The sequence below is a fragment of the Nerophis ophidion genome, linkage group LG11, assembly GCF_033978795.1.
Source record: "Nerophis ophidion isolate RoL-2023_Sa linkage group LG11, RoL_Noph_v1.0, whole genome shotgun sequence".
NCBI classification, from domain to species: Eukaryota; Metazoa; Chordata; class Actinopteri; order Syngnathiformes; family Syngnathidae; genus Nerophis; species Nerophis ophidion.
Genome location: NC_084621.1, coordinates 17,742,097 through 17,886,275, shown reverse-complemented (window position 1 = coordinate 17,886,275; position 144,179 = coordinate 17,742,097). Strand labels below are relative to the sequence as shown.

The 144,179-nt window shown below is 41.8% G+C and overlaps 3 protein-coding genes across 6 annotated transcripts in view; 1 reads left to right on the top strand and 2 right to left on the bottom strand.

The window, feature by feature from the left end:
* The window catches only part of LOC133561726 (WD repeat-containing protein 26-like), a 50,137-nt gene extending 14,258 nt beyond the window's left edge, over positions 1 to 35,879 (bottom strand). The window contains exons 1-10 of the mRNA XM_061915210.1: positions 35,293 to 35,879; positions 31,074 to 31,173; positions 30,915 to 30,971; positions 23,142 to 23,278; positions 20,029 to 20,126; positions 15,158 to 15,314; positions 12,312 to 12,450; positions 12,098 to 12,238; positions 4,007 to 4,126; positions 1,499 to 1,644 (exon numbers count right to left, since the gene is read on the bottom strand). Coding sequence (XP_061771194.1) covers positions 1,499 to 1,644; positions 4,007 to 4,126; positions 12,098 to 12,238; positions 12,312 to 12,450; positions 15,158 to 15,314; positions 20,029 to 20,126; positions 23,142 to 23,278; positions 30,915 to 30,971; positions 31,074 to 31,173; positions 35,293 to 35,522 — 1,325 coding nt within the window. The 5' untranslated portion in view covers positions 35,523 to 35,879. The remainder of the gene's footprint in view (positions 1 to 1,498; positions 1,645 to 4,006; positions 4,127 to 12,097; positions 12,239 to 12,311; positions 12,451 to 15,157; positions 15,315 to 20,028; positions 20,127 to 23,141; positions 23,279 to 30,914; positions 30,972 to 31,073; positions 31,174 to 35,292) is intronic.
* A 6,159-nt stretch (positions 35,880 to 42,038) lies between these two features.
* adcy3a (adenylate cyclase 3a) lies at positions 42,039 to 101,163 on the bottom strand. Of its 4 annotated transcripts, none has more exons than XM_061915197.1 (21): positions 100,951 to 101,163; positions 97,093 to 98,012; positions 90,625 to 90,774; positions 88,324 to 88,454; positions 83,272 to 83,383; positions 81,422 to 81,549; positions 77,246 to 77,404; positions 76,065 to 76,218; positions 73,914 to 74,021; positions 70,386 to 70,528; positions 67,547 to 67,708; positions 63,671 to 63,758; positions 59,584 to 59,700; positions 59,256 to 59,512; positions 57,040 to 57,121; positions 52,086 to 52,244; positions 51,828 to 51,974; positions 48,693 to 48,806; positions 48,482 to 48,624; positions 46,463 to 46,587; positions 42,039 to 44,954 (listed from the first exon to the last, which is right to left on the bottom strand). In XM_061915197.1, the coding sequence occupies exons 2-21, from the start codon at positions 97,765 to 97,767 to the stop codon at positions 44,725 to 44,727; spliced, it is 3,384 nt and encodes a 1,127-aa protein (XP_061771181.1). In that variant the 5' UTR covers positions 97,768 to 98,012; positions 100,951 to 101,163; the 3' UTR covers positions 42,039 to 44,724. The 4 variants fall into 4 exon arrangements, with proteins under 4 accessions (XP_061771181.1, XP_061771185.1, XP_061771184.1 ...); XM_061915201.1 differs by having other exon boundaries at positions 48,482 to 48,608; XM_061915200.1 differs by having other exon boundaries at positions 73,914 to 74,018.
* An 11,484-nt stretch (positions 101,164 to 112,647) lies between these two features.
* On the top strand, positions 112,648 to 138,563 carry preb (prolactin regulatory element binding). Its single transcript, XM_061915196.1, has 10 exons — positions 112,648 to 112,846; positions 119,847 to 120,017; positions 124,599 to 124,794; positions 132,777 to 133,015; positions 133,086 to 133,166; positions 133,241 to 133,368; positions 133,440 to 133,613; positions 137,665 to 137,737; positions 137,798 to 137,957; positions 138,029 to 138,563. Exons 2-10 carry the CDS (start codon positions 119,883 to 119,885, stop codon positions 138,121 to 138,123), a joined length of 1,281 nt encoding a protein of 426 aa, XP_061771180.1. The 5' UTR covers positions 112,648 to 112,846; positions 119,847 to 119,882; the 3' UTR covers positions 138,124 to 138,563.
* Positions 138,564 to 144,179: the final 5,616 nt, after the last annotated feature.

Sequence of the window (144,179 nt, the reverse complement as noted above, 5' to 3'; positions counted from 1 at the left end):
CTCTGCAGGACCGCTTGTATCGAACATGATATCACACACAAGTAAACACTCTGCAGGACCGTTTGGATCACACACGATACCAACCACAAATAAACACTCTACAGGACCGCTTGTATCGCACATGATATCACACACAAGTAAAAACACTGCAGCACTGCTTGTTTCGCACACGATATCACACACAAGTAAAACACGGCAGCACTAATTTTATCACACATGATATTCCACACAAGTAAACAAGCTGCAGGACCGCTTGTATTTCACATGATATCACACACAAATAAACACGCTGCGGGACTATTTGTATTGCACATGATATCACACACAAGTAAGCACACTGCAGGACTGCTTGTATCAGACACAAGTAAACACTCTGCAGGACCGTTTGTATCACACACAATACCAACCACAAATAAACACTCAGCAGGACCTCTTGTATCGCACATGATATCACACAGAAGTAAAAACACTGCAGCACTGCTTGTTTCGCACATGATATCACACACAGTAAAACACTGCAACACTACTTTTATCACACATGATATCACACACAAGTAAACAAGCTGCATGACTGCTTGTATCGCACATGATATCACACACAAGTAAACCCACTGCAGGACTGCTTGTATCACACATAATATCACACACAAGTGAACCCACTGCAGGACTGCTTGTATCGCACGTGATACCACACACAAGTAAACACACTGCAGGACTGCTTGTATCACACATGATATCACACACAAGTAAACACTCTGCAGGACCGTTTGTATCACACACGATATCAACCACAAATAAACACTCTGCAGGACCGCTTGTATTGCACATGATATCACACACAAGTAAAGACACTGCAGCACTGCCTGTTTCGCACATGATATCACACACAAGTAAAACACGGCAGCACTACTTTTATCACACATGATATCAAACACAAGTAAACAAGCTGCATGACTGCTTGTATCGCACATGATATCACACACAAGTAAAACACTGCAGCACTACTTTTATCACACATGATATCAAACACAAGTAAACAAGCTGCATGACTGCTTGTATCACACATGATATCACACACAACACGCTGCAGGACTGCTTGCATTGCACATGATATCACACACAAGTAAACCCACTGCAGGACTGCTTGTATCACACATAATATCACACACAATTGAACATACTGCAGGACTGCTTGTATTGCATATGATATCAGACGCAAGTAAACACCTTGCAGGACCACTTGTATCGTACATGATATTATACACAAGTAAACACTCTGCAGGACTGTTTGTATCGCACATAATATTACATATAAGAGAACACTCTGAAGGACTGATTGTATCAAACATGATATCACACACAAGTCACCACACCGCAGGACCGCTTGTACACAAGAAAACACAGCGCCGGACTGCTTGTATCGCACATGACATGCAAGCACACCCTTGTGTATGTAGCAAGGTATCAATCAGTGGGCGGAGCTAAGTGAGTCATTTACATGTTCCTGTCGGTCAGGTCTTCAAAGTTGTATCCACGGATGCGCTGGTGCGTGTCGGACGCCAGGACGCTGCGCTCGTCGCTCAAACACCACAAGCACTGCACCCGCACGCCTTCCCAGGAGTCCAGCAGGTTCCCGTCCAAGTCCTGGGGGACAGAGAGACACAGGACTTGTGGAAGGATGAGGTGATATTGCTGAATAAGGTCTACCACGTGGACTCGGGACAGTCCGGAGGCCTCCTGGACCAATCAGAGAAAGTACAATCTCCTCAATGATTAGTCCATATATATATATATATATATATATATATATATATATATATATATATATATATATGTATGTGTGTGTGACATGTGTGTGTTGACTTTGCATCATGACTAGGGAAGGTTGTCTGGATTGGGTCATATTAGAAAAATGCTGCCTATGATTTCATACAGAACTACCATCGACCTGAACTACCGTATTTCCTGGAATTGCCGCCGGGTATATAGTATGCGTCTGCCTAGAATTACTGCCGGGTCAAACTCGTTTTGCAAAATAATTAGCGCATACTTAGCATTACAGCCTCAGGATTAACGCTGGGTCAAACTCGTTTCGCAAAATATTATTTTTATTAGCGCATGTCTAGAATATCCGCCGGGTCAAACTTGTTTCGCCAAATAATTAGCATATGCCTAGAATTTCCACCGGGTCAAACTCGTCACGTCACGAGTGACACTTCACCTGTCATCGTTTTCAAAATGGAGGAGGCTGATTTCAATCATTTGAAATCGCATAAAGGGAAGAAGATTAAGAACTATTCAGTAGGATTTAAGGTCCAAGCTATTGAATATGCTAAAAAGAACAGTAAGCAGCTATGTTTTATTAATATACCGTAGCTGCGTGTGTCAAATATGAGTCATTAAATGACTCCCGCTTCCTGGTGGTAGAGGGCGCTAGTGATCCTTCTTGCGAAAACTCAGCTCCAGAAGAAGTGACAACAAGCAGCAAGAGTGAGCAGCGATCCTTTATTTTTTCCTCTCGCTTGCACTTTTAACATGGAGGATTACATATCTAAAATAAAACATTTTTCTAAACTGAACTTTCAAGTTATCGATACTTTTGATCACAAGGAGCCGCGCATGGACTTCATTTATAAGTAAAGGTGATACCATAATAACGTGTTTTTTTTTATTAAATGTGCTTTTCATGATGGTATCCTTACATCACACTCAAATTTATAAGTGCAGGCCTAAATTTACCGCATGCCTTTGGTAAATGCCGGAGTGCGAATGTCACGCGTTCTCGGCGCACTTGCTGCGCGGAGTTGCCACTTCGAGGATGCACAACGACCAGTCAGCAGGTTTGCAGGTAAGAACTTGATCTTTAATAAAACAACAGAACACTGACACAAAATAACAAAATAAAGCGCGTGCCTACGCACGGGAAGCTAAAGCTAAAATTTAGCAGGAGACTAAAGTACAAAACAAAAGACGTGCCGAGCGCACGCGAAGCTAAGGTGGAACTTAGCACAAAAGAAACTCTAAGACAGGATACTAACCGTGACTTGTTGTGTAAAGCAAACAATGAGCCGAGGCCGAACTAAGGAATAACGCAGGCTTATATACTCAAATAATAATTGCCATCAGGTGTGCGACAGAGGAATAGCAGCTGGGACAACATAAGAAACCATGGCAACGAGCTACATCAGGAAGTGCACAAACACATGAATCGGCCAAGTCTAAAACTAAACATGAACAAAGACATAAACGACAAAACAAATGATCCGCTATGCGGATCGTGACAGGGAAGAGGTTTTAAAATAATTAGCGCCCCGGCGGCAATTCAAGGAAATAGGGTATCTTCTTTTTAATCTTTTATCTTCTTTTACTATTATATTACTAAATTATTGTGTATGCACCTTAGGGGATCTGCTCCAATGTTGTTGTTCTTTGAACCTTCCATCCATCCATCCATTTTCTACCGCTTATTCCCTTTTGGGGTCGCTGGCGCCTATCTCAGCTACAATCGGGCGGAAGGCGGGGTACACCCTGGACAAGTCGCCACCTCATCGCAGGGCCAACACAGATAGACAGACAACATTCACACTCACATTCACACACTAGGGACCATTTAGTGTTGCCAATCAACCTATCCCCAGGTGCATGTCTTTGGAAGTGGGAGGAAGCCGGAGTACCCGGAGGGAACCCACGCATTCACGGGGAGGACATGCAAACTCCACACAGAAAGATCCCGAGCCTGGATTTGAACCCAGGACTGCAGCAACTTCGTATTGTGAGGCAGACGCACTAACCCCTCTTCCACCGTGAAGCCCTTGTTCTTTGAACCTGTTCACTGTAATACTGACAATAAAACTCTATTCTATTCTATTCTAGATGGTCAGCATCAAATCGATGGACAACCACAAGCAAGCAAGTAACTGTGTGTGTGTGTGTGTGTGTGTGTGTGTGTGTGTGTGTGTGCGTGTGTGTGTGTGTGTGTGTGTGTGTGTGTTGCCAATATACTCACACACTGGTAGAACTGGCCTCTCTGCCCACCCGTGATGAAGCGCTTGCCATCTGGATTCCACGCCACACTGGTGAGACTGTCTTCGTGCGACTGACTCATCTTGGTGCGTAACTCCCCCGTCTGCACAACAGCACACACCACTCACCGCTCCAGTAATACCAAACATTTATCAGATGGCTGTTGCCAATCATTTCTACAACTCTTCTTTTTTTGTGATGTAGTGATTGGAGCACATACTTGTTGCTCATTAAAAAAACATTCATGAAGTTTGCTTCTTTTATGAATTTATTATGGCTCTACTGAAAATGTGAGGGTCAAAAGTATACGTACAGCAATGTTAAAGGCCTACTGAAATGAGATTTTCTTATTTAAACGGGGATAGCAGGTCCATTCTATGTGTCAAACTTGATCATTTCGCCATATTGCCATATTTTTGCTGAAAGGATTTAGTAGAGAAGATAAAGTTCACAACTTTTGTCGTTAATAAAAAAGCCTTGCCTGTACCGGAAGTAGCAGACGATGTGCGCGTGACGTCACGGGTTGTGGAGCTCCTCACATCTGAACATTGTTTACAATCATGGCCACCAGCAGCGAGAGCGATTCGGACCAAGAAAGCGACGATTTCCCCAATAATTTGAGCTAAGATGAAAGATTCGTGGATTAGGAAAGTGAGAGTGAAGGATTTGGGAAAAAAAATAATAATAAAATTAAAAAAAGACGAGGGCAGTCGGAGCGATTCAGATGTTATTAGACACATATACTAGGATAATTCTGGAAAATTGCTTATTGTGTTAATAGTGTTTTATCAATCAATCAATCAATCAATCAATGTTTACTTATATAGCCCTAAATCACTAGTGTCTCAAAGGGCAGCACAAACCACAACACAAACCACTACGACATCCTCGGTAGGCCCACATAAGGGCAAGGAAAACTCACACCCAGTGGGACGTCGGTGACAGTGATGACTAAGAACCTTGGAGAGGACGAAAGCAATGGATGTCGAGCGGGTCTAACATGATACTGTGAAAGTTCAATCCATAATGGATCCAACACTGTCGCGAGAGTCCAGTCCAAAGCGGATCCAACACAGCAGCGAGAGTCCCGTTTACAGCGGAGCCAGCAGGAAAACATCCCAAGCGGAGGCGGATCAGCAGCGCAGAGATGTCCCCAGCCGATACACAGGCAAGCAGTACATGGCCACCGGATTGGACCATGAGATTATATGGTCGTACCTGAACGTCTGAGGGGTGTGGCCACGGGTGTGGTGACCGCCAGTGTCTTCGATGGAAGCCACGTTTCTCGACAAGGCAAGAAAGCCGGGCTGAGATTTTTTTTTTCTTCCCCTCCTCCACGTTGTAAGCATCCGACGGTCGGGGGCGGCCGGTGGGAGGAGTCAAGAGAGTCCGCAGCTGCAGGAGGCATGACGCAAACTCTCCGCTCATAACTACGGTAAGAGCTGACTTAATACCACCATTTTCTCACCGAAACCTGCGGGTTGACATGTGATAGGAACCATGTTCGCTTGACCGCTCTGTTCCATAGTAAAGCTTCACTGTCAGCTTTCAGGAATGTAAACAAGGAAACACCGGCTGTGTTTGTGTTGCTAAAAGCGGCCGCAATACACCGCTTCCCACGTACATCTTTCTTCTTTGACGTCTCCATTATTAATTGAAGAAATTGCAAAAGATTCAGCAACACAGAAGTCCAGAATACTGTGGAATTATGCGATGAAAAGAGACAATTTATAGCTGGGATCGGTGCTGGATCAAAATGTCCGCTACAATCCGTGACATCATGCGCACGCGTCATCATACCGCGATGTTTTCAACAGGATACTTCGCGCGAAATTTAAAATTGCAATTTAGTAAACTAACCCGGCCGTATTGGCATGTGTTGCAATGTTAATATTTCATCATTGATATATAAACTATCAGACTGCGCGGTTGGTAGTAGTGGCTTTCAGTAGGCCTCTAATATTTGCTTACATGTCCCTTGGCAAGTTTCACTGCAATAAGGCGCTTTTGGTAACCATCCACAAGCTTCTGCTTAAATTTTTTCCACCACAAAATTGCTGCAGTTCAGCTCAACGTGTAGCTTTTCTGACATGGAATTGTTTCTTCAGCATTGTCCATACCTTTAAGTCAGGACTTAAAGGTAAAACCTTCATTCTTCATTGTCCCATTTAAAGCAGACAGTTCCATTGGCAGCAAAACAGGCCCAGAGCATAATACTACCACAACCATGCTTGACGGTAGGGATGGTGTTCCTCACCTTTTCTCCTCCAAACATATTGCTGGGTATTGTGGCCAAACAGCTCCATTTTTGTTTCATCTGACCACAGAACTTTCCTCCAGAAGGTCTTATCTTTGTCCATGTGATCAGCAGCAAACTTTAGAGGAGCCTTCAGGTGTGGCTTCTGGAACAAGGTCTTCCTTCTCGCAGGGTAGCCTCTCAGTCCATGGCCATGCTTGACTGCGGACACTGACACCCGTTTTCCAGCAACTTCCAGTTCATTGTAGACCTGCTTTTTGCTGCGTCTCAATTGACTCTTAATCGACCTGACCAATTTTCTCTCGGCAGCAGGTGATCGCTTGCCTTTTCTTCATGATCATGGCAGTGACAAAACTGTGCCATGCACTTTAGACTTACCAACAATTGCCTGCACAGTTGCTCTTGGGACCTTAAGCTGCTTTGAAATGGCTCCAAGTGACTTTCCTGACTTGTTTAAGTCAATGATTGTTCTTTTCAGATGTGTGCTGAGTTCCTTGGACTTTGTTTTTTGTGAGCAACAAGTATGTGCTCCAATCACCACATCACAAAAAAATAAGAGTTGTAGAAATGATTGGAAAGTCAAGACAGCCATGACATCATGTTATTTACAAGTGTATGTACACTTTTGACCACCACTGTATATTTCATCTGGTGTGTACCTGACAATTGTGTTAAAAATGCTAGCATGATAACATTAGCATGCATCAAGTACCAAAATATGACTGAGGTGTATACCAACAAAATGAGCAAAAAAAGATAGCCTAGCCTTAACATGATAAAAATAGCACAATTACAGTTAGCATTATTGACATAGCAAAATACACGACACTGAGGTGTGTAACTGTACAAATGTTGATGTTAGCATGCTAAAATGCTAGCTGTGACATGCGCCAAGCTCCAAAATACATTACTCAGAGGTGTACCTGAAACAATGGTTTAAAATGCTGGCATGCTATCATTAATATGCTTTTAGCACCAAAATATGGCTGAGGTGTATACTTACAAATCTATCTGAAAAGGCTAACATGCTAATATGCTAAATGTAACATTTGGCGAGTACCAAATAATGTCATTGTGAGGTACGTACCTGGAAAAATATGGTTTCAAATGCTAGCATGCTAACGTTAACATGCATCGAGTACCAAAATATGGCTGAGATGTATACCTCCAAACGAAATGAACCCAGATTTCCCTCGCCCGGACGTGGGTCACCGGGGCCCCGCTCTGGAGCCAGGCCCGGAGTTGGGGCACGATGGCGAGCGCCTGGTGGTCGGGCCTGTTCCCATGGGGCCCGGCCGGGCACAGCCCGAAGAGGCAACGTGGGTCATCCCTCCAATGGGCTCACCACTCATAGGAGGGGCCATAGAGGTCGGGTGCATTGTGAGCTGGGCGGCAGCCGAAGGCAGGGCACTTGGCGGTCCGATCCTCGGCTACAGAAGCTAGCTCTTGGGACGTGGAACGTCACCTCACTGGGGGGGAAGGAGCCTGAGCTAGTGCGCGAGGTAGAGAAGTTCCGGCTGGATATAGTCGGACTCACCTCGACGCACAGCAAGGGCTCTGGAACCAGTTCTCTCGAGAGGGACTGGACCCTCTTCCACTCTGGCGTTGCCGGCAGTGAGAGGCGACGGGCTGGGGTGGCAATTCTGGTTGCCCCCCGGCTCAAAGCCTGTACGTTTGAGTTCAACCCAGTGGACGAGAGGGTAGCTTCCCTTCGCCTTCGGGTGGGGGGACTGGTCCTGACTGTTGTTTGTGCTTACGCACCAAACAGCAGTTCAGAATACCCACCCTTTTTGGGTACACTCGAGGGAGTACTGGAAAGTGCTCCTCCGGGTGATTCCCTTGTCCTACTGGGAGACTTCAACGCTCATGTTGGCAACGACAGTGAAACCTGGAGAGGCGTGATTGGGAAGAATGGTCGCCCGGATCTAAACCCGAGTGGTGTTTTGTTATTGGACTTTTGTGCTCGTCACAGTTTGTCGATAACAAACACCATGTTCAAACATAAGGGTGTCCATATGTGCACTTGGCACCAGGACACCCTAGGCCGCAGTTCCATGATCGACTTTGTAGTTGTGTCATCGGATTTGCGGCCTTATGTTTTGGACACTCGGGTGAAGAGAGGGGCGGAGCTTTCTACCGATCACCACCTGGTGGTGAGTTGGCTGCGATGGTGGGGGAGGATGCCGGACAGACCTGGCAGGCCCAAGCGCATTGTGAGGGTCTGCTGGGAACGTCTGGCAGAGTCTCCTGTCAGAGAGAGTTTCAATTCACACCTCCGGGAGAACTTTGAACATGTCACGAGGGAGGTGCGGGACATTGAGTCCGAGTGGACCATGTTCCGAACCTCTATTGTCGAGGCGGCTGATTGGAGCTGTGGCCGCAAGGTTGTTGGTGCCTGTCGTGGCGGTAATCCCAGAACCCGTTGGTGGACACCAGCAGTGAGGGATGCCGTCAAGCTGAAGAAGGAGTCCTATCGGGTTCTTTTGGCTCATAGGACTCCGGAGGCAGTGGACGGGTACCGACGGGCCAAGCGGTGTGCAGCTTTAGCGGTCGCGGAGGCAAAAACTCGGACATGGGAAGAGTTCGGGGAAGCCATGGAAAACGACTTCCGGACGGCTTCGAAGCGATTCTGGACCACCATACGGCGCCTCAGGAAGGGGAAGCAGTGCACTATCAACACCGTGTATGGTGCGGATGGTGTTCTGCTGACTTCGACTGCGGATGTTGTGGATCGGTGGAGGGAATACTTCGAAGACCTCCTCAATCCCACCAACACGTCTTTCTTTGAGGAAGCGGTGCCTGGGGAATCTGTAGTGGACTCTCCTATTTCTGGGGCTGAGGTCGCTGAGGTAGTTAAAAAGCTCCTCGACGGCAAGGCCCCGGGGGTGGATGAGATCCGCCCGGAGTTCCTTAAGGCTCTGGATGCTGTGGGGCTGTCTTGGTTGACAAGACTCTGCAGCATCGCGTGGACATCGGGGGCGGTACCTCTGGATTGGCAGACCGGGGTGGTGGTCCCTCTCTTTAAGAAGGGGGACCGGAGGGTGTGTTCCAACTATCGTGGGATCACACTCCTCAGCCTTCCCGGTAAGGTTTATTCAGGTGTACTGGAGAGGAGGCTTCGCCGGATAGTCAAACCTCGGATTCAGGAGGAACAGTGTGGTTTTCGTCCTGGTCGTGGAACTGTGGACCAGCTCTATACTCTCGGCAGGGTTCTTGAGGGTGCATGGGAGTTTGCCCAACCAGTCTACATGTGCTTTGTGGACTTGGAGAAGGCATTCGACCGTGTCCCTCGGGAAGTCCTGTGGGGAGTGCTCAGAGAGTATGGGGTATCGGAATGTCTTATTGTGGCAGTCCGCTCCCTGTATGATCAGTGTCAGAGCTTGGTCCGCATTGCTGGCAGTAAGTCGGACAGGTTTCCAGTGAAGGTTGGACTCCGCCAAGGCTGTCCTTTGTCACCGATTCTGTTCATAACTTTTATGGACAGAATTTCTAGGCGCAGTCAAGGCGTTGAGGGGTTCCGGTTTGGTGGCCACGGGATTAGGTCTCTGCTTTTTGCAGATGATGTAGTCCTGATGGCTTCATCTGGCCGGGATCTTCAGCTCTCACTGGATCGGTTCGCAGCCGAGTGTGAAGCGACCGGAATGAGAATCAGCACCTCCAAGTCCGAGTCCATGGTTCACGCCCGGAAAAGGGTGGAGTGCCATCTCCGGGTTGGGGAGGAGACCCTGCCCCAAGTGGAGGAGTTCAAGTACCTAGGAGTCTTGTTCACGAGTGGGGGAAGAGTGGATCGTGAGATCGACAGGCGGATCGGTGCGGCGTCTTCAGTAATGCGGACGTTGTATCGATCCGTTGTGGTGAAGAAGGAGCTGAGCCGGAAGGCAAAGCTCTCAATTTACCGGTCGATCTACGTTCCCATCCTCACCTATGGTCATGAGCTTTGGGTCATGACCGAAAGGATAAGATCACGGGTACAAGCGGCCGAAATGAGTTTCCTCCGCCGGGTGGCGGGGCTCTCCCTTAGAGATAGGGTGAGAAGCTCTGCCATCCGGGAGGAGCTCAACGTAAAGCCGCTGCTCCTCCACATCGAGAGGAGCCAGATGAGGTGGTTCGGGCATCTGGTCAGGATGCCACCCGAACGCCTCCCTAGGGATGTGTTTAGGGCACGTCCAGCTGGTAGGAGGCCACGGGGAAGACCCAGGACACGTTGGAAAGACTATGTCTCCCGGCTGGCCTGGGAACGCCTCGGGATCCCCCGGGAAGAGCTAGACGAAGTGGCTGGAGATAGGGAAGTCTGGGCTTCCCTGCTTAGGCTGCTGCCCCCGCGACCCGACCTCGGATAAGCGGAAGATGATGGATGGATGGATGGATGTATACCTCCAAAAGTTATGGGGAAATACAAGCATGCTTGTATGCTAACTGTAACATTTGTCGGGCACCAAAGTATATCACTTTTGGGGTGTGTGCCTGGAAAATGTGTTAAAAAATGCTAGCATGGTAACATTAGCATGCATCAAGTACCAAAATATGACTGATATGTATACATAGCCTAATACAGATATACCGTATATACAGTATTTCCTTGAATTGCCGCCGGGGCGCTAATTAATTTAAAACCTCTTCTCACTCCGGCGTTTACCAAAGGCATGCGGTAAATTTAGGCCTGCGCTTAAAAATTTGAGTGTGATGTAAGGATATCTTAATGAAAAGCACATTTAATAAAAAAAAGTTATTATGGTCTTACCTTTACTTATAAATAAAGTCCATGCGCAGCTCCTTCTTATCAAAAGCATCGATAACTTGTTTATAGAAGTCTTCCTTATCTTTCTTCAGTTTTAAAAGTCTCTCTGTCTCAATGGAGATCTTTCCTTTATTACCTCCTGCTTCGATTGAAAGTCCAGTTTAGAAAACTGTTGTATTTAGATATGTAATCCTCCATGTTAAAAGTGCAAGCGAGAGGAAAAAATAAACACTCTTGCTGCTCGTTATCACTTCTTCTGCAGCCGAGTAGTCGCAAGAAGGATCACTAGCGCCCTCTACCACCAGGGGGCGGGAGTCATTTAATGACTCATATTTGACACACGCAGCTACGGTATATTAATAAAACATAGCTGCTTACTGTTCTTTTTAGCATATTCAATAGCTTGGACCTTATATCCTACTGAATAGCTCTTAATCTTCTTCCCTGTATGCGATTTCAAATGATTGAAATCGGCCTCCTCCATTTTGAAAATGATGACAGGTGAAGTGTCCCTCGTGACGTGACGAGTTTGACCCGGTGTAAATTCTAGGCATATACTAATCATTTTGCGAAACGAGTTTGACCTGGCGGAAATTCTAGACATGCGTTAATAAAAATAATATTTTGCGAAACGGGTTTGACCCGGCAGTAATTCTAGGCAGGCGCATACTATATACCCGGCGCAATTCAAGGAAATACGGTGTTTATGTATATATATCTGATTGATTGATTGATTGATTGATTCTCTCCATTTCTGTAAGATTTGCAACATTTTTTCTCTTCTCTCTTTAATTAGCATTGTTCACTGTTGATGGGAAGCTAACCAGCTAGCTATCCAAAATGTGGCGCAGGGCGCATTTGGTCATGCGCCTGGTTTTTGATTGACCACTGGGCACGTTGGTAGACAAAAACCGGGAGAGATTTACTCAACGCTTTTAGCTACCGCACATTCCGCTAACCCCAAACTCTTGTTGCTTAGCCGGACTTCAACTAATTGGGATTACTTCCAGATCAAATATAAAGGATTTAGTTTTCTGCAAAGACCGACAAAGGACTGTGATTTGATGTTGATGTTTCACCTGAACATTCCACAGCCACAGCTCCGAGCAGTCGTCCGGACCACAGGCCAGCAGGTAGGAATCATCGGGGCTCCACGCCAAGTAGGAGACGCCGTAAGCGTGACCCTCCAGAGTTTTCATCAACTTCAGCTGCCGGCTTTCCTGTTTGGAAGCAGCATCAGGGTGGAGTGTTTGTGTGGCGGACCACCGTCAGGACCCAGGAACAAGGACTCACCGGGTCAACGTGCCAAATAATGACAGTTGTGTCTTTGGAACCGGTGGCCAGTTTTGTGCCGTTGTTGGAGAACTTGCAGAACCAGACTTCGTTGCAGTGTTCGGTGAGTATTTGCTGAGTGTAGCACGGGAACTGTTTCCTGCAAACAGGAACACACACCTGGTGTTGGTCAACCCCGGACTGCAGACCACAGCTGGGGACCTTTGGACACCACACCATTTCCTGCCATTGCCATTCCACTCACACTTCATAGTCCTGACAACCTCAATCTCCATTCAAACCTATTCTTGATTCAAAGCCATTCTTGATTCTAACCAAGTTTCTATTCAAACAGATTCTCGATTCAAACCTATTCTTAATTGAAACCAATTTTGTTTAAATTGATTTTTGATTCAAGACCATTTTTGACTCATATTATTTTTCAATTGAAATCATGTCTCAATTCAAACCGATTTTTAATTCAAACCGATTCTCAATTCAAACCTATTCTTGATTCAAACCGATTTTTGATTCAAACAGATTCTTCATTTAAACCAATTTTTTTTTAATTGATTTTTGATTCAAGACCTTTTTTGACACATATCATTTTTCAATTGAAATCACATCTCGATTCAAACCGATTTTTGATTCAAACAGATTCCCAATTCAGACCAATTTTTTATTTAAACAGATTCTCTATTCAAACCTATTCCTGATTCAAACCGATTTTTGATTCAAACCAAGTTTCGATTCCAACTGATTTGTTTCGATTCCAACTGATTTTAAATTCAAACCTATTCTTGATTCAAACCGATTTTTGATTCAAACCGATTCTCAATTCAAACCTATTCTTGATTCAAACCGATTTTTTTATTCAAACCAGGTTTCGATTCAAACTGATTTTCAATTCAAACCTATTCTTGATTCAAACCAATTTCCGATTCAAACCGATTTTCGAATCAAACAGATGCTTCATTTAAACCAATTTTGTTTAAATTGATTCTTGATTCAAACCGATTTTCGAATCAAACAGATTCTTCATTTAAACCAATTTTGTTTAAATTGATTTTTGGTTCAGACCATTTTTGACTCATATTATTTTTCAATTTAAATCAAGTCTCAATTCAAACTTATTTTTGATTCAAACCGATTTTTGATTCAAACAGATTCTTCATTCAAACCAATTTTGTTTAAATTGATTTTTGATTCAAGACCCTTTTTGACTCATATCATTTTTCAATTGAAATCACATCTCGATTCAAACCGATTTTTGATTCAAACCGATTCCCAATTCAGACCAATTTTTTATCAAAACCGATTCTCAATTCAAATCGATTTTTGATTCAAACCGATTCTCAATTTAAACCTATTCTTGATTCAAACCAATTTTTGATTCAAACCGATTTTTGAATCAAACAGATTCTTCATTCAAACCAATTTTGTTTAAATTGATTTTTGGTTCAAGACCCTTTTTGACTCATATCATTTTTCAATTGAAATCACATCTCGATTGAAATCGATTTTTGATTCAAACCGATTCCCAATTCAGACCAATTTTTTATTCAAATCGAATCTCAATTCAAACCTATTCTTGATTTAAAAATATGATTTTTGATTCAAAACAGGTTTCGATTCAAACTGATTTTCAATTCAAACCTATTCTTGATTCAAACCGATTCTCAATTCAAACCTATTCTTGATTCAAATCAATTTTCGATTCAAACCGATTTTCGAATCAAACGGATTCTTCATTTAAACCAATTTTGTTTAACTTGATTCTTGATTCAAACCGATTTTCGATTCAAACAGATTCTTCATTTAAACCAATTTTGTTTAAATTAAATTTTTAATTCAGACCATTTTTCAATTCTCGATTCAAACCAATTTTGGATTTAGACTGATTTTAGATTCAAACCAATTCTCAATTCAGACCAATTTTAGATTCAATCCGATTCTTGACTCAAATCAATTTTCAATTCAAAACAATTTTAGATTCAAACCAATTCTAAATCCAGACACTTTGATTCAAAACGTTTTTCGACTCAAAACAATTTCTTACTAAAACCAATTCTTGATTCAAACCGATTAATGATTCAGACTAATCTTTAATTCAGAAACATTCTTGACTCAATCCATATTTTGATTCAAGTCGATTCTTGAGAATTATTATGTGATATAATAAATATATTTTTTTTAATACATTTTCAAAACGGGTTACAAAGCAATCTAAAATGGAGAGATGGCCTAAAATAGGTCTTGTATCACGCACAATATCACACACAAGTGAACACTCTGCAGGACCGCTTGTATCACACATTATATCACCTACGAGTAAACACTCTGCAGGAGTGCTTGTATCGCAGATATCACACACAGGTAAACACTCTACAGGACCGCTTGTATCCCACATGACATCACACACAAGTAAACACTCTGCAGGACTGCTTGTATCGCACATTTTCCATCCAAGCCATCGTGCTACGACACTTGTTCTTTTGCTGACATCTGACTGGTATCAGTATCAAAGGCAAAGACAAGTGCTCCCTAGGGAAGACTGGGACGGACAAGTGCTCCGTAGGGAAGACTGGGACGGAAAAGTGCTCCCTAGGGAAGACAGGGACGGACAAGTGCTCCCTAGGGAAGACTGGGACGGAAAAGTGCTCCCTAGGGAAGACTGGGACGGACAAGTGCTCCGTAGGGAAGACTGGGACGGAAAAGTGCTCCCTAGGGAAGACTGGGACGGACAAGTGGTCTGTAGGGAAGACTGGCATGGACAAGTGCTCCGTAGGGAAGACTGGGACGGACAAGTGCTCTGTAGGGAAGACTGTCATGGACAAGTGCTATGTAGAGACCAAGACAAATCTTACCGGCTGCATCCGTGGTCCAGCAGCAGGGACACAGAGTCCAGTCCAAGGTCCAGCTGGGTGTTGTGGTACAAGCAGCGCTCCCTCTGCAGCTCAACCGCCTGCTGGAGCAGAGTCTGCAGTCGGCGTGGAGGCAGCATGACTGACGGAGGCAGGTAAGCTGGACACACACACACACACACGTGCTAACAGTTAGCACGCTGCCCAGATAGCGTCAAGTAACCAAAACAATATGTAAGTTAGCATGCTGACAGTAATATGCTGACAATGGCATGTGTACAGTTAGCATTAGTGAAATACTAACATAAATTACGCTTGAAAAATGCTGACTGTAACATGCGTCAAGTGCCAAAATAGTATACTCTGAGGTGTGGAGCTGAAAAATGTGGTAAAAATACTAGCATGCTAACATTAGCATGCATCAAATTATGACTGAGGTGAGTACCAACAAAATCACAACTCACCTTGGACAATCAAACTACCATCCACACACTCCACTCACCTTGGACAACCAAACTACCATCCACACACTCCACTCACCTTGGACAACCAAACTACCACCCACACACTCCACTCACCTTGGACAATCAAACTACCATCGACACACTCCACTCACCTTGGACAATCGAACTACCACCCACACACTCCACTCACCTTGGACAACCAAACTACCATCCACACACTCCACTCACCTTGGACAATCAAACTACCATCCACACACTCCACTCACCTTGGACAACCAAACTACCATCCACACACTCCACTCACCTTGTCAATCAAACTACCATCCACACACTCCACTCACCTTGGACAATCAAACTACCACCCACACACTCCACTCACCTTGGACAATCAAACTACCACCCACACACTCCACTCACCTTGGACAATCGAACTACCACCCACACACTCCACTCACCTTGGACAACCAAACTACCATCCACACACTCCACTCACCTTGGACAATCAAACTACCATCCACACACTCCACTCACCTTGGACAACCAAACTACCATCCACACACTCCACTCACCTTGTCAATCAAACTACCATCCACACACTCCACTCACCTTGGACAATCAAACTACCACCCACACACTCCACTCACCTTGGACAATCAAACTACCACCCACACACTCCACTCACCTTGGACAACCAAACTACCATCCACACACTCCACTCACCTTGTCAATCAAACTACCATCCACACACTCCACTCACCTTGGACAACCAAACTACCACCCACACACTCCACTCACCTTGGACAACCAAACTACCACCCACACACTCCACTCATCTTGGACAATCAAACTACCACCCACACACTCCACTCACCTTGGACAATCAAACTACCATCCACACACTCCACTCACCTTGGACAACCAAACTACCATCCACACACTCCACTCACCTTGGACAATCAAACTATCACCCACACACTCCACTCACCTTGGACAACCAAACTACCATCCACACACTCCACTCACCTTGGACAATCAAACTACCACCCACACACTCCAGTCACCTTGGACAACAAAAAAAACATCCACACACTCCACTCACCTTGTCAATCAAACTACCATCCACACACTCCACTCACCTTGGACAACCAAACTACCATCCACACACTCCACTCACCTTGGACAATCAAACTATCACCCACACACTCCACTCACCTTGGACAACCAAACTACCATCCACACACTCCACTCACCTTGGACAACCAAACTACCATCCACACACTCCACTCACCATGGACAACCAAACTACCACCCACACACTCCACTCACCTTGGACAACCAAACTACCATCCACACACTCCACTCACCTTGGACAACCAAACTACCATCCACACACTCCACTCACCTTGGACAACCAAACTACCACCCACACACTCCACTCACCTTGGAGAACCAAACTACCATCCACACACTCCACTCACCTTGGACAACCAAACTACCACCCACACACTCCACTCACCTTGGACAACCAAACTACCATCCACACACTCCACTCACCTTGTCAATCAAACTACCATCCACACACTCCACTAACCTTGGACAACCAAACTACCACCCACACACTCCACTCACCTTGGACAACCAAACTACCATCCACACACTCCACTCACCTTGGACAACCAAACTACCATCCACACACTCCACTCACCTTGGACAACCAAACTACCACCCACACACTCCACTCATCTTGGACAACCAAACTACCATCCACACACTCCACTCACCTTGTCAATCAAACTACCGTCCACACACTCCACTCACCTTGGACAACCTAACTACCATCCACACACTCCACTCACCTTGGACAATCAAACTACCATCCACACACTCCACTCACCTTGGACAACCAAACTACCATCCACACACTCCACTCACCTTGGACAATCAAACTACCACCCACACACTCCACTCACCTTGTCAATCAAACTACCATCCACACACTCCACTCACCTTGGACAACCAAACTACCATCCACACACTCCACTCACCTTGGACAACCAAACTACCACCCACACACTCCACTCACCTTGTCAATCAAACTACCATCCACACACTCCACTCACCATGGACAAGCAAACTACCACCCACACACTCCACTCACCTTGGACAACCAAACTACCATCCACACACTCCACTCACCTTGGACAACCAAACTACCATCCACACACTCCACTCACCTTGGACAACCAAACTACCATCCACACACTCCACTCACCTTGGACAACCAAACTACCATCCACACACTCCACTCACCTTGGACAATCAAACTACCATCCACACACTCCACTCACCTTGGACAACCAAACTACCATCCACACACTCCACTCACCTTGGACAATCAAACTACCATCCACACATTCCACTCACCTTGGACAACCAAACTACCACCCACACACTCCACTCACCTTGGACAATCAAACTACCATCCACACACTCCACTCACCTTGGACAACCAAACTACCATCCACACACTCCACTAACCTTGGACAACCAAACTACCATCCACACACTCCACTCACCTTGGACAACCAAACTACCATCCACACACTCCACTCACCTTGGACAATCAAACTACCATCCACACACTCCACTCACCTTGGACAACCAAACTACCATCCACACACTCCACTCACCTTGGACAACCAAACTACCATCCACACACTCCACTCACCTTGGACAACCAAACTACCATCCACACACTCCACTCACCTTGGACAACCAAACTACCATCCACACACTCCACTAACCTTGGACAACCAAACTACCATCCACACACTCCACTCACCTTGGACAACCAAACTACCATCCACACACTCCACTCACCTTGGACAACCAAACTACGATCCACACACTCCACTCACCTTGGACAATCAAACTACCATCCACACACTCCACTCACCTTGAACAACCAAACTACCATCCACACACTCCACTAACCTTGGACAATCAAACTACCATCCACACACTCCACTCACCTTGGACAACCAAACTACCATCCACACACTCCACTAACCTTGGACAACCAAACTACCATCCACACACTCCACTCACCTTGTCAATCAAACTACCATCCACACACTCCACTCACCTTGGACAATCAAACTACCACCCACACACTCTACTCACCTTGGACAACCAAACTACCATCCACACACTCCACTCACCTTGGACAACCAAACTACCACCCACACACTCCACTCACCTTGGACAACCAAACTACCACCCACACACTCCACTCACCTTGGACAACCAAACTACCATCCACACACTCCACTCACCTTGGACAACCAAACTACCATCCACACACTCCACTCACCTTGGACAATCAAACTACCATCCACACACTCCACTCACCTTGGACAACCAAACTACCATCCACACACTCCACTCACCTTGGACAATCAAACTACCATCCACACATTCCACTCACCTTGGACAACCAAACTACCACCCACACACTCCACTCACCTTGGACAACCAAACTACCACCCACACACTCCACTCACCTTGGACAATCAAACTACCACCCACACACTCCACTCACCTTGGACAACCAAACTACCATCCACACACTCCACTCACCTTGGACAACCAAACTACCATCCACACACTCCACTCACCTTGGACAATCAAACTACCATCCACACACTCCACTCACCTTGGACAACCAAACTACCATCCACACACTCCACTCACCTTGGACAATCAAACTACCATCCACACACTCCACTCACCTTGGACAACCAAACTACCATCCACACACTCCACTCACCTTGGACAACCAAACTACCATCCACACACTCCACTCACCTTGGACAACCAAACTACCACCCACACACTCCACTCACCTAGGACAATCAAACTACCACCCACACACTCCACTCACCTTGGACAACCAAACTACCATCCACACACTCCACTCACCTTGGACAACCAAACTACCATCCACACACTCCACTCACCTTGGACAATCAAACTACCATCCACACATTCCACTCACCTTGGACAACCAAACTACCACCCACACACTCCACTCACCTTGGACAACCAAACTACCACCCACACACTCCACTCACCTTGGACAATCAAACTACCATCCACACATTCCACTCACCCTGGACATCGAAACACTTCAGTTCCATGCACGTGTATTCAAGTGTGCAGGTGATTTCTTGCTTTGTTATTATTAATACGTGTGCAAAAAAACGATTCAACATTGTCTCCATGGGGTATAGTGTGTAGAATTTTGAGGATGAAAACAATGTTTGTCCACTTTGGAGCAAGGCTGTAAGAAAAGTGGCTGCAAGCAGTACTATTACTCGGGCACGCTCCTCCAAGTCCGACGTCACTCACTCTGGAGTTTGTCCAGCAGCTTGCTCCGGGAGGCGGGGCCTTTGCCCTCCCAGTCGGACTTGGCCCGCAGGTCGTCCGCATGGCTGCACATCAAGTACCTGGACAGACAAAACAACTTTGTCTTCTTTTCCAAACAGTGAATTCATACCGCGAATATTTTGCTTTGTCTCCTCCCGCCTGCCTCGTTGCGCCCTGAGGGATAAAGAGCCTGCTCCATGGACAAATAAGGATGTATACCAAGCACCAATACTTTTTGGTACCGGTTCCTAATTGGGTAAGGCCAGAAGGACTATTAAGATTGTGGACTAATGTGTGCCGTGACAATAAATCCTGCTCAAAGTCGAGCAGGCCAATAAGAGTTAGTCCCGCACTGTGCACTCTTCCCTCACTGGGGACCTGGCAGGGCAACACGGCCATTAGAAGGGGTGTGATTAGTGGTGGCAGCAGGTGGGGACACAAGTCTGCAAACAAACTGGTGTGTGAGCTAAGACACTCCTAGCATCAAGACTCTGGACACAAGAGGACGACACATAAGTCAACAGGAAAGGAAGCAGAATAACAATGCACACAAACCAAGACATGACCTAGGTCTTGGGATCATGACATGACCTGCGTCCTAGGGTCATGACATAACCAGGTTCCTGGGGTCATGACATGACCTGGGTCTTGGGGTCATGACATGACCTGGGTCTTGGGGTCAAGACATGACCTGGGCCTTGGGGTCATGACTAGACCTGGGTGTTGGGGTCAAGACATGACCTGGGTCTTAGGGGCAATTCAAGACCAGGGTCTTGGGGTCATGACATGACTTGGGTCTTGGGGTCAAGACATGACCTGGGTCTTGGGGTCATAACATGACTTGGGTCTTGGGGTCAAGACATGACCTGGGTCTTGGGGTCATGACATGACCTGGGAGTTGGGGTCAAGACGTGACCTGGGGTCATGACATGACCTGGGTCTTGGGGTCATGACATGACTTGGGTCGTGGGGTCAGGACATGACCTGCGTCCTAGGCTCATGACATGACCTGGGTCTTGGGGTCATGACATGACCTGCATCTTGGAGTCATGACAAGACCAGGGTGTTGGGGTCATAACATGACCTGGTTCTTGCGGTCATCACATGACCTGGGTGTTGGGGTCAAGACATGACCTGGGGTCAAGACATGACCTGCGTCCTAGGGTTATTACATGACTTTTGTCTTGGGGTCAAGACATGACCTGGGCCTTGGGGTCATGACATGACCTGGGTGTTGGGGTCAAGACATGACCTGGATCCTAGGGTCATGACATGACCTGGGTCTTGGGGTCAAGACATGACCTGGGTGTTGGGGTCAAGACATGACCTGCATCCTAGGGTCATGACATGACCTGCGTCTTGGCGTCATGACATGACCTGGGTCTTGGGGTCAAGACATGACCTGCGTCCTAGGGTCAAGACATGACCTGAGTCTTGGGGTCATGACATGACCCGCATCTTGGAGTCATGACAAGACCAGGGTGTTGGGGTCATGACATGACCTTGGTCTTGGGGTCAATACATGACCTGGGTGTTGGGGTCAATACATGACCTGGGGTCAAAACATGAACTGTGTCCTAGGGTCATGACATGACCTTGGTCTTGGGGTCAAGACATGACCTGGGTCTTGGGGTCAATACATGACCTGGGTCTTGGGGTCAATACATGACCAGGGTCTTGGGGTCATGACATGACCATGGTCTTGGGGTCATGACATGACCTGGGTCTTGGGGTCAATACATGACCAGGATCTTGGGGTCATGACATGACCTGGATCTTCGGGTCATGACATGACTTGGGTCTTGGGGTCAAGACATGACCTGGGTCTTGGGGCCTTGACATGACCTGGGGTCATGACATGACCCGGGTCTTGGGGTCATGACATTACTTGAGTCTTGGGGTCAAGACATGACCAGCGTTCTAGGGTCATGACATGACCTGCGTCCTAGGATCATGACATGACCTGGGTCTTGGGGTCATGACATGACCTGTTTTGGAGTCATGACAAGACCGGGGTGTTGGGGTCATGACATGACCTGGTTCTTGGGGTCATGACATGACCTGGGTCTTGGGGTCATGACATTACCTGGGTGTTGGGGTCAATACATGACCTGGAGTCAAAACATGAACTGCGTCCTAGGGTCATGACATGACCTTGGTCTTGGGGTCAAGACATGACCTGGGTCTTCGGGTCATGACATGACCTGGGTCTTGGGGTCATGACATGCCCTGGGTGTTGGGGTCAAGACATGACCTGGGTCCTAGGGTCATGACATGAGCTGGGTCTTGGGGTCAAGACTTGACCTGGGTCTTTGGGTCAAGACATGACCTGCATCCTAGGGTCATGACATGACATGCGTCTTGGCGTCATGACATGACCTGGGTCTTGGGGTCATGACTTGACCTGGGTCTTGGGGTCTGGACATGACTTGGGTCTTGGGGTCAAGACATGACCTATGGTCATGACATGGCCTGCATCCTAGGGTCATGAAATTACCTGCGTCTTAGGGTCATGACATGTCCTGGGTCTTGGGGTCAAGACATGACCTGGGTCTTGGGGTCATGATATGGCCTGGGTCTTGGGGTCATGACAAGACCTGGGTCTTGGGGTTAAGACATGACCTGGGTTCAAAACATGACCTGTGTCCTAGGGTAATGACATGACCTGGGTCTTGAGGTCATGACATGACCTGGGTCTTGGGGTCAAAACATGACCTGGTGTCATGACATGACCTGCGTCTTGGGGTCATGACATGACCTGGGTCTTGGGGTCATGATATGACCTGGATCTTGGGGTCAATACATGACCTGGGTCTTGGAGTCATGACATGATCTGGGTCTTGGGATCAAGACATGACCTGGGGTCAAGACATGATCTGCGTTCGAGGGTCATGAAATGACCTGCGTCTTGGGGTCATGACATGACCTGGGTCTTGGGGTCATGATCAATCAATCCATCAACCAATGTTTATTTATATAGCTCTAAATCACAAGGGCTGCACAAACCACAACGACATCCTCGGTAGAGCCCACATAAGGGCAAGGAAAAACTCACACCCAATGATTAACATTGCAGCCATGGAGGAGAAACTGACCCGCTCAGCACGTGAATGCGCTCTGTGTTGAACTTGAGAGGAGTGAGTTCGGCCCTGAGGACCTGCAGAGCCTCCAGGACTTTGCCATCTTCCAAGAACTCCAAGTACTTCTGCTGCAGCAGCAGGAACTTCATGCGCTGCAAGGACAGAAGAACTTTTAAAACATTAATGATTTCTTTATTTATTTTCTCCTCCCACACATTCTGACTCTGCAAACATCTTCAGCACTGACACACTTTGTTTCAATCTTTTCTCATCCTGGACCAACTCACAAGTCATCTTCTCATCCTGGACCAACTCACAAGTCATCTTCTCATCCTGGACCAAGTCACAAGTCATCTTCTCATCCTGGACCAAGTCACAAGTCATCTTCTCATCCTGGACCAACTCACAAGTCATCTTCTCATCCTGGACCAACTCACAAGTCATTTTCTCATCCTGGACCAACTCACAAGTCATCTTCTTGTCCTGGACCAACTCACAAGTCATCTTCTCATCCTGGACCAACTCACAAGTCATCTTCTTGTCCTGGACCAACTCACAAGTCATCTTCTTGTCCTGGACCAACTCACAAGTCATCTTCTCATCGTGGACCAACTCACAAATCATCTTCTCATCCTGGACCAACTCACAAGTCATCTTCTCATCCTGGACCAACTCACAAGTCATCTTCTCATCCTGGACCAACTCACAAGTCATCTTCTCATCCTGGACCAACTCATAAGTCATCTTCTCATCCTGGACCAAGTCACAAGTCATCTTCTCATCCTGGACCAACTCACAAGTCATTTTCTCATCCTGGACCAACTCACAAGACATCTTCTCATCCTGGACCAACTCACAAGTCATCTTCTTGTCCTGGACCAACTCACAAGTCATCTTCTCATCCTGGACCAACTCACAAGTCATCTTCTCATCCTGGACCAACTCACAAGTCATCTTCTCATCCTGGACCAACTCACAAGTCATCTTCTCATCCTGGACCAACTCACAAGTCATTTTCTCATCCTGGACCAACTCACAAGTCATCTTCTTGTCCTGGACCAACTCACAAGTCATCTTCTCATCCTGGACCAACTCACAAGTCATCTTCTTGTCCTGGACCAACTCACAAGTCATCTTCTTGTCCTGGACCAACTCACAAGTCATCTTCTCATCGTGGACCAACTCACAAATCATCTTCTCATCCTGGACCAACTCACAAGTCATCTTCTCATCCTGGACCAACTCACAAGTCATCTTCTCATCCTGGACCAACTCACAAGTCATCTTCTCATCCTGGACCAACTCATAAGTCATCTTCTCATCCTGGACCAACTCACAAGTCATCTTCTCATCCTGGACCAACTCACAAGTCATCTTCTCATCCTGGACCAACTCATAAGTCATCTTCTCATCCTGGACCAAGTCACAAGTCATCTTCTCATCCTGGACCAACTCACAAGTCATTTTCTCATCCTGGACCAACTCACAAGACATCTTCTCATCCTGGACCAACTCACAAGTCATCTTCTTGTCCTGGACCAACTCACAAGTCATCTTCTCATCCTGGACCAACTCACAAGTCATCTTCTCATCCTGGACCAACTCACAAGTCATCTTCTCATCCTGGACCAACTCACAAGTCATCTTCTCATCCTGGACCAACTCACAAGTCATCTTATCATCCTGGACCAACTCACAAGTCATCTTCTCATCCTGGACCAACTCACAAGTCATCTTCTCGTCCTGGACCAACTCACAAGTCATTTTCTCATCCCGGACCAACTCACAAGTCATCTTCTTGTCCTGGACCAACTCACAAGTCATCTTCTCATCCTGGACCGACTCACAAATCATCTTCTCATCCTGGACCACCTCACAAGTCATCTTCTCATCGTGGACCAACTCACAAGTCATCTTCTCATCCTGGACCAACTCACAAGTCATCTTCTTGTCCTGGACCAACTCACAAGTCATCTTCTTGTCCTGGACCAACTCACAAGTCATCTTCTCATCCTGGACCAACTCAAAAGTCATCTTCTCATCCTGGACCAACTCACAAGTCATCTTCTTGTCCTGGACCAACTCACAAGTCATCTTCTCATCCTGGACCAACTCAAAAGTCATCTTCTCATCCTGGACCAACTCACAAGTCATCTTCTTGTCCTGGACCAACTCACAAGTAATCTTCTCATCCTGGACCAACTCACAAGTCATCTTCTCATCCTGGACCAACTCACAAGTCATCTTCTCATCCCGGACCAACTCACAAGTCATCTTCTCATCCCGGACCAACTCACAAGTCATCTTCTTGTCCTGGACCAACTCACAAGTCATCTTCTCATCCTGGACCAACTCACAAGTCATCTTCTCATCGTGGACCAACTCACAAGTCATCTTCTCATCCTGGACCAACTCACAAGTCATCTTCTCATCCTGGACCAACTCACAAGTCATCTTCTTGTCCTGGACCAACTCACAAGTAATCTTCTCATCCTGGACCAACTCACAAGTCATCTTCTCATCCTGGACCAACTCACAAGTCATCTTCTCATCCCGGACCAACTCACAAGTCATCTTCTCATCCCGGACCAACTCACAAGTCATCTTCTTGTCCTGGACCAACTCACAAGTCATCTTCTCATCCTGGACCAACTCACAAGTCATCTTCTCATCGTGGACCAACTCACAAGTCATCTTCTCATCCTGGACCAACTCACAAGTCATCTTCTCATCCTGGACCAACTCACAAGTCATCTTCTCATCCTGGACCAACTCACAAGTCATCTTCTCATCTCGGACCAACTCACAAGTCATCTTCTTGTCCTGGACCAACTCACAAGTCATCTTCTCATCCTGGACCAACTCACAAGTCATCTTCTCATCCTGGACCAACTCACAAGTCATCTTCTCATCCTGGACCAACTCACAAGTCATCTTTTCATCCCGGACCAACTCACAAGTCATCTTCTTGTCCTGGACCAACTCACAAGTCATCTTCTCATCCTGAACCGACTCACAAATCATCTTCTCATCCTGGACCAACTCACAAGTCATCTTCTCATCGTGGACCAACTCACAAGTCATCTTCTCATCCTGGACCAACTCACAAATCATCTTCTTGTCCTGGACCAACTCACAAGTCATCTTCTCATCCTGGACCAACTCACAAGTCATCTTCTCATCCCGGACCAACTCACAAGTCATCTTCTTGTCCTGGACCAACTCACAAGTCGTCTTCTCATCCTGGACCGACTCACAAATCATCTTCTCATCCTGGACCAACTCACAAGTCATCTTCTCATCGTGGACCAACTCACAAGTCATCTTCTCATCCTGGACCAACTCACAAGTCATCTTCTTGTCCTGGACCAACTCACAAGTCATCTTCTCATCCTGGACCGACTCACAAATCATCTTCTCATCCTGGACCAACTCAAAAGTCATCTTCTCATCGTGGACCAACTCAAAAGTCATCTTCTCATCCTGGACCAACTCACAAGTAATCTTCTCATCCTGGACCAACTCACAAGTCATCTTCTCATCCTGGACCAACTCACAAGTCATCTTCTCATCCTGGACCAACTCACAAGTCATCTTCTCATCCCGGACCAACTCACAAGTCATCTTCTTGTCCTGGACCAACTCACAAGTCATCTTCTCATCGTGGACCAACTCACAAATCATCTTCTCATCCTGGACCAACTCACAAGTCATCTTCTCATCCTGGACCAACTCACAAGTCATCTTCTCATCGTGGACCAACTCACAAATCATCTTCTCATCCTGGACCAACTCACAAGTCATCTTCTCATCGTGGACCAACTCACAAGTCATCTTCTCATCCTGGACCAACTCACAAGTCATCTTCTTGTCCTGGACCAACTCACAAGTCATCTTCTCATCCTGGACCAACTCACAAGTCATCTTCTCATCCCGGACCAACTCACAAGTCATCTTCTCATCCCGGACCAACTCACAAGTCATATTCTTGTCCTGGACCAACTCACAAGTCATCTTCTCATCCTGGACCAACTCACAAGTCATCTTCTCATCGTGGACCAACTCACAAGTCATCTTCTCATCCTGGACCAACTCACAAGTCATCTTCTCATCCTGGACCAACTCACAAGTCATCTTCTCATCCTGGACCAACTCACAAGTCATCTTCTCATCCTGGACCAACTCACAAGTCATCTTCTCATCCTGGACCAACTCACAAGTCATCTTCTCATCCTGGACCAACTCACAAGTCATCTTCTCATCCCGGACCAACTCACAAGTCATCTTCTTGTCCTGGACCAACTCACAAGTCATCTTCTCATCCTGGACCAACTCACAAGTCATCTTCTCATCCTGGACCAACTCACAAGTCATCTTCTCATCCTGGACCAACTCACAAGTCATCTTCTCATCCCGGACCAACTCACAAGTCATCTTCTTGTCCTGGACCAACTCACAAGTCATCTTCTCATCCCGGACCAACTCACAAGTCATCTTCTCATCCTGGACCAACTCACAAGTCATCTTCTCATCCTGGACCAACTCACAAGTCATCTTCTCATCCCGGACCAACTCACAAGTCATCTTCTTGTCCTGGACCAACTCACAAGTCATCTTCTCATCCTGGACCAACTCACAAATCATCTTCTTGTCCTGGACCAACTCACAAGTCATCTTCTCATCCTGGACCAACTCACAAGTCATCTTCTCATCCCGGACCAACTCACAAGTCATCTTCTTGTCCTGGACCAACTCACAAGTCATCTTCTCATCCTGGACCGACTCACAAATAGTCTTCTCATCCTGGACCAACTCACAAGTCATCTTCTCATCCTGGACCAACTCACAAGTCATTTTCTTGTCCTGGACCAACTCACAAGTCATCTTCTCATCCTGGACCAACTCACAAGTCATCTTCTCATCGTGGACCAACTCAAAAGTCATCTTCTCATCCTGGACCAACTCACAAGTCATCTTCTTGTCCTGGACCAACTCACAAGTAATCTTCTCATCCTGGACCAACTCACAAGTCATCTTCTCATCCTGGACCAACTCAGAAGTCATCTTCTCATCCCGGACCAACTCACAAGTCATCTTCTCATCCCGGACCAACTCACAAGTCATCTTTTTGTCCTGGACCAACTCACAAGTCATCTTCTCATCCTGGACCAACTCACAAGTCATCTTCTCATCCTGGACCAACTCACAAGTCATCTTCTCATCCTGGACAAACTCACAAGTCATCTTCTCATCCTGGACCAACTCACAAGTCATCTTCTCATCCTAGACCAACTCACAAGTCATCTTCTCATCCCGGACACACTCACAAGTCATCTTCTTGTCCTGGACCAACTCACAAGTCATCTTCTCATCCTGGACCAACTCACAAGTCATCTTCTCATCCTGGACCAACTCACAAGTCATCTTCTCATCCTGGACCAACTCACAAGTCATCTTCTCATCCTGGACCAACTCACAAGTCATCTTCTCATCCTGGACCAACTCACAAGTCATCTTCTCATCCTGGACCCACTCACAAGTCATCTTCTCATCCTGGACCAACTCACAAGTCATCTTCTCATCCCGGACCAACTCACAAGTCATCTTCTTGTCCTGGACCAACTCACAAGTCATCTTCTCATCCTGGACCAACTCACAAGTCATCTTCTCATCCTGGACCAACTCACAAGTCATCTTCTCATCCTGGACCAACTCACAAGTCATCTTCTCATCCTGGACCAACTCACAAGTCATCTTCTTGTCCTGGACCAACTCACAAGTAATCTTCTCATCCTGGACCAACTCACAAGTCATCTTCTCATCCTGGACCAACTCACAAGTCATCTTCTCATCCCGGACCAACTCACAAGTCATCTTCTCATCCCGGACCAACTCACAAGTCATCTTCTCATCCCGGACCAACTCACAAGTCATCTTCTCATCCCGGACCAACTCACAAGTCATCTTTTTGTCCTGGACCAACTCACAAGTCATCTTCTCATCCTGGACCAACTCACAAGTCATCTTCTCATCGTGGACCAACTCACAAGTCATCTTCTCATCCTGGACCAACTCACAAGTCATCTTCTCATCCTGGACCAACTCACAAGTCATCGCTTATCCTGGACCAACTCACAAGTCATCTTCTCATCCTGGACCAACTCACAAGTCATCTTCTCATCCTGGACCAACTCACAAGTCATCTTCTCATCCTGGACCCACTCACAAGTCATCTTCTCATCCTGGACCAACTCACAAGTCATCTTCTCATCCTGGACCAACTCACAAGTCATCTTCCCATCCTGGACCAACTCACAAGTCATCTTCTCATCCTGGACCCACTCACAAGTCATCTTCTCATCCTGGACCAACTCACAAGTCATCTTCTCATCCTGGACCAACTCACAAGTCATCTTCCCATCCTGGACCAACTCACAAGTCATCTTCTCATCCTGGACCAACTCAAAAGTCATCTTCTCATCCTGGACCAACTCACAAGTCATCTTCTCATCCTGGACCAACTCATAAGTCATCTTCTCATCCTGAACCAACTCACAAGTCATCTTCTCATCCTGGACCAACTCACAAGTCATCTTCTCATCCTGGACCAACTCACAAGTCATCTTCTCATCCTGGACCCACTCACAAGTCATCTTCTCATCCTGGACCAACTCACAAGTCATCTTCTCATCCTGGACCAACTCACAAGTCATCTTCCCATCCTGGACCAACTCACAAGTCATCTTCTCATCCTGGACCCACTCACAAGTCATCTTCTCATCCTGGACCAACTCACAAGTCATCTTCTCATCCTGGACCAACTCACAAGTCATCTTCCCATCCTGGACCAACTCACAAGTCATCTTCTCATCCTGGACCAACTCAAAAGTCATCTTCTCATCCTGGACCAACTCACAAGTCATCTTCTCATCCTGGACCAACTCACAAGTCATCTTCTCATCCTGGACCAACTCACAAGTCATCTTCTCATCCTGGACCAACTCACAAGTCATTTTCCCATCCTGGACCAACTCACAAGTCATCTTCTCATCCTGGACCAACTCACAAGTCATCTTCTCATCCTGGACCAACTCACAAGTCATCTTCTCATCCTGGACCAACTCAAAAGTCATCTTCCCATCCTGGACCAACTTACAAGTCATCTTCTCATCCTGGACCCACTCACAAGTCATCTTCTCATCCTGGACCAACTCACAAGTCATCTTCTCATCCTGGACCAACTCACAAGTCATCTTCCCATCCTGGACCAACTCACAAGTCATCTTCTCATCCTGGACCAACTCAAAAGTCATCTTCTCATCCTGGACCAACTCATAAGTCATCTTCTCATCCTGAACCAACTCACAAGTCATCTTCTCATCCTGGACCAACTCACAAGTCATCTTCTTGTCCTGGACCAACTAACAAGTCATTTTCTTGTCCTGGACCAACTCACAAGTTATCTTCTCATCGTGGACCAAGTCACAAGTCATCTTCTCATCCTGGACCAACTCACAAGTAATCTTCTCATCCTGGACCAACTCACAAGTCATCTTCTCATCCTGGACCAACTCACAAGTCATCTTCTCATCCTGGACCAACTCACAAGTCATCTTCTCATCCTGGACCAAGTCACAAGTCATCTTCTCATCCTGGACCAACTCACAAGTCATCTTCTCATCCTGGACTTGAATGTACTCGATGCGTACTTGATGTGTACTTGAGTGTACTTGATGTGTACTTGAGTGTACTCGATGTGTACTTGATGTGTACTCGATGTGTACTCACGACAATAGCAGTAGGAGAATGCATCAGTGCCTTGAGCTCGTTGAGGTCACTCTCAGCCTGAATTCAGAGGGAAATCAGTTACTTATGACCAAAAGTGATTTGAAAAGTTGTAGTATTTCTTGCTAAGTACACTCATGAAAGTACACTCATGCAGTTCACCTTGTCCCATTCTCCTTCAATCACATGGTTGCGAAACCTGGTGGCGGAGGGATGTTCCAGCCTGCAGCCGGACTCTTGCATCAGCAGGTCAACCGTCTGACTACAAACATCACGTGTAAAAGTAATCATACTGGCATGTTGATGTAAACATGGTAAATAAAGTAGTCATAAAGGCATGTAAACAATGTAAATAAAGTAGTCATAATGGCGTGTAAACATGGTAAATAAAGTAGTCATAATAACGTGTAAATATGGTAAATAAAGTAGTCATAATAACGTGTAAATATGGTAAATAAAGTAGTCATAATGGCGTGTAAACATGGTAAATAAAGTAGTCATAATGGCGTGTAAACATGGTAAATAAAGTAGTCATAATGGCGTGTAAACATGGTAAATAAAGTAGTCATAATAACGTGTAAATATGGTAAATAAAGTAGTCATAATGGCGTGAAAACATGGTAAATAAAGTAGTCATAATGGCGTGTAAACATGGTAAATAAAGTAGTCATAATGGCGTGTAAACATGGTAAATAAAGTAGTCATAATGGCGTGTAAACATGGTAAATAAAGTAGTCATAATGGCGTGTAAACATGGTAAATAAAGTAGTCATAATAACGTGTAAATATGGTAAATAAAGTAGTCATAATGGCGTGTAAACATGGTAAAAAAAGTAGTCATAATGGCGTTTAAACATGGTAAATAAAGTAGTCATAATGGCGTGTAAATATGGTAAATAAAGTAGTCATAATGGCGTGTAAACATGGTAAATAAAGTAGTCTTAATGGCGTGTAAACATGGTAAATAAAGTAGTCATAATGGCGTGTAAACATGGTAAATAAAGTAGTCATAATAACGTGTAAATATGGTAAATAAAGTAGTCATAATGGCGTGTAAACATGGTAAATAAAGTAGTCATAATGGCGTGTAAACATGGTAAATAAAGTAGTCATAATAACGTGTAAATATGGTAAATAAAGTAGTCATAATGGCGTGTAAACATGGTAAAAAAAGTAGTCATAATGGCGTTTAAACATGGTAAATAAAGCAGTCATAATGGCGTGTAAATATGGTAAATAAAGTAGTCATAATGGCGTGTAAACATGGTAAATAAAGTAGTCTTAATGGCGTGTAAACATGGTAAATAAAGTAGTCATAATGGCGTGTAAACATGGTAAATAAAGTAGTCATAATAACGTGTAAATATGGTAAATAAAGTAGTCATAATGGCGTGTAAACATGGTAAATAAAGTAGTCATAATGGCATGTAAACATGGTAAATAAAGTAGTCATAAAGGCATGTAAACGATGTAAATAAAGTAGTCATAATGGCGTGTAAACATGGTAAATAAAGTGGTCATAATGGCGTGTAAACATAGTAAGTAAAGTAGTCATAATGGCGTGTAAACATGGTAAATAAAGTAGCCATAATGGCGTGTAAACATGGTAAATAAAGTAGCCATAATGGCGTGTAAACATGGTAAATAAAGTAGTCATTATGGCGTGTAAACATGGTAAATAAAGTAGTCATAATGGCGTGTAAACATGGTAAATAAAGTAGTCATAATGGTGTGTAAACATGGTAAATAAAGTAGTCATAATGGCGTGTAAACATGGTAAATAAAGTAGTCATAACGGTGTGTAAACATGGTAAAAAAAGTAGTCATAAGAGCATGTAAACAATGTAAATAAAGTAGTCATAATGGCGTGTAAACATGGTAAATAAAGTAGTCATAATGGCATGTAAACATGGTAAATAAAGTAGTCATAATGGCATGCAAACATGGTAAATAAAGTAGTCATAATGGCGTGTAAACATAGTAAATAAAGTAGTCATAATGGCGTGTAAACATGGTAAATAAAGTAGTCATAATGGCGTGTAAACATGGTAAATAAAGTATTCATAATGCCATGTAAACAGTAAATAAAGTAGTCATAATGGCGTGTAAACATGGTAAATAAAGCAGTCATGATGGCGCGAAAACAAGGTAAACAAAGCAGTCATAATGGCGTGTAAACATGGTAAATAAAGTAGTCATAATGGCGTGTAAACATGGTAAATAAAGTAGTCATAATGGCATGTAAAAATGATTTTTAAAAAAATAGTCATAATGGCATGCAAACATGGTAAATAAAATAGTCATAATGGCGTGTAAACAAGGTAAACAAAGCAGTCTTTAATGGCGTGTAAACATGGTAAATAAAGTAGTTATAATGGCATGTAAACATGGTAAATAAAGTAGCCATAATGGCGTGTAAACAAGGTAAACAAAGTAGTCATAATGGCGTGTAAACCTGGTAAATAAAGTAGTCATAATGGCGTGTAAACACTGTAAATAAAGTAGTCATAAGGGCATGTAAACATGATAAATAAATTATAAACATGGTAAATAAAGTAGTCATAATGGCATGTAAACATGGTAAATAAAGTAGTCATAATGGCATGTAAACATAGTAAATAAAACAGTCATAATGGCGTGTAAACATGGTAAATAAAGTAGTCATAATGGCGTGTAAACATGGTAAATAAAGTAGTCGTAATGGCATGTAAACATGGTAAATAAAGTAGTCATAATGGTGTGTAAACATGGTAAATAAAGTAATCATAAATGCGTGTAAACATGGAAAATAAAGTAGTCATAATGGCGTGTAAACATGGTAAATAAAGTAGTCATAATGGGTTGTAAAAATGGTAAATAATGCAGTCATAATGGTGTGTAAACATCGTAAGTAAAGTAGCCATAATGGCGTGTAAACATGGTAAACAAAGTAGTTATAATGGCATGTAAACATGGTAAATAAAATAGTTATAATGGCATGTAAACATGGTAAATAAAATAGTCATAATGGCCTGTAAACATACTAAATAAAGTAGTCTTAATGGCGTGTAAACATGGTAAATAAAGCAGTCATGATGGCGTGTCAACAAGGTAAACAAAGCAGTCATAATGCCGTGTAAACATGGTAAATAAAGTAGTTATAATGGCATGTATAAATATGGTAAATAAACTAGTCATAATGGCGTGTAAACATGGTAAATAAAATAGTCATAATGGCATGTAAACATGGTAAATAAAGTAGTTATAATGGCATGTATAAATATGGTAAATAAACCAGTCATAATGGCGTGTAAACATGGTAAATAAAATAGTCATAATGGCATGTAAACATGGTAAATAAAGTAGTCATCATGGCGTGTAAACATGGTAAATAAAGTAGTTATAATGGCATGTAAACATGGTAAATAAAGTAGCCATAATGGCGTGTAAACGAGGTAAACAAAGTAGTCATAATGGAATGTAAACCTGGTAAATAAAGTAGTCATAATGGCGTGTAAACATGGTAAATAAAGTAGTCATAATGGCATGTGAACATGGTAAATAAAGTAGTTATAATTGAATGTAAACATGGTAAATAAAGTAGTCATAATGGCGTGTAAACATGGTAAAGTAGTCATAATGGTGAGTAAACATGATAAATAAAGTAGTCATAATGGCATGTAAACAAAGTAAATAAAGTAGTCATAATGGCGTGTAAACATGGTAAATAAAGTAGTTATAATGGCATGTAAACATGGTAAATAAAGTAGTCATAATGGTGTGTAAACATGGTAAATAAAGTAGTCATAATGGCGCGTAAACATGGTAAATAAAGTAGTCATAATGGCGTGTAAACATGGTAAATAAAATAGTCATAATGGCATATAAACATGGTAAATAAAGTAGTCATAATGGTTTGAAAACATGGTAAATAATGTATCCATAATGGCGTGTAAACATGGTAAACAAAGTAGTCGTAATGGCATGTAAACATGGTAAAAAAAAGTAGTCATGATGGCATGTAAACATGGTAAATAAAGTAGTCACAATGGCATGTATACATGGTAAATAAAGTAGTCACAATGGCATGTAAACATGGTAAATAAAGTAGTCATAATGGCGTGTAAACATGGTAAATAAAGTAGTCATAATGGCATGTAAACATGGTAAATAAAGTAGTCATAATGGCATGTAAACATGGTAAATAAAGTAGTCATAATGGCATGTAAACGTGGTAAATAAAGTAGTCATAATGGCATGTAAACATGGTAAATAAAGTAGTCATAATGGCATGTAAACATGGTAAATAAAGTAGTCATAATGCCATGTAAACATGGTAAATAAAGTAGTCATAATGGCATGTAAACATGGTAAATAAAGTAGCCATAAGATGTTGACTTACTTGAGCCCTAAATCGTGTAAATGTTGTCCGATGAGTCTAATGACGTCATCTTCGCACTGAGACAAGCACTTCTTCTTCTTCTTGACAAAACATTTGCTGTCTGCGGGTGTTGTTGATGTTTTCTTGTTGTTGTTGTTGTTGTCGCTGACCGACAGTCCGTTGGCACGCGCCGCTGCGGGTTCTCCGTTCTGGGTTCCGTTCCTGCACGGCTCGTCCCCGTTAGCTTGCATGTTAGCCTCGCACCGAGAACAAGAAGAAGACGAAAAACAACAAACAAACAATAACACCAACACCAACAACAACAACCGGCGAGGCCTACTGAGCCAGATGCCGCACCGGGCTGTCGTGTCACCTCACGGCCGCGTCTGATGCTCGACTGGCGGGGTGTCTGCCACGATAAAAAAAAGGGGCAAAATTGCACTCGGAGGAGCAGAAAGCCAAAATGTGGAGTTATGTAAACAACAACATGTTGTTTACTGTCGCTGTCATGTCGCGCCTGGAATCTTGTTGTTGTTATTGTTATTGTTGATGTCGAGCAGCCGCAGTCCTGCTCGCGACTTACGCAGTGACGTCAGCGGACATGTCTGCCCGCCCTGTGCGCGCGCACATGCCATCCGCCGACGAGCGGCGGGGCCGCCATCTTGAAGCGGTCATCTCAGACTATTAGACTCACTTTTGATTGTCACTCAACTTTACAGTACAGGTAAGAAGGTGGCATTAGCTCATGGTAGTGCAGGATAAAGGAGCAATAAGGTGCAGATATAAATAAACAGATGACTGTACAGATACATATAATGCACGTTTATGGATGTATGTTATATTGTCTTTAAATTCCAGCCAGTTAGTCAGTTTTTGGGAGGAACTGAGGAGGATTATTTTGATCATACTTGCCAACTTTGAGACCTCCGATTTCGGGAGGTGGGGGTATCTTTTTTAATTATATATATATATATATATATATATATATACACACATATAAATAAAATAAATACTTAAATTTCAGTGTTCATTTATTTACTCAAAAGACGGCGTGTAGCAATGGAAGAGTGGCCTTGCGCAACCCGAGGGTCCCTGGTTCAATCCCCACCTAGTATCAACCTCGTCACGTCCGTTGTGTCCTGAGCAAGACACTTCACCCTTGCTTCTGAAGGGTGCTGGTTAGCGCCTTGCATGGCAGCTCCCTCCATCAGTGTATGAATGGGTAAATGTGGAAGTAGTGTCAAAGCGCTTTGAGTACCTTGTAGGTAGAAAAGCGCCGTACAAGTACAACCCATTTATCATTTATTTACATATACACACAGATAACACTCATCTACTCATTGTTGAGTTAAGGGTTTAATTGGCCATTGTCCTATTCTCTGTCACTATTTTTCTAACTATATGCATGTACAGTAGATGGCAGTATTGTCCTGTTTAAGAGTGTCACAACATTGCTGTTTACAGCAGACGACTGCTTTACGGTAGACGAAAACGTGACTGCTGTTGTTGTGTTGTTACCACACAGGGAGGACGTTGATGAGACTGCCTAACAATAAACCCACATAAGAAACCAAGAACTCACCCTCGATCATTCTACAGTTATAAAGACATTGGGCAGGCACGCTGTTTATATTGTGGGAAAGCGGACGTGAAAACAGGCTCCGCCTGAATTTCGGGAGAAAATTTGTCCCGGGAGGTTTTCGGGAGAGGCGCTGAATTTCGGGAAAATCCGGGAGTGTTGGCAAGTATGATTATGATGCCTTCAAGAGTCCTACGGCCTGAGGGAAGACGCTGTTACACAACCTGGAGGTTTTTCTACGGAACCTCTTTCTGGATTCCAGCAGTGAAAACAGTCCTTGGTGGGGGTGGGAGGAGTCTCTGCAGATTTTCTGAGCCCTGGTCAGGCAGCGGCTTTTTGCCATCTCCCGGATAGGAGGAGGAGGAGTCCTGATGATCTTTTCCGCCGTCCTCACCACTCTCTGCAGAGACTTCCAGTCCGATGCCCTGCAGGCTCCAGTCCAGACAGAGATGCAGGTGGTCTCTGTAGAACATGCTGAGGAAGCTGTGCTCTTTTCATCCCACGCAGAAAGTACGTGCGCTGCTGAGCTCTTTTTACAAGAGCTCCGGTGTGTAGGGATCAGGTCATCTTGTCAGTTATCTGCACCCCCAGGAACTTGGTGCTGCTTACCAACTCCACTGTTCTGCTGTTTAAGAAATGCAGTACAAAAACTAAACTATTTTGATTGTCAGTGTTACTAAAACAACGCTCTCGTTTGAGTCACACATTAAGAGCATTACTAAAACAACACTCGTTTGAGTCACACATTAAGAGCATTACTAAAACAACGCTCTCGTTTGAGTCACACCTTAAGAGCATTACTAAAACAACGCTCTCGTTTGAGTCACACATTAAGAGTGTTACTAAAACAGCTCTAGTGGTCCGGCGGGGGAGTAATTGTAACTAAATGTTATGTTATCACTGCACCTTAACTGTAATCTAAATGTTATGTTATCACTGCACCTTAACTGTAATCTAAAAGTTGTTATCACTGCACCTTAAATGTAATCTAAATGTTAAATTATCACTGCACCTTAAATGTAATCTAAATGTTAAATCATCACTGCACCTTAAATGTAATCTAAATGTTATCACTGCACCTTAACTGTAATCTAAATGTTATCACTGCACCTTAAATGTAATCTAAATGTTAAGTCATCACTGCACCTTAACTGTAATCTAAATGTTAAATCATCACCGCACCTTAACTGTAATCTAAATGCTGTTATCACTGCACCTTAACTGTAATCTAAATGTTATGTTATCACTGCACCTTAACTGTAATCTAAAAGTTGTTATCACTGCACCTCAAATGTAATCTAAATGTTAAATTATCACTGCACCTTAAATGTAATCTAAATGTTATCACTGCACTTTAACTGTAATCTAAATGTTAAATCATCACTGCACCTTAAATGTAATGTAAATGTTATCACTGCACCTTAAATGTAATCTAAATGTTGTGTTATCACTGCACCTTAAATGTAATCTAAATGTTTAGTCATCAATGCAATTTAACTGTAATGTAAATGTTATCACTGCACCTTAACTGTAATCTAAATATTATGTTATCACTGCACCTTAACTGTAATCTAATTATATGTTATCACTGCACCTTAACTGTAATCTAAATGTTATGTTATCACTGCACCTTAACTGTAATCTAAATGTTAAATTATCGTTGTACTTTAACTGTAGTCTAAATGTTATGTTATCATTGCACCTTAACTGTAATCTAAATGTTAAATTATCACTGAATTTAAACTGTAGTCTACGTGTTATGTTATCACTGCAATTTAACTGTAATCTAAATGTAATGTTATCACTACACTTTAACTGTAATCTAAATGTTAAATTATCACTGCACTTTAACTGTAATTTAAATGCTATCACTGCAATTGAACTGTAATCTAAATGTTATGTTATCACTGCAATTTAACTGTAATCTGAATGTTATGTTATCACTGCACTTTAACTGTAATCTAAATATTAAATTATCACTGCACCTTAACTGTAATCTAAATGTTATCACTGCAATTTAACTGTTATTTTAATGTTATCACTATAATTTAACTATAATCTAAATGTTATATTATCACTGCACCTTAAATGTAATCTAAATGTTAAATTATCACTGCACTTTAACTGTAATCTAAATGTTACGTTATCACTGCACCAGGACTGTAATCTAAATAATATGTTATCACTGCACCTTAACTGTAATTTAAATGTTGTTGTCACTGCACCTTAACTGTAATCTACATGTTGTTATCACTGCACTTCAACTGTAACCTTTTCTGTAATTTAAATGCTATCACTGCACCTGAAATGTACTCTAAACACGGAAGTGAAGCACCCACCACTCACCTCTAGAAGGAAGCACACAGCAGGTTTTTGCTGCATGGATGCCCCTCCCACCTCCAAAGACATGCACCTGGGGATAGGTTGATTGGCAAAACGAAATGATCCCTAGTGTGTGGATATATATATATATATAATTATTTATATAGATATATCAATATATATATTTATGTGTACATATGTATATATGTATATATACATATATATATATATATATATATATATATATATATATATATATATTAACATAATTGAATATTGATATATATAATCCCATCAAACATTGCAGAAAATTTAAAAGGAAGTTGTGGTTAATTATATCATGTATAATTATTGTTAGAATAATTGTTTCTAAATTATCAAAAAAAACTTTGTATTACATTTTGTTCCTGACAAGAAGACAAAAAGCTGTCTTAGAAACCAACCAAGAAGAAGGCTCGTAAAAGTCCACTGGGACTTGATGGGACAGATGGCAGGATCTGCCCAACTTCCAGAGGCACTCTTTTTGAAGTATTTTACAAACACTTTTTGAACTATTTTATGGAACTTTCTTTGAACTATTTTATGGGACTCTCTTTGAACTATTTTATGGAATTATTTTTTAACTATTTGAAGAACTGTCTTCGAACTGTTCCGTAACCGAAGGCAACGCTGTTTACAACCCACTTCCTTTAGGAGGTAGCTGTGGGAAGGAAGGGGGAGAAAGTCAAATAAAGAAGGAGGAGTACAATCTTTGGGCAGAGCGTGGTGCAGGACTGTACAGAGAGTACAGTGGCCCTGTCTCTCCTCAGATCTGAGTGCAAATTTAATTCTGTCTCTGTTTGATTCTTTGCCTATTGTCTTGTTCAATTAATGTCATCAGTGTTTGAACCTGACAATTATCTTATAGGATTGGAAGTAGCATGTGTTTGTATTTGGTCACAGAATCTTTTAAAAGTATTCTACTACTAAGGTCAAAGTGCAAAGGTCCATTACTGGCACTGTAGTGGATCTCCACAGGATATTGGGAATCTGATAAGAATGTAGGTGTCAGGATTAGGAGGAAGATTAGAAGACATTAGCAATACCTGGTAGAAGGTCCACAGATAGGGACAGAGGATAGGGGTCGAAGGTCACCTGACATAAACTAACTACAGGAATAATGGCAAAGAAAGATAGACAGGTCTGGTATGAAGATTAGACCCACAAGGAGAGGCGGTCTACAATAAATTATATTTAAACACAGTGTGCCGACAGGACAGCAGACTGAAGAGATTGGACACACTTCTTCTCCTAGAGCTGCTGTTCTAGTCGCTGAAACAAATAAAGCTTTCTGTCCGACGTTTCCTCTTGGCGTCTCCTTGGCTCATCACCCATCACACCAAAATCAAACGTACAAACCCTGTTTCCATATGAGTTGGGAAATTGTGTTAGATGTAAATATAAACGGAATACAATGATTTGCAAATCATTTTCAACCCATATTCAGTTGAATATGCTACAAAGACAACATATTTGATGTTCAAACTGATAAACATTTATTTATTTTTTTAAATAATCATTACTTTTAGAATTTGATGCCAGCAACACGTGACAAAGAAGTTGGGAAAGGTGGCAATAAATACTGATAAAGTTGAGGAATGCTCATCAAACACTTATATGGAACATCCAACAGGTGTGCAGGCTAATTGAGAACAGGTGGGTGCCATGATTGGGTATAAAAGCAGCTTCACAAAGAAGGATGGGGTGAGGGTCACCACTTTGTAAGCAAATTGTCGAACAGTTTTATAACAACATTTCTCAACGAGCTATTGCAAGGAATTTAGAGATTTTACCATCTATGGTCAGTAAAATCATCAAAAGGTTCAGAGAATCTGGAGAAATCACTGCACGTAAGCGATGATATCACGGACCTTTGATCTCTCAGGCGGTACTGCATCAAAAACCGACATCGGTGTGTAAAGGATATCACCACATGGGCTCAGGAACACTTCATAAAACCACTGTCAGTAATTACAGTTGGTCGCTACATCTGTAAGTGCAAGTTAAAACTCTACTATGCAAAGCCAAACCCATTTATCAACAACACCCTGAAATGCCGCCGGCTTCGCTGGGCCCGAGTTCATCTAAAATGGACTGATGCAAAGTGTAAAAGTGTTCTGTGGTCTGACGAGTCCACATTTCAAATTATATTTGGAAACAGAGTATGCGGTGTCTTCCAGCACAAAGAAGATAAACATTCGGATTATTACAGGCGCAAAGTTGAAAAGCAATCATCTGTGATGGTATGGGGGTACATCAGTTCCCAAGGCATGGATAATTTACACATCTGTGAAGGCACCATTAATGCTGAAAGGTCCATACAGGTTTTGGAGTAACATATGTTGTCAACCAAGCAATGTTATCATGGACGCCCCTGCTTATTTCAGCAAGACAATGCCAAGCCACGTGTTACAACAGCATGGCTTCGTAGTAAAAGAGTGCGGGTACTTTCCTGGCCCGCCTGCAGTCCAGACCTGTCTCCCTTGGAAAATGTGTGGCGCATTCTGAAGCGTAAAATATGACAGCGAAGACCCTGGACTGTTGAACGACTGAAGCTCTACATAAAACAAGAATGAGAAAGAATTCCACTTTCAAAGCTTCAACAATTAGTTTCCTCAGTTCCCAAACGTTTATTGAGTGTTGTTAAAAGAAAAGGTGATGTAACACAGTGGTGAACATGCCCTTTCCCAACTACTTTGGCACGTGTTGCAGCCATGAAATTCTAAGTTAATTATTATTTGCAAAAAAAAAAGTTTATGAGTTTGAACACCAAATATTTTGTCTTTGTAGTGCATAAGTTGAATATGGGTTGAAAATGATTTGCAAATCATTGTATTCCGTTTATATTTACATCTAACACAATTTCCCAAGTCATAAGGAAACAGGGTTTGTAGAACAATGTCATTCTGACTGATGTGCTGTGTGTGGACCTGTTTTATAATGTCCACAAAAGAGCAGGTTGTGTTATTTGTCAGCATGTGTGTTGACGTTTTTGTGTTACTCTATTTGCGCCATGAGTGGGAAAGATTGTTTGGATGGGCTTCAATGCTTCATGGCCATTCACCTGAATTACTGATGTTGTCCACAAGATGGCGGCAAAGTTGCATCAATTATTCTGTTAGACTTTTAATGAAGTTAGAGGCACCCCGCGGGTCCAATTCCGTTTTAGACTCGTGCAGATTGTAATTTGGTCGAGCCAGTCCATAAATCTGATCCTGATACTATAAAGCGATAGTAAGACTCCAAAAGTGAAAAACAAAGGAAGTGTTCCAATGGTTTGGGAGGGAAGGTATGCGGATGCTAAAGGCTCCTAGCACATTCAAGTCACAGTCTAACTCCCCAAACCTGTTCTACAAACCCCGTTTCCAAATGAGTTGGGAAATTGTGTTAAATGTAAATATAAACGGAATACAATGATTCGCTAATCATTTTCAACCCATATTCAATTGATTGCACTACAAAGACAAGATATTTGATGTTCAAACTCATAAACTTTACTTTTTTTTTTGCAAATAATAATTAACTTAGAATTTCATGGCTGCGACACGTCCCAAAGTAGTTGGGAAAGGGCATGTTCACCACTGTGTTACATCATGTTTTCTTCTAACAACACTCAATAAACGTTTGGGAACTGAGGAAACTAATTGTTGAAGCTTTGAAAGTGGAATTCTTTCCCATTCTTGTTTTATGTAGAGCTTCAGTCGTTCACCAGTCCGGGGTCTCCGCTGTCGTATTTTACGCTTCATAATGCGCCACACATTTTCCATGGGTGACAGGTCTGGACTGTAGGCGGGCCAGGAAAGTACCCGCACTCTTTTTTTACGAAGCCACGCTGTTGTAAGTCGTGTTGAATGTGGCTTGGCATTGTCTTGCTGAAATAAGCAGGGGCGTCCATGAAAAAGATGGCGCTTAGATGGCGGCATATGTTGATCCAAAACATGTATGTACCTTTCAGCATTAATGGTGCCTTCACAGATGTGTAAGTTACCCATACCTTGGGCACTAAATAAATGATAAATGGGTTGTACTTGTATAGCGCTTTTCTACCTTCAAGGTACTCAAAGCGCTTTGACACTACTTCCACATTTACCCATTCACACACACATTCACACACTGATGGAGGGAGCTGCCGTGCAAGGCGCTAACCAGCACCCATCAGGAGCAAGGGTGAAGTGTCTTGCTCAGGACACAACGGACGTGACGAAGTTGGTACTAGGTGGGGATTGAACCAGGGACCCTCGGGTTGCACACGATCACTCTCCCACTGCGCCACGCCGTCCCTTCATAATGCACCTTCACACCATCACGGATGCTGTCTTTTTAACTTTGCGTCGATAACAGTCTGGATGGTTCGCTTCCCCTTTGGTCCGGATGACACGATGTCGAATATTTCCAAAAACAATTTGAAATGTGGACTCGTCAGACCAAAGAACACTTTTCCACTTTTCATCAGTCCATCCTAGATGATTTCGGGCCCAGAAAAGCCGGCAGCGTTTCTGGATGTTGTTGATAAATGGCTTTCGCTTTGCATAGTAGAGCTTTAACTTGCACTTACAGATGTAGCGACAAACTGTATTTAGTGACAGTGGTTTTCTGAAGTGTTTCTAAGCCCATGTGGTGATATCCTTTAGATTGATGTCGATTTTTGATGCAGTGCCGTCCGTCTGAGGGATGGAAGGTCACATTCATTCAATGTTGGTTTCCGGCCATGCCGCTTACGTGGAGTGATTTCTCCAGATTCTCTGAACCTTTTGATGATATTATGGACCGTAGATGTTGAAATCCCTAAATTTCTTGCAATTGCACTTTGAGAAACGTTGTTCTTAAACTGTTTGACTATTTGCTCACGCAGTTGTGGACAAAGGGGTGTACCTCGCCCCATCCTTTCTTGTGAAAGTTTGGGCATTTTTTGGGGAAGCTGTTTTTCTACCCAATCATGGCACCCACCTGTTCCCAATTAGCCTGCACACCTGTGGGATGTTCCAAATAAGTGTTTGATGAGCATTCCTCAACTTTATCAGTATTCATAGCCACCTTTCCCAACTTCTTTGTCACGTGTTGCTGGCATCAAATTCTAAAGTTAATGATTATTTGCACACAAAAAAATGTTTATCAGTTTGAACATCACATATGTTGTCTTTGAAGTGCATTCAACTGAATATGGGTTGAAAAGGATTTGCAAATTATTGTATTCCTTTTATATTTACATCAAACACAATTTCCCAACTCATATGGAAACGGGGTTTGTACAATGGACCCGCACTACTGGTACAGAATTACACACTATGAACATTTTCAAGTCTACCCAGAATTCAAACTAGAACTGGATGTCCAGATCACTCCTTCAAACGTTGGCACTGAATGCAAAGTAGATTGTCAACCGGTCTCGTGGTGTTCAGGTCTGGTCTTCAGTCTTCAGTAACACAGAGGACTATTTAGGAGCGCTCAACGTCTACACCAGACCTTGGGATTCTTTCGCAGGCCGTGTTTGGCCATGATGACGTGTCACAGTTTCAAGGCAAAACCTTGGACACGTCTGCCGGGCTCACCTGGAAAAAAACTTTTAACTGTCCACCACCTGATGTGGGAGCGTGACAGAAGAGGCGTTCATGAAGGAGCCTTGTTTGTCTCTTCCCTTCAGGAAGTAAGTGAGCAGCTCCCCCTTCCCCTTGACAAAGATGGGGCCCCTCCTCACAAAGCGGAAGCCGTACTCTTTGAGGATGTTGTAGGACTCCTCCACCACCTGGATGGACGAGCACCACACAGAGGGACACCGTCACAAACTTGCAGGTCTCAATCCCATCCCAGCAGGCACAAGACCTTGATGCGACGTTGGTGATGCGCACGTGTCCTTAAACCACCTCGCAGAATACCGCATTTCCTTGAATTCTGCCCGGGTGCTAGTTAATTTAAAACCTCTTCTCACTCCGGCGTTTACCAAAGGCATGCGGTAAATTTAGGCCTGTGCTTAAAAATTGGAGTGTGATGTAAGGATACCATCATGAGAAGCACATTTAATTAAAAAAAAAACGTTATTATGGTCTTACCTTTACTTATAAATGAAGTCCATGCGCATCTCCTTCTGATCAAAAGCATCGATAACTTGTTTATAGAAGTCTTCCTTATCTTCCTTCAGTTTTAAAAGTCTCTCTGTCTCGATGGAGATCTTCCTTTATTACCTCCTGCTTCGATTGAAAGTCCAGTTTCGAAAACTGTTTCATTTTAGATATTAGATTAGATTAGATAGTGCTTTATTTATTCCGTCAGGAGAGTTCCTTCAGGAAAATAAAAATGTTCAGCACAATCCCATTCAAGTTTAGACAAACATTACAGGGAGACAGAACAGGATCGCTGACGGGTCTGCCGGCTTCCAGCGCCCCTTACAAAAAAGATGAGATAAAGGTAAACAAAGAGGTGGGGGTGGGGGGGACGGGAGAAAAAAAAATAGAAGATTAAAATAAAATAAAAAAATCGGTCTTAGCCTGGGCCCTGGAGAGGAGGTGCAGACTGAGATCAAGGGGAAAAAAAAAATAAAATAAAAAAAATAAATGATATGTAATCCTCCATGTTAAAAGTGCAAGCGAGAGGAAAAAATAAATAATCGCTGCTCAGTCTTGCTGCTTGTTGTCACTTCTTCTACAGCCGAGTAGTCGCAAGAAAGATCACTAGCGCCCTCTACCACCAGGGGGCGGGAGTCATTTAATGACTCATACTTGACACACGCAACTACGGTATATTAATAAATCATAACTGCTTACTGTTCTTTTTAGCATATTCAATAGCTTGGACCTTAAATCCTACTGAATAGCTCTTAATCTTCTTCCCTTTATGTGATTTCAAATGATTAAAATCAGCCTCCTCCATTTTCAAAATGATGACAGGTGACGTGTCACTCGTGACGTGACGAGTTTGACCCGGCGGAAATTCCAGGCATATGCTAATATTTTTGCGAAACGAGTTTGACCCGGCGGAAATTCTAGACATGCGCTAAAAAAATAATATTTTGCGAAACGAGTTTGACCCGGCAGTATTTCTAGGCAGGCGCATACTATAAACCCGGCGGCAATTCAAGGAAATACAGTATTTGGATTACTTCCACACTTCATAATATTGTTATTTAATAAATAGAGCTGAAACAACGTATTTGCTTCCGTGGCGTCTTCTTCCCCACCGTTGTAGCGTAACATGAGTAATGAAATTAGTATTCTGCAGCATCTTAAACTGGGCCTGCAATAAAGAGAGGTGCCGTACCTGAATGTTGCCCAACACTCCGGTGGACTCCATACGACTGGCCACATTCACCGTGTTTCCCCAAATGTCGTAGTGGGGTTTGCGGGCACCGATGACTCCTGCTAAGACCCCTCCTTTGTTGAGACCTGGTGCAAAAAAACAGTGACTCAAACGTGAGACAGGTACCCCAAATTAAAACTACAGAACTGTAAAGGCGTACAAACACACACCTTCTGATGTAGGAGAAGTGTAAAGACGTACAAACCCTGTTTCCATATGAGTTGGGAAATTATCTTAGATGTAAATATAAACGGAATACAATGATTTGCTAATCCTTTTCAACCCATATTCAGTTGAATGCACTACAAACAAGATATTTGATGTTCAAACTCATAAAGTTTGTTTTTTTTTGCAAATAATAATTAACTTAGAATTTCATGACTGCAACACGTGCCAAAGTAGTTGGGAAAGGGCATGTTCACCACTGTGTTACATCACCTTTTCTTTTAACAACACTCAATAAACTTTTGGGAACTGAGGAAACTAATTGTTGAAGCTTTGAAAGTGGAATTCTTTCTCATTCTTGTTTTATGTAGAGCTTCAGTCGTTCAACAGTCCAGGGTCTCTGCTGTCGTATTTTATGCTTCATAATGCGCCACACATTTTCCATGGGAGACAGGTCTGGACTGCAGGCGGGCCAGGAAAGTACCCGCACTCTTTTTTTACGAAGCCACGCTGTTGTAACACATGCTGAATGCGGCTTGGCATTGTCTTGCCGAAATAAGCAGGGGCGTCCATGAAAGAGATGGCGCTTAGATGGCAGCATATGTTGTTCCAAAACCTGTATGTACCTTTCAGCATTATTGGTGCCTTCACAGATGTGTAAGTTACCCATGCCTTGGGCATTAATGCACTCCCATACCATCACACATTCTGGCTTTTGAACTTTGCGTCGATAACAGTCTGGATGGTTAATTACCCCATGAATTGATTAACGTGGACCCCAACTTAAAAAAGTTGAAAAATTTATTCGGGTGTTACCATTTAGTGGTCAATTGTACGGAATATGTACTGTACTGTCCAATCTACTAATAAAATAATCAATCAATCAATTGGTTTGGATGACACGATGTCAAATATTTCCTAAAACAATTTGAAATGTGGACTCGTCAGACCCCAGAACACTTTTCCACTTTGCATCAGTCCATCTTAGATGATCTCAGGCCCAGAGAAGCCGGCGGCATTTCTGGATGTTGTTGATAAATGGCTGTCGCTTTGCATAGTAGAGTTTTAACTTGCACTTACAGATATAGCGACCAACTGTATTTAGTGTCAGTGGTTTTCTGAAGTGTTCCTGAGCCCATGTGGTGATATCCTTTAGAGATTGATGTCGGTTTTTGATACAGTGCCGTCTGAAAAATGGAAGGTCACGGTCATTCAATGTTGGTTTCTGGCCATGCCGCTTACGTGGAGTGATTTCTCCAGATTCTCTGAACCTTTTGATGATATTATGGAGCGTAGATGTTGAAATCCCTAAATTTCTTGCAATTGCCCTTTGAGAAACGTTGTTCTTAAACTGTTTGACTATTTGCTCACGCAGTTGTGGACAAAGGGGTGTACCTCTGCCCATCCTTTCTTGTGAAAGACTGAGCATTTTTTGGGAAGCTGTTTTCACACCCAATCATGGCACCCACCTGTTCCCAATTAGCCTGCACACCTGTGGGATGTTCCAAATAAGTGTTTGATGAGCATTCCTCAACTTTATCAGTATTTATTGCCACCTTTCCCAACTTCTTTGTCACGTGTTGCTGGCATCAAATTCTAAAGTTAATGATTATTTGCAACAACAACATTTTTTTATCAGTTTGAACATCAAATATGTTGTCTTTGTAGCATATTCAACTGAATATGGGTTGAAAATGATTTGCAAATCATTGTATTCCATTTGTATTTACATCGAACACAATTTCCCAACTCATGTGGAAACGGGGTTTGTACAAACACACACCATTCTAATGTAGGAGAAGTATAAAGACGTACCAATTCGAAGCATGAAGTTGTTGAAGGACTGATAGTTGATGTTCATGAGTGTGACTTTCATGGCTAAGGCAAATTCGGCCAAGTCTGCCAGGTGCTGCCAGCGCTCTTTGTCCGACTGTTCTTCCTTCTGATGAGCATCCAAACTGGTATGAGTTGTTGGTGGTGCACTAATGGAGTCCGTGAGGTGGAGAGCGTGACGAGCCATACTGACCTTCATGCAGGTGAAGCCGTTGCTAACATCTGAAGTCACACCTGATGCTGCCATGTAGGTGCTTCCTATGGTCTTGATTTTTGTGATGCAGCGAAACTGGGGATCGTCCAGCAGCTACAAGAGACACAAGTCAAAAGTCGGCTGGTGTGGGTGCGAGAGAGGCATGTCTCACCGGACCTAAACAACGAGCCCACGGCAATCAAATTGGACGTCTTTGATTAGCATTAGCATTATCCTAAAGTCTTATCTCGCCTCTCGAGCTGAATCATCTCCACCTCTGTCGTCAACCGTACAGTTCATTCCAGCTCCTCAGTGACTGCACTGATGTTCCACCGAGATAGAACAGCCGACACCTTGCAGGTTCCGCTACTCACCACACTAATACAAACCCTGTTTCCATATGAGTTGGGAAATTGTGTTAGATGTAAATATAAACGGAATACAATGATTTGCAAATCCTTTTCAACCCATATTCAGTTGAATATGCTACAAAGACAAGATATTTGATGTTCAAACTCATAAACTAACATTTTTTTTGCAAATAACAATTAACTTAGAATTTCATGGCTGCAACACGTACCAAAGTAGTTGGGAAAGGGCATGTTCACCACTGTGTTACATCACCTTTTCTTTTAACAACACTCAATAAACGTTTTGGAACTGAGGAAACTAATTGTTGAAGCTTTGAATGTGGAATTCTTTCCCATTCTTGTTTTATGTAGAGCTTCAGTTGTTCAACAGTCCGGGGTCTCCGCTGTTGTATTTTACGCTTCATAATGCGCCACACATTTTTGATGGGAGACAGGTCTGGACTGCAGGCGGGCCAGGAAAGTACCCGCACTCTTTTACTACAAAACCACGCATGGCTTGGCATTGTCATGCTGAAATAAGCAGGGGCGTCCATGATAACGTTGTTTGGATGACAACATATGTTGCGCCAAAACCTGTATGGACTATTCAGTATTAAAGGAGAACAATATCACCAGACCTATGCAAGCGTCAATATATACCTTGATGTTGCAGAAACAAGACCATGTATTTTTTTAACCGATTTCCGAATTCTAAATGGGTGAATTTTGGCGAATTAAACGCCTTTCTGTTTATCGGTCTTGCAGCGATGACGTCAGAACGTGACGTCCCCGAGGTAACACACCCGCCATTTTCATTTTCACATTACAAACACCGGGTCTCAGCTCTGGTATTTTCCGTTTTTTCGACTATTTTTTGGAACCTTGGAGACATCATGCCTCGTCGGTGTGTTGTCAGGGGGTGTAACAACACTAACAGGGAAGGGATTCAAGTTGCACCACTGGCAAGAAATCTTCTGCCAAACCCCCATTGAATGTACCAGAGTGTCTGCACATTTTACCGGCGATGCTAAGACAGACATGGCACAGAGATGTATGGATAACCTGCAGATGCATTTGCAACGATTAAGTCAACGAAATCACAAAGGTGAGTTTTGTTGATGTTGACTGGTGTGCTAATCAGACATATTTGGTCGCAGCATGACTGCCAGCTAATCGATGCTAACATGCTATGCTAATCGATGCTAACATGCTATTTACGCTAGCTGCATGTACATTTGAAACTAGATACCCACATTTTATGCGAAACAAACACTCACCAATCGACGGATTTAAGTTGTTCCAGTGTCACAAGATGCGAAAGTCCTGATCGTTTGGTCCGCACATTTTACCGGCGATGCTAATAAGGCAGCCATGCTATGGGCCACTTCATTAGGTACACCCATGCTATGGCCGAATAGCGTCAATAGCTATTCGCTCAAGAGCTTCAATTTCTTCTTCAATTTCGTTTTCGCTATCTGCCTCCATTCTCTGACCATCTGTTTCAATACATGCGTAATCTGTTGAATCGCTTAAGCCGCTGAAATCCGAGTCTGAATCCGAGCTAATGTCGCTATATCTTGCTGTGGTAACCGCCATGTTGTTTGTATTGGCAGCCCTGTATGACGTCACAGGGAAATGGACAGTCGCATCGCAAATAGCGAAAATCAAGAACTTTAAAGCTTTTTTTAGGGATATTCCGGGAGGTGTAAAATTTTGAAAAAAACTTCAAAAAATAAAACAAGCCACTGGGAACTGATTTGTATTGATTTTAACCCTTTTGAAATTGTGATAATGTTCCCCTTTAATGTTGCCTTCACAAATGTGTAAGTTACCCATGCCTTGGGCACTAATACACCCCCATACCATCACAGATGCTCGCTTTTGAACTTTGCGCCTATAACAATCCGGATGGTTATTTTCCTCTTTGTTCTGGAGGACACCACGTCCACAGTTTCCAAATATAATTTGAAATGTGGACTCGTCGGACCCCACAACACTTTTCCCCTTTGCATCAGTCCATCTTAGATGAGCTCGGGTCCTTGGTGTTGTTGATAAATGGGTTTTGCTTTGCATGGCATAGTTTTAACTTGCACTTACAGATGTAGCGACCAACTGTAGTTACTGACAGTGGTTTTATGAAGTGTTCCTGAGCCCATGTGGTGATATCCTTTACACACCGATGTCGGTTTTTGATGCAGTACTGCCTGAAGGATCAAAAGGTCCACAATATCATCGCTTACGTGCAGTGATTTCCCCGGATTCTCTGAACCTTTTGATGATTTTACGGACATTAAATTCCTTGCAATAGCTCGTTGAGAAATGTTGTTCTAAAACTGTTCGACAATTTGCTTACAAAGTGGTGACCCTCGCCCCATCCTTGTTTGTGAATTATTTAGCATTTCATGGAAGCTGCTTTTATACCCAATCATGGCACCCACCTGTTCCCAATTAGCCTGCACACCTGTGGGATGTTCCAAATAAGTGTTTGATGAGCATTCCTCAACTTTATCAGTATTTATTGCCACCTTTCCCAACTTCTTTGTCACGTGTTGCTGGCATCAAATTCTAAAGTTAATGATTATTCGCAAAAAAAAATTGTTTATCAGTTTGAACATCAAATATGTTGTCTTTGTAGCGTATTCAACTGAATATGGGTGGAAAATGATTTGCAAATTATTGTATTCTGTTTATATTTACATCTAACACAATTTCCCAACTCATATGGAAACGGGGTTTGTATATAAACAGATGTCCATCTCCTACGGAAGACAAGGAATCCACTTACACTGTCAAAGTCTGAAATGATCTCGTTGAGGAAGCGAAGGCATTCGATGCCTCCATTGTTGATGCTCTCCTCCGTGTAGAAGTCGGAGAAGTTTGGGATGGAGGCAAACATGACTCCGATCTCATCGTACGACTGGCTGTACAACTCCTGGGGACGTCAAGACGTGTCAAAGTCATAAAAAGAGCGCCACACCATTACCAAAGTACCAAGCCTCTATCTCCACAAGCGTAGTGTGGCGGTGGCGCTGAGGTTCCTCACCTCGTCTCTTTTCTTGGAGCCCAGGAAGTGACGAGCGACATGCTCGGGAAGCATGTTGGTCACCAGGGCCTCATTCCAGCGCCTCATCTCGTAGACTTTCTCCTTTTGCTCGTGGACCTCCAGCTTCCACAGAAATAATGTGCGAGCCAGCTTCTCCACCTTCACAACACAACACATGTTCTAACTTCTTAGTCCAGACCAGGCGCCTCATGCATTAGGAGTTGTGTGGGTTCCCTCCAGAACAGAGGCCCGCCTTCAAATCCATCCATCCATCCATTTTCTACAGCTTATTCCCATTTGTGGGTCGCTGGCGCCTATCTCAGCAACAATCGGGCGGAAGGCGGTGTACACCCTGGACAAGTCGCCACCTCATCGCAGGGCCAACACAGATAGACAGACAACATTCACACACTTGGGCCAATTTAGTGTTGCCAATCAACCTATCCCCAGATGCATGTCTTTGGAGGTGGGAGGAGCCTATCCAAAAGTGCATGTCTTTGGAGGTGGGAGGAGCCTATTCCCAGGTGCATGTCTTTGGAGGTGAGAGGAGCCTATCCCCAGGTGCATGTCTTTGGAGGTGGGAGGAGCCTATCCCCAAGTGCATGTCTTTGGAGGTGGGAGGGGCCTATCTAAAAGTGCATGTCTTTGGAGGTGGGAGGAGCCTATCCCCAGGTGCATGTCTTTAGAGGTGAGAGGAGCCTATCCCCAAGTGCATGTCTTTGGAGGTGGGAGGGGCCTATCCAAAAGTGCATGCCTTTGGAGGTGGGTGGAGCCTATCCAAAAGTGCATGTCTTTGGAGGTGGGAGGGGCCTATCCCCAGGTGCATGTCTTTGGAAATGGGAGGGGCCTATCCCCAAATGCATGTCTTTGGAGGTGGGAGGAGCCTATCCCCAAGTGCATGCCTTTGGAGGTGGGAGGGGCCTATCCAAAAGTGTATGTCTTTGGAGGTGGGAGGAGCCTATCCCCAAGTGCATGTCTTTGGAGGTGGGAGGGGCCTATCCCCAGGTGCATGTCCTTGGAGGTGGGAGGAGCCTATCCCCAAGTGCATGTCTTTGGAGGTGGGAGGGGCCTATCCAAAAGTGCATGTCTTTGGAGGTGGGAGGAGCCTATCCCCAAGTGCATGTCTTTGGAGGTGGGAGGAGCCTATCCCCAGGTGCATGTCTTTGGAGGTGAGAGGAGCCTATCCCCAGGTGCATGTCTTTGGAGGTGGGAGGAGCCTATCCCCAAGTGCATGTCTTTGGAGGTGTGAGGGGCCTATCCAAAAGTGCATGTCTTTGGAGGTGGGAGGAGCCTATCCCCAGGTGCATATCTTTGGAAGTGGGAAGAGCCTATCCCCAGGTGCATGTCTTTGGATGTGGGAAGAGCCTATCCCCAGGTGCATGTCTTTGGATGTGGGAAGAGCCTATCCCCAGGTGCATGTCTTTGGAAGTGGGAGGAGCCTATCCCCAGGTGCATGTCTTCTGAAGTGGAAGGGGCCTATCCCCAAGTGCATGTCTTTGGAGGTGGGAGGAGTCTATCCCCAGGTGCATGTCTTTGGAAATGGGAGGGGCCTATCCCCAAATGCATGTCTTTGGAGGTGGGAGGGGCCTATCCAAAAGTGCATGTCTTTGGAGGTGGGAGGAGCCTATCCCCAGGTGCATGTCTTTGGAAGTGGGAAGAGCCTATCCCCAGGTGCATGTCTTTGGATGTGGGAAGAGCCTATCCCCAGGTGCATGTCTTTGGAAGTGGGAGGAGCCTATCCCCAGGTGCATGTCTTTGGAAGTGGGAGGGGCCTATCCCCAAGTGCATGTCTTTGGAAATGGGAGGGGCCTATCCCCAAATGCATGTCTTTGGAGGTGGGAGGAGCCTATCCCCAGGTGCATGTCTTTGGAAGTGGGAAGAAGCCGGAGGGAACCCACACATTCACGGGGAGAACATGCAAACTCCGCACAGAAAGATCCCGAGCCTGGGATTGAACCCAGGACTGCAGGACCTTCGTATTGTGAGGCAGACGCACTAACCTCTCTGCCACCGTGAAGCCCCTTCAAACTTAATATACTGATCATCTGTGACTGAGATTGGCCGACACCAATCACATGTATTGAAGAGGAACTGCACTCTTTTTACATATTATTATGAAGGTGTCTGTTACTACATGATATACATAATATACTTGCAGTGTGTATTTTAGGGGTCACCAACGCGATGCCCGCGGGCACCAGGTCGCCCGTAAGGACCAGATGAGTCGCCCGCTGGCCTGTTCTAAAAATAGCACAAATAGCAGCACTTACCAGTGAGCTGCCTCTATTTTTTAAACTGTATTTATTTACTAGCAAGCTGGTCTCGCTTTGCTCGACATTTTCAATTCTAAGAGAGACAAAACTCAAATAGAATTTGAAAATCCAAGAAAATATTTTAAAGACTTGGTGTTCACTTGTTTAAATAAATTCATTTATTTTTTTACTTTGCTTCTTATAACTTTCAGAAAGGCAATTTTAGAGAAAAAATAAAACCTAAAAATGATTTTAGGATTTTTAAACACATATACCTTTTTATCTTTTAAATTCCTTCCTCTTCTTTCCTGACCATTTAAATCAATGTTCAAGTAAATTTATTTTTTTTATTGTAAAGAATAATAAACACAGTTTCATTTAATTCTTCATTTTAGCTTCTGTTTTTTTGACGAAGAATATTTGTGAAATATTTCTTCAAACTTATGATTAAAATTCCCAAAAATTATTCTGGCAAATCTAGAAAATCTGTAGAATCAAATATAAATCTTATTTCAAAGTTTTTTGAATTTCTTTTAAAAGTTTTGTTCTGTAAAATCTAGAAGAAATAATGATTTGTCTTTGTTAGAAATATAGCTTGGTCCAATTTGTTATATATTCTAACAAAGTGCAGATTGGATTTTAACCTATTTAAAACATGTCATCAAAATTCTAAAATTAATCTTAATCAAGAAAAGGTACTAATGATGTTCCAAAAATTATTTTTTTAATTTTTAAAAAAAGATTTGAATTGGCTAGTTTTTCTCTCCTTTTTTCGGTTGAATTTTGAATTTTAAAGAGTCGAAATTGAAGATAAACTATGTTTCAAAATTAAATTTTAATTTTTCTCGTTTTTTTTCTCCTCTTTTAAACCGTTCAATTAAGTGTTTTTTTTATCATTTATTCTCTACAAAAAAACCTTCCGTAAAAGTAAAAATAATGTACGACGGAACATGGTGCAAAGTATTTCGTGATTTGTTAAAAAAATGTTAGTGGCTAGCTACTTAAAATGTGATATTGTGATTTCACAAGACTGTCTTAGAAGTGATCATTTGAAAATGTTCAATTTGAAAATGTATCACTTAGAGAAAATATAAAAATAAAGTGTTGCATATTGATATTTATCTGTTTCTATATATATTTATTGTGAGAAATCATTAAGATGATCAGTGTTTCCACAAAGATAAATATCATTAATTATTAACCTTCCTCTTGTGTTAGCTTTCTGTTACCATCTCTTATGTTAACGGGTCGGTTTTGACCCATGTTTTAAATCAGCTGTAAAATACACTAAAAACAATTACCTATCATCCAATTTGTTTCTCATCTCTTGGTTACCTTGTTAGGCTTCCTTATCCTTGAAAATATTGGTTTTAATATTTTTGGTTTGGGCCATTGGGCCTTATTTTGTCAGTATACCCCTCGATTTCCATCCATCCATTTTCTACCGCTTATTCCCTTTTGGAGTCACGGGGGGCGCTGGCGCCTATCTCAGCTACAATCGGGCGGAAGGCGGGGTACACCCTGGACAAGTCGCCACCTCATCGCAGGGCCAACACAGATAGACAGACAACATTCACACTCACATTCACACCCCTCGATTTCAATTTTTAAAAATGGTAAAACGAACCTCAAGAGAATCATATAAATAAAAAAAAGGTTGTTGTGTTACCTAACTATTACTAAGGGGTATTAGAACACATCTCTCAAATAAATGTGTTTTGTTTATTTTTTCATTTTAAGAATTTTAACTATAGTAACATCTATGGTGTTATGGGTCAATTTCGACCCATATATATTTACTTCAAGAAAAAGGCTAAAAAGTATTTTTTTCAGCAACAGAAATCCAACATCAAACAAACAACCAATCAAGCGAATGAAACCAAGATAAATAGATTAGTAGTTCCAAAACTAATAAAAAAACAAAATCAGAGTGGCAAAAAGTGACACTTTTAGTGTCCGTCTTTTGTTTGTTTTTGGACAGGATAACAAGGTAAAATGAGAATCCACTAAAGCTCACATGATTGGGAGAGGAGCTGGCTGTCAGTGTGTTCAGTTTTGGCTCTTATCATTGCTTTATCATCTTATTTTTATAACCGGGTCGAAACCGACCCTAAAAACACCAAGGGCATAATTTCTACTAGAGCATTTTATAATTTAGTGAAAAAAATTAAAATGTTTTATTTTGTTGACAAAGAGGTTCCTGACAAAGTCAAAAAGCTTTGATGCAAAAAAATATATGTATGTGGTGTTTTTATGCATTTAAAAACTAAAACGGGTCGGTGCCGACCCTAACACAAGACGAAGGTTAATAATAACAGAGTTAAAAGTAAATTGAGCAAATTGGCCATTTCTGGCAATTTATTTAAGTGTGTATCAAACTGGTAGCCCTTCGCATTAATCAGTACCCAAGAAGTAGCTCTTGGTTTCAAAAAGGTTGGTGACCCCTGGACTAGGCAGTAACATATTGTGTCATTTATCATTCTTTTATTTTGTTAAAAATATTCATCTACAAGTTCATTTCCTGTTAATATCTGCTGACTTCTACACGTCTGTTACAATATAATAAGCCAATGTTTTGTCACCGGAGAAAACACTTAGTTCTCCGAGTGTCGGCCATCGTGAGCAGCTTCTTCTTCAAATGCTGATGTCAGCCACATTTACAAACTCACTCGGCCCAAAGAAAGAAACATGAATCAACTTACGTGTCGCGAGAAATAATACAAGCTGAGCATCATAATGAAGATCATGACTGTCATTGTGAACTTGGAGGGCACCAGAAAAGATCTGTGAAGAACAACAACATATGTATATATATGTATGTATATATATATATATATTACATAACATTACTAACAAAATGTCATCAAAATCAACATATATATTATTATGTAACCTTACTAACGACATGTTATTAATATCAATATATGTAATAGTATATCACGTTACTATGGACATGTTTACTTCTTCACTGGACAAACAAATATATTATATAAGTAAAAACCCATATAGTAACATATATATTATTACATAACTGGCAAACCTTTCTCAAAGGCTCCACTAAAACCAGATTTTTTAAAACTAAAGCAATTTTTCCTATAAAGAATAATTTAAATCAAATGTATTTTTGTCATTTTTTATGCAATAATAATATTAGTAATAATAACATGTTTAATATAATTGCTGATAATATTATTATTATAAATATAACTATATTACCACTAATATTACTATTAATATGGGTATTACTAAGGTTATTATTATTCTGGGAATAAAACATTAGTAAAAATGTAAGAAAAATGAACAAAAAATGGTTATGTAGTGAGAAAAATCTGAAATGTTCCAAATAATGAATAATATACTTAATCAGCTACAATACAAATGTAAGATAAAAAGAGCATGAAATCTAAGACACTAATAATAATAATAATAATCATATAATTTACCACCTCTAAAAAAGATTTGTCTGTAAATACATAAAACATTTATTTTTTGCTTATTTTTATTTATTTATTTTAAATTTCACCCGTACTCCTGAAAGTGGGCCCACGTCTCAGCTGTAGTCCTGAAAGTGAGCCCACGGCTCACCTGTAGTCCTGAAAGCGGGCCCACGTCTCACCCGTACTCCTGACAGCGGGTCCAGGTCTCACCTGTAGTCCTGATAGCGGGCCCATGTCTCACCTGTAGTCCTGAAAGCGGGGCCACGTATCACCCGTACTCCTGAAAGCGGGCCCACATCCAACCCATACTCCTAAAAGCGGGCCCAGGTCTCACCTGTAGTCCTGAAAGCTGGCCCACGTCTCACCTGTAGTCCTGAAAGCTGGCCCACGTCTCACCTATAGTCCTGAAAGCGGGCCCAGGTCTCACCCTTACTCCTGAAAGCGGGCCCACATCTAACCCGTACTCCTGAAAGCGGGACCATGTCTCACCCGTACTCCTGAAAGCGGGCCCAGGTCTCACCTGTAGTCCTGAAAGCGGGCCCAGGTCTCACCTGTAGTCCTGAAAGCGGGCCCAGGTCTCACCTGTACTCCTGAAAGTGAGCCCAGGTCTCACCTGTAGTCCTGAAAGCGGGCCCACATCTAACCCATACTCCTAAAAGCGGGCCCAGGTCTCACCTGTAGTCCTGAAAGCTGGCCCACGTCTCACCTGTAGTCCAGAAAGCTGGCCCACGTCTCACCTATAGTCCTGAAAGCGGGCCCAGGTCTCACCCGTACTCCTGAAAGCGGGCCCAGGTCTCACCCGTAGTCCTGAAAGCGGGCCCAGGTCTCACCCGTAGTCCTAAAAGCGGGCCCAGGTCTCACCTGTAGTCCTGAAAGCGGGCTCACGTCTCTCCTGTAGTCCATAAAGCGGGCCCATGTCTCACCTGTAGCCCTGAAAGCGGGGCCACGTATCACCTGTACTCCTGAAAGCGAGCCCAGGTCTCACCTGTAGTCCTGAAAGCGGGCCCACATCTAACCCATACTCCTAAAAGCAGGCCCTGGTCTCACCTGTAGTCCTGAAAGCTGGCCCACGTCTCACCTGTAGTCCAGAAAGTTGGCCCACGTCTCACCTATAGTCCTGAAAGCGGGCCCAGGTCCCACCTATAGTCCTGAAAGCGGGCCCAGGTCCCACCCGTACTCCTGAAAGCGGGCCCAGGTCTCACCTGTAGTCCTGACAGCGGGCCCATGTCCCACCTGTAGTCCTGAAAGTGGGGCCACGTATCACCCGTACTCCTGAAAGCGAGCCCAGGTCTCACCTGTAGTCCTGAAAGCGGGTCCACATCCAACCCATACTCCTAAAAGCGGGCCCAGGTCTCACCTGTAGTCCTGAAAGCTGGCCCAAGTCTCACCTGTAGTCCAGAAAGCTGGCCCACGTCTCACCTATAGTCCTGAAAGCGGGCCCAGGTCTCACCCGTACTCCTGAAAGCGGGCCCAGGTCTCACCTGTAGTCCTGAAAGCGGGCCCTGTCGTAGCGGTCGAAGACGTCCCTCCAGCTGTAGATGTTGACCACGCCGGTGGCCAGGGTGATGAGCAGCATGAGGGTGAGCTTGACCATGTGACTGACTTGCACCAGCATGGTGGTGGCCATCAGCGCCAGCACCGCCACGTAGCTGTAGTACTTGGGGTTGTCCAGACAACCTTGGGGGCGGGGCCGGGTGGAGGATTTGGCCCACTTGGGTCCCGGAGGCGGACAGCTCAGCTGGGAGAGAAGCGGGTGCGGGTGAGGATGCGGCGGGGAAGCCCGGCGGGTGTGGAGTGTGGAGCGCTCACCATGTCCACGATGTCGCTGACGGTGAGGACGAAGATGGCCGCCATGGCCCAGCTGTTGCGAGCCCAGCGGGTGTGGTCCATCCAGGTGGAGAAGGCCACCAGCTTGTTGGGGAACACCTGACACACACGTTGGCATTGAGGATACCAAGTCCAACATACCACTTTCAAAGTCGTGATTATTCCTCAGAATAGTCACGACTATGAGACTCTGCTGATTCTGACATCAGCTTGATCACAACATGATGAAGATGACGACACCCCATGGAAACATAATGACATGAAAAGTCAACGCGAGGAGATGAAGTCATGATTATGAGATGAAAAGTCATGATTATGAGATGAAAAGTCATGATTATAAGATGAAAAGTCATGATTATCAGATGAAGTCATGATTATGAGATGAAAAGTCATGATTATGAGATGAAAAGTCATGATTATCAGATGAAAAGTCATGATTATGAGATGAAAAGTCATGATTATCAGATGTGAGTCATGATTATGAGATGAAAAGTCATGATTATGAGATGAAAAGTCATGATTATCAGATGAAAAGTCATGATTATCAGATTAAAAGTCATGATTATCAGATGAAAAGGCATGATTGTGAGATGAAAAGTCATGATTATGAGATGAAAAGTCATTATTATGAGATGAAAAGTCATGATTATCGGATGAAGTCATGATTATGAGATGAAAAGTCATGATTATGAGATGAAAAGTCATGATTATCAGATGAAAAGTCATGATTATCAGATGAAAAGTCATGATTATCAAATGAAAAGTCATGATTATCAGATGAAAAGTCATGATTATCAGATGAAAAGTCATGATTATGAGACAAAGAGTCATGATAATGAGATTAAGAAATTCATGAGATTAAAAATCAGTATCAAGAAATTAATATTCAAATGATGAGATAAAAGTTCCAATTTCTGAGATTTAAAAAAAAATTGAAATTATAAGAAAACATTTTTTAATTATGAGATAAAAAAAGATGAAAAGTCATGATTATAAGATAAAAAGTCATTATAAGATAAAATGTCATAATGATAAGATAAAAAGTCATGATTATTACAGTCATAATAATGAGATTAAATCATGATTATGAGATTTAAAAAGATATTCCTATAGGATAAAAAGTCACCATCATAGGATAAAGTTAAAATTATGACATAAAAAGGCATCATTATAATACAAAAATCATGATTATAAGATGAAAAGTCACAATTACAAGATGAAAATTGATGATTATGAGAGAGAGAGAGTTAAGAGTAAAAGATCAAAAAGTCATGGGCTTCACGGTGGCAGAGGGGTTAGTGCGTCTGCCTCACAATACGAAGTTCCTGCAGTCCTGGGTTCAAATCCAGGCTCGGGAACTTTCTATGTGGAGTTTGCATGTTCTCCCCGTGAATGCGTGGGTTCCCTCCGGGTACTCCGGCTTCCTCCCACTTCCAAAGACATGCACCTGGGGATAGGTTGATTGGCAACACTAAATTGGCCCTAGTGTGTGAATGTGAGTGTGAATGTTGTCTGTCTATCTGTGTTGGCCCTGCGATGAGGTGGCGACTTGTCCAGGGTGTACCCCGCCTTCCGCCCGATTGTAGCTGAGATAGGCGCCAGCGCCCCCCGCGACCCCAAAAAGGGAATAAGCGGTAGAAAATGGATGGATGGATGGATTATAAGACCAAATTTAATTTATGGGGTGAAGAGTCTTAATAATAGAATAAAAAGTCATGATTATAAGAACAAAAAGTCATGATTATGAGACAAAATTTAACTTATGGGGTAAAATGTCTTAATTATAAGATAAAAAGTCACAATTAAAAGATGAAAAGTGATGATTATGAGAGAGACTTAAGCATAAATGATCAAAAAGTCATAATTATAAGATAAAACGTCATAATTATAAGATTAAAAAGTCATGTTTATGACATAAAAAGTCATGTTTATGACATAAAAAGTCATGATTATAAAATAAAAAGTAATTGTAAAATAAAGATAAAAAGCCAAGATTTTGAGATAAGAAGTCATGATATTTTAATCATGACTTCTTATTTTAGAATCATGACTTTGTATCTCATAATTATGACTTTTTATCTCATAACCATGACTTTTTATCTCATAGTGATGAGTTTTTATCGCATAAATATGACTTTTTATCTCAGGATTTGGACTAATTATCATAATAATTAGACATTTTTATCTAATATAATGACTTTTTATCATCATAAATATGACTTTTTGTCTCAGGATTTGGACTAATTATCATCATAATTAGGAGATTTTATCTTCTAATCATAACTTTGTATTTTATAATTAGGCCTTTTTATCTCAGGATTTTGACTTATCATAATTAGGACTTTTTATCTAATATAGTGACTTCTTATCTTTTGACTTTTTATTGCATAATAATGACTTTCTTTCTCATAAATACGACATTTCATTATCATAAATACGACTTTTTATCTCAGGATATGGACTAATTACCATAATTAGGACTTTTTATTATAGTAAATATGACTTTTTCTCAGGATTTGGACTTTTTTCATGCCTGCAACAGCTGAGTGAGTTGATAAATCACCATGACTGAATGAAGACGTAGTTCATGGCGCTGGATTGAAAAGCCCACCATTAGTTGACTAATGGTTAATAAAGTCAAAGACTAGTAGACTAATGGTTAACATAGTCAATGACTAGGGGATTATCAATGAATTAGTCGGCTAACGGTTAACATAGTCAATGACTTGGGGATTATTAATGGATTAGTGGACTAATGGTTAACATAGTCAATGACTAGTGGAGTATTAATGAATTAGTCGACTAATGGTTAAAATAGTCACTGACTAAGGGATTATTAATGAATTAATGAGTGGACTAATGGTTAACATAGTCAATGACTAGTGGAGTATTAAGGAATTAGTCGGCTAACGGTTAACATAGTCAATGACTAGGGGATTATTAATGAATTAGTGGAGTAATGGTTAACATAGTCTAGTGGAGTATTAAGGAATTAGTCGTCTAACGGATAACATAGTCAATGACCAGTGGATTATTAATGAATTAGTCGACTAATGGTTGACATAGTCAATGACTAGGGGATTATTAATGAATTTGTGAACTAATGGTTAACATAGTCAATGACTAGTGGAGTATTAAGGAATTAGTCGGCTAACAGTTAACATAGTCACTGACCAGTGGATTATTAATGAATTAGTCGACCAACGGTTAACATAGTCAATGACCAGTGGATTATTAATGAATTAGTCGACTAACGGTTAACATAGTCAATGACTAGTGGAACATTAAGGAATTAGTTGGCTAACGGTTATTATAGTCAATGACTTGTGGATTATTAATTAATTAGTGGACTAATGGTTAACATAGTCACTGACTAGTGGATTATTAATGAATTAGTCGACTAACGGTTAACATAGTCAATGACTAGTGGAATATTAAGGAATTAGTCGGCTAACGGTTATTATAGTCAATGACTTGTGGATTATTAATTAATTAGTGGACTAATGGTTAACATAGTCAATGACTAGTGGAGTATTAATGAATTAGTGGACTAATGGTTAACATAGTCAATGACTAGTGGAGTATTAAGGAATTAGTCGGCTAACGGTTAACATAGTCAATGATTTGGGGATTATTAATGAATTAGTCGACTAATGGTCAACATAGTCAATGACCAGTGGATTATTAATGAATTAGTGGACTAATGGTTAACATAGTCAATGACTAGTGGAGTATTAATGAATTAGTGGACTAATGGTTAACATAGTCAATGACTAGTGAATTATTAATGAATTAGTCGGCTAACGGTTAACTTAGTCAATGACCAGTGGATTATTAATGAATTAGTGCACTAATGGTTAACATAGTCAATGACTAGTGGATTATTAATGAATTAATCGACCAATGGTTAACATAGTCAATGACTAGTGGATTATTAATGAATTAATCGACCAATGGTTAACATAGTCAATGACTAGGGGATTATTAATGAATTAGTGGACTAATGGTTAACATAGTCACTGACTAGTGGATTATTAATGGTCTTTAGTCTTCAAGTCTTGGGACTTACCCTGGGAAAGATGGCGGCCAGTGAGCAGAGGGTGAGGATGAGGAGCAGCACTTCTCCCACGGCGAAGGTGATGTAGTTGGCCACCAAACTGCTCACACACAAAGTACTGTATCAACACGATATCACTCATAGTCTCCGTATCCTACATACTGGTATGATATGATTTACAAATGGTCGCTAAAACACCACCCTGTTTATCATTAACCCTCTGCATGCTGTCTTTGAGTTGAGGTGGAGTGGTGAAAATATAGTTAAGCGCCTGATGCGGACACCTTTGTTACTGGATACTTTCAAATCTGCATCTGCCTTGGATACTTTGTATGTGTAAGTAATAAGCAAGTCTAATCATGTCACACCTGTTTACGTTGACTAATGTCACCTTTGATAAGTCATTACCTGTGTGTGCTTAGCTGTTGTGTAGCTGCGAGTAGCCTCACATGTTTATCTTTTGGAAATTACTTTAGTCCAACTGTGTGTTATTTGGGGGACACTGCCTGTATCGCACACAAGTAAACAACCTGCAGGACTGTCTGTATCACAAATGATATCAAACACAAGTAAACACGCAGCAGGACTGTATCGCACATGATATCACACAAGTAAAAAACGCTACAAGACGGTTTGTATCGCACATGATATCACACAAGTAATTACTCTGCAGGACTGCTTATATCACACACAGGTAAACACCCTGCAGGACTGTATCGCACATGATATCACACAGGTAAAAAATGCTACAAAGACTGTTTGTATTGCACATGATATTACACATAAGTAATTATTCTGCAGGACTGTATTGCACACGATATGACACACAAGTAAACACTGCAAGACTGTATCGCACTTGATATCACACAAGTAAAAACGCTCTAAGACGGTTTGTATCGCACATGATATCACACAAGTAAAAACGCTATAAGACGGTTTGTATCGCACATGATATCACACAAGTAATTACTCTGCAGGACTGTATGACACACGTAAACACGCTGCAGGACTGTTTGTCTTGCACATGATATCACACAAAAGTAAACACTCTGCTGGACTGTTTGTATCACACATGATATCACACACAAGTAAACACGCTGCAGGACTGCTTGAATCGCACATGGCATCACACACAAGTAATTACTCTGCAGGACTGTATCTCACTTGATATCCCACACAAGTAAACGCTCTGTAGGACTGCTTGTATCACACATGATATCTCACAAAAGTATCACACATGGTATCACACACTAATAAACACTCTGCAGGACTACTTGTATCGCACATGATATCCCACACAAGTAAACACTCTGCAGGACCGCTTGTATCGCACACAATATCGCACACAAGTAAAGACTCTGCAGTACTGCTTGTGTTGAACAAGAGAACACTCTGCAGGACTGTTTGTATCGCACATATCATCACAAGAAAGTAAACGCGCTACAGGACTGTTTGTATCGCACATATCACAAGAAAGTAAACACGCTACAGGACTGTTTGTATCGCACATGATATCACAAGAAAGTAAACACGCTGCAGGACTGTTTGTATCGCACATGATATCACAAGAGAGTAAACACGCTACAGGACTGTTTGTATCGTACATGATATCACAAGAAAGTAAACACGCTGCAGGACTGTTGGTATCGCACATGATATCACAAGAGAGTAAACACGCTACAGGACTGTTTGTATCGTACATGATATCACAAGAAAGTAAACACGCTGCAGGACTGTTTGTATCGCACATTATATCACAAGAGAGTAAGAGAGTAAACACGCTACAGGACTGTTTGTATCGCACATTAAATCACAAGAAAGTAAACACGCTGCAGGACTGTTTGTATCGCACATGATTTACAAGAAAGTTTAACGCTACAGGACTGTTTGTATCGCACATGATATCACAAGAAAGTAAACAACCTGCATGACTGTGTGTATCACAAATGATATCAAACACAAGTAAACACGCAGCAGGACTGTATCGCACATGATATCACACAAGTAAAAACGCTACAAGACGGTTTGATTCGCACATGATATCACACACAAGTAAACACTCTGCAGGGCTATTTGTATTGAACAAGATAACACTCTGCAGGACTGTTTGTATCGCACATGATATCACAAGAAAGTAAACACGCTGCAGGACTGTTTGTATCGCACATGATATCACAAAAGAGTAAACACGCTGTAGGACTGTTTGTATCGCACATGATATTACAAGAAAGTTTAACGCCACAGGACTGTTTGTATCGCACATGATATCACAAAAAGTAAACAACCTGCAGGACTGTCTGTATCACAAATGATATCAAACACAAGTAAACACGCAGCAGGACTGTATCGCACATGATATCACACAAGTAAAGACGCTACAAGACGGTTTGTATCGCACATTTTATCACACATAAGTAATTATTCAGCAGGACTGTATTGCACATGATATGACACACCAGTAGACACGCTGCAGGACTGCTTGTATCGCACATGACATCACGAAAAAGTATCACACAAGTAAACACTCTGCAAGACTGTTTGCATCACACATGATATCACACAAAAGTAAACACGCTGCAGGACTGTTTGTATTGCACATGAAATCACACATAAGTAATTACTCTGCAGGACTGCTTGAATCGCACATGGTACCACACACAAGTAATTACTCTGCAGGACTGTATCTCACTTGAAATCATACACAAGTAAACACTCTGTAGGACTGCTTGTATCACACATGGTATCACACACAAGTAAACACCCTGCAGGACTGCTTGTATCACACAAGATATCATACACAAGTAAACACTCTGCAGGACTGCTTGTATCGCACATTATATCACACACAACTAAACACTCGGCAGGACCGCTTGTATCGCACACAATATCACACACAAGTAGAACTACTTGCATCGAACATGCTAACACACGGCAGGACTGTTTGTATCGCACATGATATCACAAGAGAGTAAACACACTGCAGGACTGTTTGTATCACACATGATATCACAAGAAAGTAAACACGCTGCAGGACTGTTTGTATCGCACATGATATCACAAGAGAGTAAACAACCTGTATCAAAAAGTATATCAAACCCAAGTAAACACGCAGCAGGACTGTATCGCACATGATATCACACAAGTAATTACGCTACAAGACGGTTTGTATCGCACATGATATCACACAAAAGTATCGCACATGATATCACACACAAGTAAACACAGGACTGTTTGTATCACACAAAAGTAAACAAGCAGCAGGACTGTTTGTATCGCAAATGAAATCACACACAAGTAATTACTCTGCAGGACTGTATAGCACTTGATATCACACACAAGTAAACACGCTGCAAGACTGCTTGAATCGCACATGGTATCACACACAAGTTTTTACTCTGCAAGACTGTATCTCACTTGATATCACACACAAGTAAATGCTTTGTAGGACTGCTTGTATCACACATGATATCGGACACAAGTAAACACTCTGCAGGACTGCTTGTATCGCACATTATATCACACACAACTAAACACTCGGCAGGAACGCTTGTATCGCACAAAATATCACACGCAAGTAAACACTCTGCAGAATTGCTTGTATCGAACAAGATAACACTCTGCAGGACTGTTTGTATCGCACATGATATCACAAGAAAGTAAACACGCTGCAGGACTGTTTGTATCACACACGATACCACAAGAGAGTAAACACGCTGCAGGACTGCTTGTATCGCACATGATATCACACACAACAAGTATCATCTGACACGTGTTTTACGTTGATATCGCACTAATATCCACAATGAATATGAGATCGGTGCACAGTTAGTGATTAGTAAATTCATTCTGAGCTGTCCTTGTTCATCTTTATTGGTGTCAACTACCAACCTGGGGTCTATGAGGGCCTCCATAGCCGCAGTGAAGAGCAGTACTAGACAAGAGCAGCAGAAGGCAGCCCCGCTCTGTTTCTCCTTCTCCACAGAGTAGCGGCTCTCCAGGTCTGGGTCAACAAACCTCAGGGAGAGACGGTTGGTGTGCTTCCCTTTCAGCCTGATGAGAGAGCACACCTTCTTCAGCCACCAGTTACACATGTCACTAACTAGTACTCTATCATACTGTCTAGTAGCATTAGACATAAATAAACATGTATTCTACCAGACTAACTAGTAGCATTAGACATGAATAAACACATACTCTACGAGACTAACTAGTAGTATGAGACCTGAATAAACATATAGTCGATTAGACTAACTAATAGATTTACACATTAAAAAACACATTCATTGAGACTAACTAGTAGCATGAGACCTGAACAAACACATATTCTATGAGACTAACTAGCAGCATTAGACATGAATAAACACTTGTAATATAGGACTAACCAGTAGCATTAAGCATGAATAAAAACATATTCTATGAGACTAACTAGTTACTTGAGACCTGAATAAACACATATTCTTTGAGACTAACTTGTATCAAGAGAGCTGAATAAACAGGTATTCTATGAGACTAACAAGTAGCATGAGACCTGAATAAACACATATTTTATGAGACTAACTAGTAGTATGAGACCTGAATAAACACATATTCTATTAGACTAACTAGTAGCATGAGACCTGAACAAACACATATTCTATGAGACTAACTGGTAGCATGAGACCTGAATGAACTGGTAATCTATGAGACTAACTAGTAGCATGAGATGTGAATAAACTGGTAATCTATGAGACTAAGTAGTAGCATGAGAGCTGAATAAACAGATATTCTATGAGCCTAACTAGTAGCATGAGACCTGAATAAACACAATAATTGTGATCATTGCTTGGTTTACATGATCATTCTAATATTTGACTGATGACAAATGAATGTGTTGTGGCAGTTGCAGATGTCACCAATGCATTCCAAACACGTCTTTAGGGAAGTGGCAACATGACAATGCTAAACAGGAAGTGCTCAGAGTTGAATGGCTTTGTAAGAAGACTAAGTCCATTGTGTTCTTCGTGCTCTTTTTGTGAAAAAAGTAAGACTCGACCTCCAAAGGTTCTGCTGTGAAGAAAATAAGACTCGACCTCAGTGGTTCTGCTGTGAAGAAAGTAAGACTTGACCTCTGAAGTTCTGCTGTAAAGAAAGTAAGAGTAGACCTCAGAGGTTCTGCTGTGAAGAAAGTAAGACTCGACCTAGGAGGTTCTGCTGTGAAGAAAGCAAGACTCGACCTCCGAAGTTCTGCTGTGAAGAAAGTAAGAGTAGACCTCAGAGGTTCTGCTGTGAAGAAAGTAAGAGTAGACCTCGGAGGTTCTGCTGTGAAGAAACTAAGACTCGACCTCCGAGGTTCTGCGGTGAAGAAAGTAAGACTCTACCTCCGAGGTTCTGCTGTGAAGAAAGTAAGAGTAGACCTCAGAGGTTCTGCTGTGGAGAAAGTAAGACTCGACCTCGGAGGTTCTGCTGTGAAGAAAGTAAGACTCAACCTCCGAGGTTCTGCTGTGAAGAAAGTAAGACTCGACCTCGGAGGTTCTGCTGTGAAGAAAGTAAGACTCGACCTCCGAGGTTGTGCTGTGAAAAAAGTAAGACTCGACCTAGGAGGTTCTGCTGTGAAGAAAGTAAGACTCGACCTCCGAGGTTCTGCTGTGAAGAAAGTAAGCGTAGACCTCCAAGGTTCTGCTGTGAAGAAAGTAAGACTCGACCTCCGAGGTTCTGCTGTGAAGAAAGTAAGCGTAGACCTCCGAAGTTCTGCTGCGAAGAAAGTAAGAGTAAACCTCAGAGGTTCTGCTGTGAAGAAAGTAAGACTCGACCTAGGAGGTTCTGCTGTGAAGAAAGTAAGACTCGACCTCCGTAGTTCTGCTGTGAAGAAAGTAAGACTCGACCTCCGAAGTTCTGCTGTGAAGAAAGTAAGAGTAAACCTCAGAGGTTCTGCTGTGAAGAAAGTAAGACTCGACCTAGGAGGTTCTGCTGTGAAGAAAGCAAGACTGGACCTCCGAAGTTCTGCTGTGAAGAAAGTAAGAGTAGACCTCAGAGGTTCTGCTGTGAAGAAAGTAAGAGTAGACCTCAGAGGTTCTGCTGTGAAGAAAGTAAGAGTAGACCTCCGAGGTTCTGCGGTGAAGAAAGTAAGACTCGACCTCCGAGGTTCTGCTGTGAAGAAAGTAAGAGTAGACCTCAGAGGTTCTGCTGTGAAGAAAGTAAGAGTAGACCTCAGAGGTTCTGCTGTGGAGAAAGTAAGAGTAGACCTCAGAGGTTCTGCTGTGGAGAAAGTAAGACTCGACCTCGGAGGTTCTGCTGTGAAGAAAGTAAGACTCCACCTCCGAGGTTCTGCTGTGAAGAAAGTAAGCGTAGACCTCCGAGGTTCTGCTGTGAAAAAAGTAAGACTCGACCTAGGAGGTTCTGCTGTGAAGAAAGTAAGACTCGACCTCGGAGGTTCTGCTGTGAAGAAAGTAAGACTCCACCTCCGAGGTTCTGCTGTGAAGAAAGTAAGACTCGACCTCAGAGGTTCTGCTGTGAAAAAAGTAAGACTCGACCTAGGAGGTTCTGCTGTGAAGAAAGTAAGACTCGACCTCCGTAGTTCTGCTGTGAAGAAAGAGTAGACCTCAGAGGTTCTGCTGTGAAGAAAGTAAGACTCGACCTCAGAGGTTCTGCTGTGAAGAAAGTAAGACTAGACCTCTGAGGTTCCTCTGTTAAGAAAATAAGACTAGAAGTCCGAGGTTCTGCTGTTAAGAAAGTAAGACTTAGAACTTACGCTTGCACCGTCTCTCTCTCCAGCAGAGCCTCGTTCAGCAGTTTGCTGAGCTCCTGTTCGTTCTCCTGGGCGTCCATCACTCTCTCCGCCAGGTCTCGCAGCCGCAGTCTTCTCCGAGGGTTTGGGAAGGACGGGTTCACCACCTGGGTTCCACATACTCTCATTTCAACACAAATACTTCCTTCTCTCCAACACCTCACTCCAGTAGCAAGGAACACCAGCCAACACTTGGCCAGCAAAGTTGGTAGTAACCACCCATTACCACTCAACCAGTAGTAGTCACCACCCATTACCACTCAACAAATAGTAGTCACCACCCATTTCAACTCAACCAGTAGTAGTCACCACCAAGTTACACACAACCAGTAGTAGTCACCACCCATTTCCACTCAACCAGTAGTTGTCACCACCCATTTCAACTCAACCAGTAGTAGTCACCACCCATTACCACTCAACCAGAAGTAGTCACCACCCATCTCAACTCAACCAGTAGTAGTCACCACCCTTTACCACTCAACCAGTATTAGTCACCACCAATATCCACACAACCAGTAGTAGTCACTGCCCATTTCCACTCAACTAGTTGTAGTCACCACCCATTTCACACAACCAGCACTAGTCACCAACCATTTCCCCTCAACCAGTATTAGTCACCACCCATTACCACTCAACCATTAGTAGTCACCACCAAGTTCATTCAACCAGTAGTAGTCACCACCCATTTCCACTCAACCATTAGTAGTTACCACCAAGTTCATTCAACCAGTAGTAGGCACCACCCATTTCCATTCAACCAGTACTAGTCACACCCATTTCCAGTCAACCAGTTGTAGTTACCACCTATTTCCACTCAACCAGTAGTAGTCACCACCCATTTCTACTCAACCAGTAGTAGTCTCCACAAAAGTGTGTGTATACTAGTGGTGTGGTGACTGAGGTGTGTGTGTGTATACTAGTGGTGTCGTGACCGAGGTGCGTGTATAATAGTGGTGTCGTGACCGAGGTGTGTGTGTATACTAGTGCTGTGGTGACTGAGGTGTGTGTAGTGACTGAGTTATGTGTATGTATACTAGTGGTGTGGTGACAGAGATGTGTTTACTAGTGGTGTGGTGACAGAGATGTGTGTTTACTAGTGGTGTGGTGACTGAGGTGTGTGTGTATACTAGTGCTGTGGTGACTGAGGTGTGTGTGTATACTAGTGCTGTGGTGACTGAGGTGTGTGTGTATACTAGTGGTGTGGTGACTGAGGTGTGTGTATGTATACTAGTGGTGTGGTGACTGAGGTGTGTGTATAATAGTGGTGTGGTGATTGAGGTGTGTGTTTACTAGTGGTGTGGTGACTGAGGTGTGTGTATCCTAGTGGTGTGGTGACTGAGGTGTATGTATAATAGTGGTGTGGTTACTGAGGTGTGTGTATACCAGTGGTGTGGTGACAGAATGTGTGTGTATACCAGTGGCGTGGTGACTGAGGTGTGTGTATACAGTGGTGTGGTGACTGAGGTGTGTGTGTATACTAGTGGTGTGGTGACAGAGGTGTGTGTATAGTAGTGGTGTGGTGACTAAAGTGTGTGTGTATACTAGCGGTGTGGTGAAAGAGGTGTGTGTATACTAGTGGTGTGGTGACAGAGGTGTGTGTATAGTAGTGGTGTGGAGACTGAGGTGTGTGTATGTATACTAGTGGTGTGGTGACACAGACGTGTGTTTAGTAGTGGTGTGGTGACTGAGGTGTGTGTGTGTATACTAGTGGTGTGGTGACTGAGGTGTGTGTGCATACTAGTGGTGTGGTGACTGGGGTGTGTGTATACTAGTGGTGTGGTGACTGAGGTGTGTGTGTGTAGACTAGTGGTGTGGTGACAGACGTGTGTGTATACTAGTGGTGTGGTGACTGAGATGTGTGTATACTAGTGGTGTGGGGACTGAGGTGTGTGTGTATACTAGTGGTGTGGGGACTGAGGTGTGTGTATACTAGTGGTGTGGTGACTGAAGTGTGTGTGCATACTAGTGGTGTGGTGACTGAGGTGTATGTGTGTATACTAGTGGTGTGGTGAGTATGTATACTAGTGGTGTGGTGACTGTGGTGTGTGTATATTAGTGGTGTGGTGACTGATGTGTGTGTATACTAGTGGTGTGGTGACTGAGGTGTTTGTATGTATACTAGTGGTGTGGTGACAGAGGAGTGTGTTTACTAGTGGTGGGGTGACTGAGGTGTGTGTATGTATACTAGTGGTGTGGTGACAGAGGTGTGTGTTTACTAGTAGTGTGGAGACTGTGGTGTGTGTATAGTAGTGGTGTGGTGACAGAGGTGTGTGTGTATAGTAGTGGTGTGGTGACTGTGGTGTGTGTATACTAGTGGTGTGGTGACTGAGGTGTGTGTATACTAGTGGTGTGGTGACTGAGGTGTGTGTGTACTAGTGGTGTGGTGACTGAGGTGTGTGTATACTAGTGGTGTGGTGACGGAGGTGTGTGTGTATACAAGTGGTGTGGTGACAGAGGTGTGTGCATACTAGTAGTGTGGTGACTGAGGTGTGTGTATGTATACTAGTGGTGTGGTGACAGAGGTGTGTGTTTACTAGTGGTGTGGTGACTGAGGTGTGTGTATGTATACTAGTGGTGTGGTGACAGAGGTGTGTGTTTACTAGTAGTGTGGAGACTGTGGTATGTGTGTATAGTAGTGGTGTGGTGACGAAGGTGTGTGTGTGTAGTAGTGGTGTGGTGACTGAGGTGTGTGTGTATAGTAGTGATGTGGTGACTGTGGTGAGGTGTATACTAGTGGTGTGGTGACTGAGGTGTGTGTATACTAGTGGTGTGGTGACGGAGGTGTGTGTGTATACAAGTGGTGTGGTGACAGAGGTGTGTGTGTATACAAGTGGTGTGGTGACAGAGGTGTGTGCATACTAGTGGTGTGGTGACTGAGGTGTGTGTATGTATACTAGTGGTGTGGTGACAGAGGTGTGTGTTTACTAGTAGTGTGGAGACTGTGGTGTGTGTGTATAGTAGTTGTGTGGTGACTGAGGTGTGTGTATACTAGTGGTGTGGTGACTGAGGTGTGTGTATGTATACTAGTGGTGTGGTGACAGAGGTGTGTGTTTACTAGTGGTGTGGTGACTGAGGTGTGTGTATGTATACTAGTGGTGTGGTGACAGAGGTGTGTGTTTACTAGTGGTGTGGTGACTGGGGTGTGTGTATAGTAGTGGTGTGGTGACTGAGGTGTGTGTGTATACTAGTGGTGTGGTGACTGAGGTCTGTTTATGTATACTAGTGGTGTGGTGACGGAGGAGTGTGTTTACTAGTGGTGTGGTGACTGAGGTGTGTTTATGTATACTAGTGGTGTGGTGACAGAGGTGTGTGTTTACTAGTAGTGTGGAGACTGTGGTGTGTGTGTATAGTAGTGGTGTGGTGACTGAGGTGTGTGTGTATAGTAGTGGTGTGGTGACTGTGGTGTGTGTATACTAGTGGTGTGGTGACTGAGGTGTGTGTATACTAGTGGTGTGGTGACTGAGGTGTGTGTGTGTGTGTGTGTGGTTATACCCTGGTGTCCACGTCCTCTGGTTCCTCTGCGGTGCTGCAGGCTGTGTTGCACCTGCCGCTGGTGGCCCGCAGGGGAGAGTTCCCATTGGACGAGCACACAGACAGCTTCTAACCGCAACAAAACACACTGCGTCAGTACTTCTCCACAGTACACAGTACTTTTCCACAGTACACAGTACTTCTCCAAAGTACACAGTACTTCTCCAAAGTACACAGTACTTCTCCAAAGTACACAGTACTTCTCCACAGTACACAGTACTTCTCCAAAGTACACAGTACACACTTCACTCATCTTTTCAAGTAAAATGTACACACAGTACACGCTATACTTGTCTTTTGAAGTAGGAAAACTTGCAAAATCCATGGCTATCAAATACTTTTCAGCTTCATTATACTTCATGTCATCAATGTCCAATTATTACTTTGGAATAATTGTACTACTCTATGTACTACTACTACTACCACTTTGTTGTGTACTACTTGTCTGTGTACTACTTGTCCATCCATCCATCCATTTTTTACCACTTATTCCCTTTGGAGTGGGTTCCTGCATTGTTGATGATTTTGGAGTGGGTTCCTGTATTATAGGTTCTACCAGATGATTTTGGAGATGGTTCCCACATTGCAGATGATTTTGGAGTAGGTTCCTGAATGGGAGATGATTTTGGAGCGGGTTCCTCAATGTTTGATGATTTTGGAGTGGGTTCCTGCGTTTCAGATTCTACCAGATGATTTGGAGTGGGTTTCTGCATTGTTCATGCTTTTGGAGTGCATTGCAGGTTGTACCAGATGATTCTGTAGTGGGTTCCTGCATTGTAGATGATTTTGGAGTGGGTTCCTGTATTGCAGGTTCTACCAGATGATTTTGGAGTAGGTTCCTGCATTGTAGATGATTTTGGAGTGGGTTCCTGCATTGTAGATGATTTTGGAGTGGGTTCCTGTATTGCAGGTTCTACCAGATGATTTTGGACTAGGTTCCTGTGTTGCAAATGATTATGGAGCGGGTTCCTGCATGGTAGATGATTTTGAAGTGGGTTCCTGCATCTCTGACTCTACCAGATGACTTGGAGTGGGTTTCTGCATTGTTCATGCTTTTGGAGTGCATTGCAGGTTGTACCAGATGATTCTGTGGTGGGTTCCTGCATTGTAGATGATTTGAGTGGGTTCCTGTATTGCAGGTTCTACCAGATGATCTTGGAGTGGGTTCCTGCATTTTGAATGATTATGGAGTGGGCTCCTGCTTTGTAGATGATTTAGGAGTTGGTTCCTGAATTGCAGGTTCTACGAGATGATAATGGAGTGGGTTCCTGCTTTGTAGATTTTTTCAGAGTTGTTTCCTGTATTGCAAGTTGTACCAGATGATTTTGGAGTGAGTTCCTGCTTTGTAGACGATTTTGGAGTTGGTTCCTGTACTGCAGGTTCTACCAGATGATTTTGGAGTAGGTTCCTGCATTACAGATGATTTTGGAGCGGGTTCCTGCCTGGTAGATGATTTTGGAGAGGGTTCCTGCATTTCAGATTGTACCAGATGATTTGGAGTGGGTTTCTGCATTGTTCATGCTTTTGGAGTGCATTGCAGGTTGTACCAGATAATTTTGTAGTGGCTTCCTGCATTTTAGATGATTTTGGAGTGGGTTCCTGCTTTGTAGATGATTTAGGAGTTGGTTCCTGTATTGCAGGTTCTACCAGATGATTTTGGAGTGGGTTTCTGCATTGTAGATGATTTTGGAGTGGGTCCCTGCATTGCAGATGATTTTGGAGTTGGTTCCTGCATTGCAATTTCAACCAGAAGATTTGTAGCGGGTTCCTGCATTGTAGATTATTTTGTAGTGGGTTCCTGCATTGTAGATGCTTTTGGAGTGGGTTCCTGTATTGCAGGTTCTACCAGATGATTTTGGAGTGGGTCCCTTCATTGTATATTATTTTGGATTGGGTTCCTGCATTGCAGATGATTTTGGAGTGGGTTCCTGTATTGCAGGTTCTACCAGATGATTTTGGAGTGGGTTCCTTCATTGTATACTATTTTGGATTGGGTTCCTGCATTGCAGATGATTTTGGAGTGGGTTCCTGCATTGCATTTTCGACCAGATGATTCATAGTGGGTTCCTGCATTGTAAATGATTTTGTAGTGGGTTCCTGCATGGCACTCACCACACTGCTGATGCCATTGTTGGAGACCACCACCAGGTAGGTGTGGATGCCTCTCTCCCTCAGGTAGTCACAGCGCTGACCTCCATGACCTGGCTCCACCTCAAACTGCCCGTGAAGAAGACACTCCTTGGTGCTCTGGGAGATGTGCACGCGCCTAAGGTCACAGGTCAAAGGTCACATTCATGGCACTTAAAGGACTTTTTGGCATATTTACACCAAATTGAAAAGGAACCACATTTTTTATTGTCATAATATATACATTGTATTTATATATATACATATATATATATATATGTATATATATATAGGGCCCTGCGATGAGGTGGTGACTTGTCCAGGGTGTACCCCGCCTTCCGCCCGATTGTAGCTGAGATAGGCGCCAGCGCCCCCCGCGACCCCGAAAGGGAATAAGCGGTAGAAAATGGATGGATGGATGGATATGTATATATATATATATATATATATATATATATATATATATATATATATATAGCGACTTATACGCTGAAAAATACGGTATATATATTTACTATATATATAATAAATCTTTGGACATTACTGCCGCCTGGTGTCCGTTTGCCGTCACTCCCCTGTTTAAACCATAATAATTTTTTAGGAAACTTTTGTTTTGAAGGGGTTTTTGCCAACTTGCTGTTGATTTTTGCTGAAGGACGTCAGTGTATGAAATCTAGGTCTAAGTCAGACCTACATAGAGGTTGTTGTTTCATGTCTCTATGACATTCCTAACGGAAGTTACAAGCAGTTGTGTCTGTGTTTTTTCCTAGGGGCGCTAGAGCGCAATTTTGAGTTTTGTTTTTTTGATTAGATCGCAATTTTCGCCAGTCCTGATGTGTGTGTCAAATTTGGTGAGTTTTGAAGCATGTTAAGGGGGTCAAATTACAGCTCAAAGAGTATAATAAAGAATAATAATAAAACCTTAGAAATACAATAGGGTCCTGTGTCCCAAAGGGACATCAGTCCCTAAAAAGTGTGAAAAAAGGATGGGTCCCACGGGGACAGAAAGACAAACCAACACATGCATCACATTTCTCAACATTACCTGACATTTCTCCGGAAATATTTGACATTTTTTAACTCAGAAAAAAAACACACGCAAGGTGGACAATTGTGCAAATGATATGATGACATCATACTGACAGACATTGTGTGTGTGTGCTTACCCCGGTATGCCGCCGGCCTCCATCTTGTTGGCGACGGTGACGTCAGTGGACCACACGTCGTACTGCCAGCGCTTCTGGCCCAGGACTCCTCCCAGGACCGTGCCACTGTGCACGCCCACCCGCATGTCCACGTCCGTCTGGGTCTTCTCCCGCACGTACCTGGTGTGAGACCACATCCACATATCACATGACCCCTTACGTTGCAGACTATTCATCTTTCTGACATTCATTTAACAAAATAGAGCAGGGGTCAGCAACCCGTGGCTCTTTAGCACCGCCCTAGTGGCTCCCTTGACCTCTTTCAGAGATGTGTGAAAATGGAAAAAGATTCAAGGGGAACATTATCACAATTTCAAAAGGGTTAAAAACAATAAAAATCAGTTCCCAGTGGCTTGTTGTATTTTTTAAAGTTTTTTTCAAAATTTTACCAGTTCCCGAATATCCCTAAAAAAAGCTTTAAAGTGCTTGATTTTCACTATTTGCAAAGCGACTATCCATTTCCCTGTGACGTCACACAGTGCTGCCAATGTAAACAAACAACGGCGAATACCACAGCAAGATATAGCGACATTAGCTCGGATTCAGACTCGGATTTCAGCGGCTTAAGCGATTCAACAGATTACGCATGTATTGAAACGGATGGTTGGAGTATGAAAGTATTGAAGAAGAAACTGAAGCTATTGAGCGAATAGCTATTGACGCTATTCATAGCCATAGCATGGCCGAATAGCTGCGTTAGCATTGCCGGTAAAATGTGCTTACCAAACGATCAGGACTTTCGCATCTCTTGACACTGGAGCAACTTAAATCCTTCGATTGGTAAGTGTTTTTTTTCGCATCAAAATATGGGTGGGAGGAAACGTAATATCTTTGCAAATGCATCTGCAGGTTATCCATACATATCCGTGCCATGTCAGCTTTAGCACCGCCGGAAAATAGCATGTTAGCATCGATTAGCGTAGCATGTTAGCAACGATTACCTGTCAGTCAACATCAACAAAACTCACCTTTGTGATTTCGTTGACTTTATAGTTGCAAATGCATCCGCGGGTTATCCATACATCTCTTTGCCATGTCTGCTTTAGCACCGCCGGTAAATAGCATGTTAGCGTCGATTAGCGTAGCATGTTAGCATCGATTAGCTGGCAGTCACGCCGCAACCAAATATGTCTGATTAGCACATAAGTCAACAACATCAACAAAACTCACCTTTGTGATTTCGTTGAATTTATCGTTGCAAATGCATCTGCAGGTTATCCATACATCTCTGTGCCATGTCTGTCATCGCCGGTAAAATGTGGAAACACTTTGGTACATTAAATGGGGGTCTGGCGGCAGACACTTTCGCATCTTCGGGCCAGTGGTGCAACTTGAATCCCTCCCTGTTAGTGTTGTAACACCCTCCGACAACACACCGACGAGGCATGATGTCTCCAAGGTTCCAAAAAATTGTCGAAAAAACGGAAAATAACAGAGCTGAGACCCGGTGTTTGCAATGTGTTGAAAATCGAAAATGGCGGCTGTATTACCTCGGAGACGTCACGTTCCGACGTCATCGCAAAAAGAGCGATAAACAGAAAGGCGTTTAATTCGCCAAAATTCATCCATTTAGAGTTCGGAAATCGGTTAAAAAAATATATGGTCTTTTTTCTGCACCATCAAGGTAGTATATATTGATGCTTACATAGGTCTGCTGATAATGTTCCCCTTTAAGAAAAAAACGTTGGGTTTTTTTTTGTTTTAATATACAAACCCCGTTTCCATATGAGTTGGGAAATTGTGTTAGATGTAAATATAAACGGAATACAATGATTTGCAAATCATTTTCAATCCAAATTCAGTTGAATATGCTACAAAGACAACATATTTGATGTTCAAACTGGTAAACATTTTTTTTTGTGCAAATAATCATTAACTTTAGAATATGATGCCAGCAACACGTGACGAAGAAGTTGGGAAAGGCGGCCATAAATACCGATTAAGTTGAGGAATGCTCATCAAACACTTATTTGGAACATCCCACAGGTGTGCAGGCTAATTGGGAACAGGTGGGTGCCATGATTGGGTATAAAAGCAGGTTCCATGAAATGCTAAGTAATTCACAAACAAGGATGGGGTGAGAGTCACCAATTTGTAAGCAAATTGTTGACAGTTTTAGAACAACCTTTCTCAACGAGCTATTGCAAGGAATTTTGGTATTTTACCATCTACGGTCCATAAAATCATCAAAAGGTTCAGAGAAACTGGAGAAATTACTGCACGTAAGCGATGATATTATGGGCCTTTGATCCCTCAGGCAAACTGCATCAAAAACCGACATCAGTGTGTAAAGGATATCACCACATGGGTTCAGGAACACTTCCTAAAACCCCTGTCAGTAACTACAGTTGGTCGCTACATCTGTAAGTGGATAGGATAGGATAGGATAGGATAGGATAGGTCTTTATTGTCATTGCAACAAGTACAACAAAACTTTGTTTTCAGCACAAACCTGTTCAAGATTAGACAAACAAACAGAACAAGAACGCTGATAGGTCGCCATAAGGCGCCCCGTTAAAGATGGGAAAAAGGTAAACGTTGGGGTAAGGATGAGTAAAAAAATACAATCTAGGCTGGGCTCCTAAGGGGGCCCAGTCTGGAGTGGGAAAAAACCTCCATAGCAAAGCACATTGACATATTACAAGATAAATCTCGAGATATCTAGCAACAGAAGGAAGGTAGTTCAAAGTCATGGTGATAGGCCGCAGCTCTTCAGGCGCTGGCCATCCATTCATCACCCATATGGGATTTGCGTCGAGGGCGTTGGGTTTTGGGGGGGGGGGTTTGTATGTGTGGCGTATATTTTTTTTGTGGATGTGTGTGTGTGTGTGTAAGCCCGCAGTGTGTCTCTGTTCCGCAGCCTTATGCAGTCGCTAGTCCAAAGTCAACAACAACAGGTGTGTGTCCATGAGAGACAAAAAGGGAGTTTGTTGTGTCTTCACCACACCGTCCTTCGGCAGAGTCTCGAAGCCAGGGAAACAGTCCAAGTTAGAATGATTTGTATGCGAGTGAAAATAAAATGTGCTTTTCACTCTAAATTGTCCATAACTGGTCCTCAAAAACTGTGGGGTAGACAGTCCTATGTAATCCACAGTGCAAGGTAAATATTATGCAAAGCGAAAGCCATTTGTGAACAATACCCAGGAACGCCGCCGGCTTGGCTGGGCCCGAGCTCATCAAAGATGGACTGATGCAAAGTGGAAAAGTGTTCTGTGGTCTGACAAGTCCACATTTCAAATTATATTTGGAAACTGTGGACGTGGTGTCCTCCGGAACAAAGAGGAAAATAACCATCCGGATTGTTATAGGCGTAAAGTTGAAAAGCCAGCATCTGTGATGGTATGGGGGTGTATTAGTACCCAAGGCATGGGTAACTTACACATCTGTGAAGGCACCATTAATGCTGAAAGGTCCAGACAGGTTTTGGAGCAACATATGTTGTCATCCAAGCAACGTTATCTTGGAGGCCTCTGCTTATTTCAGCAAAACAATGCCAAGCCACGTGTTACAACAGCGAGGCTTCGTAGTAAAAGTGTGCGGGTACTTTCCTGGCCCGCCTGCAGTTTAGACCTGTCTCCCATGGAAAATGTGTGGCGCATTATGAAGCGTAAAATACGACAACAAGACCCCGGATTGTTGAACGACTTAAGCTCTACATAAAACAAGAATGGGAAAAAATTCCACCTTCAAAACTTCAACATTTAGTTTCCTCAGTTCCCAAACGTTTATTGAGTGTTGTTAAAAGAAAAGGTGATGTAACACAGTGGTGAACATGCCCTTTCCCAACTACTTTGGCACGTGTTACAGCCATGAAATTCTAAGTTAATTATTATTTGCAAAAAAAAAAAAAAGAGTTTATGAGTTTGAACTTCAAATATCTTATCTTTGTAGTGCATTCAATTGAATATGGGTTGAAAAGGATTTGCAAATCATTGTATTCCGTTTATATTTACATCTAACACAATTTCCCAACTCATATGGAAACGAGGTTTGTACATTTTGGTATGGGGACAACACGAGTCCAAAGTGACATTTACTGGACAAAAAAATCCATACTAGCTCACCCAAGCCGTCAATTCCCCCGCTGGCAAGTGCAGGAATTGACTTTGGGGAACATGCGGGTGGAGCGGTACTCACGAGATGGCCTCCACCATGGCCAGGCCCATCATGATGGAGCAGGCGGCATGGTCCTCCCTGTAGTCTGGCAGGCCACAGATGCAATAGTAACAGTCTCCCAGGATCTTGATCCTCAGCTGGTGATATTTCTAAAAAAGGCGGAGGTGGTTTTGGTCACTTCATTATGCTCTGACCATGCAGAACTTTCTGGTACAGCTTTGTCAAAGTCAAATTGGTGGGTAACTTAGCCGTATTTCCTTGAATTGCCGCCAGATATATAGTATGCGCCTGGCTAGAATTACTGCCGAGTCAAACTCGTTTCGCAAAATATCATTTTTATTAGCGCATGTCTACAATTTCCACGAGTGACACTTCACCTGTCATCATTCTCAAAATGGAAGAGGCTGAATTCAATAATTTGAAATCGCATAAAGCGAAGAAGATTAAGAGCTATTCAGTAGGATTAAAGGTCCAAGCTATTGAATATGCTAAAAAGAACAGTAAGCAGCTATGTTTTATTAATATACCATAGCTGCGTGTGTCAAATATGAGTCATTAAATGACTGGATGGATGGATGGATGGACACCAGGGGTAGCCCGTAAGGACCAGAAGAGTTGCCCGCTGGCCTGTTCTAAAAATAGCTCAAATAGCAGCACTTACCAGTGAGCTGCCTCTATTTTTCAAATTTGATTTATTTACTAGCAAGCTGGTCTCGCTTTGCTCGACATTTTTAATTCTAAGAGAGACAAAACTCAAATAGAATTTGAAAATCCAAGAAAATATTTTAAAGACTTAGTCTTCACTTGTTTAGATAAATTCATTTATTTTTTTACTTTGCATCTTGTAACTTTCAGAAAGACAATTTTACAGAAAAAATACAACCGTAAAAATGATTTTAGGATTTTTAAACACATATACCTTTTAAATTCCTTCCTCTTCTTTCCTGACAATTTAAATCAATGTTCAAGTACATTTTTTTTTATTGTAAAGAATAATAAATACATTTTAATTTAATTCTTCATTTTAGCTTCTGTTTTTTTCGACAAAGAATATTTGTGAAATATTTCTTCAAACATATTATGATTAAAATTCCCCAAAATTATTCTGGCAAATCTACAAAATCTGTAGAATCAAATTAAAATCTTGTTTCAAAGTCTTTTGAATTTCTTTTAAAATTTTCGTTCTGTAAAATCTAGAAGAAATAATGATTTGTCTTTGTTAGAAATATAGCTTGGACCAATTTGTTATATATTCTAACAAAGTGCAGATTGGATTTTAACCTATTTAAAACATGTCATCAAACTTCTAAAAGTAATTTTAATCAGGAAAAATTACTAATGGTGTTCCATAAATTATTTTTTTAATTTTTTCAAGAAAATTCGAATTAGCTAGTTTTTCTCTTCTTTTTTTCGGTAGAATTTTGAATTTTAAAGAGTCGAAATTGAAGATAAACTATGTTTCAAAATGTATTTTTCATTTTTTTCTCCTCTTTTAAACCGTTCAATTAAGTGTTTTTTTCATCATTTATTCGCCACAAGAAACCTTCCGTGAAAGGAAAAAAAATGTACGACGGAATGACAGACAGAAATACCCATTTTTTTATATATATAAATTTGTTTAATAAAGGTAAATTGAGCAAATTGGCTATTTCTGGCAATTTATTTAAGTGTGTATCAAACTGGTAGCCCTTCGTATTAATCAGTACCCAAGAAGTAGCTCTTGGTTTCAAAAAGGTTGGTAACCCCTGCTGTATAATATATCTACAGTATGTGTGTCTGGGTTTCTTACATGGAACTGATTAGGACCAAAATAAAAATACAATTGTAGCTGCAAGTCACGACAGAAGGACAGTAATCAGTGAGAGACTTACTGCAGCCAGTTTGTCAAATCGAGCAAAGAGTTCATTGAGGAGTTTGACCAGCTCCTGAGCGCTGCATGACGAGGACAGCTGGGTGAAGCCCACGATGTCTGCAAACAAAATACTGCACCACAACAAGAGACAGACACAGGCACACAGTTAGAAATGTACCCAGGGGGTCCCCATCCAATATTCATAATCAGCAAGCATTCGACCGTATCGGCCTCCATCTAAAATGTCTGATACAAAAACTCCAATACAGGAAGTCTGCGGTACAAGTAGGACTGCTCTTGTCGCAAATGATATTGCACAAAAGTAAACACGCTGCAGGACTGCTTGTATCGCACATGGTATCACACGCAAGTAAACATGCAGCAGGACTGCTTGTATCACACATCATATCACACACAAGTAAATACGCAGCAGGACAGCTTCTGTCGCACGTGGTACAACATGCAATTAAAACACTGCATCACTGCTTTATACATGATATCACACAAAAGAAAACACGTATCGGCCTCCATCTAAAATGTCTGATACAAAAACTCCAATACAGGAAGTCTGCGGTACAAGTAGGACTGCTCTTGTCGCAAATGATATTGCACAAAAGAAAACACGCTGCAGGACTGTTTGTATCGCACATGATGTCACACACAAGTAAACATGCAGCAGGACTGCTCGTCTCACACATGATATCGCACACAGAAAACACACAGCAGGACTGCTTGTATCACACATGATATCACACACAAGTAAACACACAGCAGGACTGCTTGTATCACACATGATATCAAACACAAACGAACACACTGCAGGGCTGCTTGTATCACACATGATATCACACACAAGTAAACACGCAGCAGGACCGCTTCTGTCGCACGTGGTACAACGTGCAATTAAAACACTGCATCACTGCTTGTATCACACATGATATCACACAAAAGAAAACACGCTGCAGGACTGTTTGTATCGCACATGATGTCACACACAAGTATACATGCAGCAGGACTGCTCGTCTCACACGATATCGCACACAGAAAACACACAGCAGGACTGCTTGTATCACACATGATATCACCCACAAGTAAACACACTGCAGGACTGCTTGTATCACACATGATATCAAACACAAACGAACACACTGCAGGGCTGCTTGTATCACACATGATATCACACACAAGTAAAACACAGCAGCGCTGTTTGTATCGCACATGATATCACACAAAAGTAAACACGCTGCAGGACTGTTTGTATCGCACATGATGTCACACACAAGTAAACATGCAGCAGGACTGCTCGTCTCACACATGATATCGCACACAGAAAACACACAGCAGGACTGCTTGTATCACACATGATATCACACACAAGTAAACACACAGCAGGACTGCTTGTATCACACATGATATCAAACACAAACGAACACACTGCAGGGCTGCTTGTATCACACATGATATCACACACAAGTAAACACGCAGTAGGACCGCTTCTGTCGCACGTGGTACAACGTGCAATTAAAACACTACATCACTGCTTGTATCACACATGATATCACACAGAAGAAAACACGCTGCAGGACTGTTTGTATCGCACATGATGTCACACACAAGTATACATGCAGCAGGACTGCTCGTCTCACACGATATCGCACACAGAAAACACACAGCAGGACTGCTTGTATCACACATGATATCACCCACAAGTAAACACACTGCAGGACTGCTTGTATCACACATGATATCAAACACAAACGAACACACTGCAGGGCTGCTTGTATCACACATGATATCACACACAAGTAAAACACAGCAGCGCTGTTTGTATCGCACATGATATGACACAAAAGTAAACACGCTGCAGGACTGTTTGTATCGCACATGATGTCACACACAAGTAAACATGCAGCAGGACTGCTCGTCTCACACATGATATCGCACACAGAAAACACACAGCAGGACTGCTTGTATCACACATGATATCAAACACAAACGAACACACTGCAGGGCTGCTTGTATCACACATGATATCACACACAAGTAAACACGCAGCAGGACCGCTTCTGTCACACGTGGTACAACGTGCAATTAAAACACTGCATCACTGCTTGTATCACACATGATATCACACAAAAGAAAACACGCTGCAGGACTGTTTGTATCGCACATGATGTCACACACAAGTGTACATGCAGCAGGACTGCTCGTCTCACACGATATCGCACACAGAAAACACACAGCAGGACTGCTTGTATCACACATGATATCACCCACAAGTAAACACACTGCAAGACTGCTTGTATCACACATGATATCAAACACAAACGAACACACTGCAGGGCTGCTTGTATCACACATGATATCACACAAAAGTAAACACGCTGCAGCACTGTTTGTATCGTATCGCACATGGTATCACAAAAAAGTAAAAACACTCTGCAGGACTGCTTGTATCGCACATGATATCACACACAAGTAAACATACAGAACTGCTCGTATCGCACATGATATCACACACAAGTAAACACGCAGAAGGACCGCTTGTATTGCACATGGTATCACATGCAATTAAAACACTGCATCACTGCTTGTATCGCACATGATAACAAACACAAATGAACACACTGCAGGAATGCTTGTATCACACACAAGTAAAACATGGCAGCACTGTTTGTATCGCACATGATATCACACAAAAGTAAACATGCAGCAGGACTGTTCGTATCACACATGATATCGCACACAAGAAACCACGCAGCAGGACCGCTTGTATCGCACATGGCATCAAACGCAATTAAAACACTTTATCACTGCTTGTATCACAAATGATATCAAACACAAACAAACACACTGCAGGACTGCTTGTATCATACATGATATCACACATAAGTAAAACACAGCAGCGCTGTTTGTATCGCACATGAAATCACACAAAAGTAAACACGCTGCGGGACTGTTTCTATCGCACATGGTATCACACAAAAGTAAACACACTGCAGGACTGCTTTTATCGCACATGATATCACACGCAAGTAAACACGCAGCAAGACTGCTCGTATCTCACACGATATCGCACACAAGTAAACACGCAGCAGGACTGCTTGCATCACACGTGGTATCACACGCAATTAAAACACTGCATCACTGCTTGTATCGCACATGATATCAAACACAAACGAACACACTGCAGGAATGCTTGTATCACACATGATATCACACACAAGTAAAACATGGCAGCACTGTTTGTATCGCACATGATATCACACAAAAGTAAACACGCAGCAGGACTGCTCGTATCACACATGATATCGCACACAAGCAACCACGCAGCAGGACCGCTTGTATCGCACATGGTATCACACGCAATTAAAACACTGCATCACTGCTTGTATCACACATGATATCAAACACTGCAGGACTGCGTGTATCACACATGATATCACACACAAGTAAAACACGGCAGCGCTGTTTGTATCGCACATGATATCACACAAAAGTAAACACGCTGCAGGACTGTTTGGATCGCACGTGATATCACAAAAAGTAAACACGCTGCAGGACTGTCTGTATCGCACATGATGTCACACACAAGTAAACATCCAGCAGGACTGCTCGTCTCGCACATATCATCGCACACAGAAAACACGCTGCAGGACTGCTTGTAACACACATGATATCACACAAAAGTAAACACACAGCAGGACTGCTTGTATCGCACATGATATCACACACAAGTAAACATACAGAACTGTTTGTATCGTACATGATATCACACACAAGTAAACACACAGCAGGACCGCTTGTATTGCACATGGTATCACATGCAATTATAACACTGCATCACTGCTTGTATCGCACATGATCTCAAACACAAATGAACACACTGCAGGAATGCTTGTATCACACACAAGTAAAAATTGGCAGCACTGTTTGTATCGCACATGATATCACACAAAAGTAAACATGCAGCAGGACTGCTCGTATCACACATGATATCGCACAAAAGTAAACACGCAGCAGGACCGCTTGCATCACATGTGGTATCACATGCAAAACCACTGCATCACTGCTTTTATCACACATGATATCAAACACATACGAACACACTGCAGGAATGCTTGTATCACACATGATATCCCACACAAGTAAAACACGGCAGCGCTGTTTGTATCGCACATGATATCACACAAAAGTAAACACGCTGCAGGACTGTTTGGATCGCACATGATATCACAAAAAGTAAACACGCTGCAAGACTGTCTGTATCGCACATGATGTCACACACAAGTAAACATGCAGCAGGACTGCTCGTCTCGCACATATCATCGCACACAGAAAACACGCAGCAGGACCGCTTGCGTCACATGTGGTATCACACGCAATTAAATCACTACATCACTGCTTTTATCACACATGATATCAAACACAAACAAACACTGCAGGACTGCGTGTATCACACATGATATCACACACAAGTAAAACACAGCAGCGCTGTTTGTATCACACATGATATCACACAAAAGTAAACACGCTGCAGGACTGTTTGGATCGCACGTGATATCACAAAAAGTAAACACGCTGCAGGACTGTCTGTATCGCACATGATGTCACACACAAGTAAACATGAAGCAGGACTGCTCGTCTCGCACATATCATCGCACACAGAAAACACGCGGCAGGACTGCTTGTAACACACATGATATCACACAAAAGTAAACACACAGCAGGACTGCTTGTATCACACATGATATCACACACAAGAAACATGCAGCAGGAGTACTCGTCTCCCACATGATATCGCACACAGAAAACACGCGGCAGGACTGCTTTTTTCACACATGATATCACACACAAGTAAACACACAGCAGGACTGCTTGTATCGCACATGATATCACACACAAGTAAACACACAGCAGGACTGTTTGTATCGCACATGATATCACACATGCAGGCACACATTACATACAGTACTTATTTTCTTTTTGCTGACATGGGAACATCATGCAATATGGATACGGGATGAGGACCCCCTCTGACAGACGTGCAGGAGTGAGACAGGGACATTACCTGACATTTTCATGTCTGTACATGTACATGGTGTTAAACTGCTGCATCTCCTTCTGGCTGGGCTCCTTCTTCATGTCCTGCAGCATCTCATCTGCGATGTGTTTGGGAAGGATGGACAGCAGCAGGCGTTCCTGCACACCAACGCACAATAAGAGAAAGAGACGAGGACTCCTGAGCAAGACCAGAAGGCGGGCTCACATTACACCACTTTTAAAACCTCTGCATTGGCTCCCTGGCTGTTTTAGGGTCAATTTTAAGGTTCTTCTTATGGTTTATAAAGGTTTTTATAAACCTTTGGCTCTGATGTGCCAGCAACTTGAGGGTTGCAGGTTCGATCCCCAATCACTGTCGTTGTGTCCTTGGGCAAGATACTTTACCCGCTTGTATTGTGGCCAAACAGCTCCATTCTCGTTTCATCTGACCACATAACTTTACTCCAGAAGGTCTTATCTTTGTCCTTGTGATGTCAGATAAAACAAAAATGGAGCTGTTGGGCCACAATACCCAGCAATATGTTGGGAGGAGAAAAAGTGAGGCCTTTAATCCCAGGAACACCATCCCTACCGTCAAGCATGGTGGTGGTAGTATTATGCACCGGGCCTGTTTTGCTGCCAATGGAACTGCTGCTTTAAATGGGACAATGAAAAAGGAGGATTAGCTCCAAATTCTTCAGGACAACCTACCTAAATCATCAGCCCGGAGGTTGGGTCTTGGGTGCAGTTGGGTGTTCCAACAGGACAATGACCTCAAACACAGGTCAAAAGTGGTAAAAGAATGGCTAAATCAGGCTAAAATAGAGGTTTTAGAATGGCCTTCCCACATTCCTGACTTGAACATGTGGACAATGCTGAAGAAACAAGTCCAAGACCCAACCTCCGGGCTGAGATTTTAGCTTGTCCTGAAGAATTTTGAGCTAAATGGGACAATTAAAAAGTAGGATTAGCTCCAAATTCTTCAGGACAAGCTAAAATCATCAGCCTGGAGGTTGGTCCACATGTCCATGTCAGGACTTTGGGAAGGCCATTCTAAAACCTTCATTTTAGCCTGATTTAGCCATTCATTTACCACTTTTGACCTGTGTTTGGGGTCCTGTTGGAAAATCCAACTGCGCCCAAGACCCAACCTCCTAGCTGTTGATTTTAGCTTGTCCTGAAGAAATTGGAGCTAAATGGGACAATGAAAAAGGAGGATTAGCTCAATTTTTTTCAGGACAACCTACCTAAATCATCAGCCCGGAAGTTGGGTCTTGGGCACAGTTGGGTGTTCCAACAGGACAATGACCCCAAACACAGGTCAAAAAGGGTAAAGTAACAGCTAAATCAAGCTAAAATTGAGGTTTTATAATGGCCTTCCCAAAGACCTGACTTGAACATGTGGACAATGCTGAAGAAACAAGTCCAAGACCCAACCTCCGGGCTGATGATTTTTGCTTGTCCTGAAGAATTTGGAGCTCAATGGGACAATTAAAAAGGAGGATTAGCTCCAAATTCTTCAGGACAACCTACCTAAATCATCAGCCCAGAGGTTGGGTCTTGGGCACAGTTTGGTGTTCCAACAGGACAATGATCCCAAACACAGGTCAAAAGTGGTAAAGTAACGGCTAAACCAAGCTAAAATGGAGGTTTTTAATGGCCTTCCCAAAGACCTGACTTGAACATGTGGACAATGCTGAAGAAACAAGTCCAAGACCCAACCTCCGGGCTGATGATTTTAGCTTGTCCTGAAGAATTTGGAGCTAAATGGGACAATGAAAAAGGAGGATTAGCTCCAAATTCTTCAGGACAACCTACCTAAATCATCAGCCCGGAGGTTGGTCCACATGTTCAAGTCAGGACTTTGGGAAGGCCATTCTAAAACCTTCATTTTAGCCTGATTTAGCCATTCATTTACCACTTTTGACCTGTGTTTGTGGTCAAAGACCCAACCTCCGAGCTGATGATTTAGGTAGGTTGTCCTGAAAAATTTGGAGCTAATCCTCCTTTTTCATTGTCCCATTTAAAGCAGCAGTTCCATTGGCAGCAAAACAGGCCCCGAGCATAACACTAGCACCACCATGCTTGACGGTAGGACTGGTGTTCCTGGGATTAAAGGCCTCACCTTTTATCCTCCAAACATATTGCTGGGTATTGTGGCCAAACAGCTCCTTTTTATTGTTATTACATACCACACGTGTGTGTGTGTGTGTGTGTGTGTGTGTGTGTGTGTGTGCATGTGTGTGTGTGTGTGTGTGTGTGTGTGTGTGTACCAACAGTCAGTACAGTAACATGAGAGAATGACATCATACAGCAGGTGACATCTGACCTGTTGCTGGCTCTGCTCCTCCAGGTTGAGCTTGACCTCCAGGGACTGTCTGGCCTCCAGGAAGGCCTTGCGGTGCTTCCTGTCGGCCATGTAGTAGGACATGATGCCCACGGTGATGGCACACATGTAGATGACCACGTTGGCCAGGAGCTGCGGTGGCAAAGGTGGAAGGCGGTCAGTCTTGTCACATGTCAGAGGACAAGATGTCTTCTCCTCTCACGCCTACACATCTTTGCTCAGGTTTCAGGGTCCAGGGAGAAGAAGAGCACTCCTTGGGTTCACTGTTCCCTGTTCTCTCGGTAAGAATACTTTACACTACAAAGTAGACTGCCACCCATTACTAGCGCCCATATTTGGCATTTCCACGAATATATCAACATTGTCGTTCTTGTTATCCATATTTGTTTTTTGTTTTTTACACCTACATCAGTTGAAATTGTAAATTGTGTTTTTTAGGCGGAATAAATGACTTTTGCCGGAGTTTGTTTACAAGAGAACTGCTATGTGGCCTGCAATGAAAACCAGTTTGACACCCGTCAATGTAAACACAGTGTGTGTGTGTGTGTGTGCGTGTGTGTTTGTGTCATTATTTTGCATGATCAGCTCAGACCGGTTGTAATTTCCTTATGTCCACAGTATGTGCAGTAAAAAGCAAGAAGGTCGTAGGACGTGCAGTACAAGCGCTGCATTGTACTGCACGTTGTAAAAGTACACCTTCATGGGCTTGATATTTGAAAAAAAGATGGATGCTCCTTCCATTGGTCAACATGACGGATGTCTCTCACGTGTGGCAACATCAACAAAAAAAGCTTCAGTACTGAGCTTTTATTCTTGAAATAAGAACTTTGACAGAAAAGCTGCTTGGTTTACACATAATACACAAAACATGTCGACATCACACTTTAAATCGATCCTGGTTTTCCTTACATTTTATTTTAGTAAGCACATTTGTCGTATTTTGGGCCTAAAATAAGTAATGCGTCAATAAAGTACGTTATCTTTTCTGACTAAATGTATTTGTCTTTTTTAATTCAATACTATCGTATAAAATAAATATTATATGATCAGCACGATTGTAGCTGAGATAGGCGCCAGCGCCCCCCGCAACCTCAAAAGGGAATAAGCGGTAGAAATGGATGGATGGTTGGATGGATGATCAGCACTGTATCAAAAACCAACATCAATCTCTAAAGGATATCACCACATGGGCTCAGGAAAACTTCAGAAAACCACCGTCACTAAATAAAGTTAGTCGCTACATCTGTAAGTGCAAGTTAAAGCTCTACTATGCAAAGTGAAAGCCATTTATCAACAACATCCAGAAACACCGCCGGCTTCTCTGGGCCCGAGATCATCTAAGATGGACTAATGCAAAGTGCAAAAGTGTTCTGTGGTCTGACGAGTCCACATTTCACATTGTTTTAGGAAATATTTGACATCGTGTCATCTGGACTAAAGGGGAAGCGAACCATCCAGACTTATCGACGGAAAGTTCAAAAGCCAGTATCTGTGATGGTATGGGGTGCATTAGTGCCCAAAGCATGGGTAACTTACACATCTGCGAAGGCACCATTAATGCTGAAAGGTACATACAGGTTTTGGAACAACATATGCTGCCATCTAAGCGCCGTCTTTTTCATGGACGCCCCTGCTTATTTCAGCAAGACAATGCCAAGCCACATTCAGCACGTGTTACAACAGCGTGGCTTCGTAAAATAAGAGTGCGGGTACTTTCCTGGCCCGCCTGCAGTCCAGAAATGTCTCCCATCAAAAATGTGTGGCGCATTGTGAAGCGTAAAATACGACAGCAGAGACCCCGGACTGTTGAACGACTGAAGCTCTACATAAAACGAGAATGGGAAATAATTCCACTTTCAAAGCTTCAACAATTAGTTTCCTTAGTTTCCAAACGTTTATTGACTGTTTTTAAAAGAAAAAGTCATGTAACACAGTGGTGAACATGCCCTTTCCCAACTACTTTGGCACGTGTTGCAGCCATGAAATGGTAAGTTAATTATTATTTGCAAAAAAAAAACCCCAAAGATTATGAGTTTGAAACTCAAATATGTTGTCTTTGTAGTGCATTCAACTGAATATGGGTTGAAAAGGATTTGCAAATCATTGTATTCCGTTTATATTTACATCTAACACAATTTCCCAACTCATATAGAAACGGGGTTTGTACATTAAATGTAAAAATTATCCGTGCATAAAAATTCAGTGCAGAAAAATGTAGTGTTTAGAAAATTAAGGATAAAGAAATGAGTGTGAAAAAATACAGTGTGAAAATAAAATTAGCGTATAAAAACACAGTCCGAAAAAATTCAGGATAAAAAACTAAATAAAGTCTGTGTAAAAAAAATCAGTGTGAAACATTCAGTGAGTAAAACATTCAGTGTATAAAAACAATGTGTATTAGAATTCAGTGCATAAAATTCAGATTGTAAACAGTTCAGTTTAAAATAATCTCGAGTAAAAAATAATTCAGTTTAAAAAAAAATGACTAGTGAATAGAAATCTAGTATACAAAATTGGGGGTAAAAAAAATTCAGTGTATACAAACTCAGCATAAAGAAAATTCAATGTAAAAAGAAAATCAGTGTACAAAAAAATTCAGTGTAAAGTAATTTAGTGTATAAAAAATTCCCGTAAAAAATCGCTGTAAAAAAACAGTGTAAAAGAATTCAGTGAGTAAAATTTTGGTGTAAAGAAAATTCAGTGTAACAAAACAAAATCAATGTATAAAAAATCAGTGAGTAAAAATTCAGTGTAAAAAAAATGAGTATGAAAAAACTTAGTCAGTGTATAAAAACTCAGTCGGTAAAAAATTTTGAATAAAAATTAAATAGTCAGTTTACAACAATTAAGTATAGAACAAATTCAGTGAAAACATTTAGTGTATAATATTCAGTGTAAAAAAATCAGTGTATAAAAATTATGTGCATAAAATTCAGTGTAAAAATTAAGTGTCAAATAATTTAGTGTAAAAATATTTTGTGTAAAGAACATGACCAGGTGTATAACAATTCAGGGAGTAAAAATATAGCATTAAAAATTGGGGGTAAAACATTCAGTGTAAAAAATTCTGCGTAAACAGAAAATCAGTGTAAAAAAATTCAGGAGAAAATCACTGAAGTGTATAAAAATTTGGTGTAAAAAGTCAGTGTAAAAAAGTAGTGTATAAAAATGTGTATACAAATTCTGTGTAAATAAAAACTGTGTAAAAAAATGTATACAAATTCAGTGACTAAAAATTTAATGTAAAACAATTAGTGTATAAGACTTAAGGGTAAAAAAAAATTGTGTGTATAAAAACAATCAGTGTATTAAAAAAATGTGGTATAAAATATTCAAAGTAAAAATTGCGCGTATATAAATTCAATGTAAAAATATTCCGTTTAAAAACAATTAGTGTATAAAAATTTGGCGTTAAAAAAATCACTTTAAAAACATTTAGTGAGTAAAAATTCAGTGTTAAAACAGACTTAAGTGTAAGAAAATTGAGTGTAGAAAAACAATCAGTGTATAAAAACCAAAATTTCAGCATAAAATTTCGGGGTAAAAATTGCGTTTATATAAATTCCGTTTAAAAAGATTTATTGTATAAAAATTTGACGTAAAAAAAATTTGTGAGTAAAAATTCAGAGCAAAGACAGACTTAAGTGTACGAAACTTGAGTGTAGAAAAATAATCAATGTATAAAAACAAAAATTTCAGTATCAAATATTTCGAGTAAAGATTGTGTGTGTATAAATTCAGTGTAAAAACATTTAGTGTATAAAAATTTGCCATTAAAAAAAAATAACTGTAAAAACATCCATTTTCTACCACTTATTCCCTTTGGGTTCGCGGGGGGCGCTGGTGCCTATCTCAGCTACAATCGGGCGGAGGCGGGGTACACCCTGGACAAGTCGCTACCTCATCGCAGGGCCAACAGATAGACAGACAACATTCACACTCACATTCACACACTAGGGCCAATTTAGAGTTGCCAATCAACCTATCCCCAGGTGCCTGTCTTTGGAGGTGGGAGGGGCCTATCCCCAGGTGCCTGTCTTTGGAGGTGGGAGGGGCCTATCCCCAGGTGCATGTCTTTGGAGGTGGGGGGGGGCCTACCCCCAGGTGCATGTCTTTGGAAGTGGGAGGAAGCCGGAGTACCCGGAGGGAACCCACACATTCACGGGGAGAACATACAAACTCCACACAGAAAGATCCCGAGCCCGGGATTGAACCCAGGACTACACAGGACCTTCGTATTGTGATGCAGACGCACTAACCACTCTACCACCGTGAAGCCCACTGTAAAAACATTTAGTGACTAAAAATTCAGTGTAAAAACAGACTTAAGTGTAAGAAAATTGAGTGTAGAAAAACAATCAGTGTATAAAAACTAAAATTTCAGTATAAAATTTGCGGCCCGCGGGTAATTTTTTAGCGGCCCTAAGCACATTCTAAAAATTCGATTTAAAAAAATAAAAAACAGAAAAAGCGGTATAAAAGAGTAAACAGGTGAAATGTTACAAGAAAATGTTGCAATGTTTAACACAAAGCTGCCATGCAGGCTGTTATTTTCTTTAAAAATATAATAATTAATCAAATATTCCACTTTGAGATATTTTTTGGGGAAAATGTTGCATATTTTGTGTTTGCCATATAAAAAACAAAGATGTTTTTTTTCTAAAGAAGGGCCTAATAAGAACAAATAAAAAACATTGACAACATTAAAAGTTATAATTGACAGATGGATCTGAAGTTGATCTCAAGACGATTGTGTTTAAAGTAAACAGTAAAAAAAAAAAGTATTTTTATCCCCAATAATTTTAGTGCGATTTTTTTTTATGTCATTGCTAAAAAAAATAATAAATTGAAATCAATGGTGTTACGTGTTGACATTTTTAAGGCTCCAATTATTCTATAATCTCAAATATTCCACTTTAAAGTTCTATTGGTGGAAACTATTGCATATTTTGTGTTTTTTTCCCATAACAAAACAGGGTTTTCTTAGACAAAAAGGGCATGCAACTTCAATCTTTAAAAACGTTATATTGACAGATAGACCTAATGTTGATCTAGAGCAGGGGTCAGCAACCTTTTTGAAACCAAGAACTACTTCTTGGGTACTGATTAATGCGAAGGGCTCCCAGTTTGATACACACTTAAATAAATTGCCAGAAATAGCCAATTTGCCCAATTTACCTTTAATAAATAAATCTATATATACATATATTAAAAATGGGTATTTCTGTCTGTCATTCCGTCGTACATTTTTTTCCTTTTACGGAAGGATTTTTGTTTTTAGAATTTTGATGACATGTTTTAAATAGGTTAAAATCCAATCTGCACTTTGGACCAAGCTATATTTCTAACAAAGACAAATCATTATTTCTTCTAGATTTTCCAGAACAAAAATTTTAAAAGAAATTCAAAAGACTTTGAAATAAAATTTAAATGTTATTCTAAAGATTTTCTAGATTTGCCACAATATTTTTATTTTATTTTAATCATAATAAGTTTGAAGAAATATTTCAAATATTCTTCGTCGAAAAAACAGAAATTAAAATGAAGAATTAAATTAAAATGTATTTATTATTCTTTACAATATATATATATTTTTTTTACTGGAACATTGATTTAAATTGTCAGGAAAAAAGAGGAAGGAATTCAAAAGGTAAAAAGGTATATGTGTTTAAAATTCCTAAAACTATTTTCAAGGTTGTATTTTTTCTCTAAAATTGTCTTTCTGAAAGTTATAAGAAGCAAAATTTAAAAAAAATTATGAATTTATTCAAACAAGTGAAGACCAAGGTTTTAAAATGTTCTCTTGGATTTTCAAATTCTATTTGACTTTTGTCTCTCGGCATAGCTCGGGTGATAGAGTGGCCATGCCAGCAACTCGAGGGTTGCAGGTTCGATTCCCGCTTCCGCCATCCTAGTCACTGCCGTTGTGTCCTTGGGCAAGACACTTTACCCAGCTGCTCCCAGTGCCACCCAAACTGGTTTTAATGTAACTTAGATATTGGGTTTCACTATGTAAAGCGCTTTGAGTCACTCGAGAAAAGCGCTATATAAATATAAATCACTTCACTTCTCTTAGAAATAAAAATGTCGAGCAAAGCGAGACCAGCTTGCTAGTAAATAAATACAATTTTATAAAACAGAGGCAGCTTACTGGTAAGTGCTGCTATTTGAGCTATTTTTAGAACAGGCCAGCGGGCGACTCATCTGGTCTAGAGATTTAAACATTGAATAACAATAACATAAAATAATGACACATTTTAAATATTTTTTTGACCAAAATCCTTTGGGGTCCCTGGGATCAAGCCTGAATGTATATTTTTACACATATATTGTATTGCTTTTTGAAATAAAAAAAATATCAAAATGGCCCCCACTTGCAGTGATTTTTCAGTGTGCGGCCCTCAGTGGAAAAAGTTTGGACACCCCTGCTCAAAGGTAACGTGTCCTCACCTGTCTTCCCAGCGCGGCTCCCTGGATGTTCTCCTGCTGCTGCTGGGCGATGGTGACCCCCAGGACCAGGGTGTGCACCCCGCAGGTGACGCTGGCCATCAGCACGATGGGCGTCAGCCTCAGCGGCAGCGTGAGGAAAAAGGAGAAGCTGAAGAAGGCCTGCCAGCCCACCGTGTCGCTGGCCTGGTGGGAGCGGGCGTAGTTCAGACCCAGGTAGCAGAAGATCTGGGCGGCGATGAGCACCCACAGGGCGTAGGGCACCACCCGCCTGGAGATGCGCTCCGGCAGCAGCCCGAAGCGGCACAGCAGGTAGAGGACCACGTCGGCCAGAAGTCCCAGCGACGCCACCAGGACGGAGGCCAGCTTGTCGCTGGTGTAGACCACGGCGCACATGACGATGACGAAGCTGTCGAAGAGCGCGGCAAACACCACCAGCACCAGCAGGGTCTCGTGTCTCTGGCGGCGGAAGTAGGTCTGGTACAGGTTCTCCAGGGACTCCGGCGCAAAGGTGAGCCGCATGAAGCGGGGCAGGCAGAGGCAGCATCCCGAGCTGCGCACCGTCACCTCGTGTGTGCGCCCCACCGCCTGCCCGGGGTCGGAGGGCAGCGTCACCGAGCAGTCCGCCGAGTACTCGGCCGAGCACTCCGGCTCGGAGAAGGCTCGGTTCCGAGGCATGCTCTCGGTCGATGTGGCCGCCGCTCAGGTCCGCGTGTGCTCCGAGGTGGACTGGCTGACTTTCACCGAGTGGCCCCGCCCCTCCAGCCACATGACCCACAGTCTGGCCTCAGCGGGGTGACGGCTGCTTTCCGTAGCGCCGCGCCACGGTGACGGTCTGAGTGGGCACGCTCCACCACTTGAGAGCAGCTGGACCGACCGCCTCCTCTGTCTCCATGGTCCTGGGAGGAGCCGCTCGTCCCCTGCTGTCGAAAAAAAGCCGCCATTAAACCTTACAAAAAAATCGAGCAAAAGTTTAAGGTACAAACCTTGTTTCCATATGAGTTGGGAAATTGTGTTAGATGTAAATATAAACGGAATACAATGATTTGCAAATCCTTTTCAACCCATATTCAGTTGAATATGCTACAAAGACAACATATTTGATGTTCAATTTTTTTTGGGCAAATAATAATTAACCTGGAATTTCATAGCTGCAACACGTGCCAAAGTAGTTGGGAAAGGGCATGTTCACCACTGTGTTACATCACCTTTTCTTTTAAAGGCCTACTAAAATGAGATTTTCTTATCCATTCTATGTGTCATACTTGATCATTTCGCGATATTGCCATATTTTGGCTAAAAAGGATTTAGTAGAGAACATCGACGATAAAGTTCGCAACTTTTGGTCGCTAATAAAAAAAAACCTTGCCTTTACCGGAAGTCGCGGACGATGACGTCACCCGTGTGAGGGCTCCTCACATCCTCACATTGTTTATAATGGGAGCCTCCTATTCGGACCGAGAAAACGACAATTTCCCCATTAATTTGAGCGAGGATGAAAGATTTGTGGCTGACGATATTGATAGCAAAGGACTAGAAAAAAAAAATAATAATAATAAAGTTGAAAAAAAAAAAGGCGATTGCATTGCAAAAGATTCGGATGTTTTTAGACACATTCACTCGGATGATTCTGGAAATCCCTTATTTTTCTATTGTGTGGCTAGTGTTTTAGTGACATTAAATAGTACCTGATAGTCGGAAGGGTGTCTTGACGCCAGTCTCTGAGGAAATTAGTCACGGCAGCAGCATCACGACAGAAGTTCCGCTGATCTCCGGTGAGAGGCGACTTTTTACCACAATTTTCTCACCGAAACATGCCGGTTGACAAGCGGTCAGGATCCATGTTCGCTTGACCGCTCTGATCCATAGCAAAGCTTCACCTCCAGGAATTTTAAACAAGGAAACACCGTGTGTTTGTGTGGCTAAAGGCTAAAGCTTCCCACCTCCATCTTTCTACTTTGACTTCTCCATTATTAATTGAACAAATTGCAAAAGATTCAGCAACACAGATGTCCAAAATACTGTGTAATTGCGCCATAAAAAGAGACGACTTTTAGCCGCTAGTGGTGCTGCGCTAATATGTCCCCTCCAACTCGAGACGTCACGCGCCCGCATCATCATTCCGCGACGTTTTCAACAAGAAACTCCGTGGGGAAATTTAAAATTGTAATTTAGTAAACTAAACCAGCCGTATTGGCATGTGTTGCAATGTTAATATTTCATCATTGATATATAAACTATCAGACTGTTTGGTCGGTAGTAGTGTCTTTCAGTAGGCCTTTAAGTATCCTGTTGAAAACGTTGTGGAATGATGACGCGTGACATCACCGGTTGTAGCGGACATGTTCTTCCAGCACCGCTCACGGCTATAAGTGGTCTGCTTTAATCGCATAATTACACAGTATTCTGGAAATCTGTGTTGCTGAATCTTTTGCAATTTGTTCAATTAATAATGGAGACGTCAAAGAAGAAAGATGTAGGTGGGAAGCGGTGTATTGCGGCCGCCTTTAGCCACACAAACACAGCCGGTGTTTCCTTGTTTACATTCCCCAAGGTGAAGCTTTACTATGGAACAGAGCGGTCAAGCGAACATGGTTCCCGACCACATGTCAACCGGCAGGTTTCGGTGAGAAAATTGTGGTAATAAGTCGGCTCTTATCGTAGTTATGAGCGGAGCTTGCGTCCCCCTGCAGCTGCGTGGCTTCCCTCAAAGACACTGGCGGTCACCACACCCGTGGCCACACCCCTCCGACTTTCAGGTACCATATAATCTCACTAAAACACTAGCAACACAATAAGCAGATAAGGGATTTTCCAGAATGATCCTAGTAAATGTGTCTAATAACACCTGAATCACTCCCACTGCCCTCGCCTTTATTTTTTCCTAACAATAATAATAATAACGGATTAGATTTATATCGCGCTTTTCTATTTTTAGATACTCAAAGCGCTCACAGTGAAGTGGGAACCCATCATTCATTCACACCTGGTGGTGGTAAGCTACATCAGTAGCCACAGCTGCCCTGGGGTAGACTGACGGAAGCGTGGCTGCCAATTTGCGCTTACGGCCCCTCCGACCACCACCAATCATTCATTCATCATTCATTCACCAGTGTGAGCGGCACCGGGGGCAAAGGTGAAGTGTCCTGCCCAAGGACACAAGACAGCGATTTGGATGTCAATAGGTGGGAAGCAAACCTGGCACTGCCGCTCTACCCACTACGCCATGCCGCCCCATAGTCCTTCACTCTCACTATCCTCATCCACAAATCTTTCATCCTCGCTCAAATTAATGGGGAAATTGTCGCTTTCTCGGTCCGAATTGCTCTAGCTGCTGGTGGCCATGATTGTAAACAATGTGAGGATGTGAGGAGCTCCACAACCCGTGACATCACGCGCACATTTTCTGCTACTTCCGGTACAGGCAAGGCTTTTTTTATTAGCGACCAAAAGTTGCGAACTTTATCGTGGATGTTTTCTACTAAATCCTTTCAGAAAAATATGGCAATATCGCGAAATGTTGAAGTATGACACAAAGAATAAAAAAATCTCGTTTCAGTAGGCCTTTAATAGTTGTGTTTTCGTTATTATTATTATGACTACCATTACTTTGACTTGTACATTTGTTGTTGTTTTTATTGATGTTATTGTGATGGTTGTAATGAGTGGTGATGATTATGATAGTCCATAGTGGGTGGCTGCAGATGGAGACTAGTCATGGCGGGAGAAAAGAGGCACGCTTGCACACTACCAGCACACACGTCACGTCACGTCACGTCACGTCAAGTGTTCCCTGCTGTGTCCAAATGGCGTTCATAGAAGATCTTTTCGTCTTCCAGATGTGGAAGAGTATTTATTTACCTAGCAGCCTGGACAGCCTCCTTTCCCACGGCCTGTTTTCCCGCCAATGTCCGGTCAGAGCGGCCTGTCGTCCCGCCAATGTCCGGCCAGAGCGGCCTGTCGTCCAGGTGAGCTGTGCGGGCTGCGGACGAAGAGGCGCGACACCCAAATCCACTCCGAGTGGATCCTTTCCTGCGTCTTCTTGCCTCTGTTCCGCACAACACTCCGCTCGCAACAAGCGCACGGACGTTAGCGTGATCACTACTTCCGCTTCTTTCCAAATTAAATCTTTAGGCATATTTGTGGTTGTTTATTAAAGACGTCATGTCTTTAGATTTATATTTCTATTGCCATCTGTTCATCTGTAAAACATGATTCCATGAATAACGGCCTCCTTTTGCCCTCTGTAGGACTTGTTGTCATACATCGCGCTCTTGTATTGAAGGAACTAATGATACACATCCGCACTAGTCACGTGTTTCACTCCCGCGCTTCACACACCCTTCTCCACACTTCTGTAGCCCCGCCCTCTGGGACCAATACATCAGTGGTGTCCAAAGTGCGGCCCGCGGGTAATATTTTAACGGCCCTGAGCACATTCTAAAAATACGATTAAAAAAATTTGAAAAAAACTGAAAAAGTGGTATAAAAGAGTAAACAGGTGAAATGTGACAAGAAAATGTTGCAATGTTTACTCTAATAATACAAAGCAGCCATGCAGGCTGTTATTTTCTTTTTAAAAAATAATAATAATTAAACAAAATCAATGTCACATTAAATATTACACTTTGAGATACTTTTGGGGGAAAATGTTGCATACCGTATTTCCTTGAATTGCCGCCGGGCATATAGTATGCGCCAGGGGCGTCGCCAGACATGTTTCACTGGGGCACGTGCCCCACTGTTGATCTGCAGTGCCCCAGTAAAAATTTCACCAATTAAAAAAAAAAACGCTTCAGAGTTTTAAGTCTACATAACATAGACAACAGCGCACATACTACTTAGTATGGTAATTGATTGCTACTGTATTCACTCCTCTAACAATGAGCACATGGCTAATTAATATGGTAATTTATTCACGTGTGGATCGAGACTTCGGTTGAGAAAGAGAGAGAGAGAGGGGCTGCGAATCACTGCGTGAGGTAGGTGACGTTAGCCAACAACAATTTGTTAATTACATTATTTAGATTTTGATTTGACTGAAACTGTAACTCCTAGATGGATATCAGAAAGTTATTCACCAGCAGCAGAGAAGAAGCAGCAGGAATGAGAGATGTAAGTGAAGTCCTAGCTAGCTAGGCAACATCATTGTCTTAAGTTGATAATAAGTTAGCTAACATTATTCCCTGTATCAAGACAAACATTCATTTGCTGTACGAGCTGTCGGGGGAATTTCTAACGAACATGAAACATCATGTTGGTTATTGTCTGCTGGTTCTGCATCAATGATGATTTGGAGTAAGCATGTGTGAGTTGAGTTCTTCTCAAATGGTTTATCTTCAGGAAGAAAAACATTTTTCCATATAATCAAGTCGTGAGCCAATTTTTTAATCATTCAAGTTTATTTCACAGAAAAATAGCACAGTAGACTTGTCTTGTTAATCCGTGTGACTTTGACTAAAATAATCTTGTTTTGTCACCAGAAAAATGGCTACAGCTAAAGCATCTGGTTTTGTTTCCAGAAAAAATAGTAACATTTCTGTATTTGTTTTCAGAAAGATGGCTGAAAATATCAGGTTTTGTTGCCCCATTTGGATTAAAAAAAGAAAAAAATTCCATTACTGTCCTGAGTCCTCCTCCAACTTGTTAGTCGGTTTGCCTTTTGCTAAAATACTCACTAATAGTCACGAGAAAAATGGCTAAAAATATCTGGTTTTGTTGCCACAATTTGATTTTTTTTCTCCCTAAACTTTTTTTTTCCATGCACACATCTGACTGCGACTCACTGAAAATGACACACAATCCACTTTTATGTCACGACCCAGCAGTTGGGAACCACTGGTCAACTGTATAACAGTTACTGTAATATTTCCATGTCTGTCCAGAGTGATTGATCACTTTGCAAAAATGAAAAGGAGACGTTACAATTTACTTCTCAGAAAATGATTCCCTGAACAGACACACAACAGTTGTTGATTTATTCTACTACTGTGGCTTTATTGTTTTGTGTATATTTTATAGTTTTGTGTATCTGAAATAGGATTAGCCACATTGCCATAAATGGAAATTAAATAATATAAAAGAACCCAGAGATGTAGGGGTGCTTTATTTTTTGTTTTACTTTTGTAGATGTTAAATTCTATTTTGTAGATGTTAAATTCTTCACCACAACGATCCGTTGTGGTGAAGAAGGAGCTGAGCCGGAAGGCAAAGCTCTCAATTTACCGGTCGATCTACGTTCCCATCCTCACCTATGGTCATGAGCTTTGGGTCATGACCGAAAGGATAAGATCATGGGTACAAGCGGCCGAAATGAGTTTCCTCCGCCGTGTGGCGGGGCTCTCCCTTAGAGATAGGGTGAGAAGCTCTGTCATCCGGGAGGAACTCAAAGTAAAGCCGCTGCTCCTCCACATCGAGAGGAGCCAGATGAGGTGGTTCGGGCATCTGGTCAGGATGCCACCCGAACGCCTCCCGAGGGAGGTGTATAGGGCACGTCCAACCGGTAGGAGGCCACGGAGAAGACCCAGGACACGTTGGGAAGACTATGTCTCCCGGCTGGCCCGGGAATGCCTCGGGATCCCCCGGGAAGAGCTAGACCGAGTGGCTGGGGAGAGGAAAGTCTGGGCTTCCCTGCTTAGGCTGCTGCCCCCGCGACCCGACCTCGGATAAGCGGAAGAAGATGGATGGATGGATGGATGGATGGATGGATGTTAAATTTGTAGATGATTACTGCAATATATATTTCTAAAAGATTCATTGCTCTTCCTTTTTGCTTTTACCAGTAGCAGTTTAGAAGTCTGGAGTAAAAAAGTGCACACGTAGATCAGATTAGATTAGATTAGATAGTACTTTATTTATTCCGTCGGGAGAGTGCCTTCAGGAAAATTGAAATTTTCAGCACAATCCCATTCAAGATCAGACAAACATTACAGGGAGACAGAACAGGATCGCTGACGGGTCTGCCGGCTTCCAGCGCCCCTTACAAAAAAGATGAGATACAGGTAAACAAGGGGGGGGGGAATGGGAGAAAAAAATAGAAGATTAAAATAGAATTAAAAATATCAGTCTTAGCCTGGGCCCTGGAGAGGGGGTGCAGACTGAGGCCAAGGGAAAAAAACAACAACTCATAGCCATAGTACACATCCCTCTTACATGTGTGTAAGAGGGAAACATCAAACATCAAAGAACACAGAGGACATTAAAGACATTAAAGCAGCAGATACAACCAGACACTTCTACATACAGCTATGAATAAAAAGTAAAAGAAACATATCCACTGTGGTGGCCTCTGCGGTGTTCCACGCCATCGTCCGCTGGGGTGGAGGCAGCATGGCCAGAGACAAGAGCAGACCCAACAAAGCAACCAAGACAGCCGACTCCACTCTCGGCCAGTGTCCAGTCCGCGTGGATGAGCGAGGATACGTCCAAGGTGACTGAGGTGTCCGACACCTGCTCACCCAGCCAAGACACCGCGAAGACTCTCCGTCCCAGCGCTCAGTGCCAGCTCCGCAGCCCTGTCCCCTCATCCGCATCTCCTCCAGTCCCTCCAAACCTACTCCGGTGTGGCAGAGACCCTGCAGCTGGTCTCCATGGCCAAAAGGCTCCCGGGAGGCAGATCCAGAAGTCCACAAAAAAAGCACCACCGAGGTCACGAAAGTGCCACCCCTTGTCACACAGTCCCAAAAGGCAAGAAAATATAATAAGACATGAAAAAAAGAGGGTAACACAAAAGGATGACACAAGAGCACAGAGCTCCTGCCAACAGCAACCACTACAGCAGCGCCATCTTGGAAAAAAAAAAAAAATGCATTAGTTAATTTCAGGTGGTTAATCAAAGATCCATACAACATAATCTGATATGATTTCATAGTTTAAAGCACTATTTATGTATTTTTTATGATAAATAAGTGTTAAAAATGTTTTTGCTTGCGCGCTTTGCACGCTCACATGAATTATTTGTGCCCCAGGTGTGCCCCAGTTCAGTATTAGTTCTAGTGACGCCCCTGGTATGCGCCTGCCTTGAATTACTGGCGGGTCAAACGCGCTTCGCAAAATAATTAGCGCATGCTTAGTATTATCGCCGGGTCAAACTCGTGACGTCACGAGTGACACTTCCCCTGTCATCATTTTCAAAATGGAGGAGGCTGATTTCAATACCGGTAATTTGAAATCGCATAAAGGGAAGAAGATTAAGAGCTATTAAGTAGGATTTAAGGTCCAAGCTTACATCACACTCAAATTTTTACAGCATGCCTTTGGTAAGTGCCGGAGTGAGAAGAGGTTTTAAATTAATTAGCGCCCGGCGGAAATTCAAGGAAATACGGTATATTGTATTGTTTTTTTTAAAGAAAAACATATCAAAATGGCCCCAGCTTGCTTTGATTTTTCAGTGTGCGGCCCTCAGTGGAAAAAGTTTGGACACCCCTGCAATACATACTGTACAGTCCTGCTCAAAAGTGTATGTACACTTGTAGAGAACATCATGTCATGGCTGTCTTGACTTTCTACAACTCTTATTTGTTTGCGATGTAGTGATTGGAGCACATATTTGTTCCTCACAAAAAAACATTCATGCAGTTTGCTTCTTTTATGAATTTATTATGGCTCTACTGAAAATGTGAGCAATCAAAAGTATACATACAGCAATGTTAATATTTGCCTACATGTCCCTTGGCAAGTTTCACTGCAATACGGCGCTTTTGGTAGCCATCCACAAGCTCCTGCTTACATGCATTTTTCACCACAAAATTGCTGTAGTTCAGCTAAATGTGTTGCTTTTATGACATGGACTTGTTTCTTCAGCATTGTCCACACCTTTAAGTCAGGACTTCCCCCCAGAAGGTCTTATTTTTGTCCATGTGATGTCAGATGAAACAAAAATGGAGCTGTTTGGCCACAATACCCAGCAATATTTTTGGAGGAGAAAAGGTGAGGCCTTTAATCCCAGGAACACCAGACCTACCGTCAAACATGGTGGTGGTAGTATTATGCTCTGGGCCTGTTTTGCTGCCAATGGAACTGCAATGAAAGACATAATGTATAAAAAAAAATTACATGAAAAAATATACAACTTACTAATGGGCCCACAAAAGACTCATGTGTTGACTGTTTTCAGGAAAGTAACAACACATGAGAAGCATGTACAAAGCCCAAAAGCAGTGAAGTTGTCACCTTGTGTAAACGCTGAATAAAAATAGACTACAACAAATCCTTTTCAACTTATATCCAATTGAATAGACTGCAAAGACAAGATATTCCATGTTCACACCGACAAACTTTCTTCTTCTTTGCAAATATTCGCTCATTTGGGATTTGATGCCTGCAACATGTTTCAAAAAAGCTGGCACAAGTGGCAAAAAAGAGTGAGAAAGTTAAAGAATGCTCATCGAACACTCATTTCGAACATCCCACAGGTGAACAGGCTAATTGGGAACAGGCGGGTGCCATGATTGGCTATAAAAGCAGCTTCCATGAAATGCTCACTCATTCACAAACAAGGACGGGGCGAGGGTTACTACTTTGTCAACAAATTGTTTAAGAACAACATTTGTCAAGCAGCTATTGCAAGGAATTTAGGGATTTCACCATCTATGCTCTGTAATATCATCAAAAGGTTCAGAGAATGTAGAGAAATCACTGCACGTAAGCCATGATATTACGCACCTTGGATCCCTCAGGCATCAAAAAGCCACATCAGTGTGTAAAGGATATTGCCACATGGGCTCAGGAACACTTCAGAAAACCACTGTGAGTAACTACAGTTGGTCGCTACATCTGTAAGTGCAAGTTAAAACTCTACTGTGCAAAGCCACAGCCATTTATCAACAACACCCAGAAACGCTTGGCCGGGCCCGAGCTCATCTAAGATGGACTGATGCAAAGTGGAAAAGTGTTCTGTGGTCTGACGAGTCCACATTTCAAATTTTTGGAGGAAACTGTGGACCAAAGAAGAAAGGAACCATCCGAACTGTTCTAGGGTGAAAGTGTAAAAGTCAGCATGTGTTATGGTATGAGGGTGCATTAGTGCCCAAGGCATGGGTAACTTACACATCTGTGAAGGCACCATTAATGCTGAAAGGTACATAGAGCTTTTGGAGCAACATATGTTGTTATCATGGACGCCCCTGGTTATTTCAGCAGGACGATGCCAAGCCAGGTGTTACAACAGCGTGGCTTCATAGTAAAAGAGTGCGGGTACTAGACTGGCCTGCCTGTAGTCCAGACATTGAAAATGTGTGGTGCTAAAATATGAGGCGTGAGACTGTTGAACAACTTAAGCTGTACATCAAGCAAGAACGGGAAAAAATTCCATTTCAAAAATGTGTTTCCTCAGTTCCCAAACCTTTACTGGGTGTTGTTAAAAGAAAAGGCCATGTAACACACTGGTAAAAATGCCTTTTTTAACATGTGTTGCTGCCATTCCATTCTAAGTTCATGATTTTTTGCAAAAAAGAAGAAAGTTTGTCAGTGTGAACAGTAAATATCTTGTCTTTGCAGTCTATTCAATTGAATAACGTATTTCCTTGAATTGCCGCCGGGTATATAGTATGCGACTGCCTAGATTTACTGCCGGGTCAAACTAATTTCGCAAAATAATTAGCGCATGCTTAGCATTACCGCCGACTCAGGATTAACGCCGGGTCAAACTCCATCCATCCATTTTCTACCGCTTATTCCCTTTGGGGTTGCGGGGGGCGCTGGTGCCTATCTCAGCTACAATTGGGCGGAAGGCGGTGCACACCCTGGACAAGTCGCAACCTCATCGCAGGGCCAGGTCAAACTTGTTTCGCAAAATATTATTTTTATTAGCGCATGTCTAGAATTTCCGCCGGGTCAAACTCGTTTCGTCAAATAATTAGCACATGCCTAGAATTTCCGCCGGGTCAAACTCGTCACGTCACGAGTGACACTTCACCTGTCATCATTTTCAAAATGAAGGAGGCTGATTTAAATAATTTGAAATCGCATAAAGTGAAGAAGATTAAGAGCTATTCAGTAGGATTCAAAGTCCAAGCTATTGAATATGCTAAAAAGAACAGTAAGCAGCTATGTTTTATTAATATACCATAGCTGCGTGTGTCAAATATGAGTCATTAAATGACTCCCGCCTCCTGGTGGTAGAGGGCGCTAGTGATCCTTCTTGCGACTACTCGGCTGCAGAAGAAGCGACAACAAGCAGCAAGAGTGAGCAGCGATCGTTTATATTTTCCTCTCGCTTGCACTTTTAACATGGAGGATTATACATCCAAATAAAACAGTTTTCTAAACTGGACTTTCAATCGATGCAGGAGGTAATAAAGGAAGATCTCAATCGAGACTGAGAGATTTTTAAAACTGAAGAAAGATAAGGAAGACTTCTATAAACAAGTTATCGATGCTTTTGATCAGAAAGAGCTGCGCATGGACTTCATTTATAAGTAAAGGTAAGACCATAATAACCTTTTTTTTTTATTAAATGTGCTTTTCAAGATGGTATCCTTACATCACACTCAAATTTATAAGCGCAGGCCTAAATTTACCGCATGCCTTTGGTAAGTGCCGGAGTGAGAAGAGGTTTTAAATTAATTAGCTTCCAGGAAAATGACTAAGACAACTGTTAAAACAGTGTCCAAGGTGTCATAGTCTGCGGTGTCACCACCACCATTACACTCCTTTACCTTTTCAGAGGGAGCAAAAGGTAAACAAAAAAATCAATTGGGACAGATCGATAGAGAGGTAAATAAAAAAGATGCTTGTGGAACATGAATTCAGAGGTGGAGAGAGGAAAGCCAGGAGGAAAGTGAGAGTGGAATGTCAAAGACAGAGGTGGCTCTGACATAATTAGCAGCCATGGCTAGCAGGCTTGTATGGATTGTTCCACTGCAACTGATCCATGATCTACTTTCTGATCCCACGTGTTGACTTTCCACTCTTCCACTCGACCACTACACACACTATTTTGCCAAAAGTATGGTGGCCACCCATCCAAATGATGAGAATCAGGTGTCCTAATCAATAATCACAGTTGTATCCAATCCAGCACTTAGGCATGGAGACTGTTTCTACAAACATTTGTGAAAGAATGGGCCGCGTTTAGTGATTTCCAGCGTGGAACTGTCATAGGATGGCAGCTGTGCAACAAATCCAGTCCGGAAATTTCCTCAACCCCTAAATATTTCAAAGTCAACTTTATTATAAGAAAATGGAAGAGTTTGGGAACAACAGCAACTCAGCCACCAAGTGGTAGGCCACATAAATTGACAGAGAGGGGTCAGTGGAGGAATTATGGTGTGGGGCTGTTTTTCGGGAGTTGGGCTTGGCCCCTTAGTTCCAGTGAAAGGAACTTTGAATGCTCCAGGATAGCAAAATGGTAGAATAATTGTTTCTAAATGATCAGAAAAAACTTTGTATTACATTGTGTTCCTGACAAGAAGACAAAAGGCTGTCTTTGAAACCTTCCAAGAAGAATGCTCGTAAAACTCCACCGGGACTTCAAAGCGGACAGATGGCAGGATCTGCCCAACTCCCAGAGGAACTCTTTTTGAAGTATTTTACGAACTCACTATGAACTATTTTTTGGGACTCTCTTTGAACTATTTGACAAACTCTCTTTGAACTGTTCGGTAACCGAGCAGCTGTGGGAAGGAGGGGGGAGAAAGTCAAATAAAGAAGGAGGATTAGATTAGATTAGATAGTACTTTATTTATTCCTTCAGGAGAGTTCCTTCAGGAAAATTTAAATTTTCAGCAAAATCCCATTCAAGATCAGACAAACATTACAGGGAGACAGAACAGGATCGCTGACGGGTCTGCCGGCTTCCAGTGCCCCTTACAAAAAAGGTGAGATACTGGGGGGGAATGGGAGAAAAAATAGAAGATTAAAATAAAATTAAATTAAATTTAAAAAAATGGGTCTAAGCCTGGGCCCCTGGAGAGGGGGTCCAGACTAAGGCCAAGGGAAAACAACAACAACAACAACTCATAGCCATAGTACACATCCCTCGCACATGTGTGTAAGAGGGAAACGTCAAACATCACAAAATACGAAGGACATTGAAGACATTAAAGTAGCACAGTACAAGAGTACAATCTTAGGGCAGAGCGTGGTGCAGGACTGTACAGAGAGTACAGTCCAAATTTAATTATGTCTGTGTTTTATTCTTCGCCTTTTGTCTCGTTTCATAGATGTCATCAGTGTTAGAACCTGACAAAAACATTTTGGACAATTCCTTGCTCCCAACCCTGTGGGAACAGTTTGGAGCGGGCCCCTTCCTCTTCCAACATGACTGTGCACAAAGCAAGGTCCATAAAGACATGGATGACCGAGTCTGGTGTGGATGAACTTGACTGTCCTGCACAGAGTCCTGACCTGACCCCGACAGAACACCTTTGGGAGAATGAGAGCCAGGCCTTCTCCACCAACATCAGTGTGTGACCTCACCAATGCGCTTTTGGAAGAATGGTGGAAAATTGCTATAAACACACTCGGCAACCTTGTGGACAGCCTTCCCACAAGAGTTGGAGCTGTAGTAGCCGCGAAAGGTCATATTGAACCCTATGGGTTAGGAATGGGATGGCACTTCAACGTCATATGTGAGTCAAGGCAGGTGGCCAAATACTTTTGGCAATATAGAGTATGTTCAACAAGTCACTTTCAACATGGCCAGTGAGATAAACGGCATGACGCAATAGTGCAAACATTTAAACCTTTGTGCTACTCTTAAAGGGGAAGTGCACATTTTTTGGAACGCTGACCATCGTTCACAATCGTTATGAGAGGCAAGAAGACAAAATGTTGTTGGGTTTGTAAAGAAAACAGAAAACATTCATGAATATTGCTTCTTTTTGGAATTTATTATAGGTCTACTGAAAATGTAAGCAAATCTGCTAGGAACATGAAAGAAAAATGGAGCTGTTTGGCCACAATACCCAGCAATATGTTTGGAGGAGAAAAGGTGAGGCCTTTAATCCCAGGAACACCATACCTACCATCAAGCATGGTAGTATTATGCTCTGGGCCTGTTTTGCTGCCAATGGAACTGGTGCTTTAAATGGGACAATGAAAAAGGAGGATTAGCTCCAAATTGTTCAGGAATTATTGTGCACTCCCAAGCTGCACTAGCTCTCTCATTTAACACATTTCTACATGCGCTACGTGTGTCATCTCTGCATCCTGGGGTCACGCTTCAGTTTTTGTTTACGCTAACCTGACATGAAGGTGTCACAGGTTTGGTATATAACCATGCTTACGATACAGTAGGATTATTACACAGGTGTGTCTTATGCTGGCACTGGAAAAGGTGAGAATGTTTCAGCTCATTGAAAATATTGTTATAAGTACACCTCTGCATAACATGTTATCCTTACTTACAAAAAAAATAATTATTTATATTATTTTTTCAAATTAACTATAGACATTTTGTGACCAACATGAGCTGTTCGATACTGAGAAATACAATTCAATAAACCGCCCCACTGTTTGATACAACACCATGTAGGGAAAAGCGGTAGGAAATGGATGGATGGATGGATATAGCAGTATCAAAAATGTAATACCATTCCCTGTAGTTCAGCGCAATAAAATAAAATGTGCTAAATAATTAGTGTAAACATGTAATCAACAATAATATCAGGGAAACAAAATCCATACAAACGTTTGTAAAAATGCAACATTTGTAGGAACTAAAAAAGCAAGTATCGATCGATATTGATATTTATTGTCATTGGTATCGATAGTGTCAAATAGTAGGTTGGACACAGCATTGAAGCCATATTTTAATATTGTTTTTTGTTTTGTTTTTTGCGGTTGTAATTGTAGTGTTTTTAATATATTTATTATTATTATTATTATATTATTATTTTTATAAATTTCAACAAGTACAAACAGTTGAGAAATAATAATCAATGTAAGTACAAAAAACAGTACAAAACAGCGCCAGGGGGTTGTAAATTTAAAGTAACTAAAATAGAATGCTATATATATACATATTTATATACATATATATATACATACACATATTTATATACATATATACTTTGTTATATATATTTATATATATATACATATATATAAATACATATATATGTATATATATACACACATATTTATATACATACATATATATATATATATATATATATATATATATATATATATATATCTACATACAGTATATATATGTATGTGTATATTTATGTATATATAAATATATATATATATATAAATATATATATATATATATATATGAATATGTGTATGTATATATAGACTCCCACAATTTAGGTAAACAACTTACATTTGGAACACAGCATCTTAGTTTCCACAACTTTTTACTTATTAGAGGTAGAGAGTGTTTTAATGTAGAGTTTTAATTGCTTATTGAAGGCCCAAAAACATTTATGAGTATACAACCTACCCAATAGTATCATGAGCTTGCAAAGGTAAAATTCATTTTCAGATTTTTTTCACATGTTAATACCGTATCTTTAACAACTTCGTCATGTACGACTGGACCCTATTTGGTGTTTTTAAAAAAGAAAAGCCAAATAAACGCGAGTGGTCGGTGACGTCATCGCGTAATTTACGTCGCCCGTCGCTGCTGACGTGGACCGGAAAAAATGCCGGAAGTAGTTGTGCGCTGCTTAAAGCCGCTATCTGTTCCTTTTTAAAACCTCCCTAAAGTCTTCATGTGTCCGAAGCATCATGAAACAGTAAGACTGTCAGCGACCTGCGTGATGAAGTGACGACGGGAATTGAACTCACAACCACTCCAGCACAGGTAGGACTACACAAAGCACTATGCTAATGCTAGCACGCTGTATAGCCCTTAGCATTGACTTTATTGATCTATCATCATGTTTGGCCACATTAATCATGTTATTTAAAACTAATAAAATAATCAAATACGATTACCGCGCGCCACATTTCTCATACCTGTGCGCTCACCTAAATATCATTCTCTGTATTATTCATGACGTCATCATTGGTTCTCTGATATATTACAGCATTATTTGAGCCGATTCATGACGTCATCATTGTTTTCTATGAAATATTACATGTGTAACAGCAGGAGTGGGCGGAGTTACTAGCACGCAGTTTTAAAGTTGTAGCTGTTTTAAAAAAAATAAAAAAATCATACATGCTAGGCTAATGACATACAGTGAAGAAAATAAGTATTTGAACACCCTGCTATTTTGCAAGTTCTCCCACTTAGAAATCATGGAGGGGTCTGAAATGTTCACGGTAGGTGCATGTCCACTGTATGAGAGAGAACCTAAAAAGCAAAATACAGAAATCACAAATTATGATTTTTTAACAATTTATTTGTGTGATACAGCTGAAAATAGGTATATGAACACCTGTCCAGCAGCTAGAATTCTGACCCTCAAAGACCTGTTAGTCTGCCTTTAAAAGTCCTCCTCCACTCCACTGTATTATCCTGAATCAAATGCACCTGTGTGAGGTCGTTAGCCGCGTAAAGACACCTGTCCACCCCATACAATCAGTAAGACCCAAACATTCAGCATGGCTAAGAGCAAAGAGCTGTCCAAAGTAGGGCTGGGCGATATTGCAGTTTTTTAATACCACAATATTTTTAGGCCATATTGCGACATACGATATATATTACGATATCTTGCCTTAGCCTTGAATGGACACTTGATGCATATAATCAGAACAGTATGATGATTCTATGTTTCTATATTAAGACATTCCTTGTTCATACTGCACTAATATATGCTACTTTTAAACTTTCATTCAGAGAAGGAAATCACAACTAAGTCAATTTACCAAAACTGTATTTATTAAAGTTATTAGCTGGTGACTTTTCAAATGATTCTACATATTAGCAGTAATGCTACTTTTGGTAGCAACGTTTGTGCCCCACACATGACAAATTAAATGTGTCTATTCGACATATTTCCGCTTGAAGCCGAATTACCGGCAGACGATGGACCCCGTGCTGTTTTTCTTGGGAATTAGTTCTTCCTTCATTTGTTACAAGATCCACACCTTCTTTCTCCGCAACAACCCGCTAGCATCACAGCTAATGTTAGCCGCGACCTCTCCGCTGGGCGAGGGCGTATACTAGAGATGCGCGGTTTGCGGTCTCATCCGCCGAGTTCGCGGATAAACCGCGGGTCGGGCGGGTGACATGATGAAAAAATAGATTTTGAATAGATTCGGGCGGGTGGCGGTTGAACCGTTTGGAAATATTTGATATACATGGTTCAGGGATCGGTAACCTTCACAAGTCAAAGAGCCATTTTGGACCTGTGTCATAAAGCGAAGAAGACAATAGGAGACCTAAACATTCTCAAGAATGTCTGCTTGTAGTCACCCAGTTAATAAGTATTAGGGCGTGCTATGTAGCATTTGCCTTTAACGCCTCCTACAACATGTACAATCTACTTGTCAATCCAGCAATATGTTGTGTGTGGCTACCGCAGATATACGCACACTACTGCAAGGCATACTGGGTGATACAGAGTACACTAATGGTTGTGATTTAAACAATTTTAACACTCTTACTAATATGCGCCAAGCTGTGAAGCCACACCAAACAAGAATGACAAACACATTTCGGGAAAACATCTTCACAGTAACACAACATAAACGCAACACAACAAATACCCAGAATCCTTTGCATCCATTATATTTTGACTATATTATACACCCCGCTAGCAGCAAACCCCCCGTGCGTCGGTAAGGTGGGTGGGGTTGGGGCACGGGGGTGTAAAATATATTCAGGATGTGTCATGGATGCAAAGGATTCTGGGTATTTGTTGTGTTGCATTTATGTTGTGTTACTGTGAGGGTGTTCTTCCGAAATGTGTTTGTCATTCTTGTTTGGTGTGGCTTCACAGTGTGGCGCATATTAGTAAGAATGTTAAAATTGTTTATGTCACAACCATCAGTGTACTCTGTATCACCCAGTATGTCTTTCAATCTTGTACGTAAGTTTGCGGAAGCTGCATACAGCATGTTGACGGACTGGCAAACGGTTGGTACATGTTGTAGAAGGCGTCAAAGGCAATGGCATCACAGCACCCCCTTATTCTCGTTATCTACATGAGCACCATCGGATAATCGCCAGACCATTAACGGCTCCCATTGCCTTCTTTACTTTGTATTCGTGAGAACGTTAGCGGCTCCCATTGCCTTCTTTACTTTGTGACACGAGTCAAACTAGCTCTTTTAGTGGTTAAGGTCGCCGATTCCGGGTATATAACAACGGGCGGATGGCGGGCGGATGGCGGGCGGCTGCGGTTCTGATAAACATGTTGGTTCGAGTGGATGGTGGGTGGATGACGACTTTAGTGATGCGGTTGCAGATTATATAATTGCCTATCGGCGCATCTCTAGCGTATACATATGACGTGACAGTAAGTAAGTGACGTATGAATGTGCGCCTGCTTGTCTGTGAGGAGACACAGGAAAGAGGAGAGTGTAATGCCCACACCTGCGTGAGAACGTCTATTCGAATATTACGATATAGTCATTTTCTATGTCGCACAGAGACAAACCCGCGATATATATCGTATATCAATATTTCGCCCAGCCCTAGTCCAAAGACACCAGAGACAAAATTGTACAACTCTACAAGGATGGAAATGGCTCTGGAGAAATTGCCAAGCAGCTTGGTGAAAAAAGGTCCACTGTTGGAGCAATCATTAGAAAATGGAAGAAGCTAAACATGACGGTCAATCTCAATGGGAGTGGAGCCCCATGCAAGATTTTACCTCATGGGTTCTCGATGTTGCTAAGAAAGGTGAGAAATCAGCCCAGGCAGGACTACACGGCAGGACTTGGTCAATGACCTGAAAAGAGCTGGGACCACTGTTTCCATGGTCACTGTTTGTAATACACTAAGACGTCATGGTTTGAAATCATGCCTGGCACGGAAGGTTCCCCTGCTTAAACCAGCACATGTTAAAGGCTTACTGAAAGCCACTACTACCGACCACGCAGTCTGATAGTTTATTAATCAATGATGAAATATTAACATTGCAACACATGCCAATACGGCCTTTTTAGCTTACTAAATTGCAATTTTAAATTTCCCGCGAGTTTCTTGTTGAAAATGTCGCGGAAGTATGACACCGTACGCGTGACGTCACGGACTGTAAGGAAATATTAGCGCTGCACCAAACACGGCCAAAGAGTCGTCTCTGTTCATGGCGTAATTACACAGTGTTTTGGAAATCTGTGTTGCTGAATCTTTTGCAATTTGTTCATTTAATAATGGAGACTATAAAGAAAAATGCTGTTGGTGGAAAGCGGTGGATTGCAGCTGTCTTTAGCACCGAGACACAGCCGGTGTTTCTTTGTTTGTTGTGAAGCGGAGCGGTCAAGCGAACAAGTTTTCTTTATGTCAACCAGGTGGTTTTTAGATGGGGAAATTGTGATATATATCTTACCGGAGACATCAATGGATTATTCGTCGTCCTGCAGCAGCTGTCATGTCAAAATAGGCAGCTGTGAGCTTGGCTTCTCGGCTTCTCTCTGATACACTGCGTGTTCACCGCAGCCATCCGACCTCGAGGTATGTCTTTATAATCTTTAAAATCTCACTAAAACACTATTAAAACAATAAGCAGATAAGGGATCTTGCAGAGTTATCCTAGTAAATGTGTCTAAAAATATCTGAATCGCTCACAATGCAATCGCCTTTTTTTTTTTAAAACTGTATTTATTTATTTTTTCTAGTCCTTCGCTATCAATATCCTCAGCCACAAATCTTTCATCATTGCTCAAATTAATAGGGAAATTGTCGTTTTCTCGGTCCGAATAGCTCTTTTTATTGGAGGCTCCCATTATAAACAATGTGAGGATGCGAGGAGCCCTCACACGGGAGACGTCATCGTCTGCGACTTCCGGTACATGCAATGCTTTTTTATTAGCGACTAAAAGTTGCAAACTTTATTGTCGATGTTCTCTACTAAATCCTTTCAGCAAAAATATGGCAATATCTCGAAATGATCAAGTATGACACATAGAGTGGACCTGCTATCCCCGTTTAAATAAGAACATCTCATTTCAGTAGGCCTTTAAGGCCTGTCTTAAGTTTGCCAATGACCATTTGGATGATCCGGAGGAGTCATGGGAGAAAATTTTGTGGACAGATGAGACCAAAATTTACCTTTTTGGTCTTAATTCCACTATGCGTGTTTGGAGGAAGAAGCATGATGCGTACCATCCCAAGAACACCATCCCTACTGTGAAGCATGGGGGTGGTAGCATCATGCTTTCGGGGTGTTTTTCTACTTATGGGACAGGACGACTGTACTGTATTAAGGAGAGGATGACTGCAGCCATTTATTGTGAGATTTTGGCCCAAAATCTCCTTCCCTCGGTCAGATCATTGAAGATGAGTCGTGGCTGGATCTTCCAACATGACAATGACCCAAAGCACACTGCCAGGAAAACTAAGAAGTGGCTTTGTAAGAACCATATCAAGGTTCCAGACTGGCCCAGCCAGTCTCCAGACCTAAATCCAATTGAAAATCTTTGGAGGGAGCTGAAAGTCTGTGTTACTCAGTGACAGCCCAGAAACCTGACTGATCTAGAAAAGATCTGTGTGGAGGAATGGGACAAAATCTCTCCTGCAGTCTGTGCAAACCTTGTGAAGAACTACAAGAAACGTTTGACCTCTGCAATTGCACACAAAGGCTACTCTACCAAATATTAATGTTGGGTTTGAAATACTTATTTTCAGTTTTATCACACAAATAAATAGTTTAAAAATCATAAATTGTGATTTCTGGATTTTTCTTTTTAGGTTATCTCTCATACAGTGGACATCCACCTACCGTAAAAATTTCAGACCCCTCCATGATTTCTAAGTGGGAGAACTTGCAAAATAGCAGGGTGTTCAAATACTTATTTTCTTGACTGTATGTAGTATTTAGTAATATTCATATTAACATGTAATATATACATTATGTAAGTATTGTAGTATCTAGTAATATATACATGATGTAAGTATGTATGTCATGTAGTAACATTCATAATAACATGTAATATATACATGATGTATGTATGTCATGTAGTAACATTCATAATAACATGTAATATATACATGATGTAATGTATATGTCATGTAGTTACTGTCAAAGTTAGTTAATGATGAACCCCAAGATGTAGAGAAGGAGGCAGGCATTGAGCAAGAAAACATGATTTAAGTAAACTAAAAGAGAACAAACAAAAAGCACGCACGTGGGTGGAATAACAAACTAAGGGAGCTAGCACTGGGAGCTAGAAAACAAAAAGGAACTTTAGCATGGAAGCTAGTGGGTAGCAAACACAAAAACTGAAAACAGCTAATGGCTAACAAAAACAGCTTACCGCTACGACGACCAGGACAAAATGTAGCACGACAGGTAGTAGCTGTAACAATGCCAGACAAGACAGGTAGCAAAGACACAATAACGACATGTGGCAACGACAAGACAATACAATGATCCAGCCACTGACACAAGACGAAGCAGGTACAAATAGGAGCGGGCTGATTGGCAGGAAAATGTTTTTTACTCTTGTGAATCGTTTTTTTACAGGCAGAAAATAGTTTTTTATATTTGCAAATCGTTTTTCTTTTTTTATTGACAAAAAATGTTTTAATACTTGTGAATAGTGTTTTTTTTTTACTAGCAGAAAGTGTTTTTTTTTTTTTTTAATACTTGCGAATGGATTTTTTTTATTGAAAAAAATAGTTTTTCTACATGCAAATCTTTTTTTAAAATATTTTTTAATAAAATCTTAAGTAGAAGAAATGTGCTTTTGTATTTGAAAATTGATTTTTAACAGAAGAAAATTGTTTTTATAATTGTAAAACATTTTTTAATTTGAAGAAAATTGTTGAAAATGGATGGATGTATTTTCATACCTGTAAATCTTTTTTTAAAGGAAAAAAAAGTGTTATTTTTGTGAATCATTTGTTTCATTTAAGACAATTGTTCTTATACTTGCGAGTCAATGAAAATGTTTTACTTGTGAATCGTTTTTTAATTGAAGACAATTGTTTTTTTTACTTTTTACTTGCAAATCTTTTTTTTTTTTTTTTCTGACAATATTTTTGTACTTTATACTTTGTACTATGTTTTTTATACTTGCGAGTCTATTTTTTTAAAGAAAAACATATTTTTATTACTAATAATAATGATAGATTAGACTTATTTAGCGCTTTTTTATACTTGTGAATCGTTTTTTATTGAAGAAAATTGATTTTTCAAACACTTTTTTGGAGTAGAATAAATGTTTTTGTATTTGCAAATGGATTTTTAACAGAAGTCAATTGTTTTTATACTTGCGAATCAATTTTTGAGTAGAATCAAATTGTTGTATGTGTGTATAGTTGTTACTGCGTGTGTATTGGAGGCTGCTCCATGGCAACTTCAAGACCGCTGCTGGCTATCGTGGGGAAACCCTGGCTTTTAGCTCGGTTGTTAGCAGAGACGTAAGAACTGGCCCACAATGGTGCTGTGACCCAGAGGAGAGTCGGGTTTCGGGGGTCGCGCGAGTGTGTACTGTACCTTAGTGAACATAACTCTCTGGCAACTTCAAGACCACTTTTAGCTTGGCCGTTAGTACGCTCGTCTCTCATGCGGAAGACCCAGGTTTGAGTCCCGGGTGGAAGAAGAAAAAAACACATGGTGTACTGTCCAGTAATCATCACTGAAACTTTGTTGAAAGTCTGGGGTCAGGTCAAAACCAGAACCCTTCAAGAAGTCCAAACCTGAGTCCTATGTCTAAGAATGACTCCCAGCTATGTTTTATTCCAGGCACGTGTATGAAGAACTGGACCTTGCGAGACAACAATGGGCAAACGGAAGGTACCAGATCTCTACAGAGCCCCCTTTCCTCTCTACTCCATTAAAGTGGACCCCAAAACCGGGCTGGTGATCTTGGCAGGAGGAGGAGGGGCTTCCAAGACTGGCATCAAGAATGCTGTGGTAAGCATCACTCATACAGGACTACACTTTCTAGCACATTCCAAACGCTCAATGAATGACAAATATCAATACCGTATTTCCTTGAATTGCCGCCGGGGCGCTAATTAATTTAAAACCTCTTCTCACTCCGGCGCTTAGCAAAGGCATGCGGTAAAGGCAAGCATGCGCTAATTATTTTTAAACCTCTTCTCACTCCAGCACTTACCAAAGGCATGGGGTAAATTTAGGCCTGCGCTTAAAAATTTGAGTGTGATTTATGAATACCATCATGAAAAGCACATTTAATAAAAAATACGTTATTATGGTCTTACTCATAAATAAAGTCCATGCGCAGCTCCTTTTGATCAAAAGCATCAATAACTTGTTTATAGAAGTCTTCCTTATCTTTCTTCAGTTTTAAAAGTCTCTCTGTCTCGATGGAGATCTTCCTTTATTACCTCCTGCTTCTAATGAAAGTCCAGTTTAGGAAACTGGTATCAGACCGCCGCTATCAGTTGCCTCCTCACTTGCGGGCGACGACATAATTACCCTTTGACAACTCCCCCTCCCGTTCTGCTCCATGGGTGATCTCTTTATCCCATCGCTGCCACCATGAGGTGATATTGTATAAATAATACACTGGGTATTTATGACTGGAACATGCTTTATTTTAGCCCGGTTGTTTACATAGCCAGCATAAGAGTAGTGGTGTTACATCCTAAAAGGTCCGTCGTGGACCCCCGCGTCATATCCGTTCCCAGCACATGTCATGACACTTGTTGTCACTTCTTCTTCAGCCGAGTAGTCGCAAGAAGGATCACTAGCGCCCTCTACCACCAGGAGGCGGGAGTCATTTAATGACTCATATTTGACACACGCAGCTACGGTATATTAATAAAACATAGCTGCTTACTGTTCTTTTTAGCATATTCAATAGCTTGGACCTTAAATCCTACTGAATATCTCTTAATCTTCTTCCTTTTATGCGATTTCAAATTATTGAAATCAGCCTCCTCCATTATGAAAATGATGACAGGGGAAGTGTCACTCGTGACGTGACGAGTTTGACCCGGCGGTAATACTAAGCATGCGCTAATTATTTTGCAAAACGAGTTTGACCCGGCAGTAATTCAAGGCAGGCGCATACTATATACCCGGCGGCAATTCAAGGAAATACAGTAGTCAGTCAGTATTGTGGCAACTGATTGGTTTAGTCGCTGAAAAGTGGGATTTTTTCAAATAATACTATTTTTAATAAACAACATGAAGATATGCAATAAAAGGTGAAACGTAAGTTGCAATATTGACTATAATAACACAAAGCTGATAGAATAATAATCAATCCAATGAGTTATTCAACTATTCAAGTCTCCAATGACTTAACATCAAATATTGTACGTTTTCTGTGGCATATTTTGTGTTTTCTCCAATTATATAATATAACAACATGATAAAAACCTATAATCCAGAGGTAGATTGAAGTGTGATTTAGACTTACTTTTTTATTGTCATTCAAATGTGAACTTTACAGTACAGATAATAACATTAGCTCATGGTAGTGCAGGATGAAAAATCAATAAGGTGCAGATATAAATAAATAGATTACTATACAGATAAAAATATTGCACTCTTGCATATGCATCCAGGTTTATGGATGTATGTTTTATTGTCTTTTATATTCCAACCAGTTAATCCATTTTTGGGGGGAATTGAGGGGATTATTATGCTGCGTTCAAGAGTTTTATGGCCTGAGGGAAGAAGCTGTTACACAACCTGGAGGTTCTGCCAAGTCATTATTTCATGCAGTGACACCCTGATCAATAATTGATAAAAAATGATCATGAATTCTAACCCATCAGTTATTTTTGCATCAAAAATTCTACTTTGACATTTTTTGGTGAGGAAATTTTTTCAGGTTGTTAGTTTTTGCCATTAAAAACCAGAGCAGATATACATGTTCCCCTGAACATGTATATCTCTTTTTATATTTGCAAATGTTTTTTTTTTCATTGACAAAAAATTGTTTTTATACTTGGAAAATGTTTTTTTTTAAATAGAAGATCATTGTTTTTATACTTGCAAATAAATAAAGTACTATCTATCTATCTATCTATCTATCTATCTAAATAGTGTATTTTTACTGGCAGAAAGTTTTTTTTTTTATACCTTTATACTATAAATTTGTTTTTATATTTGCAATCCTTTTTTTATATATTTTTTTACACAATCCTAAGTAGAAGAAATGTTTTTTTGTATTTACAAAGAGATTTTTAACAGAAGTAAAAGAAAAATTATACTTGCAAATCATTTTTTTAATTTGAAGAAAATTGTTTAAAATGGATGGATGGATTTCTTTATACTTGTGAAGTGTTTATATTTATATTTATATCGGTGAATCATTTGTTTCATTCAGCATAATTTTTCTTATATTTGCAAATGAATGAACCGTTTTTTTTAATTGAAGACAATCTTTTTTTTTTAATAGACAACATGTTTATACTTGTGAATCATTTTTTAATTTGAAGGAAAGGTTTTTTATACTTGCGAATCAATTTTTTAAAGAAAAAAATGTTTTTATTAATAATAATAAATAATAAAGTTGTCTCTATTTACCAATCCTCTTTTTAGTTGCAGAAAATAGTTTTTATTCAGGCAAATCCTTTTATTGAAGTTTTATACTTGCAAATGGTTTTTTTTAATGGAAGAAAATAGACTTCATACTTGCAGGAGCCGTAGATTCAAGAAATACACGGCGCACTTAACCGTGTAAAAAATTGTCCGAGGAGGACGACCTCAAACGCTGCTTTAGTGTGGCTGAAACGGGGCTTAGGCTAGATAATTATTCCTTTTAAGGAGTTGTCCGGCTTAGTGTAGACATAGCCTTTGACACACAGTTTGCATGACAATGTGGACTATTTCTACAAACCCCGTTTCCATATGAGTTGGGAAATTGTGTTAGATGTAAATATAAACGGAATACAATGATTTGCAAATCCTTTTCAACCCATATTCAACTGAATGCCCTACAAAGACAAGATATCTGATGTTCCAACTCATAAACTTATTTTTTTTTGCAAATAATAATTACTTTAGAATTTTTTGGCTGCAACACATACCAAAGTAGTTGGAAAAGGGCATGTTCACCACTGTGTTACATCACCTTTTCTGTTAACAACACTCAATAAATGTTTGGGAACTGAGGAAACTAATTGTTGAAGCTTTGAAAGTGGAATTATTTCCCATTCTTGCTTGATTTACAGCTTAAGTTGTTCAACAGTCAGGGGTCTTGTTGTCGTATTTTACGCTTCACAATGCGCCACACATTTTCGATGGGAGACATGTCTGGACTGCAGGCAGGCCAGGAAAGTACCCGCACTCTTTTACTACGAAGTTACGCTGTTGTAACACGTGGCTTGGCATTGTTTTGCTGAAATAAGCAGGGGCGTCCATGATAATGTTGCTTGGATGACAACATATGTTGCTCCAAAACCTGTACGGACCATTCAGCATTAATGGTGCCTTCAGAGATGTGTAAGTTATCCATGCCTTGGGCACTAATACACCCCCATACCATCACAGATGCTGGCTTTTTAACTTTGCGCCTATAACAATCCGGATGGTTATTTTCCTCTTTGTTCTGGAGGACATCACGTCCCCAGTTTCCAAATATAATTTGAAATGCGGACTCGTCAGACCACAGAACACTTTTCCACTTTGCATCAGTCCATCTTAGATAAGCTCGGGCCCAGCGAAGCCGGCGGCGTTCCTGGGTGTTGTTGATAAATTGCTTTCGCTTTGCATAGTAGAGTTTTAACTTGCACTTACAGATGTAGCGACCAACTGTAGTTAATGACAGTGGTTTTATGAAGTGTTTCTGAGCCCATATGTTGATATCCTTTACACACTGATGTCGGTTTTTGATGCAGTACCGCCTGAGGGATCAAAAGGTCCGTAATATCATCGCTTACGTGCAGTGATTTCTCCAGATTCTCTGAACCTTTTGATGATTTTACGGACCGTAGATGGTAAAATCCCTAAATTCCTTGCAATAGCTCGTTGAGAAATGTTCTAAAACTGTTCGACAATTTGCTTACAAATTGGTGACCTTCGTCCCATCCTTGTTTGTGAATTACTTAGCATTTCATAGAAGCTGCTTTTATACCCAATCATGGCACCCACCTGTTCCCAATTAGCCTGCACACCTGTGGGATGTTCCAAATAAGTGTTTGATGAGCATTCCTCAACTTAATCAGTATTTATTGCCAACTTCTTTTTCACATGTTGCTGGCATCAAATTCTAAAGTTAATTATTATTTGCACAAAAAAAATGTTTATCAGTTTCAACATGTAATATGTTGTCTTTGTAGCATATTCAACTGAATATGGGTTGAAAATGATTTGCAAATCATTATATTCCGTTTATATTTACATGTAACACAATTTCCCAACTTATATGGAAACGGGGTTTTGTATATGACTTTCCTCACTCGCCGTGCTGTTCCCTGCTCACAATCACGCTGGAGGAAAAGCGTTTGGCCAGTCTATCAGCTTGCAAATACGAAGGTGGCGTTTGCTCAACGGGCTTGTGACTTTGTACCTCAGCACTTCCTGGAGGTGCAGCTGCTCGGGGAGAACCAGCACAGTGCCAGCCTGCTTCACTCCCACGACACGGACACCCGCGCCACCATGAACCTGGCCCTGGGCGACGGCGTGATTGCGGCGGGGCAGGACGGACGCTGCGCTCTGATGAAGTTTGACTCCGCGCAGAAGGGTGCGAGCAGCCTTGCTGCTAATGAAGGTATGTCAGTCACGTAACTACCACTTGAAACCCACACAACATACCTTCCACTTCGCCAAGACTTCCAGCTTTTGGAACAGGCTGTAAAGTCCCAGGATGCAGCGTTAAAAAGAAGGATTTCCTGCCCCCCACTGGCTTTGTTGCAGGCCACTGCCTTCTTCTTAGAAAGATGCCACACTGAAAAAAATAACTCACAAGATTTACTTTAAAAAATTATTGTAAGTATTTGCACGCAAATGATTTAAGTAAAATTTAATGCTGCAATATCAAGTAACACTCACTTGCCAGTATCAAGTCAATTCTACTTACCATATAACATGGGTGTCAAACTCTGTCCCGCGGGCCAAATTTGGCCCGCCGTGTATTTTCATTTGGCCCTTGAGGCAATATCAAATTAACATTAGAGCTGGCCCGCCGGTATTATACAGCGGCGGTCTCGCTGTAACACCGCATTCACCGCTAAACTTGCTAATCACCCCCGATTTTCCAAGGAGACTCCCAAATTTCAGCGCCCCTCACGAAAATCACAGGGGGCAACCATTCTCCCAAATTTCTCCCGATTCCCACCTGGACAACAATATTGGGGGCGTGCCTTAAAGGCACTGCCTCAAGCGTCATCTAAAACCTTTCGTCACGTCCGCTTTTTCTACGTAGAAACAGCGTGCCGGCCTAGTCACATGATATATCTGGCTTCTACACACACACACACACACACACACACACACACGCTAATGCAATGCAAGCTTGGTCAACAGCCATACAGGTCACACTGAGGGTGGCTGTATAAACAACTTTAAGACTGTTACAAATATGCACCACACTGTGAACCAACACTAAACGAGAATGACAAGCAAATTTCGGGAGAACATCCGCACTGTAACACAACATAAACACAACAGAACAAATACACAGAACCCCTTGCAGCACTACCTCTTCCTGGACGCTACAATATAAACATTAATTATTAGCCTGTGGGAAAGGTTTATTTTGATATTTACCTGAGAATGCTGCAAATAGAAGAGAGGCACTCAATTTCTATTTAAATTTGATTTGATATGCCATTGCTATTTTTAAATTAGTATTATTTGAAACTCAATTTTGCATGTCACTATAAAGTTATATAAGTCTCGCTTGTTCAATATTCAATGCAAAACTTGTTTGGGTCCCTATTAAAAGGTTAATTTGTTCAACCTTGGCCCCCGGCTTTGTTCAGTTTAAAATTTTGGCCCACTCTGTATTTGAGTTTGACTCCCCTGCCATATAACATAACAGTTGTGAAGATATAAAGTAACAGTTACTTAATTACATCCCAGTTTTAAGTTGTATTTATTCAAACAAATTAAGTAAAGTCTACTTGTTTTTCATCGGCAGGAACATCATTTTACTCAAAATTTTAAGTACATTTTATAAACCATATTTTCTTGTAAAACCGTCAGAGCGCTAATTATTTTAAAACCTCCTCTCACTCCAGCGCTTATCAATGACATGCAGGAAAATAAATGAGTGTGATTATAAAGATTTTAAATAAAAATTACTCTGCGGCCGCGGCACGATGGTTGGGGACCACTGCTCTTCAGCATGTCATCGCGCTCACTTTCACACCATTCTGTCTACATGCCGGAAAGGACGCAAGCGTTTAACTGCATCTGATCAACAGTAATACCTTTTACACTGACGGTTGTGATATAAACAACTTTAACATTCTTACTAATATGCGCCACACTCTGTGAACCCACACCAAATACATTTCTGATAAACATCGACTCTGTAACACATTATAAACGCAAGATAAGAATTACCCATGATGCCACCTTGCAGTGCTCTGTGAAGTGATCCTAACAGCCGGAGCAGAGCCAGTCGGCCAGAGCCTGTTGTGCATGCGTTTCAAAACACTAGATTTTCAGAGTAAAGTTTATGTAATATTTTTAGGTTTATGTACGTACAACTATTAAACATTTAAATAGTATGAGGAAACATAAGTAAAACTTACTCTTCCCCCATAATTCATGTATTACGTTAATAAAATGTTTAATTTTACTTAAGAAACTCTAGTTCTTACTGAATGTTGTGGGTTCTTCCGAGGATGTTGTAGTCGTAATGATTTGTGCAGTCCTTTGAGACATTTGTGATTTGGGGCTATATAAATAAACATTGATTGATTGATTGATTGAATGTTAAAAATATTAAGTATAAATTATGACAGTTACTCTAATAGAGTTTACAGCTCCAAAAAGTCACTTTTTTCAGTGCAGTGGTCCCGACTAACCACCCTAATACTGTATTTTTCGGATTATAAATCGCTCCGGAGTATACGTTGCACCGGCCGAAAATGCATAATAAAGAAGAAGAAAAAAACATAAAAACGTCGCACTTTTGAAAGGCAATTTTAAATAAATAAAGAATAGTGAACAACAGGCTGAATAAGTGTACGTTATATGAGGCATAAATAACTAACGGAGAAGGTGCCTGCTATGTTAACTTAACATATTATGGTAAGAGTCATTCAAATAACTATAACATATAGAACATGCTATAAGTTTACCAAACAATCTGTCACTCCTAATCAATAAATCCCATGAAATCTTCTTCCTCGATGTCGCTTCTAAACAGCTCTGCCAACTCCAAAGGTATGCGCCGCTTCCTCTTGTCGTTTTCTGCTGCATATTTCACTACGTCCAGCTTGTAATCTGCAGTACATGATTTCCTTTTCATTGCCATTTTTGTTCAGCACTTCTCAGTTTTTATAAGTTACCGCCAACGATGAAATGATCCATTTTAATAGCTACGGCAGTAGCATATAGCATCTAGCATCGCATGACCCTCCCCCGCCAAATTTTTATTGGTTGATGTGTGTGTGACGATTGCTGACATTTTCTTGGTCTCTTCCGCGATTGAGATAAATAATATTATTTGATATTTTACGGTAATGTGTAAATAATTTCACACATAAGGAGCTCTGGAGTATATGTCGCACCCCCGGCCAAAGTATGGTAAATGGTAGGGATGCACCGATTAATCGGTAACCGAATATATTCGGCCGAATATGGCAAAAAAAGCCACATTCGGCCTTCGGTGGAATGAGTTAAAAACAAAGCCGAATAGTGGCGTGTGACGCAATATTTTGACGCGGTGACGCAATCAACCAACGTGCAGTGACGATGTGACGTTGGGATATGTTGTGTACCTGTATAAGTGTATGAGGTTACAAGCACACACTTATTGAGATTTAGTGGGGCCTCTGTTTACATTATTAGCCTGTTGTGTAGGCTACCTGTATAAGTGTATGAGGTTACAAGCACACACTTAATTGAGATTTACTTAAGCCTTCTGTTTACATTATTAGCATATCTACTGTGGCTAAGCAGACTTTTGCCAAAAGGACAATACTTCATTTGTTGTGGGTTTATCCACTTTAATGCATTTCATTTTTTTTTGGAATGCATGTTTTGTTTGAAGCCCTAATATAAATGAAAAACTGTGCTTTTTTTGAAAAGCAAAGACTACTGGAATATTTAAAAAATTTCGATATTCAATAAAAAATTACTTTATTTGAAAAACATATTATAAATATTTATTTTAGGCTATTTATGCAATATTTTTAAAAATTGTGAAAAACTGCATTCATTATTCGGTATTCGGCCTTCGGCCAAGCGTTTAAATTTTATTCGACTTCGGCCACAAATTTTCATTTCGGTGCATCCCTAGTAAATGGTAAATGGGTTGTACTTGTATAGCGCTTTTCTACCCCTTTTTTAAGGAGCCCAAATCGCTTTGAAAGTATTTCCGCATTCGCCCATTCACACACACATTCACACATTGACGGCGGGAGCTGCCATGCAAGGCGCTCACCAGGACCCATCAGGAGCAAGGGTGAAGTGTCTTTTCCAAAGACACAACGGACGTGACTAGGATGGTAGAAGGTGGGGATTGAACCAATAACCCTCAGATTGCTGGCACAGCCACTCTACCAACTTCGCCCCGCCGTCCCCAAACTATAAAAAAAAACTGCGACTTGTAGTTCGAAAAATACGATAGTCAGTATCTCTGCTTCAGTAAACAATGACGGTGATGATGTCACTTGCTAACTTGTCAGCCACTTCTCCAAGAGACTCCTTTTCAACACTACTCACACATGAACACTTTAAAAGGCACATGTTTGTTGACTTACAAAGTATGTTTTTGGTCTGGTCGGGAGCCTAACTCCATCTTTGAACAATGTTGTTCGAGCGGCAGATAAAAGTGACGTTTCCATGGACCAGGGGTAGGGAACCTATGGCTCTAGAGCCAGATGTGGCTCTTTTGATGACTGCATCTGTCTCTCAGACAAATCTTAGCTGACATTGCTTAACGCGATAACTATGAATAATTTCGCTGGTAATCACAGTGCTAAAAATTATGTGCAAAATATAAAACATTCGCATGCATTTATATCCATCCATCCGTTTTCTACCGCACCTGTTCAAGAAGTCGCATTAATGGTAAGAAGTATTTTATGTCACGATGGGGGGGGTTGCACCTTGCTGCGGGGTCATTCTCCCAGGAAGGCAGACGGACTACTCAGGACATGGCATTTAGGTAAAAACATGATTTGATTTTAACTAAAAAAATATACAAACAAAAATCGCTCACAGCGGAGGCAAAACTTGGGCTAAAGAACAAAGCTAACGCATAAACAGACTAAGAACATAAATCAAACAAAACTTTCTTGGCATGGCATGAAGCACGAAACTATGGCAAGGCATGAAACAAGTCAGCACAGGGCGACTGACTGGCAAAGACAAGCTTAAATACTGCCTCTGATTAGTGCTCGGGAAGCAGGTGAGCGAGCATTTTGTCCACTAGAGACAGGTGGACAAAATGAGTAACCAAGGAAACCAGACAAGGGAGTGGAAAAAAACAGGAACTTAAAGAGTCCAAAGGACAAACAGCACATGGCCAAACAAAAACATGATCAACAGACATGACATTTTATTTATTATTGGTTAGCTTCAGAATAACAATGTTATTAAAAAGAATAACAGACTTATTATACTCTAAAAATGTTGGTCTTACTTAAAAATGCACGCATTTAGTTGTATTCAGTTTTAAAAAATATATGGCTCTCACGGAAATACATTTTGAAATATTTGGCTTTCATGGCTCTCTCAGCCAAAAAGGTTCCTGACCCCTGCCATGGACTCACAAAGACTAAAACAAGTCTTTTACTGGAGACATGGCACCGGATGAAGTTAAAACTTTACACTCACCTCAAGTCTTTTTTTTGACAGCACCTCGCGATAAAGTTGTCCCAGTGCAAACTGCGGCAGTATTTGTCATTGAGAAAACTTTCAACGAATCAAAATTCCTGACAAATAAACACGCGGTTCACACGATGGAAATTTCACTCGGCAAACATAAACAAAACATTGGTGAAAAGAGATACTGTATTTCCTTGAATTGCCGCCGGGTATATAGTATGCGCCTGCCTTGAATTACTGCCGGGTCAAACTCTCTTCGCAAAATGATTAGCGCATGCTTAGTATTACCGCCGGGTCAAACTCTTGACGTCACGAGTGACACTTCCCCTCTCATCATTTTCAAAATGGAGGAAGCTGATTTCAATACCGGTAATTTGAAATGGCATACAGGGAAGAAGATTAAGAGCTATTCAGTAGGATTTAAGGTCAAATCTATTGAATACCGGTATGCTAAAAAGAACAGTAAGCAGCTATGTTTTCTTAATATACCGTAGCTGCGTGTGTCAAATATGAGTCATTAAATGACTCCCGCCTCCTGGTGGTAGAGGGCGTTAGTGATCCTTCTTGCGACTACTCGGCTGCAGAAGAAGTGACAACGAGTGACCTGATATGTGTTGGGAACGGATATGACGCAGGTGGTGCACGACGGACCTTTTAGGATGTAACACCACTACTTTTATGCTGGCTATCAGTGTTAATTTTGACAGCAAAATTTGATTGAGTTTTAGTCATAGTATTTTGACTCAAATGTAATTTAGTTTTAGTTATAATTTAGTTATTTAAATTGTTTTAGTTTTAGTCTAGTTTTAGTTGACGAAATATCATAAGATTATAGTCGACGAAAACTACAGTAGATTTAGTCGACTGAAGGATAATATGTAAACTTTCCCTTCAATTTCTGAAAGTCAAAGTAAAACAGCGGAAAAATCACCGATACAAGTCGTATTTTGATGAAAGTCATGTCTCAAATTTAGTATTTCACGAGTAAGCCGTGTAATAAACGGGAAAACGTCGAGTGAGTTGTATGTTGTAGAAAATGCTTACCTGTGTGTGGATTTCGGGGTGATTCGACTGTAAATGTCGCTTCAAGTTTGTTGTGTTTTTCCCCGTAATCCTGGCGCTGCATTTCTTACACTGCGTCTTGTTATCTTTGACATCAAATATAAAATGTCCCCAAATGTCCTCTCTCCTCTTCCTCCCCGGCGTTGACATGTTGTCTTCTGCAGCGCATTCCCGGGTCAGTCTCAAACGCAAACTACGTTTACGTAACTTTCTTACCACGTCGCTCTGATTGCTTCTCTTCTCAACTCCTCCCGCCTTTTCCTAACGAAATGAGTTCCGATTGGATCTCGTCTCTGGCAGACATTTTCGTCTCGTTTTTATTCGTTGACGAATATGTCAATACACCTCGTTTTGGTCTTAGTCCACGTATCCATCCATCCATTTTCTACCGCTTATTCCCTTTCGGGGTCGCGGGGGGCGCTGGCGCCTATCTCAGCTACAATCGGGCGGAAGGCAGGGTACATTATTTTTTATTTAGTTATTCTCTCGTTTTAGTCAGAAAAAAAAGGTCGTTGACTATAACTATGACAAAATTTTTTCGTCAACAAAATTACTATGTGAACAACCGGGCTGAAATAAAGCATGTTCCAGTCCTAAATACCCAGTGTATTACTTATACAATCACACTTCATGGTGGCAGTGGTGGGATAAAGAGATCACCCACGCAGCAGAACGGGAGGTGGAGTTGTCAGAGGATAATTATGTTGCCGCCCACATGTGAGGAGCCGAGCTAACTGATAGCGGCGGTCTGGTGGTAGAGGGCGCTAGTGATCCTTCTTGCCATTACCAGTACTCGGCTACAGAAGAAGTGACCACAAGCAGCAGGAATTGTGATGTTATGAGCCAGGGAATGTAAGAACTACACTACCCAGCATGCAACAGTAGTGACGAGCATGCGCGGTAGCCCGGAAAAAAGTGTTGTATGTCGCCAAGAACTCAGCCAACACGCCTCGTCTGCATTATTTACAAATAGACAGACAACACAAGAGTGAGCAGCGATCGTTTATTTTTTCCTCGCGCTTGCACTTTTAACATGGAGGATTACATATATAAAACAGTTTTCTAAACTGGACTTTCAATCGAAGCAGGAGGTAATAAAGGAAGGTCTCCACCGAGACGGAGAGACTTTTAAAACTGAATAAAGATAAGGAAGACTTCTATAAACAAGTTATCGATGGTTTTGATCAGAAGGAGCTGCGCATGTACTTCATTTATAAATAAAGGTAAGACCATAATAACGTTTTTTGTTTTTTTCATTAAATGTGCTTTTCATGATGGTATCCTTACATCACACTCAAATTTTTACTGCATGCCTTTGGTAAGTGCGGAGTGAGAAGAGGTTTCAAAATAATTAGCGCATGCTTACCTTTACCGCATGCCTTTGGTAAGCGCCGGAGTGAGTAGAGGTTTTAAATTAATTAGCGCCCCGGCGGCAATTCAAGGAAATACGGTAATCGATCAAATAAAAAACAAAAAAACCCAAATTGGGTGTTTTAAAAAAAAAAAAAAAAATCTGCGTCCAGGGGACTTACGGGCTTCAGTAATTGCGCGTCCTTTCTGATTACAATGCCTCAAAAGACAGAAAAAGTGCGTAAACGCCAACACTGCTAACCGTTAGGTGTTTGATGTAATGACTGTTGTTGGAGTGGTATGTTACACACCTGTTGCTGTTTGTGTCGGCAGTGAACAACATGCCGCAAGGCGGTGCCAGGCAACGAGCCGGCAGAAAGAGCAAAGGTGCTCAGGCCGACGAGGATACGTCACATACGAAAGATGAGACGCCACACATATCTGTGACAGGGATAACTGAACTGCAGTCAGACGAGAACCCTCAGGACCCCCTCCAAAAGGTGGTCCGATTTAGTCCCGACCTGAGCCTGCTCCTCACTGGAGGCACAGACGGACACATCAGAGTCTGGGAGGTAAACACAAACGCTAGAGTTCTTGGTGCTGCCAATCACCTCAATCCTGACCCTTTTATTTTTTTTGCAGTTTCCATCCCTGAAGAAAAAACTGGACTTCCAAGCACACAAAGGGGAAATAGAAGACCTGGATGTTAGCCAAGAAAACAAGGTTCCACAATAACCTCTTTGTAACAGCAGACATTGATTCTTTGCTCAGTCAACATGTTGATGGTTGTCCCGCAGCACCTGGTGACGGTTGGCAGAGACTTTGCTTGCAGCGTGTGGAGCAACAACCAACTGCTCACCACTCTTAAGTGGCATCAAACCATGCCTCAAATGGCTGAAAAGACCTACCGCTATATGGCTTGCAGGTGAGTTCAGTGCACATGACCGCTGTGCATCGCATAACTTTCACATCGTCCGCTCATCTGGTCTGCGTCAGGTTTGGCAAGGTAGAAGACCAAAAAGATGCTCTGAGGCTTTACACGGTTCAGATCCCCCATAAGCGAGAGCGCAAACCTCCACCTTGCTACCTGACCAAGTGGGACGGCAAGAGCTTCCTGCCAATGCTGACTGCTCCCTGCGGGGCTGAGGTCATCTCCAGCCTGGCCATCAGGTACGTGTCCAATGCAGTCAGGGGGAAGTGCACGAACACACCTGCTATTAAGGCAGGGGTGTCCAAACTTTTTCCACTGATATTTTTCTTTTTTTAAAGCAATACAATAGTTTTTTTTTTTTTATCTCTATGGCTTTCCTCAAGTTTGGTCCCCGGTCTCCGGAAGGGTTTCAGTCATAAAAATGTTAGAAATAAGTCAATAATTATTATTTTTTTCATTTAACGCTTGAATCTCGAGATCAACTTCAGGTCTGTCTGTCGTTATAACATTTTTTTAAATTTTGTTTTCTATGTTTATGGGCTTCACGGTGGGAGAGGGGTTAGTGTGTCTGCCTCACAATACGAAGGTCCTGCAGTGCTGGGTTCAACTCCAGGCTTGGGATCTTTCTGTGTAGAGTTTGCATGTCCTCCCCGTGAATGCGTGGGTTCCCTCCGGGTACTCCGGCTTCCTCCCACTTCCAAAGACATGCACCTGAGGATAGGTTAAATGGCAACACTAAATGGTCCCAAGTGTGTGAATGTGAGTGTGAATGTTGTCTGTCTATCTGTGTTGGCCCTGCGATGAGGTGGCGACTTGTCCAGGGTGTACCCCGCCTTCGTAAGCGGTAGGAAATGGATGGATGGATGTTTATTTATATGGCAAACATGCAATATTTTCCCCCAAAACATTTCAAAGTGGAATATTTGACGTAAAGTAATTGGAACCCTAAATAGGTCAATAATTCATAACAATAAAAAAAGAACAAGTGTTGAAAATAAGTCAAATGTATATTGTTTTTTTTTACTTTTAACGCTTAAGTCCGTAGATCTCTTGATTATAAGATTTTATAATTTTTGTCATACTTTTTTGTTTGTTTGGTGCCCTTTTTGTGAAAGAAAACTTAGTTTCGCACAAAATATGCAATATTATCCCCCCAAAATATTTGAAAGTGAAATTGTTCCAGTGAAGTAATTGGAGCCTTCAGCAGGTCAATAACAGTCCGCATGGCAGCTTTGTGTTATTAGTGTCAACACAGCAACTTTTTCTTGTTACATGTCACTGTTTACTCTTTTCTTACACTCTTTTATGTTTTACATTTTTATTATAGTATTTTTTTAGAATGGCCCGGGGGCCATTAACAAATTAGCTGGTGGCCACAAATGGCCCTCGGGCCGCACTTTGGACACGCCTGTTTTAAGGTGCATTACTTTGGAAACAACGAGGCTGCTGTCTTAAAAATGATCCACTTTTGTGGTCAAACTAGCTGCCTTTTGTCAGTCTTCTGCCAATATAGAGTTGTAATGTCCAGACATGATTCTAGCATTTGCCTTCTTTTCGCTCTAGAGATGTTTAGACGCAGCCAAACATGCTTGATCGCTTCATTCATTTGTTCATGTTGTGTTTCTGCTTGTCGCTGTCGTTTTGATGACGTCGCTTCCTGTCCACGCCATTTTGAAGAGGCGGGCCCCTGAAGTCACATCCTGTTTACATACAAACCCCGTTTCCATATGAGTTGGGAAATTGTGTTAGATGTAAATATAATTGGAATACAAAGATTTGCAAATCATTTTCAACCCATATTCAGTTGAATGCACTACAAAGACAAGATATTTAATGTTCAAAATCATAAACTTTATTTTTGTTGCAAATAATAATTCATTTAGAATTTCATGGCTGCAACACGTGCCAAAGTAGTTGGGAAAGGGCATGTTCACCACTGTGTTACATCACCTTTTCTTTTAACAACACTCAATAAACGTTTGGGAACTGAGGAGACACATTTTTGAAGCTTTTCAGGTGGAATTCTTTCCTATTCTTGCTTGATGTACAGCTTAAGTCGTTCAACAGACCTGAAGGTCTCACAGTACCTCAAAATGGACCCCCCACCCCTCCAAAAAAGGTCCCAAAGGACCCAAAAATGAACTTACCCCTTTAAGTGAGGGATTGGGGCGTAGCTACTGGGAAAAGTTTATTGACTTGGGAAGGACCAACAGACCTGAAGGTCTCAAAGTACCTCAAAATGGACCATAACCTCCTAAAAGACCAAATAATTGACATGCCCCTACCTATAAGTGAGGGATTGTGGCCTAGCTACTGGCAAAAGTCCATGGACTTGGGGCAGGACCAGCGACCTGAAGGTCTCAAAGTACCCCAAAATGGAGCATCTTCCCCCCAAAGGTGCCAAAGAACCCAAAAATGTACTCACTCCTTTAGGTCCCAGTGCTCCAAGAGGTCTGAGATGTACCCAAAAAGTCTGCAGGTGGGTCCAAAGCCCCTTTTTGGAGCAATTTGGTAGCCCCATTTACAAACCCCGTTTCCATATGAGTTGGGAACTTGTGTTAGATGTAAATATAAACGGAATACAATAATTTGCAAATCATTTTCAACCCATATTCAATTGAATATGCTACAAAGACAACATATTTGATGTTAAAACTGATAAACATTTTTTTTTGTGTGCAAATAATCATTAACTTTAGAATTTGATGCCAGCAACAGGTGACAAAGAAGTTGGGAAAGGTGGCGATAAAAACTGATAAAGTTGAGGAATGCTCATTAAACACTTATTTGGAACACCCCACAGGGGTGCAGGCTAATTGGGAACAGGTGGGTGCCATGATTGGGTATAAAAACAGCTTCCCAAAAAATGCTCAGTCTTTCACAAGAAAGGATGGGGCGAGGTACACCCCTTTGTCCACAACTGCGTGAGCAAATAGTCAAACAGTTTAAGAACGTTTGTCAAAGTGAAATTGCAAGAAATTTAGGGATTTGTACATCTACGGTCCATAATATCATCAAAAGGTTCAGAGAATCTGGAGAAATCACTCCGCGTAAGCAGCATGGCCGGAAACCAACATTGAATGACCGTGACCTTCCATCCCTCAGACGGCACTATATCAAAAAGAGACATCAATCTCTAAAGGATATCACCACATGGGCTCAGGAACACTTCAGAAAACCACTGTCACTAAATACAGTTTGTCACTACATCTGTAAGTGCAAGTTGAAGCTCTACTATGCAAAGCGAAAGCCATTTATCAACAACATCCAGAAACGCCGCCGGCTTCTCTGGGCCCGAGATCATCTAAGATGGACTGATACAAAGTGGAAATGTGTTCTGTGGTCTGACAAGTCCACATTTCACATTGTTTTTGGAAATATTCAACATTGTGTCATCCAGACCAAAGGGGAAGCGAACCATCCAGACTGTTATCGACGCAAAGTTGAAAAGCCAGCATCTGTGATGGTATGGGGGTGCATTAGTCCCCAAGGCATGGGTAACTTACACATCTGTGAAGGCACCATTAATGCTGAAAGGTACATACAGGTTTTGGAACAACATATGCTGCCATCTGAGCACCGTCTTTTTCATGGACGCCCCTGCTTATTTCGGCAAGACAATGCCAAGCCACATTCAGCATGTGTGACAACAGCGTGGCTTCGTAAAACAAAAGTGCAGGTACTTTCCTGGCCCGCCTGCAGTCCAGACCTGTCTCCAATGGAAAATGTGTGGCGCATTACGAAGTGTAAAATACGACAGCAGAGACCCCGGACTGTTGAACGACTGAAGCTCTACATAAAAGAAGAATGGGAAAGAATTACAATTTCAAAGCTTCAACAATTAGTTTCCTCAGTTCCCTAACGTTTATTGAGTGTTGTTAAAAGAAAAGGTGATGTAACGTAGTGGTGAACATGCCCTTTCCCAACTACTTTGGCACGTGTTGCAGCCATGAAATTCTAAGTTAATTATTATTTGCAATAAAAAATAGTTTATGAGTTTGAACATCAAATATCTTGTCTTTGTAGTGCATTCAATTGACTATGGGTTGAAAATGATTTGCAAACCATTGTATTCCGTTTATATTTACATCTAACACAATTTCCCAACTCATATGGAAACAGGGTTTGTATTTCCGGGACCATTTGGGTTCTCCTAGAACCCCTGCAGGGCCTAAATGGGTTCAGTTTGTACTTTGTAGTTAGTGTCTTCTAAGCAGGAGACATGTATTGTGTCATACGGTGATGTACCTGGAAGGTTGTAGTACTACTTGTAAAAACTTGTCTTTGCAGTGACTCAGGAACATTTCTTGGACTTGGAACTGTGACAGGATCGGTGGCAATCTACATCGCTTTCTCCCTTCAGGTAAAGACACTGTGGACCGGGGACGGACATGATGAGGAGTCTAATGTGTTGTCACCGTAGAGGTTATACTACGTGCACGAGTCCCATGGCATCGTGGTGACAGACCTGGCCTTCCTTCCCGACACCTTGAAAGGCTGCGATATGAGAGGCAAGATAGAAACGGCCATGTTCAGCGTTGCTGTGGACAGTCGCTGTCAACTCCACGCTGTTCCTAACCCCAGTAAGTCCACGGCCACCATCCACGCTCCTCCCTCCTGCTCCGCTCCTTATGTTCCTCTCTTGCTGTTTCAGGAACATTTCCCATCTGGCTGGTCTTCTTGGTCTGTGGCCTGCTGGTGGTGGGGATAGTTCTGCTTCTTCAGCACTTCTTCCCGGGGCTCTTTTAAGTCATCTTGGATCTACCAACACATCTCAGGTTGGTTCGTCTCCCAAACCAGGATCGGACTTCTTTGGAACCATTTGGAGACGTGTTTGCTCCTGGAATCATGAACGTTCCAAGTGTGGGAGTCTTGCACTCAATTTATGTAGGAACAATGTAGCATAATGATGTCACTTGCAGTGAAGTGGTCTGCACCAAATTTAAAAAAAAATCCTGTGAAGCTCATGAATTTGTACATTTTACAGTCTGTTTCTAAAGTTTTCTGTTTGAGTGGAATCATATTGATGTGAGAGCAGAGGTGAGGCACCGAGTCTATGGTGGACCATCCTGGTCTCTTGTCTTGGCTTTTCATCCAAAACTTGTCCCTCCTGGTTTGTGCGTACACAAGCCTCCATAAGACGAGAGCCCAGGTCAAGGCGAGCAGGCAAAATAAATATCTTCTCTTTACAGACTTGTATGTTGCGTTCATCAAGTCCAAACAAAAAAGCAACATTGTTGTTCTAGCACAGGTGTCGGTAACCCGCGGCTCTTTGATCACTCTGATGTGCCTCCTCTATAATATGTCGTCGCGCCCGCTTTTACATCACTGGTCATTTTATGTTTAGCCTCTGTTAACACACGAAAGCGACTGCAACGGATACTTAGTCAGCAGCCATACAGGTTACACTGAGGGTTGTAATATAAACAACTTTGACACTCTTACTAATAAGGGTGTGGGAAAAAATCGATTCGAATACGTTGTGCGATTCAGAATCGATTCTCATTTAAAAAAAAAAGTATTTATTTATTTATTTTTTATTTTTTTAATCAATACAACAAACCAATACACAGCAATACCATAACAATGCAATCCAATTCCAAAACCAAACCTGACCCAGCAACACTCAGAACTGCAATAAACAGAGCAATTGAGGAGACACAAACACGACACAGAACAAACCAAAAGTATCCATCCATTTTCTACCGCTTATTCCCTTTTGGAGCGCGGGGGGCGCTGGCGCCTATCTCGGCTACAATCGGGCGGAAGGCGGGGTACACCCTGAACAAGTCGCCACCTCATCGCAGGGCCAACACAGATAGACAGACAACATTCACACTCACATTCACACACTAGGGCCAATTTAGTGTTGCCAATCAACCTATCCCCAGGTGCATGTCTTTGGAAGTTGGAGGAACCCGGAGTACCCGGAGAGAACCCACGCATTCACGGGGAGGACATGCAAACTCCACACAGAAAGATCCCGAGCCTGGATTTGAACCCAGAACTGCAGGACCTTCGTATAGTGAGGCAAACCAAAAGTAGTGAAACAAAAATGAATATTATCAACTACAGTATGAATATTAGTTGTAATTTCAGCATAGCAGTGATTAAAAATCCCTCATTGACATCATCATTAGATATTTATAAAAATTAAAAAAAAGAACAATAGTGTCACAGTGGCTTACACTTGCATCGCATCTCATAAACTTGACAACACACTGTGTCCAATATTTTCACAAAGATAAAATAATTCATATTTTTGGTTAGTTTAATAGTTAAAACAAATTTACATTATTGCAATCAGTTGATAAAACATTGTCTTTTACAATTATAAAAGCTTTTTTTTTTTAAATCTACTACTCTGCTAGCATGTCAGCAGACTGGGGTAGATCCTGCTGAAATCCTATGTATTGAATGAATGCAGAATCGTTTTGAATCGGAAAAATATTGTTTTTGAATCGAGAATCGAATCGAAAAAATCGATTATATTATCGAATCGTGACCCCAAGAATCGATATTGAATCAAATCGTGGGACACCCAAAGATTCACAGCCCTACTTACTAATATGCGCCACACTGTGAACCCACACCAAACAAGTATGACAAACCCATTCCGGGAGAACATTGGCACTGTAACACAACATAAACACAAAAGAACAAATACCCATGCATCCCTGCTCTTCCGGGCTACATTAGCACCAAACCCCCCCCCCGCCCCCCCCTCAACCGACGCACAGAAGGGGTGGGGGGGATCTGGTGCTAGCGGGGTGTATAATGTATCCCGGAAGAGTGGGATGCAAGGGATTCTGGGTATTTGTTCTTTTGTCTTTATGTTGTGTTACAGTACCGATGTTCTCTCGAAATGTCTTTGTCATTCTTGTTTGGTGTGGGTTCACAGTGTGGCGCATATTATTAAGAGTGTTAAAGTTGTTTAAATCACAACCTTCAGTGTAACCTGCATGGCTGTTGATCAATTATGCCATGCAATAGTTTGCGTGTGTCAGCAGAAGCCTCGTACGACATGTGACTGGGCTGGCAAGCTGATTGGACCTGTTGTAGAGGAAGTCAAAGGCAGCACCTTCATAGGTTGTTCTTATTATTGTTTGGGGGAGGATGCCTATCAATCACATGACCACATGTTTGGGGGAGGATGCCTATCAATCACATGACCACATGTTTGGGGGAGTGTGTGTATCAATCACATGACCACGTTTTTTCCTTTTTTAGGCATTGTAACCCGTTAATTTACCCTAGCAAAATTCAACTACCAATGGACTCAATTAGTCGCTCTTCCCCACCTATAAAGCGCCCTAAAATCCTCAATGTTTTATATACAGTGGCGGTCAAAAGTGTACGTACACTTGTAAAGAACATGATGTCATGGCTGTCTAGACTTTCCAATCATTTCTACAACTCTTATTTGTTTGTGTGATGTAGTGATTGTTGCTCATAAGAAACATTCATGAAGTTTGCTTCTTTTATGAATTTATTACGGCTGTACTGGGAATGTGAGCACATCTGCTGGGTCAAAAGTATACGTACATTGATCTAACCACAGGACTTTCCTCCAGAAGGTCTTAATCTTTGTCCGTGTGATGTCAGGTGAAACATAAATGGAGCTGCTTGCCCACAATAACCAGCAATATGTTTGGAGGAGGAAAGACCTGGAGATGTTTAGTTTTATTTGTGTACTAAAATGTATATTTATATATTACATGTAGAGGTAGTTGTGTACTAAACTATATATTCATATATTACATGTAGACTATTATTAGTGTTCTAAAATATATATTCATATGTTACATGTAGACAATTATTATGTACTAAAATATGGATACATATATTACATGTAGGTTATTATTAGTGTACTAATATATATATTCATATATCACTTGTAAACTATTTTTAGTGCACTAAAATATATATTTATATATTACATGTAGACTATTATGTACTAAAATATAGATACATATATTACATGTAGGTTATTATTAGTGTAGTAAAATATATATTCATATGTTACATGTTGATTATTATTAGTGCACTAAAATGTATATTCATATATTACTTGTAAATATATTTTTAGTGCTCTAAAATATATATTTATATATTACATGTAGACTATTATTAGTGTGCTAAAATATATATTCATATATTACATGTAGACTATTATTATTGGACTAATACAGTGGGACAAAAAAATATTTAGTCAGCCACCGATTGTGCAAGTTCTCCCACTGAAAATGATGACAGAGGTCTGTAATTTTCATCATAGGTACACTTCAACTGTGAGAGACAGAATGTGAAAAAAAATCCAGGAATTCCCATTGTAGGAATTTTAAAGTATTTATTTGTAAATTATGGTGGAAAATAAGTATTTGGTCACTTCAAACAAGGAAGATCTCTGGCTCTCACAGACCTGTAACTTCTTCTTTAAGAAGCTCTTCTGTCCTCCACTCGTTACCTGTATTAATGGAACCTGTTTGAACTCGTTATCTGTATAAAAGACACCTGTCCACAGCGTCAAACAGTCAGACTCCAAACTCCACTATGGCCAAGACCAAACAGCCGTCGAACCAGACTGGGAAGATTGAATCTACAATAGGCAAGCAGCTTGGTGTGAAAAAATCAACTGTGGGAGCAACTACCAGAATATGGAAGACATACAAGACCACTGATAATCTCCCTCGATCTGGGGCTCCACGCAAGATCTCATCCCGTGGGGTCAAAATGATCATGAGAACGGTGAGCAAAAATCCCAGAACAACACGGAGGGACCTGGTGAATGACCTGCAGAGAGCTGGGATCAAAGTAACAAAGGTTACCATCAGTAAAACACTAGGCCGACAGGGAATCAAATCCTGCAGTGCCAGACGTGTCCCCCTGCTTAAGCCAGTGTATGTCTAGGCCCGTCTGAAGTTTACCAGAGAGCACATGGATGATACAGCAGAGGATTGGGAGAATGTCATGTGGTCCGATGAAACCAAAATAGAACTTTTTGGTATAAACTCAACTGGTCGTGTTTGGAGGAAGAAGAATACTGAGTTGCATCCCAAGAACACCATACCTACTGTGAAGCATTGGGGTGGAAACATGATGCTTTGGGGCTGTTTTTCTGCTAAGGGGACAGGACGACTGATCCGTGTTAAGGAAAGAATGAATGGGGCCATGTATCGTGAGATTCTGAGCCAAAACCTCCTTCCATCAGTGAGAGCTTTTGAGATGAAACGTGGCTGGGTCTTCCAGCATGACAATGATCCCAAACACACTGCCCGGGCAACGAAGGATTGGCTCCGTAAGAAGCATTTGGAAGTCCTGGAGTGGCCTAGACAGTCTCCAGACTTCAACCCCATAGAAAATCTGTGGAGGGAGTTGAAAGTCTGTGTTGCTCGGCGACAGCCCCAAAACATCACTGCTCTCGAGAAGATCTGCACAGAGGAGAGGGCCAAAATACCAGCTACTGTTTGTGCAAACCTGGTAGAGACCTATAGTAATCGTTTGACCTGTGTTTTTGCCAAGAAAGGTTATATTACAAAGTATTGAGTTGAATTTTTGTTAATGCCCAAATACTTATTTTCCACCATAATTTACAAATAGATTGTTTAAAATTCCTAAAATGTGAATTCCTGGATTTTTTTTCACATTCTGTCTCTCACAGTTGAAGTGTACCTATGATGAAAATTACAGACCTCTGTCATCATTTTAAGTCGGAGAACTTGCACAATCTGTGTTTTTTTGCCCCACTGTACATATATACACATATATATATTTTTATATACATGTATATAAACATATATGTATACATAAATACATACATGTATCTATGTTTATTTGTATATGTGTGTATATATATGTATATATACATATGTGTATTTGTATGTATGTGTATATATGCAGATATATGTGTGTGTGTGTGTATATATATATATATATATATATATATATGTATATACAGTCTATATGTGTGTATGTATATTTATACATGTGTGTATATATATGTGTGTTAATGTATACACGTATGTGAATATATGTGTGAGTGTGTGTGTATATGTACACACACACATACATATGTGTATATATATTTGTGTACATATATATATATATATACATATATATATACGTGTATATATGTATACGTGTATATATGTATATGTGTGTATATATATATATATATATATATATATATATATATATATATATATATATATATATATATATATATATATATATATATATATATATACTCACGTTGGCAACGACAGTGAAACCTGGAGAGGCGTGATTGGGAAGAATGGCCGCCCGGATCTGAACCCGAGTGGTGTTTTGTTATTGGACTTTTGTGCTCATCTCTGTTTGTCGATAACAAACACCATGTTCAAACATAAGGGTGTCCATATGTGCACTTGGCACCAGGACACCCTAGGCCGCAGTTCCATGATCGACTTTGTAGTTGTGTCATCGGATTTGCGGCCTCATGTTCTGGACACTCGGGTGAAGAGAGGGGCGGAGCTTTCTACCGATCACCACCTGGTGGTGAGTTGGCTGCGATGGTGGGGGAGGATGCTGGACAGACCTGGCAAGCCCAAGTGCATTGTGAGGGTCTGCTGGGAACGTCTGGCAGAGTCTCCTGTCAGACAAAGTTTCAATTCCCACCTCCGGAAGAACTTTGAACATGTCACGAGGGAGGTGCTGGACATTGAGTCCGAGTGGACCATGTTCCGCACCTCTATTGTCGAGGCGGCAGATCGGAGCTGGTAGTTGGTGCCTGTCGGGGCGGCAATCCTAAAACCCCTTGGTGGACA

What these genes read in the sequence shown, in the direction of transcription:
- preb (XM_061915196.1), top strand. Translation starts at nt 119,883, where the DNA reads ATGGGCAAACGGAAGGTACCAGATCTCTACAGAGCCCCCTTTCCTCTC. An exon ending in GACACATCAGAGTCTGGGAG is followed by an intron (nt 133,016 to 133,085) that starts GTAAACACAAAC and finishes TTTTTTTTGCAG; the next exon opens with TTTCCATCCCTGAAGAAAAA. An exon ending in ATCTCCAGCCTGGCCATCAG is followed by an intron (nt 133,614 to 137,664) that starts GTACGTGTCCAA and finishes TTGTCTTTGCAG; the next exon opens with TGACTCAGGAACATTTCTTG.
- adcy3a (XM_061915197.1), bottom strand. Translation starts at nt 97,767, where the DNA reads ATGCCTCGGAACCGAGCCTTCTCCGAGCCGGAGTGCTCGGCCGAGTAC. An exon ending in ACAATGGCATCAGCAGTGTG is followed by an intron (nt 74,022 to 76,064) that starts GTGAGTGCCATG and finishes TGTTGCGGTTAG; the next exon opens with AAGCTGTCTGTGTGCTCGTC. An exon ending in GCTCCAAGAAAAGAGACGAG is followed by an intron (nt 51,975 to 52,085) that starts GTGAGGAACCTC and finishes TGACGTCCCCAG; the next exon opens with GAGTTGTACAGCCAGTCGTA.